The 121,896-nt window shown below is 44.3% G+C and overlaps 1 protein-coding gene and 1 non-coding gene across 2 annotated transcripts; both read left to right on the plus strand.

Moving 5' to 3' along the window:
• The first annotated feature begins 9,451 nt into the window (after window positions 1–9,451).
• On the plus strand, window positions 9,452–9,523 carry TRNAD-GUC (transfer RNA aspartic acid (anticodon GUC)). Its single transcript has one exon. It is a non-coding gene; the product is annotated as a tRNA-Asp (tRNA).
• Window positions 9,524–61,093: 51,570 nt separating this feature from the next.
• Window positions 61,094–121,533, plus strand: LTA4H (leukotriene A4 hydrolase). Its single transcript, XM_068276906.1, has 19 exons — window positions 61,094–61,341; window positions 73,550–73,680; window positions 80,178–80,298; window positions 85,886–85,954; window positions 86,092–86,196; window positions 90,464–90,516; window positions 93,165–93,237; window positions 95,026–95,166; window positions 100,393–100,416; window positions 101,170–101,240; window positions 102,553–102,664; window positions 103,935–104,079; window positions 107,832–107,935; window positions 108,065–108,135; window positions 112,670–112,724; window positions 112,810–112,905; window positions 114,950–115,032; window positions 117,354–117,458; window positions 119,854–121,533. The coding sequence occupies exons 1-19, from the start codon at window positions 61,195–61,197 to the stop codon at window positions 119,972–119,974; spliced, it is 1,827 nt and encodes a 608-aa protein (XP_068133007.1). The 5' UTR covers window positions 61,094–61,194; the 3' UTR covers window positions 119,975–121,533.
• Window positions 121,534–121,896: the final 363 nt, after the last annotated feature.

Here is a 121,896-nt window from a genome sequence, read left to right on the forward strand (position 1 = left end):
TGTGTGTGTATATCCCAGCGCAGCACAGAGAAGGGGAAGCAGTAGGCACAGCGATAGGGAAGGGGAGACTTCTCCCCCCATCCCTCATCCTTAGGGCTTCCCCTCCCTCGCTCCCCCATCCAGATATGAGTGGCGGCAGAACACTTACTCTATTCCCGGCGCTGTAAAGAGATCTGTGCGCCTCTACTCTGGTCTAGTCTAGACCAGAGTAGTAGCGGTGCACAGATCTCCCTCCCGGGCTGGGAATAGAGTAAGTGTTCCGCCGCTGCCCACCACTCATATCTGGAGGCGGGAGCAAGGGAGGGGGAGCCCTAGGTTGAGGGAAGGGGAGGGGAGAGACGTCCCCCCTTCCCCATCGCTGCGCCTACTGCTTCCCCTTCTCTGCGCTGCCATCCCTCCTGCTGGTGGGGGGGGGGGGGGCGGGGGGACATACCTGGCTACCTATTCTGGGGACTACTATACCCCTGGCTACATATACTGGGGACACGTATACCCCTGGCTACATATACTGGGGACACCTATACCCCTGGCTACATATACTGGGGACATCTATATCCTTGGATACACATATTGGTTACTACTATACCCCTGGCTACATATACTGGGGACATATACCCCTGGCTACATATACTGAGGACACCTATACCCGTGGCTACTTTTCTGGGGACTACTATACCCCTGGCTACATATACTGGGGACTACTATACCCCTGGCTACATATACTGGGGACATATACACCTGGCTACATATATTGGGGACATTTACCCCTGGCTACATATACTGGGGACAGCTATACACCTGGCTATATATAATGGGGACATATACCCCTGGCAACATATACTGGGGACATATACCCCTGGCTACATATACTGGGGACACCTATACCCCTGGCTACATATACTGGGGACATCTATATCCTTGGATACATATATTGGTTACTACTATACCCCTGGCTACATATACTGGGGACATATACCCCTGGCTACATATACTGAGGACACCTATACCCGTGGCTACTTTTCTGGGGACTACTATACCCCTGGCTACATATACTGGGGACTACTATACCCCTGGCTACATATACTGGGGACATATACACCTGGCTACATATATTGGGGACATTTACCCCTGGCTACATATACTGGGGACAGCTATACACCTGGCTATATATACTGGGGACATATACCCCTGGCTACATATACTGGGGACATATACCCCTGGCTACATATACTGAGGACACATATACACCTGGCTACATATACTGGGTACATATACCCCTGGCTACATATACTGTGGACATCTATACCCCTGGCTACCTAATCTGGGGACATTTATAGACCTGGCTAGATATACTGGGGACATCTATACCCCTGGCTACCTATACTGGGGACATTTATACACCCCCCCCCCCCCCCGTATACATTACCTGAAGCTGGCTCCGGGTCCTCTTCTCCGCGCTGCACGCATCCCAGCATCCTGCACCGCATCCCAGCGTACACTGTGTCACTCCGTGACCAGGAAGTTCAAATAGAGCGCCCTCTATATGAACTTCCTGGTCACTGGAGTGACACAGGAAGTTGACCACCCTGGCGTTCTATTGAGATCGCCAGGGCGGCTGCGGGAGGGTTTTTTTTTTATTAAAAAAACACTATTTCATGCAGCCAACTGAAAGCTGCATGAAAGCCCACTAGAGGGCGCTCCTGAAGCGTAATTCCGAGCTGAGCTCGTCCATACCGCTAAGGTGGTTAATGTACGCTGGGATGGAAGCAGGAACAGAGCGGTGCAGCGCGGAGAAGATGCCCGGGAGCCAGCGTCAGGTAATGTATACCTGATCGGATCAGCCGCTGCTAGCGACGCGCTCCCTACCCACGGGCGATCGACGGTAATTTCCCGCACGGCGCGATCGACGGACCGATCCGATTTCGGGAGGAAATCGGATCAGCGGGTGCGTTTAGCGCGAACGATTGGCAGCAGATTCGATCCCAGTGATCGAATCTGCTGTCGAAACGGCGGCAAATCGGGCCAGTGTATGGCCAGCTTAACTGTATTTTTGGGGAACAGCTGCTGCCAGATTAAGTGTATTTTGGGGAACAGCTGCCAGATTATATGTATGTTGGGGGAGCCACTGCTGCCAGATTATGTCTATTTTGGGGGAACCATTACCATATTATCTGGATTTTGGAGGAACCTCTGCCAAATTACATGTATTTTTGGTGAAATGCTGTCAGATTACATGTATTTTGGGGGGAAACACTATGGCAGAGCACAAACTTCCCTGGCAGACTTTTTACACCACTGCTAAGGTCATGTATATTTTGCCCCACCCATTACCATGCCCACATTAGGTTGTGTGGCCACGCCCCTTTTTTGGCATGGCAGGTCCCTCCTTATAGGGCACATTAATAGTCTTTGTCCCCAGGCGCTGAAAGCCCTAGCTACGCCTCTGGCTATGGGTTCTCTGTTACAGGTCTGCCCCTTGCAGAAAATGGCTCTGACCTTTTCTATAGTGTATCAGATATACAGTAGAACAGAAAAAGGGCCTTTTTCTGCAAGGTGGCGGGGATACATGCTGAAACCCGGCTGATTTGGGGCTCTGGTAAATATAATTATGCAGACGACTTGCTGGGGCATTCACTTTGGCAATGACAGGCTGGGTTGGCTGACAGGGTAAAGTGTCAGCATCCTGGCCAGGAGCTTTTTGTTCCCAAAAGCAGAAGCCAACTTAAAGGACAGATCTGGGGTTAGAAAAAACAACAACAATGTTATGGTTGCAATGCGTTACCTATAAATGCACACGTTACCAGGTACAGGAAAGTATTACTTTTCATTGCCTGTATGCTTCAATATAGCTACCTGGTTCCATTTGTTTCGGACCACGTGCGGCCAGCAGGAGCCCGATGATCCACTGTGTATCGATTGTAGCCTGGGGCAGATGCGCTCCCCCATATATGGGAAAGCATCCGTGTGCCCAGGATTATTGCAGACTGCACAGAATTGCGGTCCACTTACTGCTTCGGATCCTGCGGATCAAGTGCAGCACTACAAGTGTGAACGGCTCCTATTTATAAAAGTCACAACGCAACATTACAACGCAACACAATAAAAAAGTGGTGACGCAGATTAGTGCTCACATCCACATTGATGGAGCAGAGAACGGACGAAAAAATGTCCGTTCTCCCGCTCAAGTGGGAACAGAGCGCTAATGCGACGGTAACGCAGCACTAATCTGCATTACCACTTTTTATTGTGTTGCGTTGCAATGTTGCGTTGTGACTTTAACGTCGCATCACAATGCAACGTCCCACTGTGAACCTAGCCTTAGCCTTTAATAACTTATATCTGTAATTATCAGCATAATTTCAGTTTCCGCATCCTAACTATTTATGTTCCATGATTACATCAGAGAACAGACATTTTTGCTTCAGCAATAACCACAAAACGGAACTAAGATTTAGAACATGGAGTGTCCTGTTTGGATGATGACATTTTTCTTTAACTCACAGTTTTGGTGAATTTTTGAGCACATATTCAACCCTATCAATCCACAAAAGCAGATTAAGCATTTCCAGTAAATGCACAGTTAATGTTCACACTCCCCAGTTTTCTGTGCATTTTCTGCACAGGAAAACTGAGAACTAACGTTAATCAATAGGCTAGTTCACACTTGAATGCGTTTTTCACATGCAGAAAAATATTTGACAGCAATACAAAACTCAGATAACTCATGCAGAAAAACTGACACAGAAAACTGATAGAGAAGTGTGGATCCAGCCTAACATGACAAAGCTTTGTGCGTCATAATACATCACAGACATAGCAATCATAATACTCTTCTAGATTATGAACGTTATCATATATCAGGTATTAGGCCTGGAACCCACTAGAGCGCTTTTTTGAGCATTTAGGGAGCGCTTCAAATAGCTAGCGATTTCCCTAAACGCTCTGCCAATGTAAGTAAATGTAACAAATTCCACAGTAGCGATTGCGATTAGCAAAATCGCGATCACATGACATGCGTAGCATTTTTGGAGCGTTTGTGCTTCAATGTAAAGTATTGAAGTGCTGGCAAATCGCTCATGAATCACTACACATACCGATTTGTGTGCAATTTTAAATTACTGCAAACTGTAAAAAAAATTATAATAAATTAAAATGACCAATCAGAATTAAAATTGCTAATTGCAAATCGCTATCACAATCGCTGGTAAAAAGCTTACACTTTTTAATATCACTTCCAAAAGCCCCAGAAAACGCTCATAAAATCGCTTACAAAAAGCGAATTAAAGGATTTGCGATTTGTAGCGGGTTCCAGGCCTCAGGCTAATTATATGCTTTCAAGAGAGCCTGAGGTGGGCTCATATTACAAAAAAACCTAGGCTACCTGATCCGGGGTGCTGGGCGGATCAGGTAGCCGCCACCCCCACCGCGCTCCACTGCTCGGTTGGCTTGCTAGGGCCCACTTTGACTTTCTTGACCTCTGGGCCATGACGCTGAAAGGAGAGAGATCTCTCTCTCTCCCAGCGTGCAGGGAGGCGGGGAAGTGGCAGGGGGTGCGCCCAAGGAGAGAGAACTGCCCAATGGCAGCTCTGGAAAGCCTGCAGGAATGCCTCTAGTATTATTATTGTGGGCCACTTTTGCCCACATACTTCCCCTTTGGCACTGGCTTGACGATACTTTCAGTGAAAGTTAATGGTGCCACATGATTTGTCCAGGAGCCACATGCCCCCTTTCTGTCTGATACCTTTACATGTACCAATGCAGTCCACTTATGACTGCTTTTAGCAAAGTTACTGTAGCTTGTGGTTAGATGTACAAATAACAAGTGTGGTGGTTATAGTCTGGTGGTTTATTAACGGCCAGCTTTTGAATTAGCACAGTAGTCATTTGTAGCAGAAATGGGGAAATGGATGCTGAAAGTTCTTGAACAGTTTTTCTTCACAGTATCTGTCATGCACACAACACTGTATGTGCCACACAACACTATCCTTTTCTACACTCATGACTAAAAAAAGAACACAGGATACAAGTAATTACATATGTGTAAAACAAACTGTGTTACATACTGGTAAGCACATCTCTGACAAACTAATAGGGGGAGGAATTCTGGTCCATTCACACTGAATCAGTTGGGTTCTGCCACAAAAGATGTCCCTACTGGTTAATTGTCCATTATTACTCTTTAGGTGGCCACACACCATCCAATTTTTTAAATATCTGTGCAATTCAAGAATTACAATAAAATTTTCTGGCTGATTATAACATTTAAAAAATATAACAAATGTACCACACACCTATGTTGAATTTTTGCTAGGGTGTGTATATTAATAAACTGACAATCTAACACACAATACAATCTTTAGAAAGATTTCCAGCATCCTGGATCAATATAAATAAAAAAAATGGGAAATCCGATCGGATTTTTCAGTCGAATGAAAATAAAGCTTTTGATTTTTTCGGGAGATCCGTTCATATTTATCGAATTGTCGTACAATCGGATCATTTTATTGTATCATGTGTGGCTACCTTTAGGGCTTGTTCACACCGCAAGAGCTTTTTAAGTGCTAGTGATTGGAGAAGCTCTTGCTAATGTAACGCTATGGGGGATTTTTACAACATCACATCCCTCCATTGAGAACACACACATAGGATAACATTAGCAAGAGCTTGTAGAATCACAAAGCGCTTAGAAAAGTCTTGTAGTGTGAACAAGCCCTTGATAGAATAGCACCTCTGCACATTGCTTCTTTTGATAAGTGGAGATAAAATAGCTCCTAGCTTGATAAGACATTACGATGTCAAGTGATACGAGAATGATTAGCAGTTTTGTGCTCTCTGGTATACCAGGCACCATTTAGCTTGCAGCCTGACTATTCTATATTTGTGATATACAGTATCATGGCCATAATATTTTACTGATCTGTTGACCACTTCACCCCACAGACTATTTTACCCTTGCGTACGTAGGTAGGTACGCTACTGCTGAGTCAGGTGCAAAGTGACAGTTTTGTGTTTGTTTTTCTTTTTTTTTTATAGGGAATAATGAAAATAATAAAGATAGAACTATAGAAATAAGGGTAGGTAGAAGGGATACAGGTGGGTGTGTGTGTGTGTGTGGGGGGGGATACCGAAAGGTAGTGGAAGTGGGGATCAAAAAGACTCCAAGGCAGGGCCGGTTCTAGAAAGGCACATATGAGGGGGCAGTCAGAAATGTGAAGGGGGCATCATGTGTACTCAGAGGCGGCGGTGTTGAGAAATTCACGCTGTACGTATTCCCCCTCATCCGTGTCTAATCACAAGTTGAAATTTGTATAGGTTATAGTTTAGCTAGGTAGGTGCCCCTAGTATAGGTTAGATAGGTAGGTGCCTCCAGTATAGGTTAGATAGAGAGGTGCCCGCAGAATTGGTTAGATAGGTAGTATTCCCAGTATAGGTTAGATAGGTAGGTGCACACAGTTTAGGTTAGATAGGTAGTTTCCCCCCGTATAGGTTAGATAGGTAGTTTCCCCCTGTATAGGTTAGATAGGTAGGTGCCCGCAGTATAGGTTAGATAGGTAGTTTTCCCCCATACAGGTTAGATAGGTAGTTTTCCCTTGTATAGGTTAGATAGATAGGTGCCCCAAGTATAGGTTAGATAGGTAGGTGCCCGCAGTATAGGTTAGATAGGTAGGTGTCCGCAGTATAGGTTAGATAGGTAGGTGCCCTGAATATAGGTTAGGTAGGTAGGTACCCCGAATATAGGTTAGACAGGTAGGTGCCCCCATATAGGTTAGATAGGTAGGTACCCCGCATATAGGTTATATAGGTAGGTGCCCGCAGTATAGGTTAGCTAGGTAGGTTCCCCAAGTATAGGTTAGATAGGTAGGTTCCCCCAGTATACGTTATATAGGTAGGTGCCTGCAGTATAGGTTAGATAGGTAGGTGCCCCAAGTATAGGTTAGATAGGTAGGTTCCCCAGTATAGGTTAGATAGGTAGGTTCCCCAAGTATAGGTTAGGTAGGTAGGTGCCCGTAGTATAGGTTAGATAGGTAGTTTCCCCCTGTATAGGTTAGATAGGTAGGTGCCCGCAGTATAGGTTAGATAGGTAGTTTCCCTCCGTACAGGTTAGATAGGTAGTTTCCCCTTGTATAGGTTAGATAGATAGGTGCCCCGAGTATAGGTTAGATAGGTAGGTGCCCGCAGTATAGGTTAGATAGGTAGGTGCCCGCAGTATAGGTTAGATAAGTAGGTGCCCTGAATATAGGTTAGGTAGGTAGGTACCCCCAATATAGGTTAGACAGGTAGGTGCCCCCATATAGGTTAGACAGGTAGGTACCCCGCATATAGGTTATATAGGTAGGTGCCCGCAGTATAGGTTAGCTAGGTAGGTGCCCCAAGTATAGGTTAGATAGGTAGGTTCCCCCAGTATAGGTTATATAGGTAGGTGCCTGCAGTATAGGTTAGATAGGTAGGTGCCCCAAGTATAGGTTAGATAGGTAGGTTCTGCAGTATAGGTTAGATAGGTAGGTTCCCCAAGTATAGGTTAGGTAGGTAGGTGCCCGTAGTATAGGTTAGATAGGTAGGTGCCATGCCCGCAGTATAGGTTACATAGGTAAAAGCCTCCAGCATAGGAACAGCAGTGGGGGGGGGAGGCTGTAGAGCAGTTAAAACTCACCTTCCGCGATCCCCACACGCAGGTAGCCTCTATCTCCGTTCTCTCAGCTACACTCTTTCAACTATGATTGGTCATGTAGTATGACCAGTAGACTTCTCTGAAGGACAGTGTGTGACATACATATAGTATGTACCCGGATGAAGTGTTGCTAAATAAATGCTTAATTTTAATGAATGAAATCCTCTTAACATAATGTTCCAGAGAAGCTAGTATACTGGGGAAGGATTCACAGAGACAAAGTAACTGCAGGTAGCTAAAAAGACAACATACAAATATATTTTATTGTGTCATGTATTCCACAAATATAAGTGTAACGATCGGTGAAGCACAGAGAGGATCTGATTACCAGTGATCTGCAGAATCACTGGGAATACAGATGTATACCAGATTATACGTGATCTGCAGTATCACTGATAATCCGATATACTAGCTAACCTCTGTTCACCTGAGTAGAGTGTAGTGTTAGGTGCAACAATAACACTTAGAGGACTAGGCCTCAGTGCAGCAAGGAGTACTGCACAGATTCCTTCCGCAGACCTGAGCTCTCCAAGACGGGAGGAGTCAGACTGACAGTAGGAAGGACAGACTGAAAGTAACCTTCAGGAGGAAGGATCACTAACAGAGCGAGGAACCGCCTCTAACAGTAAGGTCGGTTCTCGAGGTCGGACAAGCCAGGTCGTACACACACGGACAGATAAAGTACAAGATCAGGAGGGAAAGGCGGAGTCAAAGTACAGGCAGGGTTCAGCAACGGGGTATCAGATATATCGGGGTACAAAATCAGGAGGCAGAAGCAGAATCAAGGAACGAGCCGGGGTTCGGCAACAGAGTATCAGAAATATCGAGGTACAAGATCAGAGTTCAGGAGGATAGTCAAGGCAGGCAGAAGTCATAACAGATAATCACAATCAAACTAGTACTTTAGCTATCAACAGAATCTAGCTAAGTGTAGGATTACAGCTCCAGCTGGTCCCGGCACACTTGCGGATCTGACTACGGATCTGGGTGCTCCCACATATGTGATCGCACGCCAGACAAAGAGCAAGTGAACAACCAGCAGTATATATACTCTAGGACCTTTCCAGGACCTCCCTAATTGCTGGTCCAATGGGAGCAGTGGAATTTGTCAGCTGACCCAGCTGGTCAGCCGACTCCCTTCTAACTGCTATTTAAACTCTGCCTCTGTGCTCGCGCGCGTGTAAGTCTGAATCTTGGTGGACTATCAGTCCCAGCCACACCAGTACTGTCATGCAATGTATCTAGTGCGGGGGCCGCCTCTGATGCGGATTCCGCCGTTACCAATGCGGATTCCGCCGCACTGCCTATGCGGCATGCAGCGTTTTTTCCGCGTTGTGACGCCATGCTGGACGTGGAAACAGCCGCCTCACCTCGAGAGACGGCGGCCTTTCCGCGTTTCCTTACAATAAGCTGTTAGTTAGGATTGTAATAAATGTGGATGACATAAATCTGATAAATAGTTATCCTCCTTTGCACACATTACAAGCATATGTCAGGTTTTTAAGAGGTTATACACAAGTCTGTATGTAGGTAAATGCTCAGGGAACTGAAAGCAGAACTATCAAGCTGTTGTACAGACTCTGCTCAGCAAGAAGCTTTGACTCAGGATCACTGCCACAGATTCTGCTCAGATGCGAGACAATGAATAGCTCTGACTCACGGGACGAGCCTGATATTTCAAGCAAGTGCATTGCAAGGTCATGATATGACACACAGAAATACAATGGTGACATCGACGTTTAGAACAGAAGGCGTAGTATAGCATGACAAAAATCAAGCACTTCCTCGTTAGTATAGTGGTAAGTATCCCCGCCTGTCACGCGGGAGACCGGGGTTCGATTCCCCGACGGGGAGGCTCAGTATTTTTATTCTAATTAATAATTTGCGTTATAAATTACGCTACAATTTCTATTATGCATTTCTGTGAGTGTATTTTTCTATTTTGAAGAAACCTGACCCAGATTACCCTTGAAAAGATAGGGCATTCTATTTTTGTCGGATTTTATGTTTTCTAACTCAGAGTTCCCCAACCCTGTCCTCAAGGCCCACCAACAGTACATGTTTTGCAGAAAACCACAAACATGCACAGGTAAGATAATTAGTGTCTCAGCAGAACTAATTAACTACCTCTCTGGATTTCTACAAAACATGCACTGTTGGTGGGCCCTGAGGACAGGGTTGGGGAACAATACAGTGGTGTGAAAAACTATTTGCCCCCTTCCTGATTTCTTATTCTTTTGCATGTTTGTCACACTTAAATGCTTCTGCTCATCAAAAAACGTTAACTATTAGTCAAAGATAACATAATTGAACACAAAATGCAGTTTTAAATGATGGTTTTTATTATTTAGTGAGCAAAAAAACTCCAAATCTACATGGCCCTGTGTGAAAAAGTGATTGCCCCCCTTGTTAAAAAATACTGTGGTTTATCACACCTGAGTTCAATTTCTGTAGTCACCCCCAGGCCTGATTACTGCCACGCCTGTTTCAATCAAGAAATCACTTAAATAGGAGCTATCTGACACAGAGAAGTAGACCAAAAGCACCTCAAAAGCTAGACATCATGCCAAGATCCAAAAAAATTCAGGAACAAATGAGAACAAAGTACTGTAATTGAGATCTATCAGTCTGGTAAAGGTTATAAAGCCATTTCTAAAGCTTTGGGACTCCAGCGAACCACAGTGAGAGCCATTATCCACAAATGGCAAAAACATGGAACAGTGATGAACCTTCCCAGGAGTGGCTGGCCGACCAAAATTACACCAAGAGCACAGAGAAAACTCATCCGAGAGGCCACAAAAGACCCCAGGACAACATCTAAAGAACTGCAGGCCTCACTTGCCTCAATTAAGGTCATTGTTCATGACTCCACCATAAGAAAGCGACTGGGCAAAAACGGTCTGCATGGCAGATATCAAAGGCGCAAACCACTTTTAAGCAAAAAGAACATTAACCACTTTACCCCCGCCCGTACGGATTTCTCCGTCCCTTTTTCCATCCTTTAACCCCCAGGGACGGAGAAATCCGTACTTTGCGCACTCCCGCCGCTGCCCGCGCTCCCGCTCGTAAACACGCCGCCCGCCGCTAGTAAACACACGCCGCCGCCCGCTCGCCCAGAGATCAATGAACGGGAAAATCCATTCCCGTTCGTTGATCTAAGCCCCACAATGATCCGCTGCTCTCCTATGGGCAGCACGATCATTGTGAGAAAAAACAAACACTCACATCCTCCTTGTACTTCCTGCGAGCTTCCGGAAGGACGCTCGCAGGTCGCAATAAACAAAAAGTTACTGTTGCCATCTTGTGGCCAAACAGTAAAACTACACCCTTAGCATTTTTTACATAGAAATAAATTAGTTTTACACTAAAAATTAACTCATTACCTCCCACACTCCCCATTTTTTTTTTTTGTAATTAAAATTTTTTTTAAAAAATGTACAATTAAAAAAAATACATAAATAGTTACCTTAGGGACTGAACTTTTTAAATATTTACGTCAAGAGGGTATAACACTGTTACTTTATAAACTATGGGCTTGTAATTAGGGATGGACACAAAACTGAAAAAAATGCACCTTTATTTCCAAATAAAATATTGGCGCCAAACATTGTGATAGGGACATAATTTAAACGGTTTTATAACCGGGACAAAAGGGCACATAAATTTCATGGGTTTTAATTACAGTAGCATGCATTATTTAAAAACTATAATGGCCGGAAACTGAAAAATAATTAATTTTTTTCCCACATTTTTCCTATTTTCCCATTAAAACACATTTAGAATAAAATAATTCTTGGCATAATGTCCCACCTAAAGAAAGCATAATTGGTGGCGTAAAAAACAAGATATAGTTCATTTCATTGTGATAAGTTATGATAAAGTTATAGACGAATGAATGGATGGAGCGCTGAAAGGTGAAAATTGCTCTGGTGGTCAGGGGGTAAAACCCCTCAGTGGTGAAGTGGTTAAGGCTCGTCTCAATTTTGCTAAAAAAAAACATCTCAATGATTGGCAAGACTTTTGGGAAAATACCTTGTGGGCCGACTAGACAAAAGTTGAACTTTTGTCCCGTTACATCTGGCGTAGAAGGAACACAGCATTTCAGCAAAAGAACATCATACCAACAGTAAAATATGGAGGTGGTAGTGTGATGGTCTAGGGTTGTTTTGCTGCTTCAGGACCTGGAAGGCTTGCTGTGATAGATGGAACCATGAATTCTACTGTCTACCAAAAAATCCTGAAGGAGAATGTCCGGCCATCTGTTTGTCAACTCAAGCTGAAGCGATCTTGGGTGCTGTAGCAGGACAGTGACCCAAAACACACCAGCAAATCCACCTCTGAATGGCTGAAGAAAAACAAAATGAAGACTTTGGAGTGGCCTAGTCAAAGTCCTGACCTGAATCCTATTGAGATATTGTGGCATGACCTAAAAAAGGCGGTTCATGCTAGAAAACCCTCAAATAAAGCTGAATTACAACAATTCTGCAAAGATGAGTGGGCCAAAATTCCTCCAGAGCGCTGTAAAAGACTCGTTGCAAGTTATTGCAAACGCTTGATTGCAGTTATTGCTGCTAAGGGTGGCCCAACCAGTTATTAGGTTCAGGGGGCAATTTCTTTTTCACACAGGGCCATGTAGGTTTTGAGTTATTTTTCTCACTAAATAATAAAAACCATCATTTAAAACTGCATTTTGTGTTCAATTATGTTATCTTTGACTAATAGTTAACGGTTTTTGATGAGCAGAAACATTTAAATGTGACAAACATGCAAAAGAATAAGAAATCAGGAAGGGGGCAAATAGTTTTTCACACCACTGTACATACAGGAAGTGTTCTCCTACAGTTAGAATGCCACAGTTAGAAAGCCAGTATAATCACTGAGCTCACAGAGGTTGTAATAATCTAACATGAATATGTAAGTAAGGAACAGGGTTCAGAGTCCGATTCTAAGTGCCTTAAAGAGACACTTAAGCCGCTGCCTAAAAAAAGTAAAAATCATTTTTACTCACCTGGGGCCCTCGCAGTCACGATCGGGTCCCCCGCCGCCAGCTACTTTCACTTCGCTAACAGGCCCTGCGCAGGACGCTGTTGTGGACGAGAACGCATAGGAGACACGTGGCCAGGCCTGCACAGGGGGAGTAAGCTTGTCGGCCGAAAATGAAAGTAGCTGGCGGCGGAGGACAGAAAGATCAGATCGTGACTGCGAGGGCACGGGACAGCTGCAGGGGGCTGTTAGAAGCCCCAGGTGAGTAAAAATGATTTATTTATTTTTTTATATTATTAAACCATTTGCGTTCCATCGTTTTCACTTGAGCAATGTTCACCTCCCATTCATTAGCCTATAACTTTATCACTACTTATCACAATGAACTGATCTATATCTTGTTTTTTCCGCCACCAATTAGGCTTTCTTTGGGGGGTACATTTTGCTAAGAGCCACTTTACTGTAAATGCATTTTAACAGGAAGAATAAGTAAAAACAGAAAAAAATCATTATTTCTCAGTTTTCAGCCATTATAGTTTTAAAATAATACATGCCTCCATAATTAAAACTCACGTTTTGTATTTGCCCATATGCCCCGGTTATTACACCGTTAAAATTATGTCCCTATCACAATGTATGGCGAGAATATTTTATTTGGAAATAAAGGTGCATTTTTTCCGTTTTGCATCTATCACTACTTACAAGTTTAAAATAAAAAAAAAATATAGAAATATTTCATCTTTACATTGATATTTAAAAAGTTTAGACCCTTAGGTAAATATTTACATGTTTTTGTTTTTTTATTGTAATGTTTTTTGTTTTTTTTATATTAAACATTTTATTTGGGTATTTTTGGGAGGGTGGGATGTAAACCATATTTTATTAATGTAATTGTGTGTTGATTTAAATGTTTTTTACTTTTTGTTGTAGTTTTACTTTTTGGCCACAAGATGGCGGCCATGAGTTTGTTTACATGACGTCACTCTAAGTGTAACACACGCTTAGAGTGACGCATCGGGGAGGGAACAGCCAGAAAAGGCACAGCTTCCGAGAGAAGCTGTCGCTTTTTCAGCGGGGGAGAGGAATCAGTGATCGAGCACCGTAGCCCGATTCACTGATTGCCTGGCTAACGAACCGCGGGCCGGGAGCACGCGTGCACGCACGCGATCGGCCGCGGGAGCGCGCGGTAGCGCGCATGGTTCCTGGACGTAGTTTCTACGTCCAGGAACCAAAATAAGTTAAGGATCCCTTTTGGCCACACACCAAACCATTTTTTAAATATCTGTTCAATTCCACAATAGCAATCAATTTTTCTGACTGATTGTAACAATTCAAAAATCTGATCAATGTACCACACACCTATGGTCAATTTTCCCCCAATCACAAAACAAAATAATTGAAAGCTCAGAAAAAATTGATTGGAACTGTACATCAAGTAATTGACAATCCATCACACACACCATACAAAGCTTGATAAAGAACGTCTGAAATTTTCAACATGTCCAATCTCCAAAAATTGAAAAAAAAAAAATCAGAAATTCAATCGAATTTATCGATAGAAAACAAAGAACAGCTCTCGATTTTTGGTGACAATTGATCGAAATTATCAAATTGGGGAAAAATTGGATCTTTTAATTGTATGGCGTGTGGCCACGCAATTCATCTACATTTCTATTGCACGTTAACGCGAGGAGTTCCCCTGGAGTAATGCACCGCATGATGTGCATTTACAGGACAACCTTCATGTTTATTCCTGGAAGGTTTGCGATTTGGCTACTGTAGCCACTTATGCGATCGCTCCAAGATTCATAACATCATTCACCATTGATGTTAATTGAAAAAAGATACGAAAAACGAGCGGAAGATAAGAGAATCGAGCGGGCAAAACGATCGGGCGCAGAATCTACCCGTGTATCCCAGCATTAGTGAATTTTGCTGTCCATTGTGGAATCGGATGGTACCAAAATGTGGACCCAGACAGCAGAGATTCTAACTTATCAGCGATTTATAAACAGGTGAAAGATGAACTAGGCCAGTATGATATGCAGCCCAGTGTCTCATTGCTCAAGTTGTTTTTACACACTGGCTGTACACCCCGACCCCTCTGTCTTCCCTACAGCTATTACTGAGTCACAGATCATTTGTAACCTAGACAAAAGGTGCACAAGTAATGGAGCATGATATAGTACTATGTAATTGTGTTATGCTAGTTACGTAACTTGCTTTATGCACAAAACGTGTGTTATCTGTATAACATGCGTACTGGCAGACCCTTGGCTTGAAATCTATCCATTTTTTTGCAGTGGATTACAATGGACCATTTATTTATTGTATTTATAAAGCACCAATATATTACACAGTCAGTGCTGTATATTATTTAAGGTTACAGCAGACAATATTTAGGGGTGACATACGGCAATAAGACAATACAGGAATACATGCAAACCAGATCACGCAGCACAGTATGAGTACAAGGTAATGCTTAGTCAGTCACTGGATGGGAGCAGAGAGATTAGGCAAGTCGAGTTCACTCAGATCCATAGGATGGGTGTACGGTATGGAGGTGCGTGATCAGGTAGGAGACATAAGGAGGAGGACCCTACCCGAAGGCTTACAATCTAGAGGGAGAGGTGGGGACACAAAAGGTAGGAGACCTGTAACGATTGGTGTCAGCAGAGGCAGAATCTGATTATTAGGTGATCTGCAGTATCACCTATAATGCAGATATATACCTGATTATAAGGTGATCTGCAGAATCACCTATAATGCTGGTATATCAGAAGCTGCCATAACAACAAATACAGAAGGTGTAACAAATGTAATTAATATATATATTGGAAGTGTTGCGCCAGTACTAATAGCAGCTGATTCTGAATAAGGTTATCCCAATTCCTCAGATTAAAAGTGAATAAATAAAATATCAGATAGCGCTAGTGAACATTAAATCAATGGTAAATACCATATGACAAGTTTAATAAATTCATAAAATTCATAAAAATTATTGCACAGCTTTAATTGATCTTGGATTAAAAACCTAAAGTTAATAGGTAATATTGATTAAATATTTATGTAAACATTGACTGTGAGTGATCTCTAGAATAATGTTCCGTTTAGGATAATGATCCTGAAGCAAATAATAATTTTTGTTTTGCAGAGATAGTACTTTTTACTATAGATGTTAGATAGCATATTATGCAAATTCAACTTGTAAATTGATTGGCTTAATGGTCTGCATCAAATACGAACGCCTTCCTTTCTCAAAGCTGGCAACACGAGGGCTAGAGGGGGCTGTCTCTTATGCTGTGCACGCTCACTAGTTGTCATGGCGACGGCAACGCCTGTCATTCAAAGGCAAACAACTCTATTTCGCTGTTCAAGCCGTGTGGTTTCAGTGTATTTAGATTATAAATCCAATTCGATTCTCTTCTGGACATCTGTTGAATAAAGTCTCCTCCCCTCCATGGCTTCAAAACTTTCTCTATCGCACAAAACTTCGTTCCCTTAAAGGAACAGTCATGAAATTCTTTGTAGTGAGCTGACAATGGATGTTTACTGTTCCCCTTCAGAATATTCGCACAATGTTCTCCCAGTCTCTCTTTTAAAGTGCGCTTAGTCCTCCCCACGTACTGTCTTAAGCAAGGACAGGTGATTACATATATAACCCCTGCTGTGTCGCAATTCATTACTTCATTTATTTTGAACAGTTCCTTATTAGATGTTGAGATCACCTCACTCATTTTTTCTACAGGTACACCGTTCTCCCTGCATGCTCTACAAAATCCACATTTCCTGAAGTAGCCTTGCTGTTTCTTATTTTGCTTGGGGTTCTTAACTGTTGGTGCCACCAAGTTCCCAATGTTTCTAGATTTTCTAAAAATAATTTGTGGATGGGCAGGGAGCATAGGGGTGAGAACAGGATCTTCTCTTAATATTTTCCAATATTTATTAATTATAGTCCTCACTTTGTTGGCTTGTGCTGAATAGTTCATAATGAGGCCTAACTGATGTGTATTTTGTGTACTTGTCTGTACTTTCTCCTCTAATAAAACTTCCCTATCTCTGCTTCTTGCTTTTTCTTTGGCTTGTGACACTAGCTTCTGTGGATACCCCTTTTGTTGAAACCTGGTCTGTAAAGTATTCGCTTCCCCCTCATAGTCAGTCAATTTTGAACAGTTCCTCCTCAACCTCAGGAACTGCCCCTGAGGTATATTGGTAAGCCATTTAAGATGATGACAACTGTCCATATTAATATAACTATTGGTATCCACTGGCTTCCAAAAGGTTTTTGTCAAGATTTTGTTGTTTTCGGGGAATACTGTAAGGTCTAGATAATTTACAGGTTCTCTACTGAATTCTCCCACAAACTTCAAGCCATACTCATTAATATTGATCCATCTTAAAAATTCCTCAAGTTTCTCCCTTGTACCCTTCCAAATAAAAAACGCATCATCTATGAACCTCCTCCAGAGCACCAGGGCGGATCCGGGGCCCATAGGTTTTTAATCCAAGATCAATTAAAGCTGTGCAATAATTTTTATGAATTTTTTGAATTTATTAAACTCGTCATATGGTATTTACCATTGATTTAGTGTAACAAATGTAGCCACACACAGGAGATGTATAATGAATAATGCTTGGTGCAACAGTAGTAACTGATAGCTAGCAATTGTCTCACCAGAGGAGCTGGTGAGTATTATCAGTATAGAGACTTTCACCAGAGGAGCTGGTGGTTATATCAGTACAGAAGCCCTCACCAGAGAAGCTGGTGGGTACTATCTGTATGGCGGCTTTCACCAGAGGAGCTGGAGGATGTAATTAGTACAGTAGCCCTCACCAGAGGAGCTGGTGAGCACTATTAGTACAGAAGCCTATTACCAGAGGAGCTGGTGGATATTAACAATACAGTAGTCCTCACCAGAGGAGCTGGTGGGTACTATCAGTAATGAACCTCACCAGTAACAAGGGCTCACAGAAAGATACAGTACAAAGTCGGCAGGCAAGAGGATAAAGGTGTAACGATCGGTGGGCGCAGAGAGTATCTGATTACCGGTGATCTGCAGTATCACCGGAAATACAGATATATACCAGATTATAAGTGATCTGCAGTCTCACCGATAATCCGATATACAAACTAACCTCTGTTCACCTGAGTAGAGTGTAGTGTTTGGTGTAACAGTAACACTTAGAGGACAAGGCCTCAATGCAGCAAGGAGTACTGCACAGATTCCTTCCGCAGACCTGAGCTCTCCAAGACGGGAGGAGTCAGACTGACAGTAGGAAGGTATATCTGAAAGTGACCCTCAGGAGGAAGGATCGCTAACAGAGCGAGGAACCGCCTCTAACGGTAAGGTCGGTTCTCGAGGTCGGACAAGCCAGGTCGTACACACACGGACAGATAAAGTACAAGATCAGGAGGCAAAGGCGGAGTCAAAGTACAGGCAGGGTTCAGCAACGAGGTATCAGATATATCGGGGTACAAAATCAGGAGGCAGAAACAGAGTCAAGGAACGAGCCGGGGTTCGGCAACAGAGTATCAGAAATATCGAGGTACAAGATCAGAGTTCAGGAGGATAGTCAAAGCAGGCAAAAGTCATAACATATAATCACAATCAAACTAGTACTTTAGCTATCAACAGAATCTAGCTAAGTGTAGGATTACAGCTCCAGCTGGTCCCGGCACACTTAAGGATCTGACTACAGGTCTGAGTGCTCCCACATATGTGATCGCACGCCAGACAAAGAGCAAGTGAACAACCAGCAGTATATATACTCTAGGACCTTTCCAGGACCTCCCTAATTGCTGGTCCAATGAGAGCAGTGGAATTTGTCAGCTGACCCAGCTGGTCAGCCGACACCCTTCTAACTGCTATTTAAACTCTGCCTCTGTGCTCGCGCGCGTGTAAGTCTGAATCCTGGTGGACTATCAGTCCCAGCCACACCAGTACTGTCATGCAATGTATCTAGTGCGGGGGCCGCCTCTGATGCGGATTCCGCCGCACTGCCCATGCGGCGTTTTTTCCGCGTTGTGACGCCATGCTGGACGCGGAAACAGCCGCCTCACCTCGAGAGACGGCGGCTTTTTCGCGTTTCCTCACAGTACCCCCCTCCCGAGGAGTGGACTCCGGACAACTCCTACCAGGTTTCTCGGGATGTAAGGCGTGAAATTCCCTCCTTAATTCGTCCGCATGCATGCGACTCCCCGGTACCCATTGTCTCTCCTCAATGCCGTACCCTTTCCAATGTACGAGATATTGTACCGAGTTTTGTACAACGCGTGAATCTAAAATCTTTTCTACCTCGTACTCAGGTTGGTCATCCACCAACACAGGAGGAGGAGGAGTGGGACCCACATGGACTGCTGGTTTAAGCAGGGATACGTGGAAGGACCTTACCCCACGCATGCTAGCGGGAAGATCAACAGCGTAAGTGACGTTGTTGATCCTTCTGGCTATCGGGAAAGGCCCGACAAACCTGGGACCCAACTTGTCTGAGGGCTGTTTCAGGGCCAAGTGACGTGTGGATACCCAAACCAAGTCTCCTGGTTGGAATCTCCACTCCAAAGACCGTTTCTTGTCAGCTTGACCCTTCTGACTCAGAAACGCCTTTTCCAAACTGTCTCTCACCGTCCGCCAAATGTCTTTAAAAGACCTTTGCCAAGCCTCCAGAGCTGGAAACGGAGTGGAGGCCACTGGTAACGGTGAAAATTTGGGCAATCTTCCAGACACAACCTGGAATGGAGAAAATCCAGTGGAAGAACTTTTCAAATTGTTTTGTGCAAATTCTGCAAAGGGCAGAAATTTGACCCAGTCATTCTGCGCCTCTGCAACGTAGCATCTCAAAAACTGCTCTAACGACTGGTTGACCCTCTCCGTCTGACCGTTGGTCTGTGGGTGGTAGCCCGATGAAAACGACAGCTTCATGCCCATTTGATGACAGAATGCCCTCCAGAATTTAGATACGAATTGGACTCCCCGATCGGACACTATGTTTTCCGGAATGCCGTGTAACCGGAACACGTGTTTGATAAACAAGTCGGCCAATTCCTGGGCCGAGGGTAGTCCTTTCAAGGGCACAAAATGGGCCATCTTGCTGAAGCGGTCGACTACCACCCAAATGACCGACATGCCCTCTGATCTGGGAAGCTCACCCACAAAATCCATGGACAAGTGGGTCCATGGTTCATTCGGGGTGGGTAAAGGCTGCAACCTCCCTACAGGTGCCAGCCGGGAGGGTTTGCTTTTGGCACATACCGCACAATCCTTAACAAATTCTTTGCAGTCGGCTGCCAGAGATGGCCACCAAGCGCACCTGGCCACAAGATCCTGCATTCTAGATGCCCCAGGATGTCCCGCATTCTTGTGTGAATGGAATATCTGTAGCACCCGGAGACGGAATGGCAGAGGCACAAATAAAACCCCCTCAGGCTTCCCCTCAGGGACATCCTGCTGAAAAGGACTCAAGGTCTCTGTCCAGTCTTCCCAAGTCTCTGTTACGGCCAGCACCAAATTTTGTGGGACAATGGTCTCTGGGGCAGAAGGCTGTGCTGTCTCCAACTCAAAGCATCTGGACAGGGCATCTGCCTTAATGTTCTTGCTACCCGGGGTATACGTAATTATGAACCTGAACCTCGAAAAAAACAAAGACCATCGAGCCTGACGGGGACTTAATCTCTTAGCCCCCTCGATGTATTCTAGATTCTTGTGATCCGTGTATACAGTAATTGTATGTTCTGCTCCTTCCAGCCAGTGACGCCACTCCTCAAAGGCAAGTTTAATGGCTAAGAGCTCTCTGTTGCCTATATTGTAGTTTCTCTCTGCCGGAGAGAACCTACGAGAGAAATACGCACAAGGGTGTAGCCTTCCCTGCAAGCCTGACCGCTGAGACAGCACAGCCCCTACCCCAACCTCCGAGGCGTCTACCTCAACAATAAAAGGATAAGAGGTGTCTACATGTCTCAGGATGGGTGCGGAACAAAACAAATCTTTTAAAGTGGAGAAAGCACTTAATGCATCAGGAGACCAGTGGGTGGTATCTGCCCCTTTTTTCGTAAGACAGGTGAGGGGTGCGATAACCGTGGAATACCCCTTTATGAACCTTCTATAATAATTCGCAAAGCCTAAAAACCGCTGTAAAGACTTCAACCCAACCGGCTGAGGCCATTCCAAAACAGCGGAGACTTTGGCGGGGTCCATAGACAGGCCCGTGGTGGAAATTATGTACCCCAGAAAGGCGACAGATGTGACTTCAAAAATACACTTCTCAATCTTAGCATAAAGTGAGTTTTGTCTTAATTTGTTGAGTACAAATTTCACATGTATTCTGTGCTCAGAGAGGTTGTTGGAGAAAACAAGTATATCGTCTAGATAGACCAGCACAAATCTCCCCAACACCTCTCTGAAGACCTCGTTGATGAGTTCCTGGAAAACGGCCGGGGCATTACATAACCCAAAGGGCATCACCAGATACTCGTAATGCCCGTCTGGCGTGTTAAAGGCCGTTTTCCACTCATCGCCCTTTCTAATGCGCACCAGGTTGTACGCGCCCCGTAAATCCAGCTTTGAGAAGATCTTAGCATCGGTGACCTGCGTAAATAAATCGTCTATCAGGGGTAACGGATAGCGATTCTTTACCGTGATCTTATTTAGTCCCCGGTAATCAATACAGGGCCGCAGGCCCCCGTCTTTCTTTTTAACGAAAAAGAAACCTGCTCCAGCAGGCGATCGGGACGGCCGGATGAAGCCTTTGGCTAAATTGTCACGGATATATTCCTTCATAGCCAATTTCTCTGGCCCAGATAAATTGTACAAATGACCCCGAGGGGGCATACAACCTGAACGTATATCAATGGGGCAATCGAAAGAGCGATGTGGGGGTAACTTGTCTGCAGCCTTGGGACAGAATACATCAGAATATTCCACATATTGCTCAGGTACCCCCTGAACATGAACCCTGGTTTGGCCCAATGTCACCTTCCCTAAACATCGCTGAAAGCAGTGTGCTGACCAAGAAATTAGTTGGCCGGTGGCCCAATCAATGTGTGGAGAATGAAGGTGCAACCATGGCATGCCGAGTATAATGGTGGAGGTTGTCATATGCAACACAAAGAACTGTAACTTTTCCCAGTGCAGTACCCCTATGGTGACCCCCACCTCTGGTGTCTGAGACAGTGGGTGATTCCCTTGCAGAGGAGAGTCATCCACTGCCGTAACCTGGATGGGTGGTTGTACTGGTGTGAGCGGAATACACAATCTCTTAGCAAACTCCGAATCCATAAAATTTGCCGCGGAGCCTGAATCGATAAAGGCTTCCGTGACCTCAGTCTTATCTTCCCATGTAACGGTACAGGGAAGAAGCAATCGTTTTTCTTCTAGGGGTAAAAGTCGGACGCCCAGGGTGTTACCCCCCACCACTCCTAAGCGGCAGCGTTTTCCCGGCTTATTGGGGCAGTTCTGTACTATATGCCCCCCTTCACCGCAGTACAAACACAGCTGTTCGGTCATTCTCCGTCTTCGCTCTACCTGGGTTAATTTTGACCGAGCAATCTGCATCGGCTCGGAAGGAGGCACGACAGGAGAAGGTGAAATAGTAGTAGGTGGAGTCACTGGGACCGTGGTGTAAGATACCCCTCTGAGACGGGAACTACCCCTGGTCTGTTTTTGGTAGCGCAGCCTGCGGTCGATTCGGATGGCCGCTGAGATGGCCTCATCGACTGTTCTGGGCTCGGGCTGGCTTAACATCAAATCAGAGACCTCATCGGACAGCCCTGACAAGAAATGATCTAATAGGGCATAGGTGTCCCACCTGGCCGTAACTGACCACCTCCTAAACTCGGCCGCGTAATCTTCGACCGGACCTTCGCCTTGACGCAAAAGCTTGAGCTTCCGCTCAGAAGTCGAGGCAAGGTCCGGATCGTCGTAAATTACCGCCATAGCTTTAAAAAATTCCTCTACAGAGGTAAGAGCTTTGTCTCCAGCGGGCAGGCTATACGCCCAAGACTGGGAGTCGCCGGACAACAAAGTTTTAATAAACGTGACCCTCTGGGTCTCAGTACCCGAAGATTGGGGTCTCAACTCAAAATAGGACAACACCCTACTCCTAAAATTCCGGAAGTCAGATCTGTGGCCGGAAAAGCTTTCAGGTACAGGCATACGTATGTCAGAGCTAGGAGAGGATCGCACATGATCCACTGATGTCTGGAGGGTTTGTACAGACCCTGATAGGGCATCAATAAGAGTTATGTGAGTGCCCAGTACTTGATTGATGTTGTCCACCGAAGCGGCAAGTACACCCAGACAATCAGTGTTTGCGTCCATTTTGTATTTTGGTCTGGCGTTCTGTAACGATCGGTGGGCGCAGAGAGTATCTGATTACCGGTGATCTGCAGTATCACCGGAAATACAGATATATACCAGATTATAAGTGATCTGCAGTCTCACCGATAATCCGATATACAAACTAACCTCTGTTCACCTGAGTAGAGTGTAGTGTTTGGTGTAACAGTAACACTTAGAGGACAAGGCCTCAATGCAGCAAGGAGTACTGCACAGATTCCTTCCGCAGACCTGAGCTCTCCAAGACGGGAGGAGTCAGACTGACAGTAGGAAGGTATATCTGAAAATAACCCTCAGGAGGAAGGATCGCTAACAGAGCGAGGAACCGCCTCTAACGGTAAGGTCGGTTCTCGAGGTCGGACAAGCCAGGTCGTACACACACGGACAGATAAAGTACAAGATCAGGAGGCAAAGGCGGAGTCAAAGTACAGGCAGGGTTCAGCAACGAGGTATCAGATATATCGGGGTACAAAATCAGAAGGCAGAAACAGAGTCAAGGAACGAGCCGGGGTTCGGCAACAGAGTATCAGAAATATCGAGGTACAAGATCAGAGTTCAGGAGGATAGTCAAAGCAGGCAAAAGTCATAACATATAATCACAATCAAACTAGTACTTTAGCTATCAACAGAATCTAGCTAAGTGTAGGATTACAGCTCCAGCTGGTCCCGGCACACTTAAGGATCTGACTACAGGTCTGAGTGCTCCCACATATGTGATCGCACGCCAGACAAAGAGCAAGTGAACAACCAGCAGTATATATACTCTAGGACCTTTCCAGGACCTCCCTAATTGCTGGTCCAATGAGAGCAGTGGAATTTGTCAGCTGACCCAGCTGGTCAGCCGACACCCTTCTAACTGCTATTTAAACTCTGCCTCTGTGCTCGCGCGCGTGTAAGTCTGAATCCTGGTGGACTATCAGTCCCAGCCACACCAGTACTGTCATGCAATGTATCTAGTGCGGGGGCCGCCTCTGATGCGGATTCCGCCGCACTGCCCATGCAGCGTTTTTTCCGCGTTGTGACGCCATGCTGGACGCGGAAACAGCCGCCTCACCTCGAGAGACGGCGGCTTTTCCGCGTTTCCTCACAAAAGGTAATTCAGGCAGAGTTAGTAACAGGATCAGATGGGCTAAAGTACAGAGACGTTAAGCGAAAGGGAAGTCAGAAGAGAGCCAGAGTCATACACAAGTATCAAGCAATATATCAATAACAATGATAATCCTAGTCTGTGTAAAATCCCCGGTTTCCTCCCGGATCAAAGCACACCGGATCTATCTAAGGGTCTGAGTGCTAACACGTAGCATTTGCAACAGCAGACAAAGAAGGACTGAATCCTCCGGGCTTAAGAGCCCGAGGAGACCTCGCAGCATGCCCCCTGCGTCTGTTATGATCATGTCTGCAGCATGTATTGTTGGCTGCAGTTTGACTGAAGACAAGCAGTTTTTGATGTCATTACATGCATTTGCTTGCATAGTTTGGTTTGCACTCAAACTAGTTGCTGACTCTATCTGCAGTCGCTCTGAAGTTAATGACAGTTTAATATGCTTTTGTGTAAACAAACATTGTCTGCTGCAATGGGGTGGCAATCCCTTTCATGCAGGCTGCATATCATTGTCTGCCTTTTCCTGCTGTCAGCCTGTGATTAATTACCATTCACTTGTGTGGGAATCTGCAGGTCTGCTCCCATTGGATGACCTCAGTATAAAGAACTGCTTCCTGCAATGCTTCATGGGCTACCATAGTCTCAGATTCTGTCTGTTACTCTGCTCGTGCCCCACCTCGTTCCTAGTCCGTGTGGACTGCGCCGACTCTGCGAAGGGGTCAGCGAGTCCTCCTAGTTCTGCTCTTGTTCTAGAAGTTGTTACTCTGCTTGTCTTGTGTCATATATTGGTTCATCGCCAATATATACGCATACTTGCACGTTTTTGTTATTTTCCTTGTATTCGTGTTACGTTGATACATCAGTGTCGCTGATATATACGTACACGAACTGTTTATATCCTGTGTTCAGTTAGTCAGCCTTCCAGCATGTTTTGGTAGTTTTCGCGTATCATGATCACCCGTGCTGAGTTAGTATCCTGCTCCTGGTTCTGTTTGTGGATTGCGTTCATCTCTGCAAAGAGATAGCGAATCCTTCTGAGTCCTGTTCCCTGTATTGCTCCAATCTTAGTCAGTGTTCCTGCTTATGTCATATATCGGTTCATTGCTGATACATACATATGTTAGTCAGACGTTACAAATAGTTTCATTGATAGCTGTAATTGTAATACGCTAGGAAAACATACTTATTGTATATTTGTCTCTGTTACTTTCATCTATCTTGATCTCCCTATTTCCTGACTACCCTGTCCTGTCTTTGTGAGGCACGCCATCGCTGCTACGCATTGGCTGCCTCATTCCAGTCTGTCTTGTTGTGGACGCTTGCTGTCACTAAGTAGTGGCTAGTTAAGCAAGCGTTCATTCTGTCAACCTGTCCTGATCTCCTCAGTCCTGGTTTATGCGCTCAGCACTACTTTGCGCTGAGACGTTATCACGAAAGTATTGTTTGTGGCTGTTCGGATCTGCACCGGCTCTGTGCACCACAATCTCCTATTGGAGTCAGTCCTCTCCTCCACTAAACTGGGGATATCCTGATTCCTTGTGTTGGTGTGTGTACCTCCTTCACGTCAGCTTAGGTGTTGCATGCTGACTGTGGAGAATACACCTCCAAGCCTAACATTATGGTAGCCCCTTTACCAATCCCCATTGTGGGGGGGGGGGGGGTTTCCCAGCAAAAATGACACTGTTTGTTATGGTTCCTGTTCCTTTAAGAAATTTGAGAAACTTAATTCTGAAACAGAAAATGAGTTTTTTTCTGAATGTACCAGGTTCCTGGCCAATCCCGAGCTCCAGGCTACTCCTGTTTCAACGTGGGCCCCCCAGCTAGTTTATGTTTTGTTTAAGGGAAGATTGTTCCAGTGGGCCTACGATGTCTTGGATCATACCAATTTGAAAGAGAGACTGCTGGAATTTCTAGCGTTTGTGATCCATAACTGGCTGTGCAAAACCGATTTGCCTAGCCCTTTTGATAAGCCTGGCAGCTTGTCAATCAGCTGCTCCTTCTACTGCTTACAAAAATAATCAGCAAGCAGATAATTGTCCTGATAACTTTTCTTCTGCTTTGAATAAATCACCTAAGGCAGCAGGGTCTAAAGCCAAACGTAAGCGCTCCAAAAGAAAAGCGTTACAATCAGCGGAGTCGTTGCCCTTAGCGACTGCGCATCAGATCTGTAATGAGACTTCGCCATTAGCAGATAATGAAATTCAGTCACCATTCAGGGGAGTCAAATGGACCTGTGAAACTACTAATGAACTTTCATTGCTAGCCAGGGAAAATAAGAGTTCTTGTTTAAATGAATTATCTGAATATGATTATGAAGATATATTACAGAGTATTGAACAGATCAATTTATTTGTGCAGCAAGGGAAATTTGCATACACTACAGTTCAACACTTGCTACAGGTATTGGAGATCCTTAGGAATAAGAAATCGGCCAATCGCCTGCTAAATAACCCAATGTATGTTTCTGCCACAAACACATTTGCAAACTGTGATCAGTCTGAATGCTCAGCTGTTAAATATGCATGGGATCCTCCATTTGAGAAAGGAGAGATGGAAGCCCTGGTCTATGAATGGAAGAAAGATGCAAGTTCATTTTGTCAGTTTTACAGTGCAAAAAGTGAATTAGTATTGAATGCATGCATTAAGTCGGCTTATAACCTAATAAAGACTGGTGTGTGTGGGTATGACTTTGTGGCTCCATTGATTGATGTGTGGAGAATGATTTTGGATGATTTTTATGCGATTCAATCAGTTGCCACCAGGGAAGACACACTGTCAAGTGGAGATTGTTCCACTTCCTCAGTTCCTGAGGACTCGCCTGCTTCAGCACCTTTGGCTGATTCAGCGAGTGATTCAGAGCTCCTTTTGTGTGAAATTGAAGTTCCTGTAATTCCACCCTGTACCATGGATAACTCAGTGTTACTTCCCAGTAAGACAGAAATTACTAATACTTCCTTAACCTTGCCCTGCACAAATTTCTCAGCAGAGGACCCAGAGGTCCTGCTGATTTCTGAGTCCAGCCTAGCCAGTACCCATGAGTCTTTGTTCAGTGAAACAGACACCAGAAAAATCTTGCCTGCCTCTGCAAACACTTCTGTAGAATTTACCTGTGTTAATAAAGTTCAACTCCTGTCTGATCCAGCAGATGCCAATAGATGCCCTACATTAGTTTCTGAGTCCCAGCAATCCAGTCTAGAAACCTCAGAACCCCAGCATCTGAATTTCCCAATTTTACAATTGAATAGTGATTCAGATGCACAAACATTGTGTCTTGATCTTCCTGTCTCTACACCTCGCTCTAGTTTCGTGAATAGCTCAGAGCATCTGCTATGTGAACCTGAAATCGTAGAATTATTACCTTGTTCAGAAAATGTTCCAGTAAATTTGCCCTGTACCATGAATTGTGCACTAGATCTTCCCAATGAAGCTCAGGTCACAGAATCATTATGCTGTCCAGCAGGTGCTTCCATGGTTTTGCCCTGCGATATGGCCTGTTCAGTGATCTCTGCCCAGTGAAGCAGAAGCTATTGAAACATTGTCTTTGTCAGCAAGCGTTTTTGATACCTTGCCCTGTACACAGTCTGATTTAGCTAAAGATGTTGAGTCCCTCTCTGATATCACAGTAGTCAGGGAACTTCAGCCCTGTCCTCTGAATGTTTCAGAAGTATTGCCCTGTAACATGGATAATTCTGACTCGCTGGAAAAAATAATAGAAATCTCAGAATTTCAGTCCGGGTTAATGAGTGTTTCTGAAACCCAGCCCTGTATCCTGGAAAATTCTGGTTCTCTGGCCGGTGTGGCAGAAGTTCCAGAGTCCCCTTCCTGTCCAGTGAGTTCCTCAGTTTTGCCTAGTTCAGTGGGGATTGCTGCAATACTGACTTGTTTTGCAGCCCTTCATGAGCTCCAATCCAATGTATTTGATGAGTCTCTGTCTAGTCCAGAAGAAGTTATGGGAACCCTGTCTAGTTCGGTGCATACATCAGAAGATTTGTCCTGTCTTGTAAATGCCCCTGAACATGATTTGTTAATAACCTTGCTGGAATCAGAGACATCTAAGTCTGATCCTGCATTTTTTAGTGAGAATCCAGTAACTGTGAAGTCTAGTCATGATGATTTTTTTTTGCCCAGTCCTGGTTTCGGTCCTATCTTGACTGACTTTGAGGTTCGCAGTTCCTTGACATGCCCAGAAGTCTCTCTTGTGCCGGTGTGCCCAGATGTGCTTCGTATGCCAGAGTGCCCAGGTGTGTCTGTGTTAGCGTGCTCACATGCTTCCCTAGTGGAGACATGTTCTGATGTTGCCGGTTGGCCTGCATGCCCGGAGATGGTTCTGGTCCCTAAAAGCCCTGATCTTGATGTTTGTCCTTGTGACCCTGACTCTAGAGTTGCCCTGGGTTCCAGAGGGGTTCTTGATAGTTCTCCATGTGAGCCTAAGGGGCGTTCTGACCTGTGGGGATCTCTTTGGAGCTTCCAAGTGTTCTGGGAGATCTCTGAGGAAACTTGTCCTGGTACCTTGGACTGGTTCAACAGTGGGTTTTGTGTTGGTAAGGACAGTTCCGGTGGGCATTGCAAAGGCTTTGGCATTTTTGGACAGTCCCTGGAAGGCGGTGGGTATCGCTCAGAGAGTTTCTGGGGGCTTTTTTCTGGAAGTCGTGGTTCTGATGGGTATCACACTGAGGCTTGTAGTGCTGACGGGCATGGTTCTGTAGGTTCTGGTTCTGATGGGTCCAGTCTTGTGGGGACTGATTCTGGAATTTGGTCTTGCCGGGCTGTCCCGGTCATCATGAATTATCAGTCAGATTGTTTTGTTGGGAATTTCAGTTTTGAAAAGCGTCTGGTATCTGCTTTTAAGGGGGGGGGGGGGGGGTAATGTTATGATCATGTCTGCAGCATGTATTGTTGGCTGCAGTTTGACTGAAGACAAGCAGTTTTTGATGTCATTACATGCATTTGCTTGCATAGTTTGGTTTGCACTCAAACTAGTTGCTGACTCTATCTGCAGTCGCTCTGAAGTTAATGACAGTTTAATATGCTTTTGTGTAAACAAACATTGTCTGCTGCAATGGGGTGGCAATCCCTTTCATGCAGGCTGCATATCATTGTCTGCCTTTTCTTGCTGTCAGCCTGTGATTAATTACCATTCACTTGTGTGGGAATCTGCAGGTCTGCTCCCATTGGATGACCTCAGTATAAAGAACTGCTTCCTGCAATGCTTCATGGGCTACCATAGTCTCAGATTCTGTCTGTTACTCTGCTCGTGCCCCACCTCGTTCCTAGTCCGTGTGGACTGCGCTGACTCCTGCGAAGGGGTCAGCGAGTCCTCCTAGTTCTGCTCTTGTTCTGGAAGTTGTTACTCTGCTTGTCTTGTGTCATATATTGGTTCATCGCCAATATATACGCATACTTGCACGTTTTTGTTATTTTCCTTGTATTCGTGTTACGTTGATACATCAGTGTCGCTGATATATACGTACACGAACTGTTTATATCCTGTGTTCACTCAGTCAGCCTTCCAGCACGTTTTGGTAGTTTGCGCGTATCGTGATCACCCGTGCTGAGTTAGTATCCTGCTCCTGGTTCTGTTTGTGGATTGCGTTCATCTCTGCAAAGAGATAGCGAATCCTTCTGAGTCCTGTTCCCTGTATTGCTCCAATCTTAGTCAGTGTTCCTGCTTATGTCATATATCGGTTCATTGCTGATACATACATATGTTAGTCAGACGTTACAAATAGTTTCATTGATAGCTGTAATTGTAATACGCTAGGAAAACATACTTATTGTATATTTGTCTGTGTTACTTTCATCTATCTTGATCTCCCTATTTCCTGACTACCCTGTCCTGTCTTTGTGAGGCACGCCATCGCTGCTACGCATTGGCTGCCTCATTCCAGTCTGTCTTGTTGTGGACGCTTGCTGTCACTAAGTAGTGGCTAGTTAAGCAAGCGTTCATTCTGTCAACCTGTCCTGATCTCCTCAGTCCTGGTTTATGCGCTCAGCGCTACTTTGCGCTGAGACGTTATCACGAAAGTATTGTTTGTGGCTGTTCGGATCTGCACCGGCTCTGTGCACCACAATCTCCTATTGGAGTCAGTCCTCTCCTCCACTAAACTGGGGATATCCTGATTCCTTGTGTTGGTGTGTGTACCTCCTTCACGTCAGCTTAGGTGTTGCATGCTGACTGTGGAGAATACACCTCCAAGCCTAACAGCTTCCGGCCAATCAGCGGCGGCGGGCGCATGGCGTGACGTCAGCCGACCCGTAGGTCAGCTGAGCCGCCTCCTTGCCGCATAAAGTCCGTGACGGTGTGCGCGCGCACGCGTCACAACAACCCTATGGGCAGCTGACAAACCCGTCCTCGGCAGGCTAGACGCCGGAGGCACGGGTGACATACTGGTCAGCGGAATGGAGGCAGCTGCGGAGGACACCAGGCTACCCGCAGCTGCTTCCTCCATGTCCCCCTCAGACATACTGGGCAGCAGAATGGAGGCAGCTGCGGAGGGCGCTAGACTACCCGCAGCTGCTTCCTCCATATTCCTTACAGGACCAGAGTTCAGCTGCGGAACCATCTGACATGTTGACGAATCCTGTGTTAAGTATAGAATTCGTTTGAAAATATACTGACATGTCTGTTAATTGTGCTTGAATGGAATGTAATATTTATTGCCAGATCCATTGCAAATGACACAACAATGACACAACAGCAGATCGAACGTCAGATCTACTGTGACTATCCACGGCACCACTGATGTAATGAGAATGTGAACCTAGCCTAAGGCTGGATCTACACTGTGCAAGTTGCATAACACACGCGGATCTATCAAAAACAGTCTTATCAGTCTGCAGTGCCGACAGACTGTACGCACGTCCTACTGTCAGCAGAACGTCTGCCCAGCGGGAGGGTCTGACAGACCCGTCCTTTGTGTAAATATGGCGTGTGTACGCGCCTTTAAGTATTTTACAAATCAAATGCTCTAAATTTTATAGTCCTTAAAGAGTAACTGTCAGGCTGCAGAAGCTAATTTAAACCTCTATTCTCCTGTGTTAAACAGTTTAGAAAGAAGCCAAAAAGGCAATACTGTAGTTAAAAATCTCTCTTACATTTGATGTGTGCTTATCAGCAAAGCTGTTAGACCCAAGCTCTTAAGAGGACGCAAGCCGCATACCATACTGCAAAGCATTCTGGGGCCCTCCCCTCGGCTGCTAAAGAGAAGTTACAGGATCAAGTTTCAGCAGCTTGTAACTCAGTCCAGCGCACAGCACTGATAAATCTCCGGGCAGAGTACACTGCAGGAGTCAGCTATTGTTCCTAGCCACATGGCTCATTAATATTCACTGCACACTAGTGTTATTCAGTACTAGCTTTTCTGTGATCAGGAATCAGGCAGGACATGACGACACATTTGGCTTCATAGGAGGCAGACAAACATGGAACCTGCCATGAGCTGTCAGGAGCATCATTCTCTGCAAATACTATATAAAATTCTGTGAAATCCAAACGTGGACAGTGAAATGCATATGTAATGTAAGTACAGCCAATATTTAGCTACTGATATATGTGTTTATTTTCTCTGAGACCCTATACCTAACAGCTCCTCTTTAAAGAGGAACTCCAGTGAAAATAATGTAATAAAAAAGTGCTTAATTTTTACAATAATTATGTATAAATGATTTAGTCAGTGTTTGCTCATTGTAAAATCTTTCCTCTCCCCGATTTACATTCTGACATTTATGACATGGTGACATTTTTACTGTGGGCAGGTTATGTAGGTGCTGCTAGCTGTTTTGGCAGTTGTAGACAGCTGTAAACAGCTATTTCCCACAATGTAACAAGGTTCACAGACAGGAAACTGCCAACAGTACCTCAGTCCTCAGAGCTTCTTGTGGGAGGGGTTTCACCACAATATGTCATACAGCGCCCCCTGATGGTCTGTTTGTGAAAAGCAATAGATTTCTCATGTAAAAGGGGGTATCAGCTACTGATTGGGATAAAGTTAAATTTTTGGTTGGAGATTCTCTTTAAGGAACTGGATTATTTTAATCAGATTAATCTGGCTTGCTTTTAGTAAAGGTAGTTCAGAGCAGGCTTTAAATGTATTCTGAACAAATACTAGAAAAGGCAAAACACATAGTATTATATTTAGTTTTCAGTCACAAGTCATTCAGCAGCTGCCATCAAGTGACTTGAAGTTCCTAGATTGTGATGTACCATTTTACACTTGTAGTTTTCTATTACGATTTCAACTTGTTGCACAAACTTTGAGCAATTATGATTGCATTCAGTAATGTTAAGGGCCCGTTTCCACTTGTGACACATGCGTCTGCAAGCCATGCGGCGTCACTTCCTGTTGTGCGGATACACAGACGAATCCCATCAGCCGTGCCATGCACAGCTATGGGATTTGCAGCCTCCCACACCATTTTGGATGGAAATGTCGGCCGAATCGCTGGTGCAAGCGATTCGGCCGGCAGCGCCATTGTATGGCGCCATTGTATGGCGCCATTGTATGGCAGAGTTTCCCTGCGAGATTTGCCTGCAGGGAAACTCTGCGAATTCGGCATGGAAACCGCACCAGTGGAAACGGGCCTTAAAGCTTATGATGCACCTATACGCAGTCCAGGGGATGCAAGAGATGTACAAATCTGTATATCACTTGCTATAACTGGGTTGTGTTTTCACTTGAAATATTTCTACCATTCAGTAATATGTTTCTTCCTTATTTTCATTGAATCTCTATGGAGATGTGCTCAGAAATGTGGTAAGTTTCAGTTTGACATACAGCAGCATCAAATTCACACCATCTTCACCTAACAAATGTGTTTGCGTTTACCAGGATCTGCACTGTATGACATTTGTGGACTCAGAAAGTGAAGGCTAATTTGTACATAAGGAATTAACCATCTTTCATCTACCATCCTGCAACCCCCCCCACACACACACACACACACACACAAACACCAGCCGAGCGCTTTGTAACACTCAACACAGGAATCTGAATGTTTACCCCTTTCCCCCCATGGAGTTACATTTGAGCATGGCGGTTGCTGACTTTAGATGTGACGTTGCTTTTTTTGCTGCCCGGGAGCATCACTGTGATGATGATATACAGTAGTTATGTGACACTGGTTAGACAGGCAAATGCAAGGGATTCATTAAATTATTTTATTCCAATTCTTCCAGAACATATCAACAGTCCAGGTAGCATAGCCATAAGCAGATAATCCACAGCTACAAACAGCAATAAAGAATACAAATCCACATTTGTCTCCAATAGCAGAGTCCATCCACAGCAAGGGAGACAAAGGTTCAGATTGTCACGATTGCTCATGCTTACCTTGCCTTGTTCCTGCAATGGATCTCCTGCAATGGCGGTGGAGTGTAATGATCGCCCATTTCACTCTAGCCGGCGGGTCCCACACAGCTCCTTCGTCTTCTTTCCCGCATGGTGGAGGACTCTAACCCTAAGGGCCCTTTTACACTTAATGCGTTGGTATGCATTGGTACGCGTTAGTATGTGTTTTTTCCAGACCAGTGCATTGTGAAAAAGATTTCAGTTAGAACGTGTTAAGTGTGAACTGTGCCATAGAAAAACATGGGCATTACTTTGAAAGTCAGTTTTCTTTCAGATTTAACTGAGAGCAACTTAAAGGGGGACTATGGCGAAAAATTGTAAAATGTAAAATATGTGCAAACATAGACAATTAACCACTTAACGACTGCCTAACGCCGATTGGCGTCGGCGGGTCGTTAGTGGTATAGCATGGATTTTCCATGCCAGTTCACAGAGGGTGTCTCCGTGAACAGTGTGCGAGCCGCCGATCGCTGCTCGCACGCGTAATGCTGTTTATATCATACGGCGCTGCTGCGCAGAAGCGCCGTAAGGCAGATCGGCGATCCCCGGCCTTTGATTGGCCGGGGATCGCTGGAATATGATAGGCTTCATGTGCAGGACGGATATCCGTCCTGCGCAGCCCATGGAGGAAGAGGTAGGGAGGGAGATGGAGGGAGCGCAGAAAACACAGCAGAGGGGGGCTTTGAAGAGCCCCCTGCAAAGTGCAGCAAGCAGGCGGCAATCAGACCCCCCAGCAGGACATCCCCCTAGTGGGGAAAAAAGGGGGGAAGTCTGATCGCCCTGGCTAGATCCTGATCGGTGCTGCGGGCTGGAGAACCCACGCAGCACCGATATCAGGAAAATCCCCTGGTCCTTAAGTGGGAAGTACGTTTTTTCCAGAGTAAAATGAGCCATAAATTACTTTTCTCCTATGTTGCTGTCACTTACAGTAGGTTGTAGAAATCTGACAGAAGTGACAGGTTTTGGACTAGTCCATCTCTTCATAGGGGATTCTCAGCAAGGCTTTTATTCTTTATAAAAATATTCCCTAAAAAAGATTTAAACAATGATGCTGTCCAGCTTCCCTGCTCCCTACACAGTTTTTTGGTAGTTGGACAGAGCAACTGCCATTCACTAAGTGCTTTTGAAAATAAAATCCCTGAGAATCCCCTCAGGAAGAGATGGACTAGTCCAAAACCTGTCGCTTCTGTCAGATTTCTACTATCTACTGTAAGGGACAGCAACATAGGAGAAAAGTAATTTTGGCTCATTTTACTCTAGTAAAAACGTACTTATTTGTTTATGTGTAAGGCTTGACAGGTTAAGGCATACAAACTGATATAAAGAGGAATAACCTGTTAAAGCCCTAATGAGGCTAGTAACACAGTTCAACAGTTCAGCAGTATCACACAGGGTTATTATCTGGATTCAGAGCAATCAGTGTCCTGTGTCAGTAGTAGTCGATTTCAGATTGTCCAGTAACAAGAGAGGGATCAAGCAATCCACGGACAAAGTTCAGGTAATGAGTAAACCAGGTATGATGCAGTTCAGACAAGTCTTCATGCAAAGTTATTTAACTGGTAATGATTGATCCGGGTTATGAAATAGTTCAAGCAGGTTTGCATGCAGTATTATGCAACAGGTAATAGATAATGCAATTTATGACACATTTCCATTTAGTCTGCATGCAAAGTTATTCAACAGGTAACAGATGCTCCAGGTGATATGTGACAAGGTTTATGTAAGACTGCATGCACACTGTTATTTGGCTGATAAGGAAGATAGGATTATACTTATCATCCTGTTCAAGTAGCATGCAAGGGATACCCAGTAACAGTCCAATGTCCAGTAACTTAGCAGAGGTCAGTCCAGGCTGCCAGCAAGGGGTGTCCAATAACAGGCAAGGTCGGTTCAGGCAGCAAGCAAGGATTTCCAGGAATCAAACAGAGGTTAAACACAACAGATAAGAGCAGTAGCGTCGTGACGGGGGTGCGGGGGGTGCGACCCGCACCAGGTGGGGTGACCCTAGCCGCCATAGAGGGGGTGCGCTCAGGGCATGGGCGTCCGCACTTTATGGCAAAAACTGGCAGCTGCCTCCCCCTGATCGCCCCCCCCCCGGCCGCCGCTGCCCCCCTCTAACCGCCGCTCCCCCCCCCTCTAGCCACGTCAGACCTCGATCAGGCGGCGACCAACAGTGCGGGCGCTAGGACCTAACACACTGCGCTGATTTGCGGAAGTGACTTCCACATATAGAGTGAGGTGCGCCCGCTCTTACGGGTCGCCCGCTGATTGAGGTCTGACTGACGCTACAAGGTAGGAGGGGGGGGCTCCTGTCACTCACTACCTAAATGGGGGTCCCTGTCACTCACCCCCTAAATGGGGGTCCCTGTCACTCATCCCCTAAATGGGAGTCCCTGTCACTCACTAGCTAAACGAGGGGCCCTGTCACTCACTAGCTAAATGGGGGGCCCTGTCACTCACTAGCTAAATGGGGGCGCCTGTCACTCACTAGCTAAACGGGGGGCGCCTGTCACTCACTAGCTAAACGGGGGGCGCCTGTCACTCACTTCCTAAATAGGGGGCTCCTGTCACTCACTACCTAAATGGGGGGCACCTGTCACTCACTACCTAAATTAGGGAATTCCTGGCGCTACCTAATCTATCCAGGCCAGCCAGCCCAGCATCACTGTCAAAAAGGCCACAGCATCAGCACCAGTCAGGCCAGCATTACCGCCAGCCAGGTCACAGCATCACTGCCAGCCAACCCAGCCACAACATCGGCCACAGCATCACCGCCAGCCAGGCCACAGCATCACTGCCAGGCCTTTCAGCTCACACATCATCCACCATTCCAGCCAAAAACAGTATTGCCAGGCACAGCAGCCAGTAGAGGAAAATTCAGAAGCCAGGTGAGATACCATACCATATTAAGGGGGCATTCTGCCTATTTATGTGAAATGCTGTCTATTTATGTGCCTCATGACTGCTGAATTTGTCTTGTTGGGGGCCTCATGATTGCTGAATTTGTCTTGTTGGGGGCCTCAAGATTGCTGAATTTGTCTTGTTGGGGCCTCATGATTTGTTGGGGGCCTCATGATTGCTGAATTTGTCTTGTTGGGGGGCCTCACGATTGCTGACTTTGTCATATTGAGGGCCTCATGATTGCTTAATTTGTCTTGTTGGGGGTCACATGATTGCTAACTGCGAGACTATGGGAAAAGCTGAATCATCATATGAGACAATAGCATTAAACCTACTTTTTTAGCTTTTTAAAACAGAAAATAAAACTGGGAGGTTCTAAAAAAATAAATTCATTTGTTCAGGAGTAGGATGGATGAAATTGTTTATCTTCACAGTTTATTTTCAACTTGGGTATTCCATAATTTTCATGTATGAGTTAAAACATTTGTATTTAGTTTAAATTGCTGTTGCCACTTTGCGATAAGTGACTTGTGGGTTGCAGTTTGGGCACTCGGCCTCCAAAAAGTTCGCCACCACTGTCCTAGTCTAATGTCCCACCATTGCTAGGTTCATGTAAATTTGTCTCCACCCAAGGCCACACCTATTTTTCGGTGCGGCGCGTTAAGCACGCCGCACAACGTAACCCTCATATTTTTCGGCAAGCTAGCTGCAGTGTGCTGATCTCTGCTGCCTACAGTATGTACAATATAAGCTGTTCTCTAGTGCCTGCACTGTGTGCTGATCTAGCTCCAGTGTGTACTGTATAAGCAGGGGCGCCTGTATCCTTCTTGTCACTCCAGGCAAGAAATCCTGTGGCGTTCCCCCCCCCCCCCCCCCCAATAAAAAATAAAACAAAAATCATATACATTATAGAACACTTCACACATGATATAAGCCGTCAGAGAAGGATAATTATGAAACGGGGCCCTAGGCAAGATAACACTTTGCCCTCCACTGATGGCCACCTGGCTTATTTAGTTAGATTTGGTGTGGGCTAGCAACCACCAGGCCCCTAAACTCTCTCTAGACCCTAGGCAGCTGCCTAAGTTTGCCTTGTGGATGATCAGCATTGTATGCCACACAGCACATGCTGCCAGTATGCACCTCAAATACAGCATCCACACTACAAGTTCCAATGGCATTCACATTGCAAGACATTCTTACTTTCAAAATAATTTTTCACAAACATTATGAGATATGCAAATATGTTACCCCCTGTTAGGGTAGGACTGGAGTGGGTATATCATGACATTGAAGGGCTGATATGGTAAGGTGGTTTAAGGCCCAGTGCACACTGAGCGGTTTTAGCAGCGATCCACCAACCGCATCTGTCTGTGAAAACGCTTGGCTAATGTATTTCAATGGGATGGTGCACACCAGCGGTTTGAGATTTTTAGCAAACCGCAAACGTGCCTCCTGCTGCACATTTGCAATTTGCAGAAGCGATTCTGCCTCAATGTAAAGTATAGGAAAAATTCAAACCGTTCTGAAAAACGCTAGATCAGAGCGGTTTTCCAGGCGTTTTTGTTACAGAAGCTGTTCAGTAACAGCTTTTACTGTAACAGTATTTGTAATCTGCTTCACAAAAACGCTCGGCATGTTTCGAAAATGTCTCTAAACATGCCTAGAATCACTCTGAAATCTGCTTCAAAAACCGCTAGCGTTTTGAGGATCTGCTAGCGGTTTTGGTGTGCACTGGGCCTAATGGTTTGATTCATAATCCATTCTGGAGATAAGCAGTGTGTTTGTAGTGTAAGTGATACAAGAGAAGTAGAATCATGGGCGTCCGCACATATGGCAAAACCGGGCATCTGCCCGAGCCTGGCCGCCCGCTGCCCCCCCCCCCCTGGCCGCGTGCCCATGCAGCCAGCAGGAGGGGAACAGCGCAGAGATGAGAGAGAGCTATGGGCACAGTGGGAAAGGGCGGACGTCTCCCCCCCCTTCCCTCACCTTAGGGGGCTCTCTCTCCCTCGCTGTCCCCTCCGGAATGAAGTGTGCAGCGGCTGGCAGAACTTACCTCCTCTCGCTCCTGCGCCGGAAGTTCTGGTGCCGCACTCTGGTCTGGATCAGACCAGAGTAGCGGCTAATCCATCCGGCGCGTGCGACGTGAGGAGGTAAGTTCCGCCCGCTGCCAGCCGCTGCACACTTCATTCCGGACTCCGGAGGGGAGAGCGAGAGAGGAAGGGAGAGCCCCCTAAGGTGAGTGCCTATAGCTCTCCCTCTTCTCTGCGCTGCTCCCCTCCTGCTGGGGCACACATGGCGACCTTTTCTGGGGACATATACCCCTGCCTATATATACTGGGACATATCCCCCTGGCTACATATACTGGGACATATACCCCTGCCTACATATACTGGGACATATACCCCTGCCTACATATACTGGGACATATACCCCCTGCCTACATATACTGGGACATATACCCCCTGCCTACATATACCCCCTGCCTACATATACTGGGACATATATCCCCCTGCCTACATATACTGGGACATATACCCCCCCTGCCTACATATACTGGGACATATACCCCCTGCCTACATATACTGGGACATATACCCCTTGCTACATATACTGGGACATATACCCCCTGGCTACATATACTGGGACATATACCCCCTGGCTACATATACTGGGACATATACCCCCTGCCTACATATACTGGGACATATACCCCCTGCCTACATATACTGGGACATATACCCCCTGCCTACATATACTGCGACATATACCCCCTGCCTACATATACTGGGACATATACCCCCTGCCTACATATACTGGGACATATCCCCCTGGCTACATATACTGGGACATATACCCCTGCCTACATATACTGGGACATATACCCCTGCCTACATATACTGGGATATATCCCCCTGGCTACTTTTTCTGGGGACATATACCCCTGCCTACATATACTGGGACATATTCCCCTGGCTACATATACTGGGACATATACCCCCTGCCTACATATACTGAGACATATGCCCCCTGCATACATATACTGGGACATATACCCCCTGGCTAGATATACTGGGACATATACCCCCTGGCTACATATACTGGGACATATCCCCCTGCCTACATATACTGGGACATATACCCCTGCCTACATACACTGGGACATATACCCCTGCCTACATATACTGGGACATATACCCCTGCCTACATATACTGGGACATATACCCCTGCCTACATATACTGGGACATATCCCCCTGGCTACTTTTTCTGGGGACATATACCCCTGCCTACATATACTGGGACATATCCCCCTGGCTACATATACTGGGACATATACCCCCTGCCTACATTTACTGAGACATATACCCCCTGCCTACATATACTGGGACATATACCCCCTGGCTACATATACTGGGACATATCCCCCTGGCTACATATACTGGGACATATACCCCTGCCTACATATACTGGGACATATACCCCTGCCTACATATACTGGGACATATCCCCCTGGCTACATATACTGGGACATATACCCCTGCCTACATATACTGGGACATATACTCCTGCCTACATATACTGGGGACATATACCCCTGCCTACATATACTGGGGACATATACCCCATGCCTACATATACTGGGGACATATACCCCTGTCTACATATACTGGGCACATATACCCCTGACTACATATACTGGGCACATATACCCCTGGCTACCTGTTCTGGGGACATCTCTACCCCTGGCTACCAGTTCTGGGGACATCTATACCGCTGGCCACCTATTCTGGGGACACCTATAGACCTGGGGCTACCTATTTTTGGGGAACCACTGCTGTTAGATTGAGTTTATTTTGGGGAACTGCTGCCAGGTGAGAGGTGTCTACATATTAAGGGGGCATTCTGCCTATTTATGTGAAAAGCTGTCTATTTATGTGCCTCATGACTGCTGAATTTGTCTTGTTGCGGGCCTCATGGTTACTGACTTTGTCTTGTTGGGGGCCTCATGATTTGTTGGGGGCCTCAAGATTGCTGAATTTGTCTTGTTGGGGGCCTCATGATTGCTGAATTTGTCTTGTTGGGGGCCTCATGATTGCTGAATTTGTCTTGTTGGGGGCCTCATGATTGCTGAGTTGGTCATGTTGGGGGCCTCATGATTGCTGAATTTGTCTTGATGGGGGGGGGGGGGCCTCATGATTGCTGAATTTGTCTTGTTGGGGGTCACATGATTGCTAACTGCGAGACTATGGAAAAAGCTGAATCATCATCATATGAGACAATAGCATTGAACCTACTTTTTCCGCTTTTTAAAACAGAAAATGAAACTGGGAGGTTCTAAAAAAAATGAATAATTTTTTCAGGAGTACGATGGATGAAATTGTTTATCTTCACAGTTTATTTTCAACTTAATTTTCCATAATGTTTATGTATGAGTTAAAACGTTTGTATTTAGTTTAAATTGCTGTTGGCACTTTGTGATAGTAAAGTGACTTTGCAGTTTGGACACTCGACCTCCAAAAGGTTCGCCACCACTGTCCTAATCTAATGTCCCACCATTGCTTAGCTCATGTAAACTTGTCTCCACCCACGACCACACCCACATTCTGGTTCATGACCACACCCATTTTTCGCCGCATGACGTAGCTCCATTTTTTGGCGCGCGACACCAACCCAAATTTGCGGCGCGGCGCGCGTATTTTCACTCCCCACTTTTTGCCCCCCCCCCCCCGGAAAATTTTCTGCGGACGCCCATGAGTAGAATGGAGTGAGGAAGGGTAGTAGAGGGTCAGAATTGATAACATGGATGAGCAGATATCTATGAGTAGAATAGAGGCACAGTGGGTACCACAACTGCATTTTAGTGCTGAGTCCTAGGCTTGAACATTGGCCAGGGAAAAATCTGCTTGGAGTTTCTGTCTTCAGACACTTCAGACATTTCCTGCATCCTAAAAAACATACTAATAAGTCAACTGGTTTACCCCAAAACAATCCTATTTTGAAAATATTAGACTATAACTGTGGTAGGGATTAGATTGTGAGCTCCTCTGAGGACAGTCAGTGACATGATTACGTACTCTGTAAAGTGCTGCAGGAGATGTCAGTGCTATATTAATGCATAATAATAATATGGTAGGACATTAAACTATAACTACCAATAACTACGGTAGGGTTAGATTGTGAGCTCCTCTGAGGACAATCAGTAACATGACTATGTACTTTGTAAAGTGCTGCAGAATATGTCAGTGCTATATGAATACATAATAATAATAATATGGTAGGACATTAGACTATGGCTATGGTTGGATTCGATTGTGAGCTCCTCTGGGGACAGTCAGTGACATGACTATGTACTCTGTAAAGTACTGCAGAAGATGTCAGTGCTATATAAATACATGATAATAATATGGTCAGACATTACAGTTTGACTATGGTAGGGATTAAATTGTAAGCTCCAGTGAGCAGTCAGTGACATGACTATGTACTCTGTAAAGTGCTGAAGATGTCAGTGCTACATAAATACACAATAATAGTTCCAATTGCTACTGGCTCCCCTGAAGAGTGCTCAGACTAGTGTACATAGTTGTGCACATTGTTCCCCAAGTAGCAGTTGTTTGGTCAGAGAGACAGTGGGAGAGGGAGCATGAGCAAAGGGTGAGGGCGAGCAAAGTTAAGCTCCACACTCACCACAGTGACTGCAACAACACAGGAAGATGGATCCAGCGAGGTGTCCCCTCATGACAAGCGTCCAGCGATTCATCTTCCTGCCAGCGGGTATGCGAGATGTCACGTGACATTACAGGACAGGCGCGAACGAGAAGTCAAGCGACCGCAGTACTTTACGGGGTGTCGTCAAGGATCTTAACGATCCGGTACTCAGTGACGGTCACTTTTCACCACACAACGCTAAGCGATGTCACGACATCGTGTAAATGACTACTTTTCGCTCAAAAAAAAAATTGATGGACATCGGGAAAATCATTGGAAAAATCGTGAGGTGGTACATAGCATTAGAGAGAGGGCAAACAGACAGCATTAATGGAAATACATTATTATGCCAGCTTCAATTATTAGTAGTGATGGATGTAATTACACACATTGCTTACATGTCCATTATTATCATTGTTTGAGCTTTAGATGCTGCCCTCCTATTCACTCTCTCACAATGAAAGACAAAACCTGCAACCCCCACTGTGTCCATTACACACTTCAAACACTGTCCTGGTGAATTCAGGGAGAAGTGCAGGCTGTGTGTCCCAGAGGGGAGAGAGGATCAGATGATCCTACCACTCCATAGCTAGTCATGGCAATCATCCTGACATCTAGACATGCCAGACATTCTAGCAGAGCACAAGGCTGTCTGCAAAGTTTACTGTTTGTTCGTCTCCCTCGCTCTGCAGATTCAGTAACATTTGGAGGTAGGGCACTGTCGCTGTCTCCTCTGTGGAGGGGCAGAGAACAGCTATAAACCAGACACCTTCTTCTTAGGGAGTATCTATAAATCTGAACTCTGAATGATTCTTTATCAGTGACTTAGCAGAAGGCTATTTGTGAAAAGAGCAGAGTAACCAAGCAGCTCAGGGTGACCCAAGCTACTAGGAATGTATAGGGAGATAAAAGGAACCAAAATTCCCTCCTACTAAAAAAGCAAAGCTTGGTGTAATTTGCTTTCTTAAAACAGAAGGAAATCTATTTCTCTCCAGTCCCTTACAATGGTCTTTCAGGACAGGAATTTTTATTTCCCCTTGGACTGACAGTAATTTATTGCGCCTTTCCCCATCAAAGCTGCTCCAAGCCGCTGCCTGCGTGGGCTGTAGGTTAAGGCGCCCCTGAGTATAAGGTGTTACTCTGTGCCTTTATTGATTGTAAACCAGCTGTATTGTATGCTGATCCCTGCTACTTTCAGTATGTACAGTATTAGCTGTAAAGCCTGGTACACACATACAATTTTGATTAGCCAATTTTAGCTCTGTTCATCAAATTAATTGTCTGTTGGCTCACTTACTGCACAGGGGTGGTGGTAAAATTGGTCAGTGATTGACCAATCAAAATGGATCTATGCCTATACTGATTGTAAATTATCTAAATAAAGGACAGGGCTCCATCCAGTATTTCAATGGGCAGGCCCGTTATCTGTAGCTTACACCGCTGCTAAGTTCATGTAAGTTCACGGCATGACCACGCACATTTTTTGCCGCGGCGCCCTAGCTACGCCACTGGATAAGAGTAGTCAAATAAAAGCCAAGGTCAATATCCAGTGTATCATAAACAATTGAGTGCGCACCCAGCAACTAGCCAAGGCTATGCTTATCCCGGGCGATGACTGGGAACACTCTGCAAGTTCAAATACAATTCTAGATCCAATCAGTGGCCAGCCACACCCGCACATCCAATCACACAGCAAGGCCCTGCCTAGGAGTCAGCTGTATAGTCAGCTGACACCACTTTGTCAAATGACCTGGAGTCAGCTGACTATTGTTTACCTTTGCGGAGGGCGTACTGGGAACGCGCCCTCCACCTTTCAGAATGTGCGGCCTGTGAGCCAACGGCAGCATCATCAGTGGGGAACAAGCTGAATCCGCTGCTTCCGGGTCTCAGCGGAATTAGGTATACACATATTTTAACTTTTAAAAATTCTCGCAATAGTGCCCGTTTAAGTGTAAACGGGGCCTAAGTGCTTCCTGGTTCAGCGTGCTCTGTTGCTAGGTACGTGCGCCTCTGCTGCCCTCTTATGCAGTGGCCATAGGCAGTACTGCACCTGACACTAATTGAGGGGCTGGCTATATAAGTCCAGCACTCTCACTGTTTAGTAGCTGTTGCATCCCTGGTCACAGCCACGGCATTCCGTTGCCGTTCCCCCTCCAAGTCGTTCCCCCTTTTGGCTTTTCCCTTTGCCTTCCAGGGTCTCCCCTTCCAAGTCGTTTCCCTTTTGGCTATTCCCTATTGCTAACCTGCCTGCCTGTCAGTCACCTGTTTGCCTGATTTAGCCTGTCTGCTAATCAGCCTGCAGCCTAACCAGGATCCCTGCACTCCCTGTCAGACTTCGGTCTGCCATCCATCCATCCCAGTTACCTGTCAGTCTCTCTGCCTCACTTCCCTGTCCGCTACTGCTTCCCAGGGGATTCCCTCAGGCTGCGAGTTCCCTCTGGAGCTTTCCTGTCACCTGCAGCTTCCCTGAGTTTCCCTCAGCCTGAGTTCCCTCCGGAGCTCTCCTATTACCTGTAGCTTCCCTGGGTTTTTCCCTGCCTGATAGTTCCCTCCAGGAACTCTCCAGTCATCCGCAGTATCCCAGGGTTTCCCTCAGCCTGTCTGTTTCCTCCTGGGTTCCTAGCCTGTCAGCTCCCTTCCCAGGGACTACATCTTACTGTCAGTATCTCCGGGATTTACCCTGTCAGTCAGTATCTCTCCTGGGATTCTAGTTGTCAGCTCCTTACCCAGGATTTCCCCTGCCTGCCGTTGCCTCCTGGGAACCACACAGCCTGGGTTTTTCCCTGTCAGCCAGTTCCTTCCTGGGGTCTCTCAGGTTTGGCCTATCTGTCCTGCTAGCCTGTCCTTGCGCAACGGTCCACTCTGCCAGTATCCTCTGTTATCCCATCAGCTTCCCTCTGTTCTTTCAGTCACTGGTGCGGTAGTCCTAGGGGTCGTGACCTGCGAGCACCAGGCAGCAAAGTAGTCTGCCATCCTCTAGGGGTGACGGCCCATCATCCCTTGCAGGGTACACTGGTGAAGACCCGTGCTCACTTAGACCCCACGCCCTGGGGCTGCTTGCCCCTTGATACCAGTGACGGTATTATTATTATTATTGATTTATAAAGCGCCAACATATTCCGTGGCACTGTACAAAGTAAGAAACGAACATGGAGTACATAATAATACAGACAATAGTACACACCAATATACAAGATACATAATTAGTGACAAAATACAAAAATCAACAGAACCTCAATGGTTTGCAAGAACCCTGACACAAATGTTCACATCGTCTACTCCAAAGCTCAACCTTCTCTCTATTTGCTCTTTGAATCTAGCCTGATAGATAGACCTCTGCAGACTAGCTGTCTCTCAGGCATTGTACTGCACAGCAGGAGATAATCAGAAGACAATGCACCAGAGATAATGACCAGTCTATACCAAGCTGGGTTTACACCATACAATTTTCTGTTAGATTTACCTGCCAGATAGGTAAAGTTCAACATGTTGGAAATGTATCAATCTTACGATCTATCTGCCAAGCAATTAGGCATTGTTCTACTGAGCAGGAGATAAACAGAAGACAATGCACCAGAGATCATGACCATTCTCAACAGAAAATAATCTAATTATGCATTCTAACAGAAAATCTAACAGAAAAATCTAACAGAAGAATCTAACAGAAAATTGTATGGTGTAAACCCAGTATAACACTAATGTATTATATGGCATACACTCTATTTAATACAGCAAAATACAATAAACACCAAAATTACAAGACAGAAATAAACCATTTTCAGTCGTCATCACAATCACCGCAGGTCAAACGATGAAAAATTTAAGGTTATAAACTCTGCTATTCAGCTGCATAAAATTGAAGCCGGAAGGTGCTCGTGGCCAGCATTCAGGAGGCTCAATTGCTCCACATGCGCCTAGTAGTTCAACCTCCCATGGAAAAGAGGACCCAATAGAGATCGCCATGGCAGCCAGGCTAGTGGAAGTTTTAAAATAAATTATTTCCAACAGCCTTTAAAAACTTCTCAGGGCATGATTCCTTTAAAAGGAACCCAAAGTGTGAGACCTATGGAGGCTGGCATATTTATTTCATTTTAAACAATACTGTGATGGATAGCGGAGAAACCGCCACGCCTTCTGACAGTCAGGCGGCGGTTTCCGCGCACAGAGTGGCGGTTTCCCCACAGCAACATGTGTCTGGTTTGGCTGGACCCAGTAGTGCACACAGATGGAGAGCTACGCGCGCGCGCGCGCGCCGCAAGACAGGCTCTTTATACCAAGAGGAGAAGGGTCAGCTGATTGAGGCGATCAGCTGATCCCAGCTCAGTTGCTGATTGGTTGATGGGAGCTGGGTGGCGCTGGAGAGCGCTCCACTATATATATCTCTTGCTGTTCAGTTGCTGGTTGTCTGGCGTTGCGAATACCTATGTGTTAGCACTCAGACCTAGTCAGATCTTTCAGTGTGGTGGAACCAGGAGGACCTGGGAATCCACACTTAGCCAGTTTACTGTGTATTATCTGTGTTATTCATTAGACCAGTTCCAGGGTGTAGAGACCACGGACCTCACACCTCAGACTAGGAATACTGTGTATCATCTGTGTTATTCCTTAGACCAGTTCCAGGGTGTAGAGACCACGGACCTCACACCCCAGACTAGGAATACTGTATATCATCTGTGTTATTTCTTAGACCAGTTCCAGGGTGTAGAGACCACGGACCTCACACCCCAGACTAGGAATACTGTATATCATCTGTGTTATTTCTTAGACCAGTTCCAGGGTGTAGAGACCAAGGACCTCACACCCAGACTAGGGAACTTGTGTACCAACTATGTTATTTCCTAGGCTAGTTCCAGGGTGTAGAGACCACGGACCTCACACCCAGACTAGGCATTGTTTGATATCTGTTATGACGTATTGCTTTCCTGACCACTCCTTTTGATCTCTGATTCGGTACCTTGCATTTCTGATATTCCGTTGCCAAACCCCGCTTGCCTTGGATACCGAATCAGCTTACTGTTTTGTACTTTATCTGTCAGTGTGTTACCGACTCGGCCTGTCCGACCTTTCTGGCTGTCACCCACCCCTTGGGTGTTCAGCCTCCCTGCAGGGGCCCTCTGCCTCTCAGAGGGGGCACTGCTGCTAAATCAGTCAAGGTCTCCTTTCCCTGGAGTCTTTGTCTGCAGTAGAGTCTGTCTCTACTCATTGGACCACCTGCTACCCCGGTGGTCCAATTTCTATTGTTACACCAAACACTCACACGCTTCAGGTGTCCAGAGGTTAGCAATATATCTGATTATCGGTGATACTGCAGATCATCAATAATCAGGTATATATCTGCATTCTTGGTGATACTGCAGATCGCCAATAATCAGATTCTCTCTGCATGCTGACACCGATCGTTACAGAACGCCAGACCAAACCAATATGGACTCACTTAGCAGTCGTCTTGACACACTCACCACTTCGGTGGAAAACCTCATCAGAGTGATGGACGGTCAGCAGGCACAGATCTCTGCTTTATCTGGGTCACTACAAGTCCTTCAGACGACTGTAAATACAGTGCGATCCCCTCCAGTTACAGACTTGAGAATGTCTGTACCAGAAAAGTTTTCTGGCCATAGATCTGACTTTCAGAATTTTAAGAATCTTGTGATGTCATATTTTGAACTGAGGCCTAACCTATCAGGGACAGAGGCACAGAGAATTGTCTTTATTAAAACCTTACTCTTAGGAGATGCTCAAACCTGGGCATATAACTTATGGCCCATACTCACGGGCAACTTTTTGGCCTGTCGCCAGCACACGTGAGCGTGTGTGCGACAGGCCGGCGACAGCTCGTCGCCAGGTCCCTCCGCATACACACGGCGGAGGGACCTGGCAACTGATGCGGCGGAAGCTGTCGCTGTTGCTCCTCCCCCCGCCGGAAGCCCAATGCATTTGTTATCTTGTTGCTGTCGCTAGTCCGCGTACTCACGCAGACTAGCGGCAGTTCCGGCGGAGTTGCGGTGGCAACTGAGCGGTTCAATCGCCCGGCGACATGAGCGACGGTTTGGGGTGCGCGCCCCTGCAACGCCGCATACTCACGGGCGACCTGTCGCTGCAACACGCGCGCGCCGCGTGTTGCGGCGACATTTCTAGCACGTGAGTATGGGCCATTAGAGTCAGGGCATGAAGCACTCAGGTCAGTTCCATGGCCATAATCCATGATGATCCAGACATTTCCTCTACCGCAGAACGGAAGTTGAAAACCTTGCGCCAGGGCAAGGATCCTGTGGAGGTTTATGCTGCGGAGTTCAGGAAGTGGTCGGTATCGGCCAGGTGGGGGGCTTTTGCATTGTTAGACGCGGGCAGAGCGGAATCGCAGGAAAACGGAGCATCTCTGTTTGTACTGTGCAGAGGAGGGTCATAGAGTACAGAATTGCCCCAAGGAGTCGGAAAACGCTGCCGCCTAGGAGTAGTCAGAGGTAATACCCTAGGCGTGCAGTCTTTACCTCTACATGACAATCGTCTGCTACTTCCCTGTTCTGTCACATGGGAGGGTCAGACTGTTTCCACTGAAGCTTTCATTGATTCCGGTTCAGTGGCTAATTTTATGGATTTTGATTTTGATAAAAAATTGGGAATACCCATGCTCCCTTTGGATCAACCGATCCGGGTCACTGCTGTGGATGACTCTCCTCTGCAGAGTAGGCACCCTTTATCTCATACTCCTAATTTGCAACTCACAGTGGGGGTTTTACATGGGGAAAGTCTGCAATTTCTGGTTCTGCATATGGCAACCTCTACCATCATTCTTGGCATGCCCTGGTTACAAGTTCACTCGCCTCAGATCGACTGGGTTTCAGGTCAGCTAACGAGCGGGTCATCCCATTGCTATCATCATTGTTTAGCGAAAGTAACCATGGGTAATACCAACATTCAGGTTGAAGGTGTACCAAAACAATACGCAGAATTTGCCGACGTCTTCTGTCCTAAGTCAGCGGACAAGCTTCCCACCCACCGTGCCTTCGATTGTCCCATTGATCTGAGATCTGGTTGTATGCCACCCAGGGGTCATCTTTATAACCTATCTGGGCCAGAGAAACTAGCTATGCAGGAATACATCAAGGAAAACTTGGCGAAAGGGCTCATCCATCCCTCTCGCTCACCGGCAGGGTTCTTTTTTGTAAAGAAAAAAGACGAAGGCCTCCGGCCTTGTATTGATTATCGGGGCCTGAATAAGATCACAGTGAAAAAACGCTACCCCTTGCCATTGATTGACGATTTGTTCAAGATTTTTTCCAAGCTAGATCTGAGGGGTGCATACAATCTAGTCCGTATCAGAGATGGAGACGAATGGAAGATGGCCTTCAACACGCCCGATGGGCATTACGAGTACCTGGTGATGCCCTTCGGGTTGTGCAACGCACCGGCCGTCTTCTAGGAGTTAATCAATGAGATGTTCAGGGAGGTGTTGGGGAAGTTTGTTCTGGTTTACTTGGACGATATACTGATCTTTTCATCCAGTCTCTCGGAACATCGCCAACATGTCAGATGGGTGCTGAAAAAGTTAAGACAGAATCAACTTTATGCCAAACTGGAGAAATGCTTCTTTGAGGTAGAGTCAGTAGCCTTTTTGGGGTACATTATCTCCACTTCTGGTCTCTCGATGGACCCAGGGAAAGTTTCTGCTGTCCTGGAGTGGCCTCAGCCTGTGGGGCTGAAGGCACTTCAGAGATTCCTGGGATTTGCTAATTACTACAGAAGGTTTATCAAGGGGTACTCCACTATCATTTCCCCTCTCACCAGTCTCACCAGGAAAGGGGCTGACACTCACCACTGGTCACCAGAGGCTCATGCGGCCTTTTCGACTTTAAAGGGGAACTTCAGCCTAAACAAACATACTGTCATCAAGTTACATTAGTTATGTTAATTAGAATAGATAGGTAATATAATCACTTACCCACTCTGTTTTAAAAGAACAGGCAAATGTTTGTGATTCATGGGGGCTGCCATCTTTGTCATGGGGGCAGCCATCTTTTTGGTTGAAAGGAGGCGACAAGGAGCAGGAGACACAGTTCCAACTGTCCTGTGTCCTGATTACCCCTCCCAGCTGCACACGCTAGGCTTCAAATGTCAAATTCAAAATGTAAAAAAAAAAAAATGCACCAAAACAGCAGAAAAAGAACAAAAACATCTGAAATCCCATCATGCTTTGCACAGCATCAGGAGAAAAAAGCCCGGGCAGTTTTCTTCTGTGCAGCTAAAAATGAAGCTTGTATAAGAGAAACAAAGTTCGGATGCTGTGAAACTGTTACAGAAACACCAGGCCTTTTCAGTGCTGCTGAGTTGATTTTTAGTCCGGATGTTCACTTTAAAGAAACTGTTTTGTTCTGCCCCGATACTGAGGCATGTTGATGTCGCCTTTTCCTTCATCGTAGAGGTTGATGCCTCAGAGGTGGGGGTGGGAGCTGTGTTGTCTCAGAGGTCAGGGTTGCAAGGCAAGTTGCACCCATGTGCCTACTTTTCTCGCAGATTTTCACCCGCTGAGACATTGGCAACCGGGAGCTCCTGGCCATCAAGTTGGCGTTTGAGGAATGGCGACACTGGCTAGAGGGTGCAGAAGATATTATCACAGTTTATACAGATCACAAGAATTTGGAGTATATTGAGGGGGCTAAGAGACTTAGTCCTTGCCAGGCCCGATGGTCCCTGTTTTTTTGCCAGATTCAGATTTGTAATCACGTATACTCCCGGAAGAAAGAATGTTAAAGCCGATGCTCTTTCCTGGTGCTTTGAGCCCGAGTCAGTGCAGGCTGCAGCCCCTGAAACCATCCTACCCCCAAAGGTAGTTCTGGCAGCCACTGAGACATGGACAGATTGGATAGCCACGTTGAGTCCCTACCAACAAGATGTTCCAGAGGGAAAACCTGAGGGGGTCATGTTTGTGCCATTACCTTTCCGCTTACAAATCCTGCAATTCTTTCATTCTCACAAGAATGCTGGTCATCCTGGAGCCACCAGAACCCAGGATCTAGTAGGTAAATGTGCCTGGTGGCCTACTTTGGTTACAGATTGCAAGGAATTTGTAAGAGAGTGTGCAGTATGTGCGAGGAGTAAACCCTCTCGTCAGGCCCCCGTTGGCACTTTACAGCCTTTGCCAGTTCCCAATGAACCCTGGACTCATATTTCCATGGATTTTGTGGGTGAACTCCCTCGGTCTGAAGGCAAGTCAGTCATTTGGGTGGTAGTGGACCGTTTCAGTAAGATGGCACACTTTGTCCCTCTGAAAGGACTCCCCTCGGCCCAGGAATTGGCTGATCTCTTCATCCTGCACATTTTCCGGCTGCATGGCATTCCGGAAAATGTAGTGTCAGATCGGGGAGTCCAATTTGTTTCAAAATTTTGGAGGGCCTTTTGCCATCAATTGGACATGGAACTCGCATTCTCATCAGGCTATCACCCACAGACCAACGGTAAGACCGAGAGAGTCAACCAATCGCTGGAACAATTCCTCAGGTGTTATGTTGCCGATGCGCAAACTGATTGGGTAAAGTTTTTGCCATTCGCAGAGTTTGCGCACAACAACCTGAAGAGCTCTTCTTCTGGGTTCTTTCCATTCCAGGTGGTGTCAGAGAGGTCACCTAAGTTTACTCCTTTGCCGGTCGCATCTACTCCCTTCCCTGCTCTGGAGGACTGGCAAAGGGCTCTGAAAGAAATTTGGGGAATGGTCAAAAGAAACTTAGGGAAAGCTTTCCAAAACCAGAAGAAGCAGGCCGATAAACATCGGTCAGTAGAGTGGACGTTCTCCCCGGGAGATTTGGTGTGGGTGTCTACTCGTCATTTGGCCCTAAAGCAATTGTCACCCAAGCTGGGCCCTAAGTTTATAGGACCTTTTCCAGTGGCCAAGAAAATCAATAAAGTCACGTATGCCACTGATCTCCCACCCAGCATGAAAGGTGTGAGATCATTCCATGTGTCCCTGTTGAAGCCAGCAGTTCAGGTGGACTCCTCCCCCCCCCCCCGTGTTGGTGGATGACCAACCAGAGTATGAGATTGAAAAGATTCTGGACTCTCGCCTGGTGCAGAATTCTGTGCAGTATCTGGTCCACTGGAAGGGGTATGGCATAGAGGAAAGATCTTGGGTGCCAGATTGCCGCATGCATGCGAAAGAATTAAAGAAAGAGTTCCATGACTTACATCCTGGGAAGCCCGGTGGAAAGTGCCCGGAGTCCACTTCTCGTGGGGGGGGGGGGGGGGGGGTACTGTGATGGATAGCGGAGAAACCGCCGCGCCTTCTGACAGTCAGGTGGCGGTTTCCGCGCACAAGGTGGCGGTTTCCGCGCACAGAGTGGCGGTTTCCCCACAGCAACATGTGTCTGGTTTGGCTGGACCCAGTAGTGCACACAGATGGAGAGCTACACGCGTGCGCGCTGCAAGACAGGCTCTTTATACCAATAGGAGAAGGGTCAGCTGATCGAGGCGATCAGCTGATCCCAGCTCAGTTGCTGATTGGTTGATGGGAGCTGGGAGAGCACTCCACTATATATATTTCTTGCTGTTCAGTTGCTGGTTGTCTGGCGTTGCGAATACCTATGTGTTAGCACTCAGACCTAGTCAGATCTTTCAGTGTGGTGGAACCAGGAGGACCTGGGAATCCACACTTAGCCAGTTTACTGTGTATTATCTATGTTATTCATTAGACCAGTTCCAGGGTGTAGAGACCACGGACCTCACACCTCAGACTAGGAATACTGTGTATCATCTGTGTTATTCCTTAGACCAGTTCCAGGGTGTAGAGACCACGGACCTCACACCCCAGACTAGGAATACTGTGTATCATCTGTGTTATTCCTTAGACCAGTTCCAGGGTGTAGAGACCACGGACCTCACACCCCAGACTAGGAATACTGTGTATCATCTGTGTTATTTCTTAGACCAGTTCCAGGGTGTAGAGACCAAGGACCTCACACCCAGACTAGGGAACTTGTGTACCAACTGTGTTATTTCCTAGGCTAGTTCCAGGGTGTAGAGACCACGGACCTCACACCCAGACTAGGCATTATTTGATATATGTTATGACGTATTGCTTTCCTGACCACTCCTTTTGATCTCTGATTCGGTACCTTGCATTTCTGATATTCCGTTGCCAAACCCCACTTGCCTTGGATACCGAATCAGCTTACTGTTTTGTACTTTATCTGTCAGTGTGTTACCGACCCGGCCTGTCCGACCTTTCTAGCTGTCACCCACCCCTTGGGTGTTCAGCCTCCCTGCAGGGGCCCTCTGCCTCTCAGAGGGGGCACTGCTGCTAAATCAGTCAAGGTCTCCTTTCCCTAGAGTCTTTGTCTGCAGTAGAGTCTGTCTTTACTCATTGGACCACCTGCTAACCCGGTGGTCCAATTTTTACTGTTACACCAAACACTCACACGCTTCAGGTGTCCAGAGGTTAGCAATATATCTGATTATCGGTGATACTGCAGATCATCAATAATCAGGTATATATTTGCATTCTTGGTGATACTGCAGATCGCCAATAATCAGATTCTCTCTGCGTGCTGACACCGATCGTTACAAATACCAGTTGCCTGGCAGTCCTGTTGATCTTTCCGGATCAGTAGGCTCTAAATTACACACCTGTAACAAGCATGCAACTAATCTTGTCAGATTTGTCATAAACATTTGATCTGCAAATTCTTGTTCAGGGTCTATGGCTAAAAGTATTAGAGGCAGAGAATCAGCAGGACAACCAGGCAATGTTTCCTTTTTTTAAAAGGAAATAAACATGCCTGCCTCCGTATCCCACTCACCTTGGGTTCCCTTTAATAAATATGGGAGACTACTGATAGCCACTAGTAGTGAATGCTACCTTTGCTAGCCGTCTTCAAATATTCAGAGTTGAATTGCGACATTTAATAAAAACATGCTCAGTGTTGCATAATTAAACCACAAGAGGAAAGAAGTTTAAGGAAGTATGGGATATATAAGAAATATGAGCTAACAAATTGTTGTGAAATGTTGGTGCAACAACAGGTTACTGACATATAAATGAAGAAACAGGACAACAATAGTGCTAGTGCTACTGGGAAGAACATTGCCTTTTCTTTAGCTTCATAGCCAATGTACAGTATATCTGTTCTCATCATGTTACATTGAGAAATGAGCAATGGCAAAAAATGCAATAAGAAGAGTCCTGTTATATTTAGACAGACATATTGTAAATCACTGTAATCAGGAAAGAATTAGAAAACAGATCACAAGATGTTGAACACAAATATATACATACAAGTAAGTTAAAAAACAGATGGTTCACATCGAACACGGGTGTATCAATAGTCATAAACCAGGATTGGTGAACCCAGGTGATCTTCTTCAATAGCATTATCGCTGGTATAGTCATATCTGCAGGGGAGGGGTATTGGGGTTGTGACTGCTGAAATGTGCCTAGATCTGGGGCCCTGTTAAAGGGAAACTTAAAGAGAAACTCCAACCTAGAATTGAACTTTATCCCAATCAGTAGCTGATACCCCCTTTTACATGAGAAATATAATGCTTTTCACAAACAGACCATCAGGGGGCGCTGTATGACTGATTTTGTGCTGAAATCCCTCCCACAAGAAGCTCTGGGTCCGCGGTACTCTGGGCAAACTGCCACAATGTAACAATGTTCACAGACAGGAAAAAGCTGTTTACAGCTGTCTCTAACAGCCAAAACAGCTAGGAGCAGCTACATAACCTGCCCACAGTAAAAATGTCACCATGTAATAAATGTCAGAATGTAAATCGGGGAGAGGAAAGATTTTACAATGAGCAAACACTGACTAAATCATTTATACATAATTATGGTAAAAAATGAAGCACTTTTTTTACTACATTATTTTAACTGGAGTTCCTCTTTAAGTGAAATAAAAAAAAAAAAAAAGATTTTACCTTACCTGGGGCTTCTTCCACACCCTGAACTCATACTTTGCTGACCTGGACTCAAAGCTGGCCTGTCACCGCCTGTCGGCAGCTGATGTGCATGCCCGGCCCCAAGCCGTGCGCACCCTGGTCGCACTCCCACCGCCGGAAGCATTCTGCTCATGCGCAGTAGTGAATTCTATGCATACTATGCATGCGCAGAATGCTACCAGTGGTAGAAGCACGACCAGGGTGCGTGCGGCTTTGGGCCACGCATGCGCAGTAGCCGCCGTCTTGCGGCGACAGGCCAAGTTTGCAGGAGTTGCCACTGCTGGCCGGAGTGGATCAGTAGGACATTATGAACACAGTACAAGTCCATGGGGCTGAAAGAAGCCCCTTTGTAGTTATTGGGCTCCAAACAGCTTTCTTATTCTGCAGTTTGTCCTGGTTTCTAATAGCTGTATGAGCTGCCATTTCCTTTAAGGTCCGTACACACGCCGGACTTTAGGCAACGACGGGTCCGTCGTTGCCTCCCGCTGGGTGGGCGTGCCAGCGACAGTCCGGCGTGTGTACGCTCTGTCGTCAGACTGATACGGCTGTTTCTGAGCGATCCGCCGGGCGGATCGCTCAGAAACAGCCGTATCAGTCTGACGACAGAGCGTACACACGCCGGACTGTCGCTGGCACGCCCACCCAGCGGGAGGCAACGACGGACCCGTCGTTGCCTAAAGTCCGGCGTGTGTACGGACCTTAACTCTGCCCCTATTTATCCATGAAAAGGTGTGAATGTAATCGTGTGACTCCCTAAACCTTTTGAAGTATATTGTCCTTTTGTTTGCTTATTGCTACTGCTAATTACTGCAATCCTTATCAGCCTGCTCTTTTCTCTTTCTGGGGATCGGTAGACTAGGGAAAGTAGGGCAATAAAAGCCTGTAACATATTTAAATGTAAAAAGAAGAGGTAGAATATAATTTTTTTTTAGTAAAGAACCACATTGTTAATATACATTTTAAAAGTGCTACTGAGATGCCCTGGGTGCTTCAGATGGTGCTCAGTTCACTTTAAAGCAATTGTATACATTAAAGTGATAACGAGGGATTCCACATCTTTGCTGGAAATATGATTATTTTCACCAAAGTAGGTACTCTATATTGCTCATGATTGAAAATGAAACTAGCAAGTTATAGTGATCCCTGGTACAGAGACAATAGGTGGTCTGCTATTGAATGAAGACATAAAAGCAGCACAACACATTAAGGCTCGGTCCACACTTGTGTGGATGCAGAACGTAAACAGAATGCGCCATTCTGTCCATACTGAATCCGCTTTGTGCAATTACACCCGCGTCTGCTGTATTGCTAAGTCTGCCCATACGCATCGCCGCTCACCTGTCTCGCCGCCGCTCATCCCTTTATCAGCCTGGGGGGCCGGCAGAAGCATGGCTCTCCATAGTCCATAGGCTGCAATAGGCCAAGTCTCTTTAGCAGCAGGGAGAATTCTCATTGGTCCAACATAAACCAATGAGAATTCTCCCTGTTGCTAAGGATTCCCATTGGTCTGTTTCAGCCCAATGGAGAATCCCCATGCTTCTGTTGGCCTCCGGGCTATTCAGAATGGATCGAGTGGCGGTGATGGACGGATGGATGTATTACTTCACGGTGGCGTGGATGCGAAAAAAAACGGACAATGCAGATGTGGTGACTAGCCTATTGAGAGCGGACAGTGTCCATTCTCGTAGGCTTGCATGGGACATGTTTTCCCTACCAGTCTGGGAAAAAGTGTCAAATGGGGACTCTCCGCAACGTTTTCTTTCTGTGCATGAGTGGAAGCAGGTCCTATTTTTAACATAGGATCCACTTCCTGCATTTCTGCAGAGCTTTGAAAAACGAATCCCACAAATAAGTTTTTAAAACAAGTGTGAAAAGGCCCTTACAGGGGCGTAACTAGAAATCACTGGGCCCCCCTGCAAAACTTTGCATGGGGCCCCCTCCCCTGCTTTCTGCACAGGTAAACTGAGAACCAATGTTATTCCATTGGCTAGTGCACACTTGAATGTGTTTTCCCCATGCAGATAAAAACAGACAGCAGTGAAGCGCTACACACATTTTCCCTATCAATTACATTGATGTGATAAAATGTGCATGTTTTCACACATACAGACAAGCATGGTGTGCAGAAAAAGCATACAGAAAACACATCCAGAAAACCGATAGATGAGTGTGCTCCAAACCTCAGCTTATTACACTCACTCTGTCCATCTCTGATGAAGCAGAACTGGCTCTGCAGACTTCTCCAGCATCACTACAGTACACAGCACTTGGAGAGGGGTAGAAAGGCTGGAGATAGAGCAGCGCTGTACACAACACACTGCTGAACAGTAAATAGGAAACTGTCTACAAATATTTGTCTGCAAAACTGCAGATGCAGTCATTAGAACATTTGTGCAAAGAGCAGGAAGCTTTTTCTCTCCATGCCCTTAGTTGTCAGTCTTTCAGGACAGGGAAAAGAAACTTCTCCATCCATCTCCCCCCCTGCAGCTACATCCCTTGCGGGTTCTATTGCTACACCTCTGGTCCCTTAGCCTAAACATTTTGAAAAACTTCAATTCAGCATTGAATGGACCTGGCCACATCACTGCATGTATGCAGTGTGCTTGCTAGTGTGAGCCCAGCCGGCTGTGCATTATCCATCTTTGAGAATGATTTTATGGTTTTAAAGGACACGATAGTGGTAATATAGTGTTTTCTAATTTTTGAATAAAGCTATTTTTTGGTGAATTGAAGCAGAGCCTGATCTTTCTTTTTGCTGTTGCCTGGCCACATCAGCACCTTTGTTTTCATGCAATTTGATCCAAATGATCTGATTCAAAATACAGTTCATTAAAAGTTGCACCATTACTAAGCACCTTTAGGACAGTAAGGAAGTAAGGAACAATTATTCACACTTACACCGTGTATCCCACATAATAAGTGCTACCCCACAATGGACACTCACTCAGCATAGCTGCCTTGGGTTCCCATTAACAGCAGTATCTTTCACAATGATGGCAGTTTAGTGCCACAAAAGAAATTCAGATGGCAGCATTTAGACATGCTGCCCAATTCACTTGTATGGAATTGAACAGAATCACACTGAACACCATCACAGCAAGCAATGGTGCCCAGAAGGGCAGGAGTACAAGTATTCTCTCCAGATGGGAAGGAAATGTGAAGTCATTCCTGAGGGTTCCTGATGCAATTTGTATCCTAAAACTATCCCATCTAACAAAACTGTCAGTTTTACTGTGCAGTTGTCCCTTTTCAAGTCTTAGTATAGGTCTGTATAAACAAATGTGTTATTATTTGTAATCATTTATTTAGTGCTGACATCTTCTGCAGTGCTTTATAGAGTACAATAGTACATAGTCATAGCCATGTCATTAGGGGCTCACAATCTAATCCAGCCTTTCTCAACCTTTTTACCCTGGAGGAACTCTGCAAATAACTTTTGGATCCCAAGCAACCCCTGCAAACAAGTTTTTGATCTCCAGGAACCCCTGCATTTATTTTTCAGGAGGCATGGTCCTTAAAAGTAGGTGAGGCTGTTAATTTAACAACCTTCTATTACACTGATTCTGAACCCAATTTAGTGCTTCTTTTTACAGTACCCCCTATTGTAATGTGCTCTACTATACTTCCCCCCACAATGGGGGGGGGGGGGGGGGGGGGTGCCAAAGAATCCCTGCAGAGTACTTAAGGAACCCTGGGGTTCCATGGAACCCTGGTTGAGAAAGCCTGATCTAATCCCTATCATAGTCTTCTGTCCATATTAATTTTAGGACAATTTCAGGGGAAGTCAATTACTTTACAGTATCTGTATGTTTTTGGGATTAGAAAGATGTGAAAGAAAACTGCCCAGAAGAAACCTGTGTATTTAACAAATGTGTACAGCATACAGAGAAGGATTAACATAAAATGGCACCCTAGGCAAGATCAAGCATTCAGGTAAGATGTTTGATTAGATTTGCTGCATGCTCAATTCAGGAGAGTATGAGTCAGACACTACTAATGCCTGAGGCAGTGGTCACACTTGTCTTTCAGTTTTCTACACTTTTTAGAAAACTGAAAGACAAGTGTGACCCCTGCCTTACAGCAGCTAAGAGAAAATTGACAAAATGTGCAGGATGTCAGTTTTTTTTCTGCGCGCAAAATCTGCATTCAAGTGTGACCTAGCCTATCGATTAACATGAGTTCTCAGTTGAAATCAGTTTTTCTGTGCAGAAAACGCAAACGAAGGCCGACAAATGTGACCCCTGCCTGAAAGATCAGCAACACCCCAGGCAAATGGTATTGTTTAAAGAAAAACTGTAATGAAAAAAACTCCCCTGGGGGGGTACTCACCTCAGGTGGGGGAAGCCTCCAGATCCTATTGAGGCTTCCCCCGTCCTGCTCGGTCCCACGGCGGTGGCGAAAATCCTCCCGGAATGGCAGCGATGTGAATATTTACCTCCCGGGCTCCAGCGCAGGTGCAGTATCCGCTCTCTGCACGGAGATAGGCGGAAATAGCCGATCTCTGTCAGGCCGCTCTACTGCGCAGGCGCAAGTCTCCTGCGCCTGCGCAGTAGAGCGGACCCGACGGAGATCGGCTATTTTCGCCTATCTCCGTCAGAAGAGCCGCAACAGCGCCCCCGCTGGAGCCAGAAAAGGTAAATATTACACAGGCCGACAAATTGTCGCCTGTGCGTTCCGTGGGCTGCAGCGAGACCACCGTGGGACACAGGAGGATGGGGGAAGCCTCAATAGGGTTCAGAGGCTTCCCCCTACTGAGTTGAGTACCCCCCAGGGGAACTTTTTTCAGTACAGGTTTTCTTTAAAGGGAACCTAAAGTAAATACAAAAAAGATGGTTTAACTTACCTGGGGCTTCTACCAGTCCCCTGCAGCAGTCCTGTGCCTGAGTTGTCACTCCGCGATCTTCCTGACACCCGCAGCGCCCCTCTTTCTTGGGGATGCACGATCCCGGTCCGTGCGCCTCCTGATCGCTCTCCTGTGGACAGGAGCGCTCTGTGCATGCGCAGAAAGAGAAAATGTCTACTGCGCATGCGCAGGATGCTCCCGGCAATGGGAGTGTGATTGAGGATGCACATGGCGAGGGCCACGCAGGCGCAGTGGCCATCAACTCGCTGATTTTCCCGAACTGAAAGAGGAGTGCTGCGGGGGACTAGAGGATCGCTCAGTGGCGGGCACAGGGTGGTTGCAGGGGGCTGGTAGAAGCACCAGGTTGCCTTTAAAAGGAAAAAAATATGGCAGGAAAAAATATCCCTCTCACTTACAAGCGGGCAATGTGAATTTAACTCCCGCAGGTAAAACGGAGCCCAGCAGAGTCCCATATACATACCGTACATTACGTTACACAAGCGTGTAAAATCAGCAGCACGGTAAAAAAAATTGGGTAAGTGAATACATTCTCAACCCTGTAATCAATTTATGTAGTGCGCTTGCTATCTTTATACATTTACACGTCATCATCAGTAGCTCAGGGCCAGGGGCGTAGCAATAGGGGGTGCAGAGGTTGCGACCGCATCGGGGCCCTTGGGCCAGAGGGGCCCTCCCACAACTGCAGTATTATCTCTCTATTGGTCCTGCGATTATAATAATCCCTTCTATGGATGCTTTGAATAGTGGTAAACATGAACAAGCTGTTCCCCACCCCCTTCTTGCACCTCAGACACTGTGGTTGTCCTTGGCAGGTTTTGGTCCGCTGTATCATTTGTTATGCATAGAGTGCTTAGGGGGCCCCATATAAAACTCGCACCGGGGCTCACAGCTCCTTAGCTACGCCACTGCTCAGGGTTTATTCAGGCACCTCGTGATTTACTTTCGCATCTGTGATTTGGTATACATGTGCGCACCCAAGATTCTTTTAGGACAAACCGTTATTTAGTTACGTTTCCCCACAATACTCGCACGCTGCAGGCAAATGCTGACTGACAGAGAAAAAACTACATTATATTTTTATGACTGTATTTGATACGTTTCCACACTGACTGCAACAGATGTCTTGTTGCACGCGTTGGAGGCACAGCAAGCTCATGATGGCGATCCAGAACGTTGGAGGCAGTCACATTGACTGGCAGAGGGAGGGCACTTAAAACTACATATCCCATAAGGTCACACGCACGCCTCCCCCGTTGCATGCAGGGATTGATTTGTCTCTTTTTCTTCTAATTTCAACTGCTGGAGGAGTTGGGCTTCCAGTCAGTGTGGAGTAGAGATCGCAGCATCTTTCAGCAGCTATGTGTGACCCCAGCTCGTTCTGTGACTCGGAGCAGTTCACCACTCGCCATCTGAACCTGCATCTGTGTGTGGACTTCAGCAGCTGTGCCATCTCCGCCTGCAGTGCCCTGACTGTGCGATGCCTGCAAGACTCCCTCACCAGCCTGGTACCTGTTCTATAATCTATATCATTATACTCCTTGTCTCTGCACCCTCACAGCTCTTATTCTCTCTCCCCCCTCACACTTCTTGCTCTCTCTACTCTTACACCTCTCATTCTCTCTCTAGCCTCACTCTTCTCATTCTCTCTCTAGCCTCACTCTTCTCATTCTGTAGCCTCACACTTCTCATTCTGTAGCCTCACACTTCTCATTCTCTCTCTACGCTCACACTTCTCATTCTCTCTCTACGCTCACACTTCTCATTCTCTCTCTAGCCTCACATCTCTCATTCTCTCTCTAGCCTAACACCTCTCATTCTCTCTCTAGCCTCACACTTCCGTTTCTTTCTCTAGCCTCACTCCTCTCATTCTCTCTCTAGCCTCACTCTTCTCATTCTCTCTCTAGCCTCACTCTTCTCATTCTCCCTCTAGCCTCATTCTCTCTCTAGCCTCACTCTTCTCATTCTGTAGCCTCACACTTCTCATTCTGTAGCCTCACACTTCTCATTCTGTAGCCTCACACTTCTCATTCTGTAGCCTCACACTTCTCATTCTCTCTCTACGCTCACACTTCTCATTCTCTCTCTACGCTCACACTTCTCATTCTCTCTCTACGCTCACATCTCTCATTCTCTCTCTAGCCTCACATCTCTCATTCTCTCTAGCCTCACATCTCTCATTCTCTCTCTAGCCTCACATCTCTCATTCTCTCTCTAGCCTAACACTTCTCATTCTCTCTCTAGCCTCACACTTCTCATTCTCTCTCTAGCCTCACACTTCTCATTCTCTCTCTAGCCTCATACTTCTCATTCTCTCTCTAGCCTCATACTTCTCATTCTCTCTCTAGTCTCACACTTCTCATTCTCTCTCTAGTCTCACACTTCTCATTCTCTCTCTAGCCTCACTCTTCTCATTCTCTCTCTAGCCTCACTCTTCTCATGCTCTCTCTAGCCTCATTCTTCTCATTCTCTAGCCTCACACTTCTCATTCTCTCTCTACGCTCACACTTCTCATTCTCTAGCCTCACACTTCTCATTCTCTAGCCTCACACTTCTCATTCTCTAGCCTCACACTTCTCATTCTCTCTCTACGCTCACACTTCTCATTCTCTAGCCTCACACTTCTCATTCTCTTTCTATGCTCACACATGCTAGATTCAGGCTTCACTGATTATATATGGGGCCACTGGAGCCACACTGACTATAAAAGGGGCCCTGAAGGCATACGGATGAAAATGCTGCCGGGAGATTTGGGTGCAGGATAAAGGCGATATACGACTTATCCTGCCCCTGCACAAGTTCCGGCGGCGTTAATTACTATTCCCCCTCCAGGTCACCATGGATGGAGGGGAATGATGTAATTCAGCTTCCCGCTATTGCTGGCGGCTGAATTACAGTGTTTTAAAAGTAATGTGAGCTCTGTCTTTTGACGGTGCCCAAGTTACTCACTGAGCGCCACTATAGCCGTAATTCCTATTACAGCCTATGGAGGCGTTGGCTGCGCCCAAATCTCCTGCGCTGTTATAACACCGCTCGCCCTGAAGGCTATAGTTATAATGGGAGAGGCATGTGTAGCACTAATTATAACCACGGCTGTGGAGTCGGTACAAAAATCCACGACTCTGACTCCTCAGGTTAGGATTCCACAGACTCCAACTCCTCTAATTTGCATATTACAATCTTGTTGATTGAAAGTATGTAACATGAATTGCATCTCTTAACTGCTAACGCTTAGGAATTTTAAAAGACAATGAGAGGGATATGGAGGCTGCCATATTTATTCCCTTTTAAACAATACCAGTTACCTGGATATCCGGTGGATCTTCTGCCTCTAATACTTTTAGTCATAGACTAAAACTAGTCCTTGGTAAGAGTAGTTGTAGAAGGTATAGACCGGAACAAAGAACATCTATCAGGCCCTAGGCAATGTAACTGTGGGTACATGTGTGGCTCCCTGCACACTGCATGTGATTCCGAATCCGATTTTTAATCTTTACTGCATGCTGCATTTTTTGATCCGTTTTTTCTGTTGAATGTATTCAGGGAAAATCGGAATTGAAAATCGGAATCGCAAAACAGATTTGCAGTGTGCAGGGAGCCTAAGAGTGATGTGCAGGTACTCTGCAGGGGAATGAGGGCATTCTTCCTCCATTACACATTCTTCATGTACAATCTGAACCAGGTTTATGGGTGACAGACAACACCTCTGTGTTCAATGTGCACAACATTCTCAGTGGATTCCCTGCAGCTCTGTGGGGAGTGCATATGTATAGTACTACTGTGTAACAAAGTAAACATGAGACAGATGAAATTAAAGTTTTATACATACCTGGGGCTTCCTCCAGCCCCCTTCAGGCTAATCAGTCCCTCGCTGTCCTCCTCCGCCACCTGGATCTTCTGCTATGGGTCCAGGTACTTCAGCCAGTCAGGCGTAGTGCGCATGCACACACTCTGCCGCCTGGAGCATACACCTGTGCAGAACTATTGCGCAGATGCAGAATGCTTCTGGCTGTGGGAGCGGCATGCGGCTGGACTGCGGTGACTGGCTGAATTACTGGGACTCATAGTAGAAGATCCAGGTGGCGAAGGTGGACAACGAGGGACTGATTAACCTGAAGGCGGTCTGGAGGAAGCCCCATGTATGTATAAAACTTTTCTTTTCATCCGTCTCAGGTACCATTTAAAGGAGAGTCTGAAGCGAGAATATCGCTTCAGACCTCAGAGTTAGCAGGGGCATGTGTGCCCCTGCTAAACCGCCGCTATACCGCGGCTTAACGGGGGTCCCTGATCCCCCAAATCCCCTCCGTAATGCGGGGGAGCGCTTCCTGGTTGGGGCAGGGCTAACCGCCGCAGCCCTGCCCCACGCGCGTCTGTCAGCGCGTATCTCCGCCTCTCCCCGCCCCCTCTCAGTCTTCCTTCACTGAGAGGGGCGGGGGAGAGGCGGCGATGCGCCGCTGACAGACGCGACTGGAGGCAGGGCTGCAGCCGTTAGCCCTGCCTCCAGGAGCGACCAAGTCTGCGACCAAGTGTCGCAGTGGGCGCTATTGCGGCGGTTTAGCAGGGGCACACGTGCCCCTGCTAACTATGAGCTCTGAAGCGAGATTTATTCTCATCAAAACAAATTTTAACAACATATCAAATTATTTAATTTCATGAGCAAAGGGAGTGCATACATTTGCATAAACCAGCATCAGTGCAGAATTATTTCCATCTCATTGACCATCTCTATTAGTGACACAGCTACACATCAGTACCCAAAAATTGCTCCAACTCCTCAACTCCGACTCTACAGCCCTGATTATAACAGTGAGGGTGTACTATGCTTTTATATAGGGAAACTGATGGCTGCATTAGTCATTTGGGGGCTATTGTTACTACATTGTTACTACATTTGTCATGGGAGGAGTCGTACTTGCTTCATTTGAATTTGGGGGCCATTTGTGGAGAGGGAGGGATTTTTTGGCTGGCTTTTGTGGTTAGACTTCCACAAACGTGTGGTTAGTGCTAGTAAGGGCACACTGTTGCACAGTGGTGAGTCACTGCTGCACTTTTTGAGGAAATTTACATTAATAGCATTTTATATAATGTAGTCATATACCAGGATGTTTTAATATATTAAAATGTTTAAATCTGTCCTGTGGGGAGGGGAGTACATTTTATAGCCAGGTTCTCAAGTAGTGTCCTTCTGGATGCTGATCTCCTTTGTTTTGGATCCCTCTTCCTTGGTGCTATTGTCATGCGACATAATGCCTCAAGGCTATCTAGCAGCTTTCTGAAACAGTGCAGCTCTTTCAATCAAAGTGCCTCCCCTTACTGTGCCATTGTTCGGAGTCCAGGTAAGGACAGTGGTGATCTCTGAGGTAGTGGCCTGAAAGTCTTTGTTCCAGGAAGCAGCAGTGTCTGGGGAGAATATGGGTCCTGAAGAAAGGGAGGGAGCTGGGCACCCGAGGGAGAATTCCTGACCACGTACATATGGCAATTCATCGTCACCTAGCCTGTGCCTAGAGTGCCACTACAACAGTCATATAGTAATTGGATTCAAAAGACACATTATAGTATTTAAATACACAACTGAATTAGAAATGATGTTTACATAATTACATAATTAGTTTTATGCCGAGTTTGGCTTTGATCTATTGAAGTGCCCATTCAGTGATACCCCCCCCCCCCCCCTTACCATCATGTGGTGCCAAGATTTGACATATGTCAAAATAGGAGTCATCTGAACATCAGGTGGAAGTCATAAGGGTGTCATGAGTGGCATAGATTATTTGCAACCTGTTAGGGATCCTCTTGAAAATCAGGCTTGTTATGTGTTCAGTATGTAGCGTTTTCACAGTATTAGATTACAAAATGCCAGTGAACTATTTGGCAAGAAGTTACAGTGCAACAACATGAATATCCCATGTGTGCTCAAGTTTTCCTTTTGAAATAGTTTTTTTTTTAATAAAGAATTTCTCTCTTTAATTAGCTTGATCAAATACTCTGTGGCAGGGGTCACACTTTCAAAGATTTGCCTGCGTTTTTCGCAGTGTGAAAATGCAAGTCATGCTTTACTGTGGAGAATCACAGGGAAATAGGGGTAATGTGTGTTTCCCCGCTCTGGGGGGAAAAAAATAATGGCTCTGTTGGCTTTTTTCTCAATTTCCTATTGCCGACAGTCAGCTACTGTAAGCTGGCTGTCAGGCAAAAGTGTGCAGAGACTGCAGATGCGTCCCAGTAAAACGCAGGCGTTTTCTACTGCCTCGTGTGACTCAGAGCTCGCTTCCGCTATAATCTGCATGTGAAGGAAATGTGCATGATTCAGTGCTTCAAGTTCTTTTTTTGCGTGTGTGTATTTGTGTTTGCATTCTAATGTTCTGTGTAGCAATAAAACATGTTTCTGTAGAAGGGATTCAGTAAGAAGCACTACGTGCAGATACAAAGTGTGAAAGCTGATAAGTGTGATTTCATGCAAAAATTTGCACTTGTGGCCTGCACGATGCATAGATTTGCAAAAACACATGCCGATGTGTCAGTGAGAGAGCCATTACACACTGTGGTCTGGCAATAGCACCACCATCACTTTCACAAGTGTTCGAGGCTGATTAAGCCTCTGTTCAGTTCTTTCTTTCTTCCATGCATTTAGTGTGGATTTATTTCATCTGTAGTACAGAGAAAGCTTTTTAAATGCATGGTTTCTCCTGTTGCAAAAATCGGCTCTAATTATTTATTGCAGCAGGTCATATGATGTTTAAGGGCCCGTTTCCACTATCGCGAATCTGCATGCGTTTCCTGCATGCAGATTCGCACAGCCAATACAAGTGGATGGGCCTGTTTCCACTTGTCAGTTTTCCTGAGCGTTTTTCTGTGCAGGATTTTTCTGCACGGCAGAGCCCTCAGAATTCGCCTGCGTGTGGAATGCATGCGAATCGCCGCTAATGTATTTAATAGGGAAATCGCCTGCGGCTTTGGTATGCGAATTTTCACGCGAATTTGCATGCGAATTCGCATGGAAATCAATGGAAATGCACACCGGCACTGCCATGGTTAAATTCGCATACAGCGTCATCCATGCGAATTTTCATGCGAATTCGCACGAAAATTCGCATACACCCACATGCGAAATTCGCGTCCGCATGCGAATTTTTACCGCGGCGATTCGCACCGCACAAGTGGAAACGGGCACTAATGATATTGCTAGAGGTATTCAGATGAGTACCTGCAGCAATACAAGTGCCACTTGCCATCTCCTAGACGGATGCTGTCACAAGTGGAAATAGGGCCATAGGCCCTGACTTAAAAATACCATCTAATAGGTTAGTAATCAGAGAGCTCAAATGTTACCCTTTTTGTGTGAAATTAGGCTTTGCAGCTAATATTTCTGTTAATCACACAAACTGAAGTAGATGAACTGAGAGTGCTGGTTTAAGACTAGCTCAAACTGTAAGGAGGAAGGCATAGACCAAATCTCGGAGAATATTGCAGCCCCCAGATGAAAATACGCCATCCGACCGCCTACACAGATCTAAGGAAATCCGCATCTGTGGATTAGAAAGAACAAACACTGCAGTACAGTTGTGTAATGTCATTTATGACTTTGTCTACAGCACAGCTATCGGCCATGTCATATAATGGTGCTACCAAAAGGCTTTATCTGGAACTCGCCTTGTAGTCGCTCCCGCAGTGGGTCCGGGTCCTTATGTTTTGAGATTCTGTACTGTGCTATTCACTTACTTGTTGCTGACCTGGACTGTCTGATTTTCCCACCTATAACTGTCTAGTGTGGTTTTGGTGGTACCACTGTCTTATGGCCTTCAGTTTCTATACCTTGCACATATTAAGGCCTGGGTGTAACTGAGTGTTGGGGCGACGCACTTGTCATCCCTCAGCTGACCGGGGACACGCCACACACGTTGAAGACTGCGGAGGAGATTGGGGCATTGGAACGGATATAAGGCAGTGGAACCAGCAGGCCTCACTGGCTTGTTGTATTATTACTGTCTTGTCTGCAGATATTCTGGAATAGTTTAGTGTCTATGTAATACTGATGGTGTTTGACTGTAGCGGCACTATCAGTCATATCTTAGTAACCTATGTACAAGGGCAAACAGGCTGTTCACCAGAAAAATGCTGATACTTGTACTGCAGTATGGCACTTTTCTCATCCTCCGATTTCTAAAAGTGGAGATCTGCTGAAAAGATTGCAACATTTTTAGTTTCAAAGGGTTTTTATTGTATGTAAAAGGCATGTAGAAAAATATATATACATCACAAGTATTTACCCCACAAGGGATCAAATATATCATATAACATTGAATGGAATCACATGACATGCATCATAAGAAAAGTGCCAATATTACTCCTGTTTGGTTTCAAAGGAGAGGGGGTGGCTTAAGGGCAGCAAACACTTCTGCCAATTGAGCCAGGTGGGTAGGGTGTGGAAGGGGAACATCACACAAGTTTCAATCACAAGAAATGACGGTACTTACATATTATGCCATCCAGGCAGTTAGGGCTCTTTTCTACTAGCAATCGCTAGCGCTTGGGCTAAATGCTAGCGATTGCGATTCAGCAAGTCCCACATTTTTTTCCGCGTTTGCAATTTTGTTATGCAATGCACTGCATAGCAAAATTGCGGTAAAAATCACTCCAAGGCGCGATCGCGCATTGGTAAAAATCGAATTGTGGTAGTGGAAAAGACCTACCATGATTCCTATGTTTTTTAGCAAACCCTAGCGATTTAAAAATCACTAGGGATTTGCAATTTTGTGATTCAGCATCGCAATTGACGCTAGTGGAAGAGGGCCCTCGCACACTCAGGAAAAGTTACAATGTTTCAATACCTTCAGTGTCAGCAAGTGTATAGACTATATTATGTTTCAATCCTTTCAGCATCAATGGCTATCATTCACAAAGGAGCTGTCGGTAAGGAGAATCAGTGCGGGAAAACACCGCTGCCTGTATTTTAGACTTCTGGGTGGGCATTCATAAAAATGTATCTAGTTGCGGTAGCAGTGCGGAGTTTCCCCGAACTAAGCTGGTGGTAGGCTTGCAGAGACACGGAAGCAGCAGAGTTGATACATTTCTCTGTGTTCCGCTCTGCTGCAGCTGCCTGGGAGGTCTGTGTGTCTCCATTCATTTACATTGTTATCGCCACATCAGAGTGAGCGGTACTTCCCGACCTCACACCGCTTGCGGTGATCTTCATGAATTAACATTTTGCTACATTTGTTTCGATAATCACCGCACAAGGCGGTGACTTATCACTCTGCTCGGTAGTGTCATTTTTTCATGCGGAAAGAGCCTTTATGAATGCTGACTTTGCTGAGTGTTCGGTAAAGTCAGCTGTTTTGAGCATTTCCGCATGCGGAAATGCTTTATGAATGATAGCCAATGTCTCAGATTACAACCTGGAATCTCTTTCAATAGAGGTGCTGTGGTTATTAGGTGCATTTACTTACAAAATAAATTACAGTACATAACTAAAAACACAGGAAAAAACAGTTTAGTAAAATTAGTAACCCTTAACCACCCCTCCTTAACCCCTTACCCTTCAACTCCATCATCCTTAAAGCGGATCCGAGATGAAAAACTAAATATAACAAGTGACTTGTCTATATATCTTATCTAAAGTTTAGATAGTTTACACAGCAAATCTATCTTCAAACAGCTTCAACAGTATATTCATATTTTTTCCTGTGATACAATGGGAGCAGACATGTTTTCTGCTTGTCACTATTACACAATCACACACACAGGCAAGCTTATCTGTATCTAGGCATGCTAATCTGCATATTCTGTGAAAACTCCATTCTTATCTCCTCCATTACACAGGCAACTGATCTGTATCTGCACTGCAGCTCTCAGGGCTGGTGCACACCGAGCGGCTTTTTCCGCGTTTTCAGATCCGCTTGCGGCTGCGGATCTGCTTGGTCAATGTATCTCAATGGGGTGGTGCACACCAGAGCGGCAGGCGTTTTGCAGAAACGAAAAATGCCTGGGTGAGGCATTTTTTTGGATTTCGGATGCGTTTCTGCCCCAATGTTAAGTATAGGAAAAACGCAAACCGCTCTGAAAAACGCCTGTTCAGAGCGGTTTTGCAGGCGTTTTTGTTACAGAAGCTGGTCAGTAACAGCTTTACTGTAACAATATATGAAATCTACTATACTGAAGACCGCAGCAGCAATCCGCAAAACGCTAGCAAACCGCCTCATAAAAATAAAAAAAAGCGTTTAAAAATCTGCTAGCGTTTTGCGGATCTGCTAGCGGGTTTTGGTGTGCACCAGCCCTCAGATTGTGAAAACTCTGCCTCTGAAATCTATAGCTAGTAACACCTTTTTCACCTGCCCAGACTGAAATCCCACAATCCCTTGCAAGCGCCAAGGCACTCTGGAGAAGCTGTGGGTGTGGCTTATTTAGTTTATAGGAAATTAGGGTACTAAAACAAAACAAAACAAGTATTTGGCTTGAGGAATGCCCTATAAACTATATGTAAGGAACACAATTATGCAATGAGTAAAAGTTCATCTCGGATCCACTTTAACTCCTAATCTTAATCCTAACCCTTAATTCCCCCCCCCCTTACCCCCTATTTTTAACCCTAACCCTTTACCTGCACTAACCTTAACCCTAACCCTTATCTCCCCCCCCCCCCCTAACCTTAACCATTACCCTTCCCCTCCTTAACTCCTAACCTTAACCTCCCCCCACCTTAACCTAACCCTTAACCTTCCCCTTAACTCCTAACCTTAGCTCCAACCCTTAACACCCCCCCCCCCTCCCTCCTTAAAGTGAACCTCCGGACTAAAAGTCGACTCAGCAGCTCTGAAAAGGCCTGGTGTTTCTTTAACAGTTTCACAGCATCAGAACTTTGTTTCTCTTATACAAGCCTCATTTTTAGCTGCACAGAAGAAAACTGCCCGGGCATTTTTCCCCTGATGCTGTGCAAAGCATGATGGGGTTTCTGATGTTGTTGTTCTCGTTCTGCTGTTTTGGTGCAATTTTTTTTTTTTTTTACATTTTCAATTTGACATTTGAAGCCTAGCGTGTGCAGCTGGGAGGGGTAATCAGGACACAAGATAGTTGGAACTGTGTCTCCTGCTCCTTGTCACCTCCTCTCAACCAAAAAGATGGCTGCCCCATGACAAAGATGGCAACCCCCATGAATCACAAACATTTGCCTGTTCTTTTAAAACAGGGTGGGTAAGAAATTATATTACCTATCTATTCTAATTAACATAACTAATGTAACTTAATGACAGTATGTTTGTTTAGGCTGAAGTTCCTCTTTAACCACTTAAAGAGACTCCGTAACAAAAATTGCATCCTGTTTTTTATCATCCTACAAGTTCCAAAAGCAATTCTAACGTGTTCTGGCTTACTGCAGCACTTTCTACTATCACAGTCTCTGTAATAAATCAATGTATCTTTCCCCTGTCAGACTTGTCAGCCTGTGTCTGGAAGGCTGCCAAGTTCTTCAGTGTTGTGGTTCTGCTATGAACTCCCCCTTCCAGGCCCCTCTATGCACACTGCCTGTGTATTATTTAGATTAGGGCATCTTCTCTCTTCTCTCTTATCTTTTACAAGCTGGATAAATCATCCTCTGAGCTGGCTGGGCTTTCACATACTGAAGAATTACAGACAAGGGCAAAGCTGTTTGCAGGAAGAAACGAGCAGCCTGAAACTTCAGTGCATGAGAACAGAGGGAAAGAAACACACAAATGATCTCTTGAGATTCAAAAGGAAGGCTGTATACAGCCTGGTTGTGTATGGATGTATTTTCTATGTGTGGACATACTGTACATCAACCTACTTCCTGTTTTGGTGGCCATTTTGTTTGTTTATAAACAAACTTTTAAAAACAGTTTCTAACCACTTTTAATGCGGCGAGGAGCGGCGAAATTGTGTCAGAGGGTAATAGGAGATGTCCCCTAATGCACTGGTATGTTTACTTTTGTGCGATTTTAACAATACAGATTCTCTATAAGGACCAGGCTATGTTTGCCTGATCTGTGCTGTGGGCTCTCCACAGCACAGATCAGGAATCAGCCTGGGCGATCAGACCCCCCCCCCTTTTCCCCACTAGGGGGATGTCCTGCTGGGGGGGGTCTGATCGCCGCCGGCTGTATTTGCTTAGCGGGGGCTCTTCAAAGCCCCCTCCGCAGCGTCTTCCACCCTCTCTGCCCTTACCTTTCTCTGGCTGGATGGTGTAATGGTTAAGGGCTCTGCCTCTGACGCAGGAGACCAGGGTTCGAATCTCGGCTCTGCCTGTTCAGTAAGCCAGCACCTATTCAGTAGGAGACCTTAGGCAAGTCTCCCTAACACTGCTACTGCCTATAGAGCGCGTCCTAGTGGCTGCAGCTCTGGCACTTTGAGTCCGCCAGGAGAAAAGCACAATATAAATGTTATTTGTCTTCTATTGTCTTGTCTCTCCCTCATTCAATGGGCTGCGCAGGATGGATATCCATCCTGCGCCGCCTAGGATAGGCTTCAGCCTATCAGATGCCGGCGATCCCCGGCCAATCAGAGACCGGGGATCGCCGATCTCCTTTACGTCGCTGCTGTGCAGCAGCGCCGTATTGATGTAAACAGTGGGGATTTCTTCCCCGCATGTTTACATTTCGCCTGCGAGTCGCGAGCGGCGGCTCGCAGACTGTTCACGGAGACACCCTCTGTGAACTGACATGGAAAGGTCGCTCGAACGAGCGGCCATTTCCATGTAAATCCACTTAAGACCTGCCGACGCCTATCGGCGTTAAGCGGTCGTTAAGTGGTTAGCCCCTAACCTTAACCCCTATCCTTAACCCTAACCCTGCCCCTCCTTAATCTTAACCCCTAACCTTAATCTCCCTCCTTAACCCCTAACCTCCCCCTCCTTAACTCCTAACTTTACCCCTATGTTAGGGATAAGGTTAGGAGTTAAAGAAGTGGGAATAAGGGTTAGGGCCTTTCGAACCACCGTGTACATGTTTGAACATACTGTGCAGTGCTGCTGATAGGCAGTATGCTACCATTTGTCAAAAGCTTGCAAGTGGTTGCCATGGGGGTGGAACAGCAGTATACATATTGACCTTCCAAGAAGAGGCCAGTTGACTGCATTGCAAGCAGTTGTGCTTTTGTATGGCCTTTGCAAAGTATTCCCTTGTTAAACCGCTAAATGCTGCTTACAACATTTGAAAACTGAAATTGTCCATGGCAGTTGGATGCCTGCACAGCTCAAACCCAGCTGTCATTTTCAGTGTATTCATTGGGATGCACTGAATGGAAATGGATTGCCCACCTGAAGTGAGAGGCATATGGTGGCTGCCATATTCATTTCCTTTTAAACAATACCAGTTGCCTGACAGTCCTGCTGATCTATATGGCTGGAGTAGCATCTGAATCACACACCTGAAACAAGCATGCAGCTGATCCAGTCCAAATCATCCATGAGGTACACCTGCATGCAGTTTCTGAAGTTGTTCCAAGCATCCTAGAGAAGTTACCATGGCTCTACTGTAGATTTTGTGTGTTTTGCATGCTTCTATCTCTGCAGATCAACCCATACCAGCTTGATGATGTTGAGGTCAGGGCCTTGTGAGAACCACAACTTCTCTTTCACAATGTTGTGTTCTTCTTTTTGCCATAATTAGTTATTTATCATGTACAGTGCTGCAAAATAAGATGGTATATTTCAACTGTGCCTATAGTTGTTTAAACATTTGTACTCTGACCTATATATTTCTTACTCTTTAGATTTTGGACACCAAAGACCTCAAAATAAAGAAGATCTCTGTAAATGGTCAAGAGGCAAAGTTCTCTCTTGGGACCACTCACAGTTTTAAAGGCACTCCTCTTGAAATTACTCTTCCGTCTCCGCTGGCAAGGTATGGAGTTAATGTGGATATCTACAGAAATAGCTCTATGGATCAAATTTAGGAAGGATTCATGATTGCTTTTTTTTTTTTACAGTAGTGCATAATATGAATTAGGACGCCAGCTGACAGCACTACTAGCAGTTTCTAAGTGATCATTTTAATTTAACATCTCCTAAATTATTGTATGTTATCAAGGAACCCTGTTTTTTAGCTTTTATGATGTTTTAAACTATAACTCTAGTTTCTACAGCAAATAAAAGCTATCCTTACCAATAACTTTCTGTGGAGATGTGGTGAGCAGGAGTGTTTAGTCCAACTAAAATATATGGAATCCACATAGATATGCATTTGTCTTCCTACATACTGTATGGGTCTTTTCAGTATCTCAGTTGTTCTCAGTCTGTGTACTGTGACACATTAATAGGTTACTGCTGTTCAGGTCATGTCATCTTTCCCAGCTGTTTATTTGCTTGTTATAATATTATGCTTCCTGCTTGTAATGTAAAATGCCATGTGTCACAAGCAAGCAAAGTTTGTTTTTAGGTGTTAGGTTGGTTTTAGGTTGGACACAACTGAAGTTACACCTAGAAACACTACCGGGAATAGTAGATGCAATTTTATTCCTTCTTTGTTAGTGAATTAAGGACAAAGATAACAAAATGTGATTTTGAAGAAGTCCTGTACATCAAACTACTATATACTGTTTCCATAGTATTCAGCAGGTGTTACGCTAGAGCAGTGTTTCTCAAACCTGTCCTCGTGCCTCCCCAATGGTGCATGTTTTGCAGGCAACCTCACCTATGCAGAGGTGGGGTAATTAGTGTCTCAGATACATGGACTCCACCTAGCGGAGACACTAATTACCCCACCTGTGCATAGGTGAGGCTGCCTGCAAATCATGCAACACTGGGTCAGTGCAAAGACAGGTTTGAGAAACACTGCTCTAGAGGTTTTTTTTTTTATCTGTATTAGTTATAGCTGCTGAAATTTTATTGCAAAAGTGCTTGTGAAGTGTCCTATGTTTTGCACTAAAAAAAGTGTGGCCCTGTGAAGGTGTTTTCAGTATGACATTTGTTCCCATGTATCAATAGTACATACTGCGGTGCTTGAAGGTTCGTGAGCACCTGCTGAAATATGACCATAAACTGTTAAATAAGAACCAATGTTAGCAATAGGCCCATAACATTATGCTTGTTTAGGAAAATGATCCAGTTCCAAATTTGTGTAGACCTTTACTTGCAGTTATTAGTGTGCCCCCTTGGGCTACAATAACTACAGAGAAACATTTTTGGGAACTGTTGATCAGTCCTGCTGTTACCCCGAATGTAAGGCTCATTGGTTTTTTTTTTTACTTTTCTTTTTGAAATCTTCTGTTTCTGTGGAAATGTAAAGCACACCTAAAGCGAGAGGGCTATGGAGGCTGCCATATTGATTTTCTTTTAAACAATACCAGTTGACTGGCTGTCCTGCTGTTCTCTTTGGCTGCAGTAGTGTCTGAATCACACACCTGAAACAAGCATGCAGCTAATCTGGTCAAATGTTTGTCAGAAATGTCTGATCTGCATGCTTGATCAGGGTCTATGGCTCAAGGTATTAGAGGCAGAGGATCGTCAGGACAGCCAGGCAATGTGCATTGTTTAAAAGGAAACAAGTATGCCAGTCTCCATATCCCTCTCACTTCAGGTCTCCTTTAATATTTTATTACAAAAGTGGAACCCTCCAATATTAATTACTGCTTAGGAACAGTAGTTATTTTTGATAATCTCTTATGTGCACGATAAAGAGTCATTACCTAGGTCTGCTATGCATTTTCTTTGTACTTTGGAGTCCTGTGAAAACCGTGATTAGACGTTGCAGCTGTGTGCATCCTGCTTTATTGCATCCTGCTTTATTGCATGCTTTTCATGTTTTCATATCACTCTCGTTTTATAGCGCATTAGCTATCACATGGTCCCAAGTACAAAGTCTGCCTTATACTGATTACTGTGCTACAAGATGCTTGATTGGCAGTTTGTCATACATAATATCTTTTATGAAGGAGGGTTAAAGTACATCTCTCAGTTTCTTTAAAGCATACCTAAAGTGGAAAAATTATTCAAATTAGATACTTAACTCAGTAGTGGAAAGACTCTGGATCGTCCAGAGGCCTCCTGGATCCTCTTACACCTCACTGATCCAGCGCTGGGTCTCCCTCTGGGCATGCACGAGTAAGGTCCACATATGCCCACTAGAACAACTACTGTTGCACAGCTGTTATCATGCATGCACGAGTGCTTATTCTACTGAGCGTGCAACCAACTTGCACAATCTGGATGTGCTTTTTCACAGCCAGATGAAGAGTCCTCTGCAGCAATGGTTAGTTAGAAGAGAATCTGGGAAGCCTCAGGATTATTTAGAAGCTTCCCTCTACTGAGGTAATTATCCAAATATCTGCCCCTTTCCTTGGCACAGGTTTACTTTAAAGAGACTCTATAATTAAAAAAAACCAAAACCTCCCTCTGGAGGATACTTTCATTGGGAGGGGGAAGCCTCAGGGACCCAATGAGTCTTCCCCCTCCCCTGTAGGTTCAGGGAATCCAGCGCTGGCTCTCCCGAACCCCCCCCCCCCCCAATCTTCCCCCACAAGCTTGACGAGGGCTGATATATTTACCTTGCCGGGATCCAGCGCAGGAGCAGCAGCGGCTCTTCGATCGGACTAGACGGAAATAACCGAACCCGATTGTATCCGCTCTACTGCGCAGGTGCAAACAGACTCCCGCCTGTGCAGTAGAGCGGATCGATCGGGTTTGCTATTTCCGCCTTAAGCCAAATAAAGAACGGCTAGTGCGCCTGCGCAGGATCGCGGTAGGTATTTGCCTTGCCACACTTCGGGGGACCCTGATACTTGAACGGAGGGATGGAGGAGGACGGGGAAGCCTCGTTAGGATGGAAAGGCTTCCCCCTCCCGAGGTAAGTATCCCCCAGATGTTTTTTTCCATTACAGATTTTCCTTTAAAGAGGAGCTGTTAGGTATAAGGTCTCAGAGAAAATAAACACATATATCAGTAGCTAAAGATTGGCTGTACTTACATTACATATGCATTTCACTGTCCACGTTTGGATTTCACAGAATTTGTATATAGTATATGCAGAGATAGATGCTCCTGACAGCTCATGGCAGGCTCCATGTTTTTCTGTCAAATGTGTCGTCATGTCCTGCCTGCTTCCTGATCACAGATAAGCTCGTACTTGAACAACACAGGGCTCTATTCATAAAAAAGTTGTGGCGAAAAAACTCCTGGAGGGAAAATACCGCAGCGGTATTTTAGACTTCTGGGTGGTAATTCATAAAAATCTTGCCAGCTGCGATGCAAGTGCGGAGATCTCCCGCTGAAAGCTGGCGGTAAGCTGTCGGAAGGCATGCGGAAACACTTCAGCCGGCAGAGTCCCTCCGTGCACTGCTCTCTCTGGGAGGTCTGTCCCATTCACTTGTATGTAATCCGCAAAATCAGAGGAAGCGGTATTTCCCGTCCACATACCGCTTCCTCTAAACTTCATGAATGGCCATTTTGTTACTTTTTTCTAGATAAATCTAGAAAAACACTGGAGAGGGCGGAAATTTCTCGCTCTGCTGGGGGATCGTAGATTTTCATGGGGGAACAGCTTTTATGAATGCCCACTTTGCTAAATGGACGGGAAAATCCGCTGTTTTGAGCGGAAAACTTGCGGTAAGGTTTTATGAATAGAGCCCACAGTGTGCAGTGAATATTAATGAGCCATGTGGCTAGGAACAATAGCTGACTCCTGCAGTGTACTCTGCCCGGAGATTTATCAGTGCTACGCGCTGGACTGATTACAAGCTGCTGTAACGTCTCATTAGCAGCCGAGGGGAGGGCCCCAGAATGCTTTGCAGTATAGTATGCGGCTTGCGTCCTCTTGGGTTTTAACAGCCTTACTGATAAGCACACATCAAAGGTAACTGAGATTTTTATCTTCACTAATGGCTTTTGGGCTTCCTTCTAAACTGTTTAACACAGGAGAATAGAGGTTTAAATTAGCTTCTGCAGCCTGACAGTTACTCTTTAAGGGACCCTGTAGTGAGAGGAATGTGAAAGTTGTGTTTTTTTCCCCTTTTACACTGTGCCAGTCCCCTAGTTGTCCTGCTGATCCTATGTTTCTAGTTCTCTCAACCACTGACCCAGAACAAGTATGGACATCAGGTGCTGTGATTAAAATCTGGCCATATTAACTGCATGCTTTCTCAGGTGTGTAATTCTGACACTACTGCAGCCAAAATGATCAGCACAACTGCCAGGCAGTTGGCATCCTTTATTGAAATCAGAATTAATTTTATTTGGCCAAATAAGTTTGCAATTACAGGAATTTGACTTGGCAGTTGCTTAACAGATACAGATATAACAATACAAGGACAGGCAGTATATATTACAAGTCAAGGACAGTATGTAAGTTATAGTGGCAGTACACAGGGCGAGAAGCATTCATTTTCTGTTCAATGCTGTAATGCTTTCAAGTCCTAGCAGTTTTAGCGTGGTTCTGCATTAAGCATGGCTACCACCTAAGGAAAAAAAAGCTGTTTCTGTGGCTGGAAGTTTTAGTTGTGCCTGACTGGTATCTCATTCCTGAAGGCATAAGTTGCAAGATGGAGTAAGCAGGGAGGCAATCTTGGGCGGTCTCTTTCTGCACCTGCTAGCGTAAAAGGTATTGCAAGGAAGGTAAGCTACAGTCAATTATCTTTTCCGCTGTTCAGATGATGCGCTGCGGTCTCACCTTTCCCAGTACTGAGCAAGAGTAGAACCAGACAGTGATAGATGATGTCATGATGGATTTGATGATTGCAGTGTGGAACTGCACCGTTATTTTTGTGGTAGACCAAACTTTTTCAGCTGCTGTAAGTGGTACATCCTCTGTTGCGCTTTCTTGATGATAGTGACAGTATTGTTGTCCCGTTGTTGGAGACTGTGGACCCAAGAAATGTATGGCTAGGGGGAGGTGCTGGGGGATTACTCCTAAAGTCTATAAATAAATAATGCAGCCTCCATATCCCTTCCACTCCTGTTATTTCACTATAACTACCAGTGCTGCACACATTTTTTGCATTTTAATCTAATTAAAAATGACCTTTCCATGTTAAAATGCAGATGGTTTTGAATTTTCAAAATGAACTCTAATAAGCTCAACTTGTATCATTTTTTTTCTAGTACCCGCTGATACGAAAGCCCGCTGATCCACCGCAATGACCTCGGGTACTTAGCAGAGTAGGCGCAGTGGAAGCCACAATATGTCTCTCACCTATTCCAGTCAATTAGCGACGTCCTTTCTCCATTCATGGTTCACCCTAGCGGTTTCCCTTGCGTCACGTAATGACGCAGTCAAGATGAGCCGCTGCAGCTCCCCCTGATTGCATCATTATGCGACGAAAGAAAAGCCACTAGGGGAACCATGAATGGAGAGAGGACGTTGCTGATTGAAGCGGGCCGCCATGGAACAGGTGAGATGTTGCGGCTTGAGCAGCACAAGACGCACAGTGGGGAGGCATAGCGGGGCACCAGGGAGACACAAGGTGGCACAAGGGAGACCAAGAAGACACAGAGGGGACAGAGATGACACAGAGGGGGACTTTGGAGGCACAGGGGACAGAGATGGAACAGTGTTCAGACTTAAGAACGGATTCAGGTTAAGAACAAACCTACAGTCCCTACCTCGTTTGTTTACCGGGGACTGTGCTGCGCTATCTCTCATCCCATACTGTCTGGCATAGCCTCTTCCTGCATGATTGATTACCTAGTTGGATGTAGACTACAGAAACAATTGTTGCTTTTTGCAGGGCAGGGAGCTCTAACACTCCCAGCTGTAACATCTATTGATAGCATTGTGGAGAAAATGGAACATTTGATTTTGTTGATACCAAGTAAATAGTTTGAAATTATATCTGCCATTAACCATAGCAGTATGAAGAGCTAAAGTAAAAGTATTTGTGTGTGTTCACACTATGCATGTTGCAGTGCAGTAATAACGTAAGGTATAATACAACTTTTACACAAAAGGCATCCACACCGAAATGCTCAACAGGTCAGCTAGAGCGCCATGATAGGTTTAACTCACCCAATCGCATCTTCCCAGCGGCGATCTCCATGGCTATGGGGGCATCATGTGACACGCTGACACATACTGACACATACTGACAGTGGGTCACAACGCCTCTATGGCCGAGGAGATTGCTGCTGGAAAGTGTGATTGGTTGAGTTAAAGTTCTCATTACGCACTGCATGCAGCTTTGCAGGGAGTAAGGAAAGGAGAGTAATCTGACCCTCTATCGGTGGGCTAGATTCAAACCACCGGCCATAGTTTGCCCAGCCCTGTCATAAACCACCTCTAGTGAGCTAAAGTACCTTTTCAAACTACTAATCGATCTGATTAGTATCGTTAGTGTTTTTACCTGTTTTTTTTTTTTTTTAAGTAGGCCCTTAGTTTTTCTACAATTGTAAGCTGTTCTTGTCTTTACACAGAGGGCAGGAAGCAATAGTGGAAGTGTGTTCAGAATCCTCCCCAAAATCTTCAGCTCTTCAATGGCTCAAACCAGAGCAGACTGCAGGGAAGACGCACCCTTACCTCTTCAGCCAGTGCCAGGTAAAGCACCTTTTCACTCCACTGTATATGTACTCATACTGAAAATGTCCATGTAATTCTTTTTAATAGGTTTTGGTGTATTTTTCTTTGGGTGAGTGGTGCATCTCTTGCATTGAGCTGTATGTGTTCTCATTCATTACATAAAATTAACTTGCATCAAGAATGCCTTAAACTGTACCAAATCATACTGGAGTTACCTGTTTCATTCTTGTCACTCTCCAGCATATGCATGTAAAGGAGTTAACACTAATGAGTAGCCTAATGCTTTTGTGTCTTTTAATTAAAGTGGACCAATCTGAGGGGTGAGGCCTCAGCTTCCGCCCTATTGTTAATTATCCAAGAGAGCAGAGCCCTGCTTCCCAGAGGCCAATAGATATGGTAATTAATTACTTTGACAAAGGGGGTAGACCCATGAAACAGCCATCAGGCTGATCACCCACAGTGTGTTTTGTATAAGGTTCATACAAACCTACCAACTATCAGTCCAACTATCTGCCAAACTTGTCTGTTATGCTGGGCATACACGGCTCGATTTTACCACTCCATTCTCCCGCTCGCTTGATTCTGCAGGCGATTCTCTTATCTTCCGCTCATTTTTTCTTATCTTTTTCCAATGTCCTCAATGCAGAATCGAGTGGCGAACCGATCGGGCGGGAGATTGGACGTGTCGGAAATTATGTATCGAGCCATCTAAATGGCTCAGAATCGAGCCGTGTATTCCCAGCATTAAACCCCATTCACATGTTTAACAGCGGTCTCTTATGCAGCACAATTGTCAAACAGCTTTTGTTGTGAAACAAGTTGAAACAACTAAAAAAAAGTGTTTTTGCTATTGTTCAAAAAGCTGATAAGACTGATAAGAAGTCAATCCAACAGTTTGCTTGACTTATTTTCAGTCTTGTCAGCTGTTTGAACAATAGCAAAATACTTTTTTTAGTTGTTTCAACTTGTTTCACAACAAATGTTGTATGGGGCTTACCAGACAAACTTGGTAGACAGTTGGACAGATAGTTGGTAGGTGTGTATGAACCGCTGTTGAGCGTGTGAATGGGGCTTAACAGACACGTTTGGCAGATAGTTGGTAGGTGTGTATGAACCTTAAAGGTGTGTACACACGTTGGACTGACACAAGCAAGCTACCAGTCATCAGACCGGCCGTGTGTATTGTATGTACGTGTGTACATTCTGTCGGCCGGCTGATAATGCTGGTTTTGACTTATCCGCTAGGCGGATCCGCTCGGCGGATCGGACAAAAACAGCCCTATCAGCCGGCCGACAGGCTGTACACAAGCGTCATTTGCCAGGAGAATTGAGTGCCAGCTACTCTTGATTCTTTTGGACTTATCTGTACTACTGTTGGCTGTTTACATGTGGCATCCAAACACGTTACTGGATTTCCCTATCCACCTTTTTCATACTTAACATAGTTAAGGGGGACAACTCTGGGTTTTCATCACGGGAATTGTGATCTGCCGGTGTCTCCGGCTGAAGGAGGGATTGACACTGAAGAAGCAGAGTGTTGGTTGAAACATCTTGGACTCCCTTGTTGTAACAGGCTGAAAGCTGTGTACATGCTGAGGATAGCAGGTTCTGAATTGGTTCCATAAACGCAATAGCTGGTCTGTGCTGGGTCAGCCTGGAGTCTAGGTGAGAGGCTTGTATATTAAGCTGCATCCTATCTACCCTATGGTGGTGGTTCACACTAGCGGTTGGAAGTGTGTGGGAGCACTGGAGGTGGAATTATAACCGAAGATATTGCACTATTGTGTTTTTTCTCTGCATGACTTATCATTATATGAGACTGCTGCAGCGTTGAAGTAAGCCGGAAGGAGACTATACTGGCTGGGCCACATGCGCAGTTGCTGATCTATACAGATTAGCCTGGACTTCTGGTGAGCGCAATCCTGTACTCTAATATGATTTGTGCTGCTCGTTCTATGGTACTGGTTCACACTAGAGGTTGGAAGTGTGTGGGAGCACTGGAGGTGTGATCGTAATCAGACATATTGCACTATTGCGTTTTGTGATTTCTATCCCTGTCTGAGGTTCACGGAGGAACTAAGAACGCTAAAAGAAGAAACATATTGCTGGCTGGGCCACATGTGAGTCTGCTGATCTGTATAAGATTAGCCTCGAGATCTGGTGAGCGCACTCTGATTAGTTTGTGAATGGAGGCACACTAGCAATGAAGAATTCTGGAGTTTTATGCTGATAAATGGACTTCAAGATATACACACACACACACACACACACGCACACACACGCCGGTTTAATCTATGCTGAATGTTGAGCGCTTAACCGTATGATATAAGTAGTTCCCCTCCACCAAGCATTTTATATATTACCAGATTAGGCTTCCCCTCCACCAAACATTGTATAGTTTACCAGATTAGGCTTCCCCTCAACCAAGCATTTTATATCAGAGCCTGAGATGATAGAAGACAGCTTACTTGTCTGCACTTATCCAAGATGTAGATTCATAGATGTGAATCCTAAATGGATACAGGATTGTTTAGGAAGAGGGGTAAAGGTTCTGCATAGGAGGGTAATCCCGGAGATCTCTGTACGTTATTCATTGACAGTTGTCACTATGTTTGTATCCTATATGTTCTACCAGAGATATGTCCTTATCTGGCTGTACAAGTAGTGACCTCTAGTGGTTATAAAATACTTTTGTATTGGGTAGCGATGAGTATTTCACTGTACTGTACTGTAGAAAACGAATACAGACATTAACTAGTTGGATACAAAGGTCTACATGATATATTACTTTATACTACACGATACAGTATTTTAAAGATGCTGAAAATTTCAAAATCCAATATTTTATATGTGGCACATTTTTCCATCAGATGTAGTCACTTTTGTCATTTAACCTATAACCTGTTTTGTAATTTTACTAAAAAATGTACACCATCTACACCTTGGGGTAACAGGCATGTTTAGGTCAGTATGCCCACACTATTACTACCGTGCAACAGGTATTTTTGCTGTCTGTTATGAATTTTTTTCTTTCTTTATTGTTTTTTTTTTTTTTTTTGGCCTACATGGGAAGTGCCATCTTTTTTGTGATATCTGCACCATGCACAGAAATCTGTATATTCATGTGCATTCTTTCAGGCACTGAGAAGTATTTTTTAACAGTTAAAGGACTGCTGTAGGGGGGTAGGGGAAAAAAGAGTTGAACTTACCCGGGGCTTCTAATGGTCCCCCGCAGACATCCTGTGCCTGCGCAGCCACTCACCGATGCTCCGGTCCCCGCCTCCTCTTCACTTCTGGAATTTCCAACTTTAAAGTCGTAAAACAACTGTGCCTGCGCGGCCGTGTCCTCACTGCCGCTGATGTCACCAGGAGCGTACTGCACAGGCGCAGACTTACTGTGCCTGCGCAATACACTCCTGGTGACGTTGTTGGGAGCGAGGGCACAACCGCGCAGGCGCAGTGGTTTTCAGACTTTAAAGTCGGAAATTCCAGAAGTAAACCAGAGGCGGGGACCGGAGCATGGGTGAGTCTGCGGGGGACCATTAGAAGCCCTAGGTAAGTTCAACTCTTCCCCCCCTTACAGTACTCCTTTCATTGTTTTCAGAAATGAAATAAAGTTTCATCATTTGAGAAGAGGAAAAAAATAGGGCTAAGGCTAGGTTTCCACTTGTGCGTTTTGTGTCCGATTTTTCTCTCAGAAAATTTGCATTGATTTTGCAACTAATGGTGGTGAATGGGGTTGTTTCCATTCAATGCGAATTTTCGTTAGCGTTCGGACGCGTGAAAAAATCTGAGGTCCTGTATCATTTTTTCGGACATCGCGTACGATTCGCGTACAATGCTTTTTATAGGCCATGCAAATTTGTCCGAAAATTCGCATTAGATCCATGGTTACAGGAAGTTGTCAGCAGTCATGACTAAGCTTTTACTAGGCAGATTATGCATATTTAACTAATGTGAATTTTCTCGTACGAAAATTTGCATAAAAACGTGTACAAATTTACATGCGAATTTTCTCCAATCAGAAAAATCTTATACGATTTTTTGCAGGCGAAAATGTAACGCTACAGTGGAAACGTAGCCTTACTTAACAAAGAGCGTTGACAGCAGTGCAGTTTACCAGCTGTCATTCATTCTTGTGGAACATCTTGGCATTCCTGGGTAGATGGAGATCTTTAGGAATGGCTTACCCATCTATGCAAATGGCAACTGGCTGCCAGATATTACGTACAATAGTTTAGTTGCTCGGTTTACCACCACCATCATTTGATTTCATAGATCCATTCATTTGTCTTTTACAGCAAAACAATGATGATGAACCCCCAGCTGGCCTGTAACTTAAAGGAATACTGTAGGGGGTCGGGGGAAAATGAGTTGAACTTACCCGGGGCTTCTAATGGTCCCCTGCAGACATCCTGAGCCCGCGCAGCCACTCACCAATGCTCTGGCCCCGCCTCCGGTTCACTTCTGGAATTTAAGTCTGAAAACCACTGTGCCTGCGTTGCCGTGTCCTCGCTCCCGCTGATGTCACCAGGAGCGTACTGCACAGGCCCAGTATGGTCTGTACCTGCGTAGTACACTCCAGGTGACATCAGCGAGGACACGGCAACTCTGGCGCAGTGGTTTTCAGACTTTAAAGTCTGAAATTCCAGAAGTGAACCGGAGACGGGGCCGGAGCATCGGTGAGTGGCTGCGCGGGCACAGGATGTCTGCGGGGGACCGTTAGAAGCCCCGGGTAAGTTCAACTCATTTTCCCCCGACCTCCGCTACAGTATTCCTTTAACTATGTAGTAATTGTAGGTGTGGATTAGCTCATAGTGAGGACACGGAGTGGCCATATATCCTGGTCATTTATCCAGCTTGTGGTAAATCAATAGGTAAATTAGGCTACTTCAGTTTTTCCACTCATAATGAATAAGCCATATGGATTCTAGTTTGCAGATGAAGTCCATTATCCTTTGGATAGGGATCAGAATGTGATACATCATGCTGCGATAAAACTGCCAGTTATAAAAACCTATTGTTAGGTGTGTTAATCAGAGCATTCCAGTAAAATGAAAACTTACGGTATTTTCTGTAGAGTGAACCAAAGCTTTATTGGGGCTAGTCTGGTATTGGAGCTGGCAATGAATTAACCAACAGCTTGATTCATTATTTAGCTGACGGCTCATTTATTGACAACTCTTGAATTTGATTAGCCCCCTCTAGGTTCTGCCTCAGTCCCATCAAACTCCATTCCTGTTGTATGTTTTTAGTTGATAGTTAAAAGTGGGAAAAAATTGTTTGTAATGTAAAAGTTATAAGCAAAGGAAGAAACTTAAAATAAACCCCTTTGAATGTATTGTTCCACTCTGACACAGAATTGGGGTATAGAGCAGAGAAATGATGTAACTATCATGACAAAGAGCTACCCCAGCAGTGTAATACCTCAATGTGAGAGCCATTTTAGAGTCTACATTTAGAGGGTTGCAAATGGCTTTTTAAATACTGTATATGGTTTATTTATTGTAAATGACATGTATAGCTACATGTGAAATAATAGATATCACTAACCATTGTTCTTGATTAGATTGTATAATTATTAGTCTGTCTTCTGTATTTTTAGGCCACACACTGCAGAAGTATTATTCCTTGTCAAGACACACCTTCAGTGAAATGTACCTACTACTGCCAGGTTTGTTGCCAAATCCAAATGTACATTTGGAAAGTAGTTTAAACATGCCATCTGGTAACTTTGATAGTCCTGTTTTGCAGCTGTGTTTATCATTTTATTCTGTGGTAAGATCTGACCACATTTTTATGTTGCATTAGGTTTCTGTTCCTAAAGAATTAATAGCACTGATGAGCGCTGTTAACGATGGCAACTTCCCTGATCCAAAAGACTGCAAGAACACCATCTATCGCTTCAAGCAAGATGTATGTATCTCTGCACCATTTTATTAGGAGCTTCTTTTTTTAGAAAGTGGTGTGATAGGAAAATTGCACTCAGTGATACTCATGCCTGAATTACCGTAACAATTTTATATGTTGTGTCTAAAGGTGCCCCTACACTCATCGATTTTTCTCAATCGATTCCTTGCAGATTTGATCTGCTGGGAATCGTTTTGCCAAAATGGCAGATTGATAAATTTTGACTAAAAATCGATTGAAATGTAAAACAATTGGGGGTGGGGCAAGAGCATTGGCAGATCGATGGCCTATAGTTTTGCACTGCATCCAACTGTGCAACTCTGCAGTTCAATCTATTCTTGATAGATTCCCTGCTGAAATCAATTGAAAATTGATGTGCAGTGTGTGGTAGGATTCGATTCCATCTGAACTGATTCTTCTCAGAAAGGAATCGATCTTTTTAGAACATTGGGTGGAAATCTATAAGTGTATGGCCAGCTTTACTGAAGATTGTTTTCTGTTCTTCTCCTAGCAGTTAGTCAGTTTATCCTTTCCCTTCTACAAGGGCTAGTGAGGTAAAGGGGTTGCAAAGTGAAGCTGAACATGTTCTACAGTGAGAATCTTCCAAACCGTGCCCCAGATAATTGTCATTATACAGAGTATTTTATCCAACAAAAGTCAAAAAAATGTTTTCAAACGTTTGTTTTCCTGCACACTGTTGAAACTAATTGGGGGTACTTTTGAAGGGCTGAAACAAAGCAAGTGCTTTAGTCTAGTTGAGAGCACAAATGGTGGGGCTGACCAGCCATCTGTGGGCTGCAAAGGCTGTAGCTTTCCACTAGGGGTGGTCAATGAGAGGCAAAAATTCTGAGTTTAAAGGGAAGGTTCAGGGAGGGGATTAAAAAAATAAAAATAAATTTCCACTTACCTGGGGCTTCCTCCAGCCCGTGGCAGGCAGGAGGTGCCCTCGCCGCTGCTCCGCAGGCTCCCGGTGGTCTCCGGTGCCCGACCCGACCTGGCCAGGCCGGCGGCCAGGTCGGGCTCTTCTGCGCTCCATTTCCTGGCACTTCTGCGCCTGCGCAGTACAGCCCGGCGGACGTCCGATGACGTCAGCGCGCCGGCGTGGGACGCAGAAGTGCCAGGAAATGGAGCGCAGAAGAGCCCGACCTGGCCGCCGGCCTGGCCAGGTCGGGTCGGGCACCGGAGACCACCGGGAGCCTGCGGAGCGGCGGCGAGGGCACCTCCTGCCTGCCACGGGCTGGAGGAAGCCCCAGGTAAGTGGAAATTTATTTTTATTTTTTTAATCCCCTCCCTGAACCTTCCCTTTAAGCCGATTTTATGCAAATTTAATGCAGCTTGAAAATGGACAGATCATTTTTTGCAGTGCTTTATTACATTAGCCCATTTTCAAGAAAATTGGCATATAATCTGCATCACCTTGGAATTATTTGCATCTCATTGACCATGCCTACATACCTGTCAACAGCAATATTCAGAAAATGTCAGGTTTTAACTAAAATTATTGCATGTAATCGTCTGCTTGGACTTGAGCATGGCCGTAGATAAATCTCTATATCTAAGAACATTTTTAAAAGATTTATGTTTTAGTTTTATCATTGACTGTAGTTACCATATCAAGGATTGTAGCACATGGCTTAAATAGGAAGGCTCCGGTTCACACTGGCAGTTTAGTGGAAAACGGATGCATGAAAACTGATCTGATTAACGTTCAATCAGATCTGTTTTCACACCACTGCCGTTCAGCTGCTTTCGTTCCGTTCCCCCCTCAGTGAATTTTTTCTGTCTAGAACGGCCCATAAGAAACATTCAGTTTTCTCATTGCCTTCAACGCAGTGCTTCGGGATCTGTTTCCGTTCTGCTGGGCTCAGTGGTCCGGAAAAATTGCTGCAGGAGGAAACTTGCGGTCTGTTCAGCGAATCGTGGGGAAGTGATCTGTTCAAAAGTAAAGCAGTGTGAAGCAAGCACCCATGGAAGGAAAAAAGGAGGATGTGCTAGGACCCGCAGTGTCTCTGCATACTCCGACACTGCAACGTCTTGTATCAGCAGTCAAGTCAGCACCATCCAGTAGTAATAAAGCTCTTTTATTGATAAAAGGACATAGCAAGCATTACAGCGAACCTTTCTCAAGCTGTATCTATATGCCTGATACAGCTTGAGAAAGGTCTGCGGACCGAAACAGCGCTGCTGTAATGCTTGCTATGTCCTTTTATCAATAAAAGAGCTTTATTACTACTGGATGGTGCTGACTTGACTGCTGATACAGAACTAATCTGTTCAAACAGATGGATGTGAACGGATCCATAGGTTCACATTGGGTCCATTAGCATCCATTCCCTTCTGATCTGGGAACTGACCATTTTTTAACACTAATGTCAACCGGGCCGAACTCTACTGACTATAACTTAATGAATAACATTTCTTTTTTTTTTTTTTACAATAAATTATTTAGTTAATGTTTGCCCATTGCAAAATTATACCCAGATATTTTTCAGTGATACTGGCATCTTTACTGCTGGCAAGATGCAGCATTGTATGATGATTTATTTACTTTTTACATCAGTAAAGTCAATTGAGCTCCCACAGTGCTCTTGGACAGAGGGTTGCATGACATCATAGTCTAGGCTTAAAAAAAGACAAGAATGAGGATGCACACCCACATATATCTATCAGCATCAATATTTTAACAGCATGGGTGCTGTGTCTAAAATGATATCCCCAAATATAAAACAATGGATGACACGCACACCTTGTAAATTCAATGCAAAAAAGTGTATATTTAAGTAGCTGAACAAGTCACTCACAAAGAGTGTAAACGATCTGTACAAAATACACATACAAACATCAAATATACAACCAGAATCATGACACATGGAAATATATAACAGTGGCACTATACATAAAGTATAACTGTTGCTGTTTATCGCTCAGAGCAGATGAATGCCTAGGTCCAGAAATACTGGCTGCCAGAAAGTTCATAGAACATGAGACCATAGCATAACAGATGAATACAGAACAATCATAGTGGCTGAAGGAGACACCGCTATATTACCCAAACGGTGCGGCGTTTCGGAACAAAGTTCCTTCGTCAATGGGATTTAGCAGGAAGCAAACTTAGGCTGTCAGCAGTGTTCAGGACACTGCCGCACTGCTGACAGCCTAAGTTTGCTTCCTGCTAAATCCAATTGACAAAGGAACTTTGTTCCAAAACGCCGCGCCGTTTGGGTAAGGCCCCATTCACACTTGCGGTTCGAGTCCGCAAGTGTCCGGGTCCGGGGGCCGCAAAGAGACCGTACGGGTCTCTGCGGTGGCCACAAGGCGGCACAAGTTGCGGATCAGGAATGTATCAGTTCCGGCTACAATAAAGTAGCCGGAACTAGATACTTTGCAGTGCCAGAAAGGCACCGCAAGCATTGGGGATACCGGCGTGTAGTCCGGGCCCCCCAAGTGGCATAGGACCGGTGCTGGAAGCATCCGGTCCTATTGCCAGTGTGATGAGAAACATCCGTTTCTCATTGCACAGCATGGGCCGCATGTTCCGGTCAGGATCCGGCCCGGGTCCGCAGCCGCACCGGGACGGACCGAAAAATTGCGCATGTTGGAAAAAAAGCAGGACCGTCCCGGAGCTGCGTTCCCGGATCAGATCCGCATCCGGACGGCGCACGAGTGTGAATGGATACATTGATTAACAATGTATCCATTCACCATCCGCTGTGTACGGAGCATTCCGGGTCCGGGGAAGCCGGACCTGGAACGCTAATGTGAACCGGGCCTAATATAGCGGTGTCTCCTTCAGCCACTATGATTGTTCTGTATTCCATCTGTTATGCTATGGTCTCATGTTCTATGAACTTTCTGGCAGCCAGTATTTCTGGACCTAGGCATTCATCTGCTCTGAGCGATATACAGCAACAGTTATACTTTATGTATAGTGCCACTGTTATATATTTCCATGTGTCATGATTCTGGTTGTATATTTGATGTTTGTATGTGTATTTTGTACAGATCTTTTACACTCTTTGTGAGTGACTTGTTCAGCTACTTTAATATACACTTTTTTGCATTGAATTTACAAGGTGTGCGTGTCATCCATTGTTTTATATCATAGTCTAGGCTTAACATCACTGGGAGGGCGGGACTGCATACCAATATACAGCATAAAATTTGATTATTTTTTGTGTGTTTTGCTATGAATTGTTACAGGCTCTCTTTAATGTAATAGACCAAAGTTAATTAACAAACGTATTATAACTGACACTGTTTCTTTTTACATTAGGTCCCGATACCAAGCTACTTGATTGCCCTAGTTGTTGGAGCTTTGGAGGGAAGGTAACTGCAATTTTGCAAATAATAGCCTGTTTAGAGGAGCTCAGGGCAGTACACAACAGAGCAGCTCTGCCTCTTTCCTGTGCACGGTAGTCTCCAGATCATGTACGGATGGCAGCCGCAGGTGTTACATGGGAGACTGTTCTCCAGGGAGCCAGAAGCCCAAGCCCTCCTGGCGCAGCAATCCGGCCATACTCGTCGCTGCCAGGTTGACGCTCCTTAAGCATGTGCTTCAGGCTGTGTCATGGGAGGTCCGGCGCTGCGGCTAACGCTGGGCAGAACGACACCTACTGTTGCAGTAGGGAGTGGAAGACCTGATGGGCAGCCTAATACTGTGATTAGGGGTGAGTGACATGGGGCCGGGCTCTGCCTCTGATACCCGGCAGGGCGCTTTGGCTCTGCAGACTGCACACAGGGAGGGGGGAATTGGGGGGAGGGGAGCAGCTTGTGTTAATAAAAAGCGTCTGTAGGCTTGTGCCTTATGGTAAATCTGGCCCTGGTTAGATCGCACCACACTGAGGCCCCGTTTACACTTAATCAGTTAGTACGCGCTTTTTTTTTTTTCTTCTCCATAGCAGTGCATTGTGAAAAAGATTTTCAGTTAAAACGCGTTGTGTGAAAGGTGCCATATGAAACCATGGGCATTCCTTTGAAAATCAGTTGTCCTTTCAGTTATAACTGAGAGCAACTGATTAAGTGTATTCGGGGCCTTACTGTGAATGACGTATAGGTTTTATATTGCCGTATGAGGTTTTGCATTGCTGTGCTTCTGTTGCATTGCACCGTGATTGTGAAAATAAAAACTTATAAATAATTTCTGGAAAACTGCTCCAGGCTGTAGAAACATCCTGTAACAAGATAAGTCTTCAGACAGAGACTCCCTATCCTTACTCTTCTTTTTTCTTACAAAGAGATTAGGGGTTGATGTATTAAGATTTGCTAACCGACTCAGGACAGGTCATGTATGCAGCTGTAATAACATAAATACTAATTATTCCCAAAAAAGATGCAGAATGCAATTTCAGCGCAGTGAGCTGAGTGATGTGTGGAGCTCCTCTGTACACTATGTCTAAGGAATGGTCCCTATGCTCAAATCGGGTCCTGTGAAAATAGCAGAGCAAGGCACTGCTGCAGCATACCTTCATGAGAGGTAGCAGGTTTTTTTTTTTGTTTTTTTTTTACAATAAATGCAGCAGTGGTAGCATGTATATTTCTGCAATTGCTGGTCCTCTTTAGAGGCAGTACAACTTTTCTTATGTGCTGGATAATTTGCTGATGGAACTATTTTTAGTACTGAACATTTAACCCCTTCCCTGCCAAGCATGTACTAGGTATGCTTTGGCAGGGAAGTAGTTGAACTGCTAACAACGTGCTAGGTACATTATTTGGAAATTTGGCCCCCGGGAAGCAGTGGGGAGGGAGGCCGACATCATTCCTCCCTCCCTCCACATGGGCCCTCATCCTCTGCGCTATGTATGGCCGGAGCAGCGGTCGGTGTGCGGCTGGCGGGGGACAAGGGCATAGAGTGAGCGATCAGGTGAATAATTACTCACCTGATCGCTCACTCCATGCCCTTGTCCCCCACCAGCAGCCGTCTGCACTCGCTCCTCTCTACTTCCTGTATGATGCATGATTACTTACGCGTTATACAGAGATAGGAAAAGGAGAGAGGAGCCTGCTACTGGAGTGGTCACCGCATGAAGCCAGTGATCGGGTGAGTAATTGCATGCTGACTGCTGCGCTCCAGCCATGCAGGGGGGCCACAGGAGGGGGACCCATGTGGAGGGAGGGAGGATGATGTCGGCCCCCCTCCCCGCAGGGGCATCCATACCTGCTACCTATACTGGGGGCTCCTATACCTTCTACCTATACTGGGGCAGCTATAACTGCTACGCATACTGGGGGCACCTATACCTACTACCTATATTGTGGCACCTATACCTGCTACCTATACTTGCTACCTATACTGGGGCACTTATTCCTGGATAACTATGCTGGCTGCACCTATATCTACTATATTGGGGCACCTATACTGGCTGAACCTATACCTGGCTACCTGTACTAGGGCATCTATTCCTGGCAACCTATACTGGCTGCACCTGTATCTGGCTACCTGTACTGGCGCACCTATTCCAGGACAGGAATACATATCTGGGATCGTTGGATTCAGCAGAATCAGGGCTTTTACAAACAGTAACATTTTTTCAGTAAATTTAATTCTTCTTTGAAAAAAACACAACAGAAAATATTTCCCTTTTTTTTTAACACATTTCACTCAAAAATGTTGTTATATCTCCAGAAAAAGTACAAAATTTTGTTTGTGTTCAAGCCCACTTCATTACAGAAAAAATTAATTTATAATATGTCCTATTTCATGTAGGTTTTTTTTGTCAAATATTCTAAGTAAACCTAATGAGTGCAAAATGTCTAAAACTGCTTGGCAGTAGATGTTTGCATTCAGGACAAATCGGCTAACAGGGAAAGGGTTAAGTAAACCTATACATAACATAAGGCAGCACATTTGGTACTTTGATTTGTATTTTGTGTTGTTCCTCAACTGGGAAATAAACATGGATGTGGTCATCACTCCTCTTGTCTATTAAGTTGTCTTTGACATGCGTTCATGCCAATTTTTTCTAATGTCTTGACAGGAAGATTGGCCCCAGGACAACAGTGTGGACAGAGAAGGAGTTGCTGGAGGCTGCTGCATATGAGTTTGCAGAGGTAAGCCTTGCACATAAGTGGCACAATCTAATCTGTGATACCACACCTACTTCCATTAACTAATATAATTCCACTGAGGAGTGTCCATTTTGTCTTAAAATGCAAGTGTAAAGCTGGCCATACACTGGCCCGACTTCCCGCCGCTCGACGAGCAGATTCGATCACTGGGATCAAATCTGCTGTCAAATAGTGTGCGCTAAACGCACCCCGACCGATTGATTTCCTCATGATATCAATCGGTCCGTCGATCGCGCCGTGCGGGAAATTACCGTCGATCGCCTGCGGGTAGGGAGCATGTCGCTTGCGGCGTACGATTCGGGGCCTTTCGACGCAGGTATACATTACCTGAGGCTGGCTCCTGGGCATCCCGTCCGTCACTGCTCCCGTCATGGCACCTCCGGCATCCTCGTTTAACTTCCGCTGTCACACCAGTGACAGCGGAAGTACAAATAGAGGGCGCTCTATTTGAACATCCGCTGTCACTGGTGTGATAGCGTAAGTTATATGCGGATGCCGGAGGTGCCACATGACGGGGACATCAAGCCCGGGAGCCAGTCTCAGGTAATGTGTGTTCAGAGTGATGTTCAATGATAGTTTTCCGCCACACATAGCGTCTTGCATTTTGGCCAAAAAGTTCCATTTTGGTCTCATCTGACCAGAGCACCTTCTTCCACATGTTTGCTATGTCCCCCACATGGCTTGTGGCAAACTGCAAACCGGACTTCTTATGCTTTTCTGTTAACAATGGCTTTCTTCTTGCCACTCTTCCATAAAGGCCAACTTTGTGCAGTGCACAACTAATAGTTGTCCTATGGACAGATTCCCCCACTTGAGCTGTAGATCTCTGCAGCTCGTCCAAAGTCACCATGGGCCTCTTGACTGCATTTCTGATCAGCTCTCTCCTTGTTCGGCCTGTGAGTTTAGGTGGACGGCCTTGTCTTGGTAGGTTTACAGTTGTGCCATACTCCTTCTTCAATTTCTGAATGATCGCTTGAACAGTGCTCCGTGGGATGTTCAAGGCTTTGGAAATCTTTTTGTAGCCTAAGCCTGCTTTAAATTTCTCAATAACTTTATCCCTGACCTGTCTGATGTGTTCTTTGGACTTCATGGTGTTGTTGCTCCCAATATTCTCTTAGACAACCTCTGAGGCCGTTACAGAGCAGCTGTATTTGTACTGACATAAAATTACACACAGGTGCACTCTATTTAGCTATTAGCACTCATTAGGCAATGTCTGTGGGCAACTGATTGCACTCAGACCAAAGGGGGCTGAATAATTACGCACACCTCACTTTGCAGTTATTTATTTGTAAAAAATGTTTGGAATCATGTATGAATTTCGTTTCACTTCTCACGTGTACAGCACTTTGTATTGGTCTTTCATGTGGAATTCCAATAAAATTGATTCAGGTTTGTGACAGTAATATGACCAAATGTGGAAAACTTCAAGGGGGACGAAAACTTTTGCAAACCACTGTTATACTGAAGTCCATTCCAATCCTGTAATTCTTCTATGGCTGTTGTGTGCAGCTCAGCATGTGTTGTGGAGAATTGAGAGGTTACGGCACTCCCACAGTGCCACCCTACTGGTCAGTGAAGACTTGGACAGTGTTAGTCAAGAGCAGAGGATGAACTTGCATAATAATGATCCTTCCACCAGGAATATGTGGAATATTCCACCAGTAATATGTGTATGAAGGGGTCCCAAGACTGAAAATTGTATTCTTCAATTGTTTAAGTGTAATGCACAACATCATGTGCTTTATTTTTTCTTTTCTTGCACTATAGACAGAGAAAATGCTGAAATATGCAGAGGACCTGGCAGGGCCTTATGTCTGGGGAAACTATGATCTACTTGTTTTGCCACCATCATTTCCTTACGGTGGTATGGAGAACCCTTGTCTTACCTTTGTAACGCCAACTTTACTGGTAAGCCCCATTGTACTGCCTGTTTTACTGCTTCGAGTGATGATTGTATGCTATAGTCTGCACACAATTCTGTACGTCTTGTATGAGTGAAGACACAGGTTATATGTCAACTTTTTGTGAAATATGATGAAACACACACACAAAACAATTTGTATATAAAAGAAAGCTCAATGTTAGATGCCATGTGGTTAATACCACACAGCTTTTGAAAAGTCACAGCTCCAGCTAAAGAACTGTAGTTGTGTGCGACTCAAGTCTGTTTTTGTATTTTTTTTTTTTTTTAATAGTAATATATAGGCTGAAATAACGTCTAAGAGGCTTATGAGAAAGTCCTTTAAAATGAACTTGAAGTCACATTGAGGGCAGTCCCAAAATGTGAGCCAGTTCTACTATCAGTAGCATCAATAGCCAGCAGAGTTGATAAAATTAATCTCTGTCGACTGAGTGCCCTTATGTGAGTTATTTGTGACCCCTCTGCCCTCTCCTTATTTTCTGCCTCATTTTTGTAACTCCACAGAGACCAGAGTGGTTATAATGGCAGGTTAGTTGAGTCAGCATAGAGTGAATGTAGACGACAAATGGCAGCTTACAAGCGATAACTGTAGTTACAAATATAAGTATAGTTATCTGCCTGCACCCTGAGCACGGCTTAACAGTAAGGCAGGGAGCACACTTGTCTGTTTTCATGCGCATTTTCTGCAAAGGAAAACTGAGAACCAATGTTAATCAATGGGTTAGCTCACACTTGAATGCGTTTTTTTGCATGCAAAAAAAAAACGAAAACACAGCAGCGCAGCAGTACCTGTTTTTTCTCCATCAATTACCAAAGCTTTTGTGAAGAAAGGGAAGGAAGAAAAAAAAAACGCGTGGCTTCCTACATTCAAATACACATAGTGTGAAGAAAACGCATGCAGTAAAATGCGCACACAGTGTGCTCACTGCCTAGGCATACAGGTACTGTTCTATCACAATAATAATATTTAATAACAAATACTTTTAGAGTTACCAGTTTTGTAGCTGTTCACCTCTCGTTTGTTTTAATTTTACTCACTGTTGCTCATAGTTCTAGCCAATAGAACTTGCAATAAAATAAATCTTCAGCTTTACCAGTACTGTATTATGTAATCATGCCTACATACAATCACAAATTGCAGACATCCCGGTGGCTAGGTAGTGTAATGGTTAAGGCAGGGGTCTCAAACTCGCGGCCCGCGGGCCATTTGCGGCCCTCGATGCAATATTTTGTGGCCCTCGCCGGCAAAAGCTTCCTTATAGTTTGCTTCAATGCTCCCAAGTAATCCGCCGCATCCCCGCCGCTAAACGAGGGCTGCAGAGCCCCCATATCGCCCGGGGGGCAATCCACCGGCATTTCCTGAAAGAGGCAGAGCTTTCAGCTTCAGCTCTGCCCCTCCTGACGTCAATCGCCGTACGGATCGCCGCCTCTCCTTGCCCCTCTCTGTGAAGGAAGAGTGAGAGGGGCGGGCAGAGGCGGCGATGCGCCGCGATTGTGAAATTCCTTATGCGGCCCAGCCTCATCCTGACTTTGCCTCCTGCGGCCCCCAGGTAAATTGAGTTTGAGACCCCTGGGTTAAGGGCTCTGCCTCTGACACATCAGACCAGGGTTTGAATCTCAGCTTTTCCTTTTTAGTAAGCCAGCACCCATTCAGTGAGGAGACCTTGCACAAGACCCCCTAACACCGCTACTGCCTATAGAGCGCGTCCTAGTGGCTGCAGCTCTGGTGCTTTGAGTCTGCCAGGAGAAAAGTGCAATATAAATGTTCTGTGCCATCTGCATCAGTTATAGTAGCCTAAAATATTGTGTCTTCAATATGCTTGATGATATCCTATATGACCCTTTGCTCTTGTTGTTTGTTGAAGAAATATTTGTCTTTGTGTGGCAAGACCAACATATTGATCATTTAGCTGGATTTCAACAAAAGTCAAAAAGTTTCCATGCATAGTCTAAAGTAATGTAGTGTCTGTTATTGACATTAGATCATTTGGAGGATAAGTAGTGGGAATGATTCATCTGCTTGTCCACAGCTGCAGACGTTTTACAAGATTTTGCTTCCTACATGTTTGACATTGTGTTCTGCGTAAATATTTCATGAAATGTATTATTATAGATCAGAATGTGCAGCTTATGCCACTCTTTTGTTTCTGATGATTCAAATTCAATACATTTCAGGCACTGTGTACAGATTTCATAAAATGTATTAATATAGATCAGAATGTGCAGCTTATGCCTCTTTGTTTCTGATGATTCAGATTCAATACATTTCCGGTGCTGTAAATGGACGGGGATTCCTTTCCTCTGAGACATGGACATTTTTTAAGATGTTTCAGCCATGGAAAAATAGATAATGAAGACCGATGATAAAATGACTGTTTCTGGATTCAGAGGGCAGCTTACTATTGGAGGCCTCTTTAATGGAGGCCTCTTTCACAGTGCGACATTAAAGTCGCACATTAGAAAATGTTTCAACGCATACTAACACACAGCAATACTAAGTCTGTGTGACATTCACAATGCACACGTTGCGTTTGTGTGTAACGTGTAGCGTTATTAGAAGGTGCTGCATGCTGTGCGTTTAGCAATGAATCTGCTGCGTTATTTGTGTTGCACATGCTCAGTAATGTTTTTTTAATGTAACGCATGCGCCGTTTTCGTTCTATCACTGTGCGACAAAAACGGCACACCAAGAGACTCATAAAGAGAACGTCCAGGTTAAAGTCTATATGCGCTGCGTTAGGGCCGCATTGTGCGACCTTAACGGCGCACTGAGACGCAACGTCCTACTGTGAAAGAGGCCTTAAACAACAACTGAAGTGAGAAGAATACTGAGGCTGCCATATTCGTTTCCTTTTAAACAATACCAGTTGCCTGGCAGCCCTGCTGATATATTTGGCTGCAGCAATGTCTGAATAGCACCAGAAACAAGCATGCAGCTAATCTTGTCAGATCTGGCAGTAATGTCAGAAACACCTGATCTGATCTACTTCATGCTTATTCAGGGTCTATAGCTAAAAGTATTAGAGTATTATTGAAAGTATTAGAGGCAGAGGATCAACAGAATAGCCAGGCAACTGGTATAGCTTAAAAGGAAGTAATTATGACAGTCTTCATAACCCTTTCATGTAATTTGTCCTTTAAGGCGGGTACACTATTCAATTTTCCAGTCAGATTGACAAGTTAAAAACCAGATCAATTTTCAGATCAGTACTGCACAACATTGTTCTCAAACGGGAGCGGGAGCTGATTGGACATGCCAGAAACAGGGCTTCTCAGTTTATGAAACCATTGACTCCAACTCCAGGTACTCAAAATTGTTTTGACTCTTCGACTCCAACTCCTTAGTCTAATAATTACCAGGGTAGTGGAGTTAGTACAAAAATCATCTGACTCCTCAAGTTAATGAAACCACTGCCTCCTAATCCAAGTACCCAAAAATTGCGCTGTCTACTTGACACTGACACTGACTCCACAGCCCTGGCCGGAAATTATGGACTGACCTGTAGTTCTGACAGGAAAATGCAGTGTGTACCAGCCTTTAGAATTTAATGTTGGCAAAATAAATGGTGCATAATTGACAAGCATGTAGTTATATGCATAACCAATAGCATCCATTCATCAAGCAATGTTTTTATTTTTGGTTACGCTGTTTTAAAAGTTATAGGTAAATCAATCTGGGATAATAAACAACATTGCTGTCTTTCCAAATTGGCATCTTAGCATTTGGCTGGAAAAACAAGTAAAAACTACCTCACAGTTACGTCTACCTTTCATGGACACATGGAATGATCAGATTTCTATATTTGAATTCCGAATGCCACACGCCTGCTGTAGTTATTAGAAGTTCATAGCTTCCCACTGGGTTTTTAACCCTGATGTATAGTGGTGAATGTAACAGAACAGGAGGAGTGGCAGTACTCATGTACATATAGGAAATAAACTCCATGCATTGCGGCAGGGCTGTAGACTCAGTCGAAGCAAAGTCAAAGCAATTTTTGGGTACCTGGAGTAGAGAGGTTTCATAAACTGAGGAGTCGGAGTTGATTTTTGTACTCCCCTATAGCCCTGCAAGAGCTGTGGAGTCAGCGCAATTTTGGAGTCAGTGTCAGTGGAGTTCGATGATTTTTGTAACGATTCCACAGCCCTACCTGGGAGGAATTGTACTGAGAACTATGGTGGGGAGACACTTTTACTGTATCCAACCATATAGGACCCCTTGTGGTACTTCTCAGTCAATCTGTTACAGTGGTTTCAGTATTGATTCATTTTATAAAGAAACCCTAATAACGTAATTCCAGAAATCCCAGCGCAATCCACGTAACCCTAGTCTTCTTTATGAGGTATATAAACAGCTGTCAGGCATCCACCTGTAATAGCCAGTGCTCACAAGACAAGGTGCCCATCACCAATGCAAGTAAAAAGGCACTATTCAGTACACAGGAAAGATAAAAGCAAGTACTTACATTGTGGGTCCTATACAACAGAGACCCAATTAATCTGTAAGCACATTAAAAGTACTGACGGTGTCAATCACAAACTATTATAAAAACCTTTAGATGCCTATTCTCTAGTCCGTTCCTGACCGGTTTCCTCGATGCGTGATTGGGTCCCTGTTGCACAGGACCCACGATATGAGTGCTTGCTTTTATCTTTCTGTGTGAAAAATGTATGAATAAAGTTGCCTTTGAGGCTGAGCCTGTGTACTGAACAGAATTTATTTACTTGCTTTGGTGATGGTCACCTTGTCTTGTGAGCACTGGTCATTACAGGTGGATGCCTGATTGCTGTTTATTCACCTCATAAAGTTTTATGTGGCTTGCACTGAGATTTCTGAAATTACTTGCTATCTATTGGTGGAATAGATCATCTTGGCCGCAGCATCTCCCTTTGTGGTATCTATTGGCAGCGCTTAAACTTTTTCCCTACTGCCCTAATTATTGTTGTTAGTTAATTAAAAACACAAAGGAATTTTTGAAAAGCATTTATACCCACATATTAAGTACCTCTAATATACAGTATATACACATACAAATAATGTGTAGGTCAAGCAGTACCTGAGATGTTATGCACAGTAAGAGGTACTAGGCAATTTCACAAAGTGGTATGTGTTGTAATAATGTTGTGGTACACTGATACAGAGGACAGCATAATGACATTATTCCTAAGATTTGCAATATCTCTTATACATTTTTTTTTCTTCTCTGATTTTTTAGGCTGGTGACCGGTCCCTTGCAAGTGTAAGTATTTAATACTGTCTTAATATAATTTTTTTACATTGTAATGAAGACTGCATGTTGTTGTAGGTCACAGGGTATTGTGCCTCATGCCACCCTATTAGCCAATGAGAGAATAGGAGAATATCTCACTCACTCATTGATACAAATGAAATGGTGGCTGGGGGTTGAAAAGAGTCTGCTCCCTCTGCAGCCACCAAGGCTGTCATTCGCTTGAACGGATTTTGCTGCATCTTGTCATTGTGCTAAATGTTGGAGCAATGTCATGTGAAATGCTCATATGAATTTTATACTGACCTTGATTGTGTCTCAGGCCTAGTGTGATTGGACTGCAGGTCTAATGTGGCACCCAATTTTCAGCTGTAGAGGCCCTCTTCAAACACGGAATCTCAAAACCTGATCGTAATCCCCGATCGATCGCGATCACGATTTAGAGTTGCTATTTTTCAAGTTTTTGTCGCAACTGTGTTTTGAGATCTTTATTTCAGTGAATGAGAATCGCGGTCGGTGGGAAAAGGCTGCATGCAGCACATTTACGATACACGGAAATCGCAATCGCTGCATTGTGAGTAATGCGGCATTGTAGTGCGATTGCAAAATGCCGCCTGAAAGCTCCCGAGTGAGAAAGGGGCGTAAAAAAGGGATTTTCAAGCTTATAATGTTTGTCTTTCTTAGCACATGAAGATTTTTAAAGCTTTTTTTCAGTCAGTCTCTGTTCCAGTGTATATTATTAGATCACCTTTTTCTAATTTGTAGGTCATAGCACATGAAATTTCACACAGCTGGACAGGAAATTTGGTTACAAACAGAACCTGGGAAAACTTCTGGTATGTACAGTGTCCTGACTCACTTATCTCCGTACATGTCTGCTTCACAGGAAGAGAGAGTTCAAATGGGAAAGAAAGCTGTACTGTGCTGTAACTGATCTTATATGCCCTTTGTCGAAAATGACTGAGGGGCATTGTAAGATATCTGGTACATGGTTAACACTGTGCAGATTGGGGTTGTACCAGCCAGTAGCCATCACTTTCAGCTCAATTAGATTTCTAGCAGTTTACATGCTAATGATTTGGGGTTGCAGTGTGTACAGTGCTCAGACATTGGGCTTGATTCACAAAAGAGTGCTAACTGTTAGCACGGCTGTTTTCGCGCAAATTTTCGCATTGCGCGTGATCGCGAATTTTCGCGCGAAACGATAACGTTTTCGCACAAAAACGTTATCGATTTCGCGGTAAAATTCACGTTTGCGTGCGAAAATGTTGTCGTTTCGCGTGAAAATTCGCGAACGCGCGCATTGCGATAATGGCCGTGCTAACAGTTAGCACTCTTTTGTGAATCAAGCCCATTGTGTGTAAAAAAAATTTTCAAAATGCCTTGCTGCATATTGCATAGCTTGAGGTATATCTTGTGGCTGGTTCACATAGAGAAGAAGATTCCTAAAGTGTTCAAATTAATAAGATGCAGGGTGAGATTGCATAGTGTACAGATTTAGCAACTTGTCTGCCTTAATATTTCTGTAAAATCTAATCTTCATTGATCCATAGTGAGTCTCTAAACCTTGCAATGCTTTAAAATTTGGAAGCCCAGTCACACCCTCCTGTCACATGGTGTCTGCACCATGCAGAGGGTACAATGTGATCAGGTGGGGTGGGACCAGGCTGTATGCTGTGTTGTCATTTATTTATTTTTTATTGGACTATAGAGATTTCCTTAGGTCCAAACCCACCCCACTGAAAAGGAAAAAACGGCACTTCCATTTGTACCCAGGTGTTTGTTTTTCTAGAAAGACAGAATGTTTAGGATACATAGTGATGCTGATCTATCAAGACAGGTGCAAAGACAACTGGAGCAAAAGAGGCACCACAAAGATTCTGATTGGTTGTTCAGTTCATTGTTTGCTCCGTTTTCTTTGGGCATGTCTCTGTGAATCACTCCTTCTATCTCCTGTGTGAGCCTTTGTCTCATACTGGCCATTCCGCAGTGATGCACCTTGACAGCAGTAGTGATGTTGCCACCCACACTGGGCAAACACTGACTAAATAATTTCTAAAGTAATATTGTAAAATAAAGCAATTTTATTAATTAAGCTATTAAGTATTCATTAAGTTCCTTTTTAGCATCAGTTGTTCTTCTTTTTAGGTTAAATGAAGGACACACAATGTATTTGGAGCGGCGGATTGACGGACTCCTCCATGGTGAACAGTTCCGCCAGTTTAAGGGTCTTGGTGGATGGAAAGAGCTTCAGAATGCGGTATTCTTGTTATAGGTTTTCTCAACTTATTGAATAAGGCAGTACAACTCTTTAATGGTTAGAGTGATAAGTACAGTAAAACCTGTTTGGAGCTTTTGGGGGCTGCATTGTACTTTATTAAACATGGGTCTCAGTTCACTAAGATTTGACATATGTGGTATTAGTTTATCTGATCAAATCTGCTTTGGGTTTATTTTTTTATTTTTTTTTAATTTTCACTTTTTAACTGAACCTCTTAAATTGACTTAAGTATTTTTCCTGGGAACAATAACGTTGTTCTGTTCAGTTGGTATTTTATTGATTCTTGTTGGTACCGTTAATTATTCTAAAAAGTTTTTTTTTAGTAAAAAATGCAAAATAGGAGAAGAGTGACTCTAATCTCACTAAGAGTGGTTTTCCATAGAACAAAATTAATTTCCAATATCTGGAGACCCCCTACTCGGAGAAGTCATGCTGTTCCTGGTTTGGTGAAGTTTTGGGCAGCTTTACATTTTTATTTCTTTATGTATTTTTTCATTTATTGCTAGGAAATAGCTAGTGAAATTGTAGGTATTTCTCAGTCCAGTATTTCACGATGTCTTTTTGCCATAAGGCTGGTACACACGTCGGATTTTTTTAAACGTCCCATTTGGACGTCCGGTCGTTCAGTCGTCCGGACGTCAAATCCGGCGTGTGTACAGTCTGTCATTCAGCTGATAAGACTGGACTTGAACGATCCGCCAGGCGGATTGTTCAAGACCAGTCTTATCAGCTGAACGACGGACTGTACACTCGCCCGCCCGATTTGACGTCCGGACAACTGAACGACCAGACGTCCAAACGACGGGTCGTTTTAAAAAATCCGACGTGTGTACCAGCCTATAGCGCCAAAATACATAAGAACAGCATTATCTAACCACACGGTAGTCAGTGCTAATCTACTGAACAAGATCAAGCACAAGCTGCATTTGGTCAAAGTTTTAGTGTACAGGTTTTGTTGCTATTGTGGTTCGAATCTGGTAAAATAATGCATCACTTCGACAAGACTGTAATCCATTATGCCCAGAGTCTGAAACCTTTTATATGCAGCTGGAAGTAGATCTAATCTTTTGCTATGAGGCTATGTTACAGTAGCCATAATTCCCAAAATTGCTGTAGCTTGGATGCCAGAAGATTATAAAGGTCAACATGAGGTTTTTTTTTTTTTTATCTTTCATTTTTATTTTTTCATGCAAATGAATTTTTATTTAATAAATTTGCTCCTTATAGTATTTCTATCTCTTGATTACAGGTAAATACCTTTGGTGCCACTAACCCGCTCACAAACCTTGTCCCCAACCTGCACGAGGTGGATGTGGATGCGGCCTTCTCCTCAATCCCTTATGAAAAAGGATTTGCTTTATTGTTCTATCTTGAACAGCTGCTTGGAGGGCCAGGTTTGCATATTTTTTTTTTACCTGTTATGTGAAAGTAAAAACTGCTTTCAACTGATTAATGTTGACATACCCTATCCTCGGCAAAAAATGTTTCTCGTTAAAAAGAACCTGCTAAAATGGACCTAAATGTTCCATAAAATAACCTCCAATGAATCTTGTAAATTCAAAAATAGTCTTCCCTTTGTCATGATTGGGCATTGATATTGTGTTTTTTTTTTTTTGTTTTTTGTTTTTTCCTTCAGGAAATGTTTTAGTGGCACATTTTAAACCAAATAGAGTAGAACACGCCTGATGTAAATTTACATATACACTTGTCCCCGGTTTACAGACACCCAACTTACGAACGACCCGCCAATACAAACGGCCCGATCCCGTCGCAATGATGTAATTTCCATGGGGGAAGTTTGAAGAAGCGGTTTAAAACGTCTTGACTTAAAAACGGATTTAAGTTAAGAACAAATCTACAGTCCCTATGTCGTTCTTTAACCGGGGACTACCTGTATGTACATGAAACAAAATGAACCATTAACATTCCTCCCCCCAATGAACCCCACAACCACCTCTTCGATTTCTCCTCATACTAAAATTCTAGAGTTTCTGCGCTCTGCTTTGGTCTAGGGCCCATGTAAATGTCTAGATGCCACCTAATTTGCATCCAGCTCCAACTGCCCTAGGCTGCCTGTTAGTTATTATTCGGCATACCAAGAGGTGTACTTAAATGGTGTTCCCAATTCCTTCAGATCCTGTGATAACATGGTTTGTAAGAGAAAGGCCTTCCATCCTTAGAAAATTTTTTTGTTTTCTTCTTCTTATGCTGAATGGCTTTTAATTTGTCAGGTAGCATAACATGTCTTAATTCTTCCCTTAGATCCCATTGAGAAGGGGGAATAGAATAGATTAATTTGTTATAGATAGCTTGCCGAGTGGCTAGTAGCACAATACGTATTAGATCACATACTTTGTTTGGCGGAGTAGTTTCCTCTGAGGAGGAATTGAAAAGGAGCATAACTGGATCTTTGGTGAGTTTAGCTTGTCAGCGAAGCTTATGACCTCATCCCTGTATCTTTGGATAGCTGGACAAGACCACACACAATGTACCATGTCTGCACTTGAAAGTTTACACTTAGGGCAATAGTCCACATATTCTGGCCTAGGCACTTTATATACAACATTAAAAGCAAAATTAGCCTGGTACATCATAAAAAAATGTGATTCCCTCCACCTCTCACTAACCATTACTCTCCTGACTTGGTTGCTACCCTCTAACATGCCTGCTTCAAGCTGTGGGACTGTAAAATGTTTATTCCAGCCTGACATGTTTCTTATCGCCTTCTTTTGGATCCCCACATTCCCTAATTCCCTCTGAATGTCAGATAGTGACATCTTGCGCCCTCTGAGTTTCAGAAAAGTGTCAAAGGGCAATATACGTGCTATAGCTGAGATATTTTGCAAATTGACTCTTGACAAACGATTGTATCTGTCCTGATCTATAGAAATCCTCTCCTGGAACCCCATACTTTTGCCTAAACTCTTGTTATTCCATGATCAGAACATTTAACATGATTTTTGTGCATAGTGCTTGGGGTGAAGCTAGGGTTACCTTCCAGTGGTATGTATTCAGAAATTTTTCAGGCAAGATGAAAGCTCTTCCTCACCTCTCTCCGGGCCACCATTGTGCCACTCTATAGAGCACACTGTGTTTTAGACACAATGACATGGTAGACCAGCTGGCATGAAGCAGACCAGCGAGTTCCCAGGGCTCTGCAATATGGCACTCCTGGGGTGTATTTGAAAACTCAGCCGTATCCTTAACCCAATCCTGGACATGTCTAAACAGGCATGCCAGATTATACCTCCTAATATCAGGGAAATTGAGACCCCTCATCTCCTTTGGGAGCTGCAGCCATGCAATCCTAACCTTTGCTCATATATGGCCATATGCAATTCATTTTTTCACCTGACTTTTTTCTCCCAGGAGATATTTTTTATCTCTGATTTAAAATAACTTTTCAGTACTTTTCAACTAAAATAGTACCAAAAAGTTGGTGAATTAGTACTATCAAAATTATTTTGAGTATTTTCTTGCTTTCTGGCGGCTTGAAAGGCAATTTATTGACAAGTTTAAAAATATCACCTAGGAAGAGACTTGGGTGAAAAAGTAAATTGCATATGGCCCATATTGTGCTAGCCTGTCTTCCAAGATCTTGGTGAGAAGTGTGGTGTCCTGGTTAATGAGAGACACTGGGCGGTACGGGCCTGGATCTTGAGGGTCCTTGCCTGGTTTCAGGAGCAGATTAATGTGTGCCTCATAGTCTGACTCAAGAATTTTCTTCCCTTTTAACATTTTCCTATAAACCTGGAACATAATTGGGCCTACTTCTTCCCTTAATTTTTTATAATATTTACTCGGCATTCCATCAGGGCTTTGCACTTATGGTTTGCCAAATCCTTAATGGCCCTCTTTATTTTGGCCTCTAACTCCTCTCTTGACAATTAAAGAAGGCAGATGCCTTGTAAGTTGGTCCTCTAACTCCTCTCTTGACAATTTCCTCTAACTCTAGGAGTTCTCTAACTCCTTTCTTGACAATTTACGAAGGTGGATGCCTTGTAAGTTGGTGTTCATTGCCTGTGGCTGCTCACTACCCTGCATTCTGTATAACTCTTGGTTAAAACTGAATAGAGTTAAAGATTGCCCAGCAGAAGTTTACTGTGCACTGTGACTTTAAGTTTCCCAATGATCGAGAATATCTGGAGCCATAGCCTGCTCCCTCACTGCAGGTATATGCCAGAGTTCATCCATTTTCATTGGTAGAAACAACAAGTTGAAACAGACGTTACATCCTGCTTTAGCACCTTTAATGCAAATGTACATCCATGAGGTTCTGCTGGTTGGACTAGTACAATCACGGTAAGACTTGTTCTGTACTGTGTTCACAAATGTGTAGTCAATTAAGATTATTTGTTGCCTTTGAGGGTTACTAGCTGTAAGGAAGAACCTACGGTATATTTACAATGTCTTAAGATTGATAAAGCCAAATGGCCTAGATAAAAACAAATTGTAATTTGTAAACAGTTTGAACCTCCAATTCCAGAGTCTGTGCAGGCCAGGGAATCTTAAAAACTGTACATATGGAAATATATATATGGTCTTGTGTTACAATATGTATGTCCATTCTAATTCAATGTCTAACCAGAATGTGCCAATTTCCTCACGTTCGCTTCACTTCACAGTTTACATGTAAGTTCTAAATCAGTGGTTCATGAAACAGCAAAGTCAAAATATGGTTGTGACACCTAGAAAATTCTGATATGACTACTATAGACCTTTGCACAGAAAGAATAGCATCAAGCCTGACATTCATGTTATTTTCTATGGTGAACGTATGGCGGAGGGTCACTTGCATGGTTGTCTTCAGGAAGTCATCTGCATTTGCCTGATCTGACCATAAGTGGTCAGGTCAAAAAGTGGAACAGCTACTGAAAGTTTGGTGGTTTTAGAACTTTCTGTACAAAAACATTCCTCGGACCTCAAACTCAGTGCATATTTTGTGGCTCTCCTCACAAGAATGTTTTATAGTTCATTTGGACATTATTTAATCTTCTAGAAGACAGTCTGCATCAGAGGTTCTCAAAGCAGTCCTCAGGCTGAGTGGTCTTCATGACTGTACTGTAGTGAATGACTCACTGCCTGGATGAGCTCATTATGATATCCTCTTACTGGTGGTGGAGAACTAAGATTGTATGTTTTTCAGACGTCTTCCTTGGCTTTCTGAGGACTTACCTACAAGTTTTTGCTTACAAGAGTATAACGACAGATGAATGGAAGAAGTTCTTGTATTCCTATTTTAAAGAGCAGGTAAAACAATAATTCTACTTTTTTTTTCCTTAGTAACAAAATCTTTGAGCTGCTTTTCAATTGCCTCTTCTTTTTCATGGCTGTAGCACGTGTTTTATTCTCTTTTGGTTATGTTCATTCTCTGTACAGGTGGAAATTCTTGACAAAGTTGACTGGAATGGGTGGCTGTATACTCCCGGGATGCCACCTGTACAACCAACGTAAGATATTCACAACTCAGACTTCAAAAATATATAGAAAATTTAAGACTGAGGATTATATGATGCACAGACTCAGTTGAACTTTGTGGTTTATTGTTCATCCTGATTCATGGTCTATTCAAGGTTTGCCACGCATGTCTATCTCTGTACCCCCTTGTTGTAAAAGGTGTTTTAAAGATGTATAGAAGTGCACATTAAAACTGATAGTAGACAAGTTATTAGACTACTTAATAAAGTCTGTATTACCTAGCTAGAATATGACCCACATTAGATGTGGACCTAAAATTGCTCCAAAAATCAACATGTGGCACAAAAGTTTCTTGTTAAATTATTATCCATTTATACAAAGCTGACCTCTTCTGCAGCACTTTTAAGAAGACCTAGTTGTTATTGTCTTTCAGAGGAGCTCACACTCTAATCCCTGTTATGGTCTAATATCCCTAGGGAATGAGACACGATCCTTTGGGCAACAGTTCAGGGCAGAAGACTACAGACGCGTTTTGTGTGCGTTTATAAGGCTTATGGCTCTTTGGGGGTTGGGGTATCCAATTAACCTGTCAGTATGTTTTTTGGGGGATATGAGAGGAAACTTAAAGAGACTGAAGTCTCGCAAAAATGAGGTTTTTCTTTTAAAAACCTCATTAACATTATAGTCTCACCTAAAACGCTGCATTCCCGCAGCTGCAAACCCCCTCGATCACCCCAAATTCACGGGGGTACGGGCAGGCAACTTCCGCATAGAGGCAGCGCGGCTCTGCCTCTGTGCGTCAATCAGCGCCGGATCGCCGCCTCTCCCCCTCCCCTCTCAGTCTACCTTCACTGAGAGGGATGGGGGAGAGGCAGAGATACGCGCTGATTGACGCGCATAGGGGCGGCAGCAAAATCCACGACCAAGAAAGTCGTGGATTTTGCCTGTGTAATGTAAGGAGAAAGAGTAAAGCGAGGTGTATGCAACAATGAAGCAAGTTTAATCAATATTAATTTATAAAAGTATGAAAGTTTATTTAATTAATCCACAAATCAATATCTCTAAAAACAAGACCCCATATAGGACGGCCGTCCGCCACACTACAACCAACTCGTGCACACAACATGCAACCTAGTACTGATCACCTAGTGTGATCCAGGGCCCTGATCTAACAGTAACCTGGTTCAATCCACAGTGGCCAAAGGGCTAAATATGCATATATGTTCCAAATGTACAGCCTCAGTGAAGCAACAGTTCATCGTTAGACAGAGGCAAAAGATGATGAGCAACACGCTGGGTGGAAAGAAAGCTGGATATATGCGTATGCGGAGGATAGACAAGCACAGGGCCAAAGCCAAAGCAAAGGCATGCAGGATTCATACAGCAATCCATGCAGCAGCATACAGGATGAACTATGTTCAGGACAACAACACAGGTGTGTGGCTTATGGCTCTTTGGGGGTTGGGGTATCCAATTAACCTGTCAGTATGTTTTTTGGGGGATATGAGAGGAAACTTAAAGAGACTGAAGTCTCGCAAAAATGAGGTTTTTCTTTTAAAAACCTCATTAACATTATAGTCTCACCTAAAACGCTGCATTCCCCCAGCTGCAAACCCCCTCGATCACCCCAAATTCACGGGGGTACGGGCAGGCAACTTCCGCATAGAGGCAGCGCGGCTCTGCCTCTGTGCGTCAATCAGCGCCGGATCGCCGCCTCTCCCCCTCCCCTCTCAGTCTACCTTCACTGAGAGGGATGGGGGAGAGGCAGAGATACGCGCTGATTGACGCGCATAGGGGCGGCAGCAAAATCCACGACCAAGAAAGTCGTGGATTTTGCCTGCCCTGTACCCCCGTGAGTTTGGGGTGATCGAGGGGGTTTCCAGCCGCGGGAATGCAGCGTTTTAGGTGAGACTATAATGTTAATGAGGTTTTTTGCGAGACTTCAGAGTCTCTTTAAGTGCCTGGAGGGAACCCAGACAAACCCATGGGGAATATGCAAACTAACAAATGCAGGTATTTCTCCATTCACCTATATTTAGCACTTCTTTATGAGGATTTTTTATTTGACTATACTGCTCTAAGTTCAGAAGTTGATAAGGACATGTACAAGTTGTCAAAATTAGATTTGCGATAAACGGAACCTACCTATCTCAATTAAATGCATGGAATCAACTTTTTTAAAATCAAGTTGTCTTTTGAGTTATGAAAATGTATTGACTCTTAAAGTCTCCGTATCTGCCTAATTGGCGTATATTTGCCTGCGTGGACCAGTATCTCCTACTTAGATCTTGGTAGGCACTGATAGACTAGCAGGAAGCCGATATTGGTCAGTAGTGTCTGATGCCCACCCATGCTGTACTAGGATACTGAAAATCTAAAATCTAGTATTTTTGTCCTTAACATTCAGGACATGTTGTGTCCTTTTTTATTTTTACTTTCTTACCTAGTCAAGTATTTCAATAAAAAAAATAAATAAATAAATAAAAAAAAAAATATATATATATATATATATTCCAGTTTGATTAGCCCTTTAGGGTCGCTATATTTACTGCCTGAATCAGCAGCCCTTCCTCTCTCTTAAAGAGTAACTGTCGGTCATAAAATCAATTCTTTATTTTTATCTTGTAAAAAGCATGCTAACCAGGCAATCCAAAAGTTATAAATCACTCTTATTTTTCTTTTCCATAAAACATAATTCCCCAGTTTCTCTGACTCTTATTTGGTACATCTACCACACAAAGGAAGTTGCTGGGCATGCTGTTTTTTTTTTTCTTCTTTACTTTCCCCTCAGACTTAATAAATGCAGTCTGATTGGCTGAAGCTTCTTTCCCTCCTGTTTTCCCCTCCCACACCTATATTGTTCTCTGATTGGCCAATATTTCTCAATGCATTTTCTACTGCAGACCTGTATGGGAGTGTCTGAAGACTGGTGGGGGGGCAGCAATGATCCACAGACAGAGTAAGGCCCAGTGCACACCAAAACCACTAGCAGATCCTCAAAACGCTAGCGGTTTTTGGAGCAGATTTCAGAGGGATTCTAGGCATGTTTAGAGACGTTTTCTAAACATGCCTAGCGTTTTTGGGAGTGTTTTTGTGTAGCAGATTACAAATATTGTTACAGTAAAAGCTGCTACTGAACAGCTTCTGTAACAAAAATGCCTGGAAAACCGCTCTGGTGTAGCGTTTTCCAGAGTAGTTAGCGTTTTTTCTATACTTTACATTGAGCAGGAAACGCTTCTGCAAACTGCAAACGTGCAGCAGGAGGCACGTCTGCGGTTTGCTAAAAACCTCAAACCGCTGATGTGCACCATCTCATTGAAATACATTTGCCAAGCGTTTTCACAGGCGGATGCGGTTGGCGGATCACTGCTAAAAAAAGCTCGGTGTGCACTGGGCCTAATAGAGGAAATTATGTCAGGATTGGCTTCAAGATAGACACAGACAAAAGGGAAAATTCGAAGCAGGAAAACTATAGAAAAATCACTAAAATCAAAGGGTGGACAGTGCAATACATATGTTATATAAGTAGATAAATACCTGCTCTGCTTACATATGTGGGTTTTTTTCTGAGATAGTATGGCTGACAGCTCCTCTTTAACACTGCCCTCTAGAGAGGTAGCAAGGATCAGCTGTTCAACAGAAAAAAGCATTGGGAGCAGTGACACATACATATAGGAGAGTTATCCAGAAAGTAATGCCTGTTTGTTTTTATCTAATGCTAGGTATTATTTCTGTGTAATTGAATTGCATCTCTTCTCTCTGTGACGCTTGTCTCATGACTGCAGAACACCAGTAATTGGTTGTTCAGCAGCATTATCATAAAGCCCCCACATCCCCGACTCAGTTACAGAGTGTATACTACTACAATTAAGGTATTGAAAACATTGTAAAAAGATATGGCAAATTATTAAATAAAGGAGGTGATCATGTGGAGAAATTATCAAAAGATGCAAATGAAATGTTTTCTTAATTGATTAAATGAAAACTGTCTACTTTGTGGATGACCCCTGTAGTTTTACCAAAATACACTTAATATTTAAGCTTTCAAATATATTATTTAGTAACACCAAAATTAATAGTATATATTTTGCACCTGTATCTCCGATGCAGTAGCATTTCCTTTGTACTTTCTGTCCTTTCCAAAACAGCACTGATCTGTGCGGTTTAAAAAAAAATGGGTGGGAAGAAAGCTACAGCAAAAGTGGACCAGGAATGGTGCCTTGGGGCAGATTTTATCAGTAAAGGTGCAAAGAAAATTCTAGCAGAGCAACCAGACCGTTTTTTTTTGTTGTTGTTTTTTTTTTCATTAACCAACTGGAATCTGATTTTTGTGATCCAAAGCAACCTATCAAGCTTCAGCTCTTGAATGAACCAAGGATTCTGATTGGTTGCTCTGCTACAATTTTCTTTGTACCTGTATTGATAAATCTGCCCCAGGGCACCATTCCTGTGATTCAGTTGCACTGTAGTCCAAAGTTTATCTTATCCAATATTGTATTCAGTTACTGCCACATTATAATCCTAACTGGTTTAGTTGGACAAATTTACAGTTTCTTTCTCCCCCAGGTATGACATGACCCTTGCTAATGCTTGCATTGCACTCAGCAACAGATGGGTTGAGGTAAGAGGTGTACACTTAACATAATTATTGTCTTTTTACTTCTATAAAGTTGTCATACCTAACAAGCAATTTGCTGTGTTTCTAGGCTAAGGAGAGTGATTTGAACTCATTTAGTGCAGCAGATGTGAACGAATTATCGTCCCATCAGCAAATTGAGTTCCTGACCATCTTGCTCCTTAAGGTAATTGTTCCCGGTGTGTTGCGCTTTAGGATGAGCAGTTAGAAATTTCATGGTTCATTATGCAAACTGTACTGTGTTTTTCCATTTACAATTAATTAGTCTCATGATTGAAACCGTGTGTAGCCCATTTAATAGGGGCTGATTGGAAGCAGGTACAAGAAACACAAGTTCAGAAAATGGTTCTTGCTGAAGCTTTGACACTCTTAGTGCTGCACTAAACACATTACTGCTGTCCGTTACACTGTGTGCCTCTTATTCAATAATCCTTAATGGGTGTGTGCATTCTATGATCCACAATGCTGCCTGCTGTTTTTATGACTCTGCAAAATACAACATTGAAAGCAGAATGTAATTGGGGATAATCACCTCCTAGATGTGTCCAGAAAGCAAGACAGTAATGCATCATAAAGTAATAGTTCTAGAAGCATTCTTGGCCTACAATGGCTAGAGGGATTGACCTCTGTCCTAAAGTGATGCACTATGGGATTGTTATTAGGGGAAGTAAAGATCTGCCTGCAATTAGTGTGCTTAAAATTCACAAATATTTTTTTTCAACACCTAGAATATGGTAAATCAATCTCTAACTGCCTATCCTTGGGAATGTTGTATTTTGTATGTTATCTTTAAAAATTCAATAAAACTTATTTGAAAAAAAAAATCTCTAACTGCCTCCACTAACTACTGTGGTTATAATCAATTAAAGAGGACCTAAACTTGTGCATAGGAGCAAAGGAAAACACAGAAAAACTAATTTATTTGCATTTAGAGATAACAGGCTTTCGAATTCTCCTTTATCTGGAAGTAATAAGTCACTTTAATTTGAGCTGTCACCTCTGTTTGATCATGCCACTCCCGTTCAGAGAGCCTATATGTAAACCGAGTAGATTTAACCCTGTATGTGCTTCCAGCAAACCAGAAAGTAACAGCTGTGTACTATCTGAGTTCTATAAGCAGTAACAAAAAATGATTTCCTGTAAAGGATATTATGCTGTTGCTTATCGTTTACAGCAGAGAGGAAGTCCTGGGTTTAGGTCCGGTTTCATGATCATGCCTGCTGAGGATTATGCATAGAATAACCCCTATTCACTTTGGCACCAATGTAGGCTTTGTGCTTGGTGCTGCCATTTCTAGCATCCTTTTTTTGGTCTTTTTTGTTTGGATGGCGAGGAAAGGTCAGACTTAAAGTTTTTAGTTTTTCCTTTTTTCTTTACTACTATGTGTGACACCACAATGGACAGAAATACAGTACCCTCACGTCTTTCGCTGTGACATCTAGGTCTGTAACTTGAGCTTATGGTGTCACAAGAGCAAGGCTGTTAGAAATCATAATCTTCCATAGTTTTTTTTTATAGCTGTTCTTATTGCTGTTATTATTATTATTATTACTCTCTAACTTCCAGTGTGGACTGGAGCTGAAAGAAAAATTCCTTGATGGGGGGCAGTAATGACAATAGCAACTTAGGAGTTTGTAACCCTTACAAGTTCTCTTCATTTCCTAGTACTTCATAGCGATAGTAATCCTGTTACTAGAACCCTTTGATGTACTATTATTCGTACCCTCCAAGGATGTACTGTGTATGTTCCAAAGATTTGATTGTGCATAAAGTGAAGTGCTTTTGTGATTTAATATTTCTAAAACAGACTGTAATATCAAACTGGACTTTTATGCAAGCACTGCTTTTGTGCTCTTAACAGTATGGTCTGCCCAGAAATTGGCTGCACCGAGCAGGAGGCATTGCTACCGTTTTTATAATATCTGTACTGAGGAATTGGCAGTAGGATTTTACTCTTTCATTTGAAAAAATCAATTTGGGAAACTGTTGACTATGCATTCTGTGTTTTGTATGCACAAATCTCATTATAAGCAAGCTAAAATAATGATGAAAAGCCAAATGCCAGGATTACTGCCACATATATGTTGTGAAGCAAAGCTATATTTATACTCAGATACCAGTGGAAATAGCAGGAGTACACAGGATGTTAATGTGTTTTTTTTTTTTTTTTTTAAGCCATGTCAGTGTGTCTTATGTTCTCTACTGTTTAGGACCCCTTGCCAGCATCTCATGTAAAGCGCATGCAGGAGGTGTACAACTTCAATGCTGTAAAGAATGCTGAAATTCTATTCAGGTGAGTAAGACGTGGGCAAATTATAGCACATAAATTCAGATTACACAAGTTTGCTGTTGGCTCTGTCCAGCTGGTATTCAGGAGGAAGCCGCCTATTAAGGAAATGCCAGCATAAAATAGTCCTGTACTCAGTCACTGGTCAGTAACTATTTCAAGAGAACTAATGTAGTGCTAAGGAGGACAGGTACATACTTTTTAGCCCCAAAACTGGACAGATTAGTTCAGTATTCATTAACTCTTACCAACCCACACTGCTGTTTTCTGTAAGTAGGGTAGATGAAGCCTACTTCCCATTGCCAGGTGGCCATGTCCCCTCACTGTTAGAACCGCATCAGATCTTTTTCTGGTGGTCCTGGATCCAAATCACTTGTTAGATATTACGTGTTATGCGTCTGATGAAGCCCCGACGGGGTGAAATGCGTCACGTGTACAGATGGATGCCTGCCCAGCATCGTAGGATTTGATCTCAGCTTTCACTATAGCCTTCATCTACTTCCACTTGGATAATGGTGTCTGTGAATGTCAGACTCACAGCCACTGACCAGTTTGATTGGAATAATAGCTATAGGGACACCACATGGGGTTTCCACGGCTTGGATGTGATAATGATATTTGTCTGGTTGCCGTGGGTGGTTATGCCCAATGATCATTGGACATGTAATGTGGGTGTTGGAGTAAAGGGTCTTGCTACACTGAAATGGCTGGATTTGTGCAAAGTCCTTGTTTGTTTTTTAATTGGTACTATTTAGGTTCATCTAGGCAGAAGATTTGGTGATGTCACTGCAAAAGTATTTGATGCACCAATAGAATACTGGCCTTTGCATTGAATGTTTGCCTATTTTACTGTGGCTGAACAGCTTGAGGAAAGGCTTCATTGCCTGAAGCAGCGGGCTGTTGCTGGACACAGCCTCATTTTAATATGTTTCAATTTAAAAAAAATGTAATTACCTTTTGGTGGTGCTGACCCACGCTATCTCTTGGACATTTGTGCCCACCTGCATGCCTGGGGACACTGGTCGTAGCACGCTGACACCCTGGTCCCTTGTTCATGAGTGTTTGCTCCACTTTGTTGCATATTTTATGTTGATGATGCCATCATTGTGTATACTAATAATAAAGTGTTGGTATAAATAGGTTTGCTACACAGGTGTGCGCCAGTGCTTGTATTTTGATAATTGTGAGAGCCCATTAAAGGAAATTTTAAGTCTGATTTTAAAAAAATGAGTTGAACTTACCTGGATCTCCTTGCAGCCCCCTGGAATCGTCCTGTGCCCACGACACCGGTCCAAGTCCCTCTGGCCAGCAGTGGGGCGAAACCCGCTAAGCTGGCCAGCCACGCACCTCATTCTGCGAATACGCAGTACGCAAAACTCGCTACTGCCCATGCGCAGAGCGCTCCAGACCACAGGACTGCGATCAGGGTGCGTGCATGCTCGGGGCGGCGCATGCGCAATTGCCTCCCACTGGTGGCGACCGGCCAGCTTTAAAAAGACTCCAAGATGAGTTTCTCTACAGTTTTTTACTTACCCTGGGCTTCCTTTAGCCCCATAAGCATGGATGTGTCCCTCGCCGGCCTCCTACGATGTCCCGTTCAGCCGCGGTAAGCCCGACAAGCGCAGAAGGCCCCAGCTGACGTCAGACTGAGCCGCTTACCGGGGGTTGACTGTGGGAGAACGGCGGCGCTGAGGATGGCGAGGGACACAACCATGCTTATGGGCCTGGAGGAAGCCCCGGGTAAATAAAAAAAAAAACTGCAGTGAGACTCATCTCTGAGTCTCTTTAAGGGAGTCGCTGATGCTGGCCCGAAGGGACTTGGTGTTGTGGGCACAGGAGGACTCCTGAGGACTGCAAGGAGCCCCAGGTAAGTTCAACTCATTTTATTTTTTGACTTAAGACTCCCTTCAAGTGGAGTGTGATATTTTGTCTTTTGTCTTGATTAGTATGTGTGGTATCCTCACCTACAGAAAGTCCAGAGTATGGAAATAGAAACTGCAGTGTACTCCTGAACCATTAAGACAGGGGATACACTTGACGCATGTTTTTTTTAACGCCTTCATGCACGTTTTCTTCACAGAAAAACTGAGAACTGATGTTATTTAATGGGATAGTTCACACTTAATGCGTTTTTTTGCATGCAGAAAAATTCTGCAGGATCATTCTGCACATTTTGTCAGTTATCTGTATTAATTACATTAGCTGCTGAGAAAAAAACATGTGCGTTTTTCTGCATACTAACACACATGGTGTGCAGAAAATGTATGCCGAAAACACGCGCAAATAGAGAAAGCTCTAAAATACCTCATAACAATGTCATGTTGCAGGTGGCTGCGTCTCTGTATTCGTGCTAAGTGGGAAGATGTCATCCCTCTGGCTTTGAAAATGGCGTCTGAGCAGGGACGGATGAAGTTTACTCGCCCCTTGTATCGGTAAGGAGAATGCATATTTTACATGTGAGATTGATAGTCGCTGCACAGGTTATTTTGGTACTAGGTACGCTTTTCAATCATCATCTACCTGATATTTTGATAATTTATCACCATTCGATACAAGACCAAATCTGCAGAAATCTGATCTAATATCACACTGCAGCCAGTACTGCTCTCTGTAGTACAGACCTGTGGAGCCCCACTGTTGTGCCACTCCTTCCTGCAGCTGCACCCCACCTAATCTCCCAATATTGGTCTTTACTAATCATCGTTCAATCAGTAAAATGATCACACAAAGGAGGAGGGGGTCTCCCTCTTAATAGATTTTTTGTTAGCTTGACTTTTCTGATATCTAATCCCTTAAGCCCAATCTACATGATACAATTCTTTGTGCGATTCGATTACGATTCTATTTACGATCCGATTAAATCCGCCATGTCCGATCGGGGTTCAATTTGATTTGCCATTGCAAAACAATGGCATATCGAATTGAATCAAATCTAACCCTGATCGGACATGTCTGATTTAATCGGATCGTAAATAGAATCGTAATCGAATCGCATAAAGAATTGTATCGTGTAGATGGGGCTTAAAACTGTATAATTCATGTCTATCTTAAAAAGAAAATAAATATACTTTGTGAATATATGATCTTTGAGATTTTGTAGTTCAGTTGTGAACTCGCAGGCAGCGTAGAAGCTCTCTTTGGTGCTGGACTTGGCTGCTGTACAATGCAGTTCTCTGTAGAGCATCAGTACCAGAGGAGAAATTACCTCTGGTAGTGATGCTCTACAGAAGTCAACACAAGCATTTACTGGTTAAGTCTGAAGCATTGCTGGAGAAGAGAAGAGCTGACCAAGCAGTAGCCCTGCCTTCCCCTGCAACAACAAATAACTGTAATAATGCTCTACATTTCCTAATAAATCAAGTGGGTCTGTACTGCGTCCAGTGCTCTTCAATTTATTTATTAATGACCTAGTAGATGTAGTAGAAAGCAATGTTTATATTTTTGCAGATGATACAAAATTGTGCAGCATAATCAACTCTCAGGAAGATAAGGACATATTGCAACAGGATCTGGATAGGATGGCTATATGGGCACATAAATGGCAGATGAAATTCAATGTTGAAAAATGTAGTCATGCATTTTGGTCGTACCAATGGTCTAGCACCATACAAAATAAATGGGATACAGTTGGGGACATCAAACTTGGAGAAGGACTTAGGAGTACTCATCGACAACAAGTTAAATAATCGTACTCAATGCCAAGCCGCTCCAGCTAAAGCGAATAAAATTTTGGGATGCATTAAAAGGGAAATAAAAACTCGAAGTGCTAGCATAATATTGCCCCTGTTTAAACTCTCTAGTAAGGCCACATCAGGAATGTGGAATTCAGTTCTGGGCACCAGATTACAGGAAAGATATTGCAGTTTTAAAGCAGGTGCAGAGACGAGCAACAAAATTGATACGTAGGATGGAAGGTCTCACTTACCAAGAAAGGTTAGATAAACTGGGTTTATTTAGTCTAGAAAAAAGACGCCTTAGAGGGGATCTAATTAACATGTATAAATACATCAGAGGGCAATATAAAAGCTTTGCGGATGAGCTTTTTGTCCCTAGCCTTCTCAAAGGACTAGAGGACATGATCTGCGCATGGAGGAAAAACGTTTTAGCCATCTATTTAGGAAAGGGTTCTTTACAGTAAGAGTGATTAAGATGTGGAATGCATTGCCACAGGAAGTAGTTATGGCAAATTCTATACCTGCATTTAAAGGGGGCTTAGATGCTTTCCTTGCGTTGAAAAACATCCATGGCTACAATTAGGTAATGCCCAATGATGTTGATCCAGGGATTTTATCTGATTGCCATCTGGAGGCGGGAATGAATTTTTTCCCTTTTGGGGCTAATTGGACCATGCCTTGTAAGGGTTTTTCGCCTTCCTCTGGATCAACAGAGATATGTGAGGGAGCAGGCTGGTGGTGTACTTTGTTTTCTGGTTGAACTTGATGGACGTATGTCTTTTTTCAACCCAAATAATAACTATGTAACTGTAATATTTATGATCTACAGCCCTTTAATGAGATCTGATCCTACAACCACCCCACCCTTCATTGACCTTATCCATGAATAGGGAAAAAAGCTGTCTGGTAGTCGATCATTAGTTTCCATACCTGATTAGCCAAGTGCCAAGTCGCAGTTCTGCTCACAGGAATTCCACTTCTTGTAGAGCAAGAAAAACATCTGATGTTGAATTTTCAGCCCTTCTCTGATAAATGGTTTATGGCATGTGTTTCGTACCCAGATTCAATCTGATATTATTTAGTTATTGACCCTGAAGGCCAGTGTGATATTTACAAAGCATGTTTTCTAACGCTGCCACTTGTTTCTTTCCAGGGACCTTTACAACTTTGACAAAGCCAAGGAACAAGCAGTGAGCACATTCTTAAAGAACCGGTCCTCCATGCATCCAGTCACTGACATGTTGGTAGCAAAAGATCTTCATGTTGATGCATGAGAATCAAGTGCTGGGATGTAAAAATCAGTGGATTTCTGCCTTAAGTTCTGTTTTAGCAGTTTGTACTAAAATGTTGCAATAAAACACCTCATTTTCTAAGGTTTTCCAGGACTGGAGAATGGAGGAGAGCTGCAGGCAAACCTTGCCTTGACTTTTTAAGATTCCTTAACCGGTGACAAAAATTTGCCAGACTTTCTGCCTCATATTAGATAAGGCAAACATTTCTGAAAGGTTAATAAAATGGAGCATCTTCAGTAATAACTTTTTGAAATAAATGTAATTTCTCTCTGGATTTGACCACGTAGCTACTAATAATAATAATAAAAATCCAGTCCATGTTTGCTGCACTTTATTATTTCTCCATCATCTCCAGCCCTTGAAAATCTCGGTAAATTAAACCAGTTATCTGGCATCTTGAAGAATTGTATTGACTTTTCTTTTTCAGTGTTGCAATGTATTAAGCACAATTATTTCCTTCACGTGTCAGTCCTGTGCCCCAGTACGTTTTTAAGATATGTAAAGTAATCCTCAAATCTTCATTATACGATGGCCATCCAGAAAATTGCAGCCATTTGCTTTTATCTGCCACACAAGATATTCTTTCTGTGTAATTTGACAATTCTGGTAGCTGTTTGTTCAGCGCCATTAACATAAAGCCCACTGCCCCGTCAATTTCTCCAACCAATAGGTGAGGAGTATGACACTACTACAACAAAGGTATGAAAGCCTTGTAAAAATATATTTTAAATGAGGTGAATATGTGGAGAAATAATCAGAAGATACAGTGGGCCATATCCCACCCAGCAAGAAATTACTCAGAATGAGTTTGATATTACATTTTTATCAACTATTTAGTACTTTTTCAATTGTTAAGTACTGAAAAATTGTTTTTACATAAGATGAAAAATAATCTCCTGGGAGAAAACCAGAGAGAGCAGTTAATAGGATATTTTAGTGTGTCAAACATAAATTTTAATGTCATAATTGATTAAATGAAAACGGCTGGTACTTTCTGGATGTCCCACAAACACCAAACAAAACAGTAGAAATTTAGCACCATCTTTACAGACAAGCCAGTGCTTGTGATACGGGTATCTTTACAAACGCAAAAAAAAAAAAAAAAATACACTTTATGGGAGGACCTGAAATTGAGTCTTCAAATCCTTTCGTTGTGGTCCATGAACATTTCCACTTACCATTGACCCCAAAGTCAGCACTCCATTCCAATTTTTGTATAAGGGTCACTTAAAAAGTATCCAATAGCTGCTTAAAAATGAAGTAAAGGTCTGGATTTTGTTATACATCATATGAGGGTCTGTGATGAAGCCACAGATGGGGCCAATGTGATCAGAAAACTTGCAGCAGCCCCCTCGGCCTCTAATGGGGCAAAACTAATTCGATTGTTGGCTCCTCTGAAGGACCATTAAGGACGTTTGTACTCTGTAAAGTGCTGTGGAAGTGGTCTGCACTATATAAATGCAAAATAATTATGATTGGCAGTAATCAACCTCTGACTAGCCATAGCTGTTGTCTAATAAAAGCTTTATTTCTTGCTGGAGGATGCATTGTTCTCTTCACTCACTTATGAATTTACTAGGGTTTAGAGCTCCATAGGTGATTTTAAATGTTCATAATTAAGATTATACTTAAGAAAAATCAGCATCTTGCAAATAAAGCAAATGCCTATGAAGTTTTAACTAATCAGTATATCCCTGGTGTACAAACAAACAATATTGAAATAAGAGATTTAAAAGCACTACTAAAGTGATAAAATAGTAAGGGTGAATACACTTATCCAATTTTGATTGGCCAATCGCTGGTCAATTTTACTACTTCCATGTAGTATGAAGGCCAACTGATTTTGAATATGATAAACAGATTGTGTAGGTAAGCTGTCATACTACATGTAAGAGGTAAATTGG

The sequence above is a fragment of the Hyperolius riggenbachi genome, chromosome 3, assembly GCF_040937935.1.
Source record: "Hyperolius riggenbachi isolate aHypRig1 chromosome 3, aHypRig1.pri, whole genome shotgun sequence".
Classification (NCBI taxonomy): Eukaryota; Metazoa; Chordata; class Amphibia; order Anura; family Hyperoliidae; genus Hyperolius; species Hyperolius riggenbachi.

Excerpts from the sequence above, each read along its gene's own strand:
- LTA4H (XM_068276906.1), top strand. The coding sequence starts at position 61,195 with ATGTGTGACCCCAGCTCGTTCTGTGACTCGGAGCAGTTCACCACTCGC. Across the intron at positions 102,665-103,934 it reads GGAAAGAGCTTCAGAATGCG|GTAAATACCTTTGGTGCCAC; the intron begins GTATTCTTGTTA and ends TCTTGATTACAG. Across the intron at positions 112,906-114,949 it reads TGACCATCTTGCTCCTTAAG|GACCCCTTGCCAGCATCTCA; the intron begins GTAATTGTTCCC and ends TCTACTGTTTAG.